Here is a 144,179-nt window from a genome sequence, read left to right on the forward strand (position 1 = left end):
CCTTCATATCTTATCAGTCTGACATGTTATAACTAACTATAATAGCTTATTCAATCTTGAATCAAAGGTCAATATGTATGGATATTAATAATTCAAAATTAATAATTCTATTTGTTCATAAGACATATCGTAACAAACCACCTTTTTCGAGAGGACTGTTGCTCAGATCAAAATGTTTCAAAACGAGAACCATCAAAGCGTTGGTCCTGTGAAAAAAATGTATGATGTATTCAAGTTATAGTAGTCTCAAATACAACGACCAAGTAGCGACCTGGTAAACCTTGTGCTTAATAAATCGTCATTTAAATGCATCTTTCTTGTTTTAACAAAATCTGCAAACACTCATTACAGATAAGCGTGTTTTTTTTAGAACGCAAGACTTGTTTTGTCTACATAAAAAAACATGTATAACTCACCAGTGTCGCTCGAATGACATAAGTGTCAAATAAACAACATCCTTATCCTGGCTTCCATCTTTGACAGCCGGTAGAAAATCCTTGGCGTTTCGAAGGATTACTTTATTTTGTTAACAGTTAGTTTAAAGAAAAAAATACTATGTAAATGCAATATCATGCCAGCTCAATAGCAATGAATACTGATTTACTGATATTCTCGGGAAACTTACCCAAACTGATTGGTCAATAAGTCAAACATTTCAAAGTCAAAGACAACCATCTAATTGAATTCCCTGCAGAATAATTATAATTTTTTGGGATTGCATCATAAACAGTCTATCACTGTCATTTAAGAAGCAATTGAATTGTGTATTAATTTTGCTTCCTTTGGATGCTCGACCCTCTTTGAAAACTTTAAACAAAAACACATTTAATGCTGTGGTATAAATCTCTCGTCCTTTTGGTATTCATTTGTTCATTTTGCTTTGATTTCATCTTTTATTTTTCAGGCATAGAGCACTCGTTTTGATCATTCTTGTATGTGCCTTAGTATTATTAACTGCAATGATAGTAACTTCGTTTTGCAATCTGTGCGTGTGAATTCCGTAAACTTATGGCTGTTTCTGAAAGTTCTACTCTTAACAACATTGGTATGCATTCGAAATGAATGAACATGTAGAATACAGCTTAGATTATTAAATATTCTAACAATCAACATCATTGCAAAGGACTACGTATTTTATACAAAAATGAATTATGGTTTGCATGGCAAAAGGTGACCACAAAATTTCAAATACATATATATACGAAATAAATAAAAAATTATCAAGTTTATTTATAGATACCAGTAAATGTCAAACAAGTTTGTGCTAAATTATTTAGCCTTGTTATCTTTAAGCTTTGTTTCAAAGAGATCATTATAGTAATCGTTCCTATGTTTATCATCACCGAATGAATAGTGCTGGTCCATGTTTGGAGAGAATTTGTTTGCAGGTGGATCCTTCCCATATACATCTGCTAAAATACGCATGTAGTGAGAGGCATTACCACAACACAAACCAATATACTGTATTCCTAGTGCTTTTGCTTCTTCAGCAAATTCTTTTATTTGTGTTCTAGTACATGCAACTCCTGGCAAGTCTACTGGAAATGCTGGTTTACCTGTAAGTAGAGTCACAAGTAGAGATACGACTACAGGCTCCAGATTTGGTACATGAACATTCAGAAGGCTAGCAATTCCTGCTACACCAGTCGCCACCGTTGTGATACCAATTGTAAGTACAATTTAAAAACAAATCGATCATTCAGTCATAAATGAATACTAGTAATAATTATTTAACGATTTAAATTGTTTGATAATGACACATTTGTAAAGGATAAGGTAGTTTGCAAAAGTTTAATTATGCTTGTTATATGAATTGATACAGCAGTAGAACATATAAGGATATTTGAACACTATTAGGACGTTAGACTTACCTGTTCCTGGTATAGTTAAAGCCTGCATTGTTGGTTCTTTACACGTTGTACAGTAAACAACGGGTAACATTGCCACTGGTCCCTGAAAAGATAAATTATAATAAAGTTTTATGCAGACATACATTAAATCACTTCATTAGGAAAAGAAATGTATTTAGTTACTTAATGTTAGCCTAAATTCCATAAATGAAAACAAAACTTTGCGAATTCCGCGCATTAAAAGCGCTTTTCTGCGATTATTACATTAGGAACGCTCAAACCGAAAGTCGGGGATGAAAAGTACATAAAACAATTGGAGCTATATGATCAAAAGAGAACTAAAATAAAACGTAATTGTTAGCCAAACTCATCTAGCTTGAGGGTGTTGATACCATAGTGTCTCTATTTTTTGTGCACATTTCCTGACCGGTGTGAGAAAAATATTTCTCCTCACTAGTGAAAAATCAGTTCTCGGCAAATGATTGGTTGAAATTTAATTGTGACTTTGAAATTTTTTTGTTTTCTTTTGAAACTTCTTGTTGTGACGTCACGAAAGAAGACGATCATGCCTGATGACTTCACATCAAAAGTACAAAACTTTCCTCAAGTCTTTGAAAATGAAGGATAAAAATCATTAGAGAAACAGATTCCACCACTGTAACTCGTGTATTGCGATATATCTTCAATCTCAACAGTAAAATTTAAATTATTTTAAAAGCTCGACAAGCCTCGCGCTTTAACTGTCTCGATTGGAGAAATATCGTAATACACTTGTTGCAGTTGTGAAATCTATATTTCTGAATCATTTCTTAATGGAACTTTGAAAAAATGTATGTTGACGATCATGTAAGTAACGAAGCAATGTCTGCTGAGCTGATGTCGCACTAGGGCTTAAAATGCTCAATCAGTGATATCGACCGATTGCTAGTATAGAGAATAGCTAATTAGTTTTTTTTTAGCGTCCGAAACGATTTTCTGGATTTACCGTCATAAGTAACTCCAACAAAATATTAAAGTTATAGTATATAGTACATTCAATTCATTCATATTTTTCCTTGCTATAAAAATCAATAAGGAAATCTTTGGCGAATATTGTATAGATCAACTGCTTTTTTTGGCATAAGCAATTGCTTAGTCAATATCTACTATAAAGGTATTAAATCAAAATTCTAACATCGCAATAATCTTTTCAAAGATTATTATTGATTACAAATTCCTAAATAGGTTAATGTATCAAGATCAATGAATGTTTTATCAAGTTATTAACTTTCAGTTCAAAGCAGTATTCTTAAAATTCGGCCACGTAGGAGGGTTTTACACTTTTAAAGTGGCATCATCATTTCAGGTAAAATAAAACATATGGTATCTTATAATATGCCAATATATTACCTTGCAAACCTTCATGATTTCTTTGACAAGAGGCATCATGGTAACTGGCCCTCTGCTACAGTTCACTCCAACTACATCGGCTCCAGCCTCCTCGAGCTTTCTACATGCTTCTGGTATTGGCACACCATCGTGTGTTATATTTGTTTCGGTGGAACAGAAAGTAATAACGGCTGGAACTAAAGCGAGATAAAACAAAAGTGTAATCACTCTTATGATACAAAGGAACACGATGTATTTGTGATTCATATCATATTTCATTGACTGTTTTGTTTTATTTTATTCAACGGAAAGTATTGTATTAATATCAGTATGCCATCCTCCACAACTATGCATACAACCAAAACATTGCATAATATACAACCAAAACATTGCATAATATACAACCAAAACATTGCATAACATACAACCAAAACATTGCATAACATATAATATGATATGCAATGTTTTGGTTGTACAATGTATGCATAGTTGTGGAGGATGGAAATGAAAAAAAATAACCAGGTATTTTGTCCCAAAGTTGTATTCCGTTCGTTAGATGTGTTTGAGTTTTTGATTTTGGCATTTGATAAGGAACACTCCGTTTTTAATTTTCATTGTAGTTCGATGTTTTGTCGTGTTTTCCCTAGATTGTTTATTTTTACGGTTTATTTTTACGACAAAAAGCGTAACAATCTTATTTTCACGGGAACTCAGATCAAAGCAATATCAAATCTTAATGTATCATATAAACTCATTATAGACACTAGGATAGAAACACCGAATGTCAGACGTGCGTTTCGTCCAATCAAGGAACGAAGTCGGAAGAGTATTGAAGACCCAACATTTCAAAAAGATTTGCCAAATACAACTAAGGTTATCTATAATTTTTAATTGAATTTGTAATTATTTAAACGATAAATCTTTTTGAAATTGTACAAAAAAACAAATTTTAGGAAATTTTATATTTACATATATTCAAATGTGAAATGTTTTGTAGTTATGTGTCTCATACGCCAATCTTATGGCTAGGAACTGATTGTTTTAACGTATATTTTTATTATGTCATTGTATAATGTTCAATCAATATGTGACACAATAATAAAATAATAAAATAAAATTTATTATAAGTATCTATAATTCGTTGTGTAGAACATAAAAAAAGCAAAATCATTAAACAGTCCTTTTTTAAAACGATCAAATCAACGACCATTCATTTCAACATAGAAGTGCTGACTAAAAGGCTGATGATACTCTCTGGAAGTATAAAAATTGTTTAAAACTGACTTCAAAAGATATATATCAACCATTTAATCAGAACACAGTAAGATGAGGGCTTTAAATTTTTTTTAAATACAAAATAACCATTGCTTAGATAGCAATTAATGTATATCAAATGCATGCATAGTCATTATTTTTTATTTTATATGATACCTTTTTATTTTATATAATACCTTTTCCGTATTCTTTAATACACTCTAGAGCTAAAAGAGCCATTTTTTATTTTATATAATACCTTTTCCGTATTCTTTAATACACTCTAGAGCTAAAAGAGCCATTGTTTTTATATAATACCTTTTCCGTATTCTTTAATACACTCTAGAGCTAAAAGAGCCATTGTTTTTATATAATACCTTTTCCGTATTCTTTAATACACTCTAGAGCTAAAAGAGCCATTTTTTATTTTATATAATACCTTTTCCGTATTCTTTAATACACTCTAGAGCTAAAAGAGCCATTGTTTTTATATAATACCTTTTCCGTATTCTTTAATACACTCTAGAGCTAAAAGAGCCATTGTTTTTATATAATACCTTTTCCGTATTCTTTAATACACTCTAGAGCTAAAAGAGCCATTTTTTATTTTATATAATACCTTTTCCGTATTCTTTAATACACTCTAGAGCTAAAAGAGCCATTGTTTTTATATAATACCTTTTCCGTATTCTTTAATACACTCTAGAGCTAAAAGAGCCATTGTTTTTATATAATACCTTTTCCGTATTCTTTAATACACTCTAGAGCTAAAAGAGCCATTTTTTATTTTATATAATACCTTTTCCGTATTCTTTAATACACTCTAGAGCTAAAAGAGCCATTTTTTATTTTATATAATACCTTTTCCGTATTCTTTAATACACTCTAGAGCTAAAAGAGCCATTTTTTTTTATTTTATATAATACCTTTTCCGTATTCTTTAATACACTCTAGAGCTAAAAGAGCCATTTTTTTTATTTTATATAATACCTTTTCCGTATTCTTTAATACACTCTAGAGCTAAAAGAGCCATTTTTTTTATTTTATATAATACCTTTTCCGTATTCTTTAATACACTCTAGAGCTGAAAGAGCCATTTTTTTTATTTTATATAATACCTTTTCCGTATTCTTTAATACACTCTAGAGCTAAAAGAGCCTCTGCAAAATCTGGAAACGTCTCACCAATAATAAAGTCAACATCTCTCGTCACGGCCCACTCAATTTGTTCCTAAAATGTTGATGACGACATACCTTTCATTTTTATATCGAAGCAACTTAAGATTTTATTGAATTTTCTGTAGTTTCGCAATAGTATAACCAATGAAAAGAAAGTGTATATATGATTAAGAAAACATTTCAATTATATGTGGATGAAGTACAGTCATATAGATCTAACATGATTTTTGCAAACTGAATAAATATTGTAATGCATAATATTTGTACCAACATGTTTAATTTCGTTTTCGGTCTTTTTATTTTGATATAATTCCATTTTTCAAGTCAGTCGTAAACAAACAAGTAGCTTTAACAAATGTTTTGATTTCAGTTGTTCTATATATGAGCATGACGAGGGTCTGTAATATTTATATTGTCAACAACTCTTCTGAATGTTTTCAGTCGACCTAAGTCTTATTTCATTTCTGGTATGCAGATATGTGTTCTATATTTGATCTACGTATTTCGTATCCTACCGGAGACGTATAAAAATTGAAGCACTTTGAAATGATTTGAAGTAAATCTCATTCATGGTAGATGGGTATGGTATATTTGCTCTATTGTATTTGTTTTCTGTATTGGAATTCTTCATGGAGGACTGTACATAACCTTACAACACATTGGTCTAGCGTAAATCCTTATAGTATTTTACTCCATATAATCTACTCAATGAACTAAATTGAAACTTAAACCAAACACTAAATGAAGAATGGCATTGTGTATTTGGTGTTTACATATAAATTTTAGTTAGGATATATAAATCAAGGCGTCAATAGTTGATCGATGCTGCAATCTTTTTACTCGATAAAAATATAAAAAAGCAAGGTAACAAACAAAACCTGAGGAAAGCGCAAAAACTCGATAAAAGATCGAGACCGGGAGTGTAAGTAAAATACTTTTTTTTTAAATTGCCGTAGTGCACATTTTCTACATAAAGAAATGCCTGCACCTTTTCAGGAATATGCCAAGTATTTTCCATTCGTTTGAGGTGTTTGTTTTTTTTTTCCATTTGATATGGGACTTTTCACTTTGAATTTTCCTGTATTTCTGTACTTTTCTTATTTTTAGGGCGCAAGTTTCATAGCAGGAAAGTCGCCTACCAAAACATCAATATAATTTTTATTTTTCTCCATGATTGGTCTGTGAGGACTTCTTTGGTCTCCCATCAAAAGGGAGCGGACTACTTTAAGCCATTAGAATCCGACCTTTCTGGTTTTATGTTTTATTTCAAGCCTTTTTAGATGATGGATCACCTACAAAGTAACAACACTTGGTCATGTTCCTTATGATGTCATGAACAAGTGTTGTTACTTTGTAACTGATCCATCATCCAAGATGGCCGCCATCGGGGGACTTAGTTTACCATAGGACCCTATTGGAAATGCATACACATGACTTCTTTTAGAGAACCACTAAATGGAATAAAACCAAACATGGCATGAATGTTCCTTAGAAGGTATTGACCAAGTGTTGTTACTTTGTAGCCGATCCATCATCCAAGATGGCCGCCAGTGAGGGACTTAGTTTAACATAGGACCCTATTGGAAATGCATACAAATGACTTCTTATAGAGAACCACTGAATGGAATGAAACCAAACATGACATGAATGTTCCCTATGAGGTGCTGACCAAGTGTTAATACTTTGTAGGTGATCCATCATCCAAGATGACCGCCAGAGGAGGACTTAGTTTAACATAGGACCCTATGGGAAATGCATACAAATGACTTCTTTTAGAGAACCACTGAATTGAATGAAAGCAAACTTAGCATAAATGTTCCTTTCTTAATGAGGTGCTGGCCATGTGTTGTTACTTTGTAGCTAATTTTATCTTTTTATATGATTTCAAAAACCCAAGTAGAGCCAGGTGAGCGATACAGGCTTTTGAGAGACTCTTGTTTGTTGTATCATACTTTTAAGGTTTAAGAATTTAAAAATATCTTTATGGAAGATAGTTCACTGAATTAAAACAATGACTATTAAAGTAAGTAGGTTAAATTACCTTAAATATACTTCTAGCTTCCTCTATAGTTTTTGGATCATGTCTGTTAAAGATGGTTGTGTTAGATATACCTCCAGCCAGTAATTTATTATGTTTGTCTGCTACTTCTTTGGCTATATCTAGTGCTTTAAAGTTCAATGTTTCAAGTTCATCTTCCCTTCCAACCACTCGTAGTTTTGCTCGGTGACCATAGTACTAAAAAACACCGGAATCACATGAGCATTTATTGTTTATTTTAGGAATGACTGTAATATTTTTTTCTGTCTATGAAGAAATAACATACAAAATGTGGTGCACACTGAATAACGCGCTAATCGAGTTATTTAAAGTGTGCACCATATTTTCTTTTTATGTTATTTCGAATAGGCAGACTCCATGATTTTAAACCGGAGTAAATCATAAAACAAAAAGTTGATGACTTCACGGTCACGTGACAAAATTATGTCTATGGGCTGAGAAACAAAACGACGCCAGCCAATCAGAAGACACGTTACATCCAAAATTAAATTATTATAAAATCTCTAGACTAGATGGGTTGTTGAATTGTAAAGACAGACCAAAAGTGACAGAGTTATCATTATTTGGTAAATAAATTGAATTACGTTAGTTAAGATAAAGCAATTGGGAATGACATCAGAAATATTATTAATATTGCCTAACAGGTATCGCGATTGAGAAACGATGAGAAAATATCTGATTGTCTGTATATTTATATTATATAAAACGGTAACGGTTTCTTCTTTCAATTGAAGACTAAGAATCTTTTGAAAAAGGAGTTATAATAACTGGCTACTTCAGTATTAGCCCTGGTTTCAGATTCTTGATAATGTGTGTTGATTCTCCGCATTTCGAGCCACTTGCACAACTAACCTCGAACCTATACCAGGTACGATTAACAGCTAGTTAATCAGACTATAAAAGTGATAAAGGACGAGAATAAGATCAAACCGTATATGCTTGGACAACGTCACTTCCGGCATGTACGAACTCTTCGTGTAAAGCTCTAAGTTGTTCTGGAAATTCCAATACTACTTCAGGAACAAAACATCCAGCACGCACGTAACCTCTCCTTTCAAACTCAAATAAATAGCCCTCAGCAATAACAATGGTTTCCCCGGCAGCAAGACGTTCTCGGAATCCTATGAGAGAAAATTTCTTCGATGTTATCATTTATGTACAGCAAGCATTCTCATTATTTTTTTCTATAATAGAAAATTGAGAGATGAGAGAAAAAAAAATACTAGTAAGAATTGAAAATCAGACTAGGTTAGTTCTGTTTCCCCTAAAGTACCATAGAACAAGAGGAACACTTGTTCCTGTATAGCTCACCGTGTTATACGAACTATAAGCATATCTTTTGTGTTGCAGACCATTTTTGCAATTTACCTGTTACGCCTAGCTCCTGGAGGTTTTTAGATATTACAATCAAACAACTATAAAAAAAAAATTATAAAAAAAGCCATTGCAAAAAATTAACAGGGTCTTAATTATGATCAGTATTTGCAGTTTATACTTTCGAACTGATCAAGACTTGGTGATAACAATCAACTTGTAAATGCATGATCTGAACATTTACACACTATTGAAGGTCAAATGTTCACTTACGGTAAATGTGTACTTTTGTATTGGCGTATCTGCTTTATCGGTTAGCAATCTTTAAGTTACACATCTATATTTAGATATCAAAGCCTATAAATAATCAACGAAGTAATTTTTTTGTGTTTTGATGAAGTGTCAACAGGGAAATATTACATGTAAAACTGAAATTAAATTTCAGATGCGATAGGCTGAAAGAGATATCTTTTCTCCATCAGTTGATATATTTTGTTGTTTTTGGCATGCATTATTTTGTACTGCAATCCTGTTTTTTTTTTTAAACTAATATTACCTTTAAGAAAGGCTTCGTACATAAAAACATAAAAAAAAATACATGTTTTGTTTTAAATAAAATTGAGAATGGAAATGAGGAATGTGTCAAAGAGACAACAACCCGACCAAATAAAAAACAACAGCAGAAGGTCACCAACAGGTCTTCAATGTAGCGAGAAATTCCCGCACCCGGAGGCGTCCTTCAGCTGGCCCCTAAACAAATATATACTAGTTCAGTGATAATGAACGCCATACTAATTTCCAAATTGTACACAAGAAACTAATATAAAAATAATACAAGACTTACAAAGGCCAGAGGCTCCTGACTTGGGACAGGCGCAAAAATGCGGCGGGGTTAAACGTGTTTGTGAGATCTCAACCCTCCCCCTATACCTCTAACCAATGTAGAAAAATAAACGCATAACAATACGCACATTACAAGACTGTACTTTAGCATAATAATATATTAAACTATTAATAGTTATTTGCTGCTATAAATTGTACATTTAAATGGTTCTTATTGTGTCAGAGTGACCATTTAAACGTGTTTAGTTCAGAATTCAGGACAGGTTACGTATATATGCAAACTTTCTTATTGTAATAAATATTTAAACAAAACTGGAAGTATTTAAACACTTTCAATATGTATCAATGTGTAGTTCATTTTGTAACACAGTCAGTACTGATACTTGTAATACTAATAAACTCCATATGTGCATATGGATACTATTTGTTCTTACCTCTTTTAGACATCTTAGTCCTGCTATTTCAACTCATAGATTGTCAAATATAACTGGTCATCTGATACCTAATCATAACAATTTGTCAACAAAGTATTTTAGTGAAAATGTATGGAAAGCTTGATTATATAAAGTAAAACTATGAAACCAGTAAACGAACTTTCAAATAATTAAAAATATTTAAATACGGACAAGTAAAAACCCTTGGCTAGAAATTATGCTCTTTGATTGATTAATTGATTATTGGTTGCTTAACGTCCAGTGGCAAATATTTTATGCATATTCAGGACGACTACAAGTTCACAATAAATTGATGGTCGGGGAAATTTGGACTGCCACTAGAAAATGAGGGTATATCGGATAGGGACAGAAATTTTGCATTGCAACAGGCAACATACGGACCCCTCAAAGAGTTGATGCAAGGGTTCTTAGCGTGCAAAGTGCGTGGCACTCTCTTTACACGAAGCATCGGATAATGAGGGTATATCGGATAGGGACAGAAATTTTGCCTTGCAACAGGCAACATACGGATCCCTCAAAGAGTTGATGCAAGGGTTCTTAGCGTGCAATGAGCGTGGCACTCTCTTTACACGAGGCATCGGATAAAGTCCCCCTTCTGACCAGACGTGACTGCGAACTTGATACATCCCGCACAGCCAAACGGACGCCCCACTTCGGCAAGCGTTTTACTGCCGGTCGGGAGAAGACCAAGTGACCATATTTCTATTCCCAAGTCACTATTGGTTTGGTCGATTAAAATGAAAAAAAAAGTTCTTCTGTCATCTGATTGTTGTGGTAAGAACAACAAAACACAGAAAAATAGCAATCTTTAACGTTCACGGTTTTTATGTCCCATTAATGGACATTATGTTTTTGGTCTGTGTGCCCTGCGTTCGTTCGTTCGTCCATGCGTCTGTTCGTCTGTTCCGCTTCAGGTTACAGTTTTTGGTCGTTGTAGTTTTTGATGAAGTTAAAGTCCAATCAACTTGAAACTTAGTACACATGTTCTCTATGATATGATCTTTCTAATTTTAATGCAATGCAAATTAGAGTTTTAATCAAATTTTACGGTCCACTAAACATAGAAAATGATAGTGCGGATATGGCATCCGTGTACTAGGGACACATTCATGTTTTATTTATTTACGTTAGTAAAAATGCCTAACCTTGCAATCTTCTTGATAGATAAAGTATGACAATAATGTTATATCTGATCGAGGTTCTAGTATAGTCTAATTCTCTTGAATCAAGCTAATTTTCTGGTCAGAAAGTTACATAAAAGTATGGTTGGGATCACCAACACATTCGTTTGATGAAATATAAATTAGTAAGTTTGAGATTGTTGAAGACAAGGCTCAAATCGTTGTAGAAAATGCCAAAAATTATCCGAAATTAACATTATTCTTAAAGGATGTTGAACTGATGTTAATGCAATCATGTAGCTGTTCATATGCAATAAATAATGCCATGAGATTTGCCACTTCGTGAATTTTGTTTGTTGTATTCATTTTGTAACTAGACCATGTGCCAAAAAATGTTTAAATTGTGACTTCCAATTTTTTACCCCTTAACCTCAAAGTTTGCAAACAGGGTAGCTGTCAAATATTTCACTAACATAATCCGGCGTAGTACTTTGGAATACCAAATGACTGAAGATTGGGAAGACAGTTAAAATTTAAAAGATAAATCGAGATTTTGAATTAGATCATAAGTTGTGTTGTTAAATTGTTTTAGGTAAAAGTTTTTTCAGTATGGGTGTCTTTTTAATGTCCTTGACCATATGATAATAGCAAGATAATAGGGTATAAATAGAAAATAAGTCCAACCTTTTAAGTGGATCAGACCATTTGCTGAATTTGCTTGTTCGAGAACAACTAAATTAAAATTAATACTCTGTCCCCGTAACAAATGTCACGTGAATAAACCGACTTTTTCAACCTTGTTATTGATCGGCCACTATCACGAAAATCCCGCATTTAATAATCAAAATGACTATAAAGAAAAGTTTTAGGTTATCTCTCTTTGTAGATTATTTTCTAACTGAAAGTAATTAGAAACTGTTGAAATTTCTAGGCTATTAATTAATACGCAAACTTTAATTCTCTGTACATTTTAGGCAACAATGCTAATAAATTTGAGACTGGAAACGGGGAATGTGTCAAAAGGACAACAAACCGCCCAGAGGACAGAAAACAACCGAAGGCCACAGAGGGTCTTCAATGCAGATAGAAAATGCCGTACCTGGAGTGTTTATACGTCTGAAAACAAATAATTAGTGAAGTTTGGGCTATTTTTGAGAGAGAAAAATCACAGTTCCACAATTAAACTTTTTTTCATACGTTCAATGAATATGAAGTGGACCAATCTGAATAAATTTAACTTACAAAAACTATAGGTAGGTGTAATTTTAACAAAGTTTTATCATATTTTGATGCTTTTTTGTTTCAAATTTACCATGCTGTCAATTTTGTAAATTTGTGATTTTTCAGATTTAAGAACAAAATGCATATTATCTCATTTTTTTTTGTTATAAATGATTGAAAAATACATCATCTAAGAAATTTGAAAAGACAAAAATGATATGGGATGTACATGCTTCTTGTAAATGTTTTATTGTACCCCTCATCTATTTCTTTTTTTTTTTTTTGGCCAAAAAGACTGACTTGATTTTTCGAATAATTTGAAAACTGGAATACTCAAAAACTGTTCATTGTAAATACACAGGTTTTTTTTTCACAGAATTATGTTTGATTATAATATTTTTAAAATTCACTGATATTTTCCATTTGTACCATATGTTTTGGAAATAATTCCAGAACGAGATTTCAACGAGACCGAAACGTCAGAAGGATGCATCCTTTAACATGTTTTTAGATATCCCAACCCTCCCCATATACATCTAGCCAATGTAGAAAAAAACAAACGCGAAACAAAAATAGTAAAAATCAGCTGAAGAGAAGTCCGAATATGTATAATTCTTGACAAAACCATCTTTGGTTTTCTTACTATGTTGCTTTTTTGTCTGAGTAAAAAAGCAAAGGCTTCTATATAGCTCAATAATTATAACAATAACAGAAATGATTATAAAAAAAGATGTGGTATGATTGCCAATGAGACAACTCTCTACAAAAGACCAAGATGCCACAGAAATAAAAAAAAATATAGGTTCTGTACGGCCTTCAACAATGAGCAAAGCCCATACCGCATAGTCAGAGGTAAAAGGTCCCGAAATGTTAATGTAAAGCAATTCAACTGAGAAAACTAACGGCCTTATTTATGTAAAAAAAAAATGAACGAAAAACAAATATGCAACACATAAACAAATGACAACCACTGATTAGTTTTGTTTAGTCATTTTGTGCTTAGGCAGTCTAGTAATCCTTAAACAACCGGAGATACACCCTTTATATATATATTTATAGTCAGTCAAAACGAATGAAAGGCCATATCAAATACGATGAAAACAAAAAGAAATTTGCCAAATACGCCTTAGACCTGAGTGTTTTAAGTATTTTGATATTTTGTAAACGTTTCATTTACAAAAAGATAAACTCACATTTTGAATGAATGAATGAATGAATTTTATTTGCAAAAGCATATAGAACATGCTATGGCAATACATAATATATACATATTGTGACAAAAGACTGGTAACAGAGAACAATACAATAATAACATACATAATGTAGCTAACCAATAATATCAGATCTAGCTTTCCATGCACTCTTTAAATAGTTACAGAGCTTAATTGTTAGAGATCTAGAATTAGCTTTCAACAAACAAGATAGTTTAAAAATAGTAGGTCATGAACAATAATAGCGTGGCAAAAACAATATTCTAATTGCCCTATATGCTGGACATACCAATACAAAATGAAATTCGTTCTCAACACATTGCATATTACAACATACACAAAGACGCATTTCTCTTGGTATATCAGAGAAGCGACCAACTTCAACATTAAGTTTCAATGTACCACTTCGTAGTTTTGTAAGAATGTTACTATTATAAATGTAGCCAAAATAATTTTCAAGACAAAAATCAAACTTTATGCTACTATACACACTTAATTTCTCACAGTCACATATATCTGCTGACCATTTTTGTAGATATTGGTCTTTAATGCGTGTCTTTATAACATCAAACGATATATCAATATTATTCTGTTCAATCCAAATATGGTTCATTCCAAGACTAAATAAAAAATCACGCACATTAGATGCCCAATTAATTTTACCATGATTTGCATCGTCATATAAAATTTTATATACATCATATACAAAAGCTGGTTTATATGTAACAATACGTAACCAATATTTTAAGATTAATTGTTTTCTCAAAACATACATAGGTAGATGACCAAGTTCGCCACAAAGAAAACTTATAGGAGCACGTTTACCTAATTTTAAAACAAACCTACAAAAACGGTTATGAATAATCTCTATGTCGTTGGCACGGTGAAAACCCCATATTTCGGAAGAATAGTTCAGTACCGATCCAACCATACTGTCATAAAGAAAACATTGTTGCTTTATAGAGATGTAAATATTATCTAAACATTTTAAGAGTGATGAGAGAGCTCTTGATCCTTGTTGGGATAGTCGCTTTTGCGTGTGTAAGAATTTCCCGTTAAAGTGCATCAACATTCCAAGGTAAACGTATGAATTTACGATTTGAAGTTCTTGATTATTATATATGAAATGATTGTTTACAGATTGCCATCCATTTCTAAACACAACTATCTTAGTTTTATCAGTGTTAACTTCTATGTTCCATTTTCTACAGTATTTGGATAGGTTGTCAAGTAGCTGTTGAAGAAGTTTGGCAGATTTGGCAAATAAGACAGTGTCGTCTGCAAAAAGTATCAAATAAATTAAAAGACCGTTCAGGTTCACTACATCTTCATTATCGGTAACAGTTATATCTTCAATAATATCATTAATAAAATAGAGGAATAATAAAGGAGATAAAGGTTCGCCTTGTTTCACTCCTAATAAATTGTCAAAGGCATCAGACAGAAGTCCACCAGATCTTACTCGGAGACGCACAGACGTATAAATTGATTTAATTATGGCCACAAATTTACTGCTGACTCCATTGCGAAGTAATTTATAAATCAAAATTCTCCTGCTTAATTTATCGAACGCTTTTCGAAAGTCAACGAAATAGTTCTGACTTTGTTGTTGATTAACTTGGGTCCCGGGGACGAACGGCCTGCGACAATCGACACTGTAGTTGTAAACAATCAATTTGTACTTTTTGTTTTTAGTGTGTTTGAGCTTCATAATGTTTCGAGTTATGAGTTATTTTCAACTGATTTTTTTAAAGTTCGTTCTTGTGTTGTGCTATTACATCACCGCCCCATGCGGGCTACAGGAGGGTTGGGCGCTCACAAACATGTTTAATACCGCAAAACTCTGTTGGTGCCTGTCTCAAGACAGGAACCTGTAGTAGCAATGTCATATTGTTGTATATCATATTATATTAGTTTTTGTTTGTTGTTTTAATGCCTATGACATGGATGACAGAGAGTTTAGTGATACCCAACACGTGAGCTTACTTTTCGATGACATCATGTTTTACTATATAAATATATTAGTTTTGATCACAATGTAAGTTGGTGGAAAAAAATGAGGACAGATCCCGTTCCATACATGTTTTGAATAAATAAGCCTGTGTTATAGATAAAATCGTACTATGCACGCAGTAAATTTACCAACTTCAGACATAGTTTAAAAAAAGTATATTTATAAGTCCGATCTTTTATATTGATACCGAGGTTCCACCTGGAGGTCTTCTCAATTTATATATACAGATCAAATACAGTTTTCCAACAGACTGCATGTGTAGTAAATGGACTCGATTAGAAGTCTGGCTAATGTAATTTCTGGGATACGATTTAATAAGATGATCACTATTATGCTTTTTGATGGATGAAGAGCGTTCTTCAGTTGCAGTTTAATTTGATGTGAACTGCACAAAATACAAAAAGGCCATTTTTTAATCAAGCAAGCACCATTACTAAATACTTGAACAGCAAATGTGAAATTTGTCAATTTGTAAACGTAAACATCGTAAGAAATTCAAATGACATTTTACAATGGTTAGTTGAAAGATGCTGGATTTAAGTTATGGAATGGCCATTGTTTGGACTAGACTTCCATAATATCACAAATCAATAACCATTTTCCATCGGCTTAACCGGTTTAAAATTCAGAGGAATACGTTAAAAACATCAGGAATAAATATAATAAAAAAAATTAACTTTAATCATAAAAAAGTCAGATCTAAATGCATAGTTCACAAAATACATAAACGTGTCCTGAGTGTATTTTTCCTCATAAAGTAGATATGTACTAAACAAAAATGTTCTTTGTTTATAGTTTTATAGTTTTGTCAAAACTTGTGGACTGTCAATATCTCCATTCATTATATGAAGTCCATTTCCATTCTCTTTAGCTTCGCGTCTGTCCATTTCTTCTAAATCTGCCTTAGACATATGCGCTACCAGGCCTGCGCCGTAGGCATCACCCAATACATTAATAGCTGTCCTGAATCTATCCCTATAATATGAACGAAAAACATAATCAAATCCATGTTCAGTGCAAATAAATATCTTTCCTAGATTTTTTTTATAACTATTCATAAAACAATTGACCTATTAATTTGAAGGCCACTACATGATCAACAGTTATGATATATAAACAGCTGCAGCTGCACATCGATTGCTTAACGTTCAGATGCATATTTCTCAAAACAAACAGAATGTCTATTTGAGTGTTTGGATCATGATATGTAGCAAGCAGAATTCGTAAAACTTAAACATAAGAGACATTTAAAGACCGCTTTAGTAAAATGCTAATCCTCACATATTATCATCAACGGATTTTAACAAGATTAACACGACACACAAACCGCCGTTACTTCTCGGGTTTCTGAGTTTTATGCAGAGTTTTGTGGGCTTGCTTTAAGTTTGTTCCAATTTTTTTTTATCTGTCTTTGTAGCATTTCGTGTTTATAAAAAAAGAAAGCTGTGGTATGACTGCCAATGAGACAACTCTCATGCACAGAAATTAAATACAACAGGTCACCGTACGACCTGCAACAATGAGTAAAGCCCATACCGCATAGACAGCTCTAAACTGCCCCGAATTGACAAAAGTAAAACTATACGAACTAGAAAACTATCGGAATAATTAATGTGCAAAACAATAAACGAAAAACAAATATGTAACACATCTACAAAGTCAACTACTAAATAACAGGCTCCTGACTTGGGTCAGGCACATACATACAGAATGTATGCTTTCATCGAAGTAACTTTTTCAATTGCCCTCTTGGCAACTTTTTTTGTTATCCTTTTTTATGTTGCTAACACATGCTGTTCGTTACTTGTTCAGACTAAACATGCTGTTCGTTACTTGTTCAGACTAAACATGCTGTTCGTTATACTCGTTCAGACAAATCATACTGTTCGTTCCTAGTTCAGACAAAACATGCTCGTTCAAGCTAAACACGATGATTGTTACTCGATGAGACAACTGTCATTCGGTACTCGTTCATTCAAAACATGCTGTTTATTACTATTTTAATAAAAAAACTTTTTTATTCAAAACATTCTATTCTAACTAAGTTTTCTTCTTATAATTTAACAGTCCAGCCAATAAAATTGCACATCTGTCTACATATTTGCAGATTTGAGCAAATGACTAGACTGATTGTGTACTGCGATAGTACAATCCAAGATGGCTGTATACCATAAATTTACCTTAAGTTCGTTATTTGTTTATTCAAAATATGCTGTTTGTAACTCGTTCAGACAAAACATGTTGTTCATTAGTCGTTCAGACAAAACATGCTGTTCGTTAGTCGTTCAGACAAAACATGCTGTTCGTTACTCGTGCAGATAAAACATACTGTTCGCTACTCGTGCACACCAAACATGCGTATCATTCTTGCGGCGAGCGTCCATCTTCAAATAACCTCATCATAGATAAGATCAACATTTTGTACGCTAGACTTGCGTTTCGTTAAAAAAAGAACAACCTCATCAGTCACGGTCAAATAAAAAAAAAGGAAAAAAGGAAAAAAGGAAAACGCAAGAAAGTGCGAAGTTAAAGATCAATAAAGACCCAAAATTTCAAAGGTTTTGCAACATGAATTAAATTTTAAGGTACAGATACAAATTTTAAGGTAGTTACATGTACATGTACATGTTAAAACTTAGCTGTCATGACTTTTTTCATCCCCCTGAAAACTTTGTTTACTAAGAAGTACATGTACTTACAAAAACCAATCAATAGGTAAAATCAAAGTAATTTCATCAATTGGAAGCCCCACAGCAGTCAATACTATTGCCATGGTAACAAGACCAGCTTGGGGAATACCTGCTGCACCTATAGCTGCAGCTGTGGCCGTCAGACTGAAACATGAATTCAGATAACATAAGAAACGAGGTTTCCAAAGTTTACAAATATAAAATACCATTTTGTTGAAAAAAAGTTGGTATTAGGAATATTCTTAATTAAATAATTACATTGAAATTAAAATGACAGATGACGAGGCGTTTGATTTATTGTATACTCCTTTGTATATAGATATAGGAAGATGTGTCCTTTGTATCTTTATTATTACATTAAACTTTTAAATGTTCTACGGCATCTGTCTGCTTTTAAACATATGAAGTTTCTCGTAAGATAATTAACACCTACCTGACGACAATAACTTCTCCAATACTTAAAGTGATTCCTAAGTGTTGTGCAATAAAAATGGCAGCTACAGCTTCATACAAAGCCGTACCATCCATGTTTATTGTAGCTCCGATTGGTGTGACAAATTTGATAACACGTTCGTCAATTTTGTTGTTCACTTCCAGGCACTCCATGGTTACAGGTAATGTAGCAGAGCTATAACAAAATAAAACACAATGAAATCAATTAAACGTTTTCAAAGTAATTAATGTTTTTTTATTGTATGTTTAAATTGAATCAATTGTTTCATCTGAGAAGAGATAAACATATGCTCATATGTATTAATTTATTTGATTATCATTAACAAAAAGGTGCATTTCAAATTAAACATTGTTAACATTCACACAGATAGAGTACTATTTGCTCAGATGGATAGTTGTCTCCTTTGCATTCATACCACATCTTATTTCTATTTACTTTTTTTATAGTGTACTTATTGTGATATTTCAATTTTAACATTACTAATATAAACCAAAATCATTTGGCCAACTCTTGATCTTAATTATCAACGATTGCCAGTGTTTTTGTCTCTCCTGGAACTACGGTTTCATTCATCAAACAACACACATCCTATTACAAAAAAACAACACACATCCTATTACAAAAAAAAATAGATGAATGCTTTAATAAACTAATAGGCCCTATTATTCGGTGCACTACGAAGTACTTTCATTCGTTTTATCTTCCATTCAGCAAATTTATAAAGCAGTTTACCTTGATGCCGTTCCCCATGCTGTAAGTAATGCCTTAAGCATGTTAAACATATAAATGAATGGGTTCTTCCGAACACCAATGAAATATATCAATGGCAGAGTAATTATAGCATGTAAAGCTAATCCAGATAATACAGTTGCCATGTAATAACCAAGCTGCGTAAACACGGTGCTTAAATTTTCCATCTCGATCAACTTGACAGCAATCAAGAATATTATACCAATTGGAGAAAACCTGCAATTATAAAATAAAAATAGAAAAAAATATTTGAACGCAAATCATGTTTGTCTTTAAATTCTTATGATGTTGGTCTTTCAATATTCCAATACTTATCTGTAACAATTATAATAGCAAGTGCGCGTATTGTAGTCTTTCAATAGTACGTGTTAAAAGTATTAAGTTCTTATATTGTGTTATTTTTAACAGTTGTCTCCCATATTGTGGTATTTTTTTTAAAATAGTAATTGCTAACAGTTAGGTAGCATAGCAACATTCAAACTTGTAAGTCGAAAATAAACAACGCAATGACTAAAAAACAAAAAAACACAACAGACAAACAATAATAAACAGAACACAAAATATAAATCTAAAAACTGAACAACACAAACCCTACCTAGTACTGGGGAAGATCTCAGGTGCGGCGGAAGGGAAGCAAACATGGTACAACAGCTCAGAACTCAGATTTCTGTACTGGCAGTGGAAAAGACAAAAGCGGATCCCGTAAGACTTTATTACTCAGTCTGTACCTTTATAAAACTTAGCAATATTATCTTTTTGTTGACTTTTCGAGCTTTCTAATCGGACAATATCATAATTTCCTTGTCTTTTTCTCTTGAAGGAGACGATAAAATGCTCTTTAATTTTGGTATACCATCGATTTTTTTTAGATGACTGTTGTAACTAGTAAACAAGCAATGTTTTTAATTTCAGCGTTAAACTCACCAAATAACAAGTGTTACGAGTTTCATCGTGGCCAAGTGCATACATTCAAAGAAATCAGCCAATGGTTTTCCTGTTTTGCCCATCTTAGATAACGTACATCCAAAGAAGATAGAAAATACAACTAATCCTAAAATATTCATGCCATCAGCCTTATTTACTTTTGGGTTGTCAACAGTCTTTGTGACGGTATATTCGGTATCTGCAGAAAAAAATGACAAGGCATTAATTAAGTATATACGACACTGTCGGTCTAAAATGGTTGGATTTCACCGGGCCTACACGATTGTATTCAATGAATCATAATGATTTTCACTTTCAGTGGAATTAAAAGGGATACACAAGAATTGATATATTGCCATTTGTTCCAAATTTCAAACCATACTCAATCTTTGTTAATCACTTTTGAATGTTAAGTATTTTAAGTTAACTTGTCTCTGTGATTTAGTATACTTTTTATTGGTTTCTATTTACCTTTATATTACCATTAAAAACTACAAAACATTCGAATGGTATTCGCTTACTAAGCATGTTAAATGTGAAAATACTTACGATTTACTGAAGTTTTATTTATGTATGTTTCATTTACTTCTAGTTTTTCAATATCAGTCTGTTGCTGTAAGTAGAAATATGCCAACAACATAAGAACGCACGAAATACTACCCGGATGTATCTCTGAACTTTCACTTTAGAACGTGTATACGTTTCGATACAAGACATATTTTCGCATTATATGAAGCATATAATTAGTGAAAGAAGATAAGCAAAAGATACCAACTGGACATTCAAAGTCCTAATTCGAAATAAACTGACAACGCCATGACAAAACAAAATGAAAGACAAAAACAGTATATAAAACACAACATAGAAATCTAAAGACTGGGCATCAAGAAACCCACAAAAACCGACGGTGATTTGAGGTGTTTTGAAAGGGTAAACATATCCTGTTCTGCTACCCGTCGCATTTTTCATGAAAGTAAAAGCCAGGTAATAAGTCTAATTATCTTTATCTCAAGTAAAAGATTTAACAAAGAGAAAGCTAAACGATTAAAAAAATGAAACAAAGCACTTATTTTTCAAGTCAAGTCTTTTATCAGTATACATTACATAACGTATACATATATGTGTTCTCAACAGTCTCGTATGTTTACGGAAGAAATCTTCATTTCTGAATAAAAGAAAGTAAAACGTGCTATAAAAATAAGGTCGATGTCGAATAGAGAATGGAAACGGGGAATGTGAATTTAATTTAATAAATTATAGTCATTTTGTACAGTATAACATATATCAACTAATATTTTCAGTTGCACGTTACATCGGCTAGCAACTGCTCTTTCAATGATTTGTTTTAAATTCCCAAGGGTGATTTAGTTATGATAACAAGCTTGTTTGAACATCAGTCCTCCTAGGTTTGAACCATAATTTTTATGAAGTAGTTTGTCACGTCTTTTTTGTGATTCGCACTTGTAATGTCATCTTGATTTTATTTGTCTATGCAATTTCTGAGATGTATTTCTTAAACGTGTATGTTCTTAGTAAATACGTATTTTTGTTATCTACGTAAACATTATTTATACTTTAAGTAAATAAAACAGAGTTAAATGATTTATTTAAACAAAGAATAGGCATCATAAAATCGAACGATTTAGTAACACATCTTATGCATATATTTTAGTAGTAAAATAAAATCGTCTGGAAATGATCTGTTACTCACAGAAATATGGATTCCATACAGTTGTCTGTACGCCATATTCTTAATCTTATGCTATAAACATAACTTTTATTTGAGGTGGCTTCTGATCCAAGGTCATACGGTGACATTAATTTGCCAACATCCATAATCTGATAGATGGTTGCCTATTTGGCAATCATACATCATTTCTTCATTTTGTTGTATCTTTCATCTCATGTTATCAATTGCAAATATCTGTATTCATATAATTTTGTCTTGACAATTTTAAAAGTCTTACCCGTTTGAAGCATGCTTCTATTAAATTATCTGGAAAGCAGTTTCTGCAAGATAATAAGAGACAGGTTTTCATTAAAAATGCTACGCATAACACAACAGGGTTTCAAACACTTCAAATAACTCTATTTAAAAAAAAAGCCTTTACTTTTATAGTGATTATTCAAACTCTGCCCGACAGTCAGACCAGTGCCGAAGTGAGAATTCCATGTTAAATTGAGGGCATCTATTGTAAGATGTTTGTTTTCGGTGTGTATATTATAAATTTAGCCATTAAGGTAACTCTTCAGACGATTTCATGGTTAACTGTTGTGAGAAAAACAAACTAGTTATTCCTTAATACGAAATGCCCTTATGGAAGACATAACCTTATGCGTGTTCTCCTTCTGTGGCGGCCTGTTGTTCTGACTTTCATAACTGATGAACTGTATTTGAAAGCTTGGTATTTTTGTCGAAGAGCAATGTTAACCATGTAAACGTTTGAGTATGATTTCTTCCAAAAAAGATATTTAATAAATTGTTTTGGGTTTTACGAAATATGCTAAAGAAATCGTTGCACATAGAGTAAGCAGTGTATAACTACGATTAGAAAGGTAAAGCTTAACATTAAACTTAAAATGACAATATGTTTGAACATGTATAAATATTCAAAAATAGAAAATGCATGATACACATTACCTTATTAGGTCAAAAAGTGCATCCAGTGGCTCACTCTTCTTAGCCGCACCAGATTTATCTATCGTTGAACCTTTTGTCCCGGGGGAAATAGCAAGCACCATTATAATACCTAGGATGACAGCAAATAGAGTTGTAAGCATGTAATATACAACGGCACGTAATCCCATTCTCCCTGATGCCTTGGCGTCTAGAAATGCTAATGAAGATACCAAGCTTGAAATGATGAGAGGAAGAATTAACATTTTAAGCATGTTCATTAGTAAATCTCCAGGAAATCGTAAATAGTGTAATTTTCTTTTCTCGTTTGGTGACCATATTTCTCTTAATCCAATACCAAGTCCGATTCCAATGGCTACAGCTATGATCATAAGAATAATCAGCAGATTGTCAAGAATTATTTTTTTCACCCTTCCTTTTCGGTTCGGTACTTTCTGTTCTGGTTCGTTCTCCATTGTAATCACTGAAATACAAATTAAAAGTTCTCTGATAATAAAAAGTTATACACACAAATGAATTAAATTTCTAAGAGACGCGTCCGTTTAGCTTGGTGGGATGTATAATACACATTCACGTCTGGTGGTATTGGATACAACATAGAAATCACAGAGCTCTCATTCCGATCTGCCAACTTGTAGAACCTATCTTAGAACCTATTTATTTAAATCACAGAGCTCTTATTCCTATCTGCCAACTTGTAGAACCTATCTATTTGATATAGTTTACAGTTGGTTCGTCTTAAATGTGAATGACATATTTTCCACTGAATAACAAACAATCAAAAACAACTCGTACAAACATAGACCATCATACACATTTACTTTTGTCTTTCTGCTTATATTGCTTGTAATGTTGTGATGTGTTAATTCATTTTTATTTATATGATATGACACATATTACCATTTATATAAAAATGTTTTAAGTTTCTGTAGGTAAATTGTCTTTTCTAACACCAAATTTTTAGTAAGCAACAGAACTACATTTAGTTTAAACATGTTTTATTTGAAAAACATGACTAACAAATATAAGGGCAGTAACATGTATATGTTGTGTACAAGATGTAAGTTTGTACAAATTGTAATTTGTACAGGGTTTTTGTACAAGTTATAAGTTATTTGACACCTACCTTTTTGCCACAGGTGATACAGGTTTATCTTATAAGATGTACCAGTGTAATGTTTTAAATTCAAACAAATATACTTTAACCTAACATTTAATGCTATTCTCCTTGTCTTCAAACTGGAAATGAGGATACCTGAATGGTTTAAATTCTAATTTTATTTTTTTCGTTATACCATATTCATATATATACAAAATCTTTTTGTGATCTTATAATATTTTTGTATCAATGCTCAGTATTAGACTGTATTATGAAGTTGTGAAAATATGACAGAAATATGCGAAGCAAAAGACTGTGTGCTTACATCGTCCATTTTTGTCCAGCAGGTCATAAATCACTGATAACTTGTACATTACAACTTGTACACAACATATATACGGAGGAAATTTGAAATTTGAGCTTAAAAAATCGGAAGGGTATTCCTGAATTTTTTAGATATGTATATTCTACTATAATTAATAAAACAAATTTAGAACATCGCAAACTTAGTGTGTATTATATCAATATTCATATGCATATACAAGTTCTATATTAAGAGATAGTTTTTGTGTGTCATAATGGGTTTACCTAGTTTTAAAGATAAAGTTAATCGGCAAAGAAACCCAGTTTAAATGCTTTAAAATTTAAGAACTCGATATACACGAGACTGCACCTATATTTGCTTGTTTGTCAGTGGAAGAAAAAACAATATACAGATAGCTATGAAAGTGTAATATAAATTCAGAATTATAAATTCTATTGATATGATACTTGTACTTGTTTTAAATTGTAAACAGTTTATGCACTGACAGATTCTTTGTCCTACTTTCTGAGATAACGGTTTGGTAAATGTAAAAAAGTTCAAACAAAACAAAATATTTTAACAAACTATAATAGATAATATAATAAAGTTCCTTGCAATTGTTGTGCATGTAATTGACTGAAGAGTTGATGAATTATTATCTAGTTTGTACAGTAAAGTTTTTCTTGATATGTCAATACTTATCTAGTACATACATTGAAACTATTCGCTTTAATAAAATTAAGCCTTTTCTTTTTACAGAAAAGGAAAGATCAGCGGAAAAAATTGTCAACAACAAAAAGGCCACAAAACATCCATTGGATATTGGGTGTTAACTTGTTAATATTTCAGTCATAGATGCATACTTGTTTTTGTAATTGTCTTTGAACTAGCTGTACTCTCAGATCTGCACAAAGTGTTTATTGTTGTTGTAGGATGTATAAATACTCGGCCACGTCAGGTTTGTTTGTTATATGTTTTTTCTGCTTGGTATTAATCTGATGATATTGCCCTCTTTAACTGATTTTTATAGTATGTTCTGATGTTGTACTGTTATACCATGTTGGGAGAGGTTTTGGCTGCAGATCACTAGTTTAACAGAGCCAACTTCTGTGTGTGTCTCTCCAAGACAGGAGCTTGTAATTCAGTGGTTGCTGTTTGTTGCTGTTTTTTTCTTTTAGTTTTTTTTTTATACATAAATCAGGCCGTAAGTTTTAAGGTTTAAACTGTTTTAAATTTGTCATCTGGGACCATAAATAAAGGAAACAGTAGTATACCGCTGTTCAAAACTCATAAATCCATGGACAAAAAACAAAATCCTCAACTATGCGTTATGGATTTTGCTCATTTCTGAAGGCAGTGCGGTGACCTTTAGTTGATTACTGCGATGTCTGGTCTCTTGTGGTGAGTTGTCTCATTGTCAATAATTCCAAATCTTCTAATTCTTTATCTTTACCCTAGAAGTTTTTGTGAAAACTTTTAGAGTCAATATAAAAGGGTATTCAACTGACATTTTATATACTTTCTTTCTTTATAACTACAGTTTCAAATTTGCTAAAACATTGATTTTAGTTCATAATATGTAGTTATGCACAAAAATAACATTCATTTCTGTTTTCTGTTCTGGTAATAGAAGATACAATTTGGTTGAAATGCACTGGAAATCAATGAATAAGGGGAGATAACTCTGTAATTTGCTATCATTCTTACCAATTTTCTAACCGAATTATTTGATATTACCAGACACACACAAACGAAAGACTAATAATTTTTAACTCAGGATGATGGTTAGTATTAAATAGAATGATAAGCTCGGTGGGTTTTTTTCTGATCATGTTTTGATTTTTACCTAAATTGCCTGATTCTTACAAAGACTAGCACTTAAACATCTACAAAAAGTTACAAATGAGCTAGACTTATATTTATATACGTATTTTAAAGTAAAATACATAGTGTATCCTCTGTACATTTCAGATTTTAAAATGAGGACCATGTTATAAAAGAAGAAGCCTATCATTTAAATCAGACGACATCTTTTAAAGAAAAAGGTTGTAGAAATCCTACATTAAACATGATAATTATTTGTACTATTTAACATTGTAGACAAAACAACATGTATACTCTTACCTTAAAGTTTGTTTTAACTTATCACCCAAAGTAAGTCGTTTAAATCCGTCAATTTATGAGATGGAAAAACCCTTCACTCCTGGTTTAATGTTATCCGCATACAATTAAGATAAATAATTTAACCGCGAGGCATTTGTTTACTATAACATGTTTGTAAATATTCATCAAATAAGTAAAGGAGAGCTTTCAAAATGGTGACAAGTTAGGAAATTCATGAATTCATCATCGATGTCTTTATTTGTACACTTTTATTTATATAGATAATAGAGTGTTAAACAAACATAATTAAAAAAAAAGGAGAAATCACTGTCTTATATCGGCATTAGACAAAAAATCATATTGGCACGTACATTGTACCTCATAAATAAAACATCATTAAAGTAAATTGCCATTCATTAAAATCGGCAGCTTAGTTAATGGTCGAACTACGTTGTGAAAATACATGAAACAAGTAGACTTCTCACTTACTTTGAAAAAAAACCCGATATAAATTTACTTTTACCAGCAAGTGCATATCTTATATATAAAATAGTCTATCAGATTTATAAGCATGCCTTGTACTTGCATATAGTATCTCTTAATGTGTTCATACAATCCTTCGCCCTTCTTACAGTATTACAGGTAGTACAAAAATAATGTAAAAGTTTAGATTTGTGAAAGCATTATAGATTTGTCATGGACGCAACAACGAGTCGGTGGTCAGCTATATGTCTCCCCGATAATATAAAAAAGTGTTTTCCGATGAAGGAACCTGTTCATAGACGCTGTGTTCCAAAGTTAGTATAAAGTAATGTGAAAACACAACCGGTCACACTTTTAAAAATAAAAAGATGTGGTATGATGCCAATGAGACACTTCTTCACCATAGACGTAAAATAAGCAACTGTTGGTAATTGTATGACCTTCAAATATGAGACAACCCAGTACCGTACAGTGTTCCGAAATGACTTTAAAACAATCCTAACTAGAAAAACTAACGGCCATATTTATGTACATTACAACAAACATGAACACATGTGATATACAGCAACAAATAACAACCACTGAACTACAGGCTCTTGACTTCGAACAGGCACATACAATTATAGCAGAGTTATGATTCATGGTTTTGGGGCTCAAAATACTCTCTTCAACCTGAGACAATAGCGTAAATAAACCACACAAGATTGAACTATTATACAGACTGATTTAAAACGGGCTGAACTAATAAGATAGATACAGAACACAAGAATTAACGAAAACACAACAGAAACAAAGTGCATATATGAGAATACTCTCCACAAGAGAACAAATGAAACATAAAACAACTAAAGGTCATCACACGCCCTTCGATAATGATGAAATCCCATACTGCATAGTCAGCTATAAAAGGCAACGAATGACTAATGTAAAATAATTCAAACTAGAAACTAACAGCCTAATTGTCGATCAAAATAATGAACAAAGAAACAAGTATATAACACAGCAATGAACAATTACCACTGATTTACAGGATCTCGACTTGAGATAGGCACAGTGTGTTGTACTACTTTTAGGACAAATCTTATCAAAATTATAGAAAACTTCATTAGCTCTAACTCAAAATATAGACACTTTTATGTTAAGGGGGTCTTGAAATCTTTTGACAGCTTCCGAAGTGCTAATTTGTTACCTTTTTCAGCTGGACCTAATCACTACTTTATATTAATATTTATGACCCAATTTTTTTTTACGGTGTCATTTCACCCCCCCTTCTTGCTGTATGAGGAACTAAACATGGAGAAATAAATTTGGAATGGGTATAACAAAAATTGGCAAGTAACACACTGTCCACACTAAGGACTATATTCGTTTAAATAGATTATTCTTGTTTTTTAACGAAAAAATATCATCAATATAACGATAAGTATAGTTAATCGGAATTAAGAAAATTAAGTCAGGAATCTGATGTACAGTAGTTATCGTTTGTTTATGTTATTTATACGTGTTTCTCGTTTCTCGTTTTTTTATATAGATTAGACCGTCGGTTTTCCCGTTTGAATGGTTTTGGTGTGAGCCAAGGCTCCGTGTTGAAGGCCGTATACATTGACCTATAATGGTTTACTTTTATAAATTGTTTTTTGGATGGAGAGTTGTCTCATTGGCACTCACACCGCATCTTCCTATATCTAATTAAGTTATGTTTGGCCTGTAATCAGGTATGTTAGATAGTTGTCGCATTGCCACATACCTCTGCCGAACCGCTGAAAAGGTTAATGTAACGTACAGAAAGCAAAACACTCACAATCTGATGAAGTGATGTAAAGACCCTATTTGGACTAGATGTGCATGCAAATGAATTTAATCTGCACAGACAAATAGACGAACCTCTCAAGCAAATTGCGTTCAAAAATAATTTATCGAATGAGTTTAATTTGTATTAATGTATATTGATATTATCCCGGGATAAAGATTCCGTTATACCTACAGGAGAAGAAAGCTCCCAATCGTAAAGCTCAAAAATACAAATCAGCTGTTTTAATGTAAACTTAGTCTTATAAAATTGAGAATGAAATCGGGAAATGTGTCTAAGAAAGAACAATTCGACCAAAGGGCAGAAAACATTCGAAGTCCCCTAATGGCGATCCAACATCACGTCGGCGGGCTTCAGCTGACCCATAAACAAAATGTGTTCTAGTTCAGTGAAAATGGACGTCACACATAACTCCAAAACATATAAATGACCTAAAACATGTCCAGAATTCAAAAGCGCTATTAACTTTTATTGAAATGCATAAACTTTCCCGATAACTTATATAGATATATATATTTATGATTTTTAAGATAGAATTTTCAAATGCGTTTCATCTTTCTTACCTTATGTTGTAAATTCTAGCCTTGTACAAATGTATGATTGTTTACAAAATATCTTAAAGTTATCCTCACACAATCACAGACTTATAAGCCAATGTTTGGTCACCCATAAAAGATCATTATTGTTAAATGACCAGGTCATTCTCTTTTAGTGTTTGCATTTACTGATCGTTGTATTTTAAATGTATTTGAAATAAATATCCGCTTCAAAATTTTTAAGTTGTCAGATTGTTACCTGTTATGGTAAATACGTCCTTGATGACCGAATTGTTTTTCACACCATAAGTTAGCATACAAAATATTCAATTGATCAAAAAGTTACTAAAAATAAACCGTGATCACTTGGAAACTGGAAACGCATGCATTTGAAACACATTAGAAAATGGAAAAATACACACAAGTATGTCCTTTGTATTATAATTAATTAATTTCTATATACAACGTGAAGATACAATATAAGAAGATAGCTCTAATAATATACTTTCAGATCAGAAAAAGAGAACAATTTGTTTTCTAATCTTGTTTCATAATGAAATAGGTAAATTCACAACACATTCTATTACAAAAGTTACCTAATCATTCGTGAGTTATCTCCCTTTATGTTGCAAAGTTCAATATACGAATGAAACGGTATGATTTGCATATACTAAGTACATTCGATATTTGCACATTTCATTAAAGATCTAGACCGAAACAGGAGGACTCCCTTACATTGGTTACTAGATAATATATTAATATTAACTCAATGTACGTCTGCTAAATGTTTCGTTCAGTACATATTTGAAAAATAACTGGATCTGACTATAATTATCGTATGTCCATTTTGGTCAAACATCTACCCATGTGTTAAAGTCATACCTGCCAACTGTCACTTTTTGCGGGGAATTTTTCACATGGAGGCTTCAAAATTATTTTTTAAAGAGAAATTATGTCCACGATTTTAACAAAACAATTAATTTTACAATGAATTGAGTCTTATAAAAGTATGAAGAAGCCAAAAAAAAACCCAACATTACACTGAATTTGAAAGCCCCTTTGAAAGTTTTTTAGGAGTATGGCAGCCATCTTGCACGCAAAACTCCAATGGGCATGAATGAAAACTTGGCAAGTATGTAAAGTGTTTATTATACATCAATGGTTCAAATTTCTGCGTTTTATTGAATCCAGGTTACAAAAATTTATCATCCAAGGATTCATTTAAATAAATATATTTAACTTTTACAATTATATATATATGTTCCGGACCATATGGATATTGGGACCATACGCGTATGGTCATGACCATATGGGTATATACTCATATGGTCGGACCGTACGCGTATGGTCGCGGTAATTAACAGGTACAATTATGCTTACCTATTTATATAACCCTTCTAGTTTTCACGTCATTAAAAAGACACTACCAAAGGTCATTTTTTACATTAAAAATTAGTAAGAACAAGATTAACGAAATAAAATAAGCAGTTTCACACAATAAATTTCATCACTAGTCAAAACTATAGTAAACACATTTTTTCATTACTGATATGTTATTACGAGTGAATGGCAAAATGTCGACCTGGGTAGATAACTTCCAAAAATAGCTTAATGAACTGTTACACAAGAAGTCAACTGTTTTACTACAACCTGACGTAAAAGTCGACAGGATAAAGAGTCTAATAAATTGCTTACTTTTGAAATTTGATATAATTAGCATTAGCAGTGCAATATTCATAATTTTTTAAATTAACACGTGTTTTGTTTTAAAAATAAAAATGAATGACGTCACCGGCAAGAACATTTATTTAGTTCATTTTTCAAAAATGTGATGTACTTCAGTCATGTTACGTTATTGGAGATCTAGAGCTTTTTCACCGTAGAGACATCAGAATGACCCAGGACCCAAGAAAAGCTAAGGTACCGTGTGGACGTAAATGTCACCATACGCATCCATGCAAGAAAAAATAGCGATGAAAACTGACTTTGGCATCAATATATAATGTTATTTGAAATGTAAATAATACAATTGAATTTAGCAATCATTGTTATTTTATAAAGGTTTCTCATGCATATTATTGAAAAAATACCTATATGGTCCAAATACTCATATGGTCCGGAAACATATACAACATATTCCTACCTTAATAAGTCGAACTTATATCATTACTCAACTCAAAATACAAAATGGCGTGTTATTAAACTTCTAAGTAGATAGATCACTTGTATTCGTACATATCATAAATTAAAGAAATATGACTTTGATAAAAGTAGATGAACATTTTATATTTAATCAAATAGCAATAAAATAATTACGTTAACATTTGCAGACAGCTGTTACTATAAAGATTATCAGTACGTCAATTCACATACAATTATATAATTAGTACTTTTGAGATCAGTCTTTTCAGTAAAAAATTGTAGAGGTTTACTGTAGTTATATTATAGCCCACTAACAACTGGCTATCTTGAATGTCTAGAAAAGCAAGAAATGCATTTTTTAGCACATATTATACAACCATTATTGTTTTGAACTGATTTATAAGTAGCGATATCATAGCATAGCAGAAAGAAAAACGCACAAACGTAACGGCCCCGTTGCCACCATTCTTAAAAGGTTTAAATCACATTCTAAGGATGATAGTGTCGATAATAAACTATTGAACAGAGGTCAATACATGCGAAACACCTTTGTTTTTACGCCAATATAGTCCCTGGTGTACGCGCTTATTGAAAAAAGGGTCTTCAAGTAATTTGACGAACTTTGAGAAAAGTGGAACAGCATTTTGGCGCTTTGAACTTCCCGACATTTTAGACACTGTGAATAGCAAACACTTCAATTATTTCCGTTCATAATATTTCTCATCATCTTCAAATTCCAACGAATACAGAAAACAAAATGCAATCTATAGCGCGATATAAGGTATGGTGTTTGCTCATTACTGAAGGTCATGTATATGATTTCCTGCTATTGTCTCATTAACAATCATACCAAATCTCCTTCTTTATACATTTAAAAAAAATGAATATTGGACATATGACAGGTATAACTATGTGTACAATACATTTTAGATATTACACCTGAAGCTGTGAGTATTCTAAAAAGGATGAGAATACATTTGAAAGTTAAAATAATAAATAAGCCATCAACCATGTCGACACAAATAATTCAAATAAAAAAGCAGTAAGATATGACACAAGATAACCTTCATCGAGGTATCTAAATATATCTTTGGAAATGCTCATGAATATGTAGTGGGGTGTAACTTTTTTTTTATTTATCTTAAACTAGGGTCAATGCAATCAGCATTGTGTGTAACATTTGATTGTTTTTACATGTTGCATATGACAGATACAGTAAAAAAAAGGATTCCATTAAAGACTGTGTCTCGAATACGATTGTTGAATATTAGAGTAAATGAGCAATGTCAATTGTAAAAAAGCTAGTCCAGAATTAAAAAAAAAACGAAACTGTCTCTTTTTATGATATTCCTCGATCTTTAAGATTAGCTCTTGTCTAAGTTTCATAACACAAAGACTGAAAAATAAATTAAAGAAAGATGTTTTCAAAATTTTCTTTCCGACATCATTCAATGTCAACCGATCTTAACCGTAAACTTGTAGGCTAGACACAAACACATATATCTTTTTTTTTTTTTTTACTTCATTGACATTTTTATATAAATACCTTAATTAAAAGTTAATAGATTCAGTATGTTAACCAGTGAAACAACTATCCATCAAAGTTCAAATGAAATAGATGTAGTCAATAAAAGGCAATCGTTCGATATGTAACAATGATAAAAGCCCATACCGTAAACTTAGCAATAAAAGACCCGTAAAAATTGATATGAAAATGCGAAATATGAAAAACATCAATTGAGAAAACTAACGCGCTAATTGTCAACAAAACAAATTACGAAAAAAAAAATATGAAATACATAAACCAACGACAACCACTGACATACAGGATCCTGGTTTTGGACAGGCAAATGAGGAATGTGGCTTGTTACGCATGGTTATGAACACTAAACCCTCCCCTAACTATTAAAATATGTAGAAAAGGCTTAAATCATTAGATCGATTCAAAGGATACAAACGTTAAAAAAACACATACGGGAGTGGCAGGGTATTTATCCATCCCTCATCCCTAAGCCGACTATTAAACAGACCTGGAAAGGTATTATTTTGGTTATTCCATCCTGGGAGTTTCTTGTATATCCCAGAAATAGTTGTCACCTTTTTTACTCCAATTGATCATTAAATTTTTCAGATTTTCAAAGGTTTCTAAGACATTTATCTGCTGCTGTCACCCTATAATTTTCTTTTTAATAATGATAATGCTTTGCCGTGGCGTCAGAATTTTAAAATTATCAAAGATAATGACGACGGAGAATTAATATATATATATATATTTTAATTAAATGGTAGACTCGTGTGTTATTTGTCTCATTAGTGCATTTTATCTTTTGATAATCAATGATATACGTTATAAACTTTGTTATTAATATGGTATAATGAAAGATTAGGCTAGCAGAAGCATGATAATTTTTTTCCGGACGATTATGCAGGGGTCTTGTTATGAAATGTTATATAGTGGAAATGTAATTTCTGGCGACTAGAATACGGATACTACGCTTTACAAGACTTCTACATGACTTAGTAGAAATAATTGAGTAGTCACTGTGTCCGGGACCCGGTTGATTTTTTTTTGGAAACCAAATAAAACCGGCTGTTTTGTCGAGTGACCTATTTTTTTTTTATACTATACTTTATTTTACACATACAAACTAGTTGGTAATGCATTAGAACGAATATATTTTACAGATTATTTGTACAAAAAAAATCTGTCTCTTTATGTGCATTATAGATATAGGAAAATGTGTGAGTGCCAATGAGACAACTCTCCATCCAAGTAACAATTTAAAAAGTAAACCATTATAGGTTCAAGTACGGCCTTCAACACGGAGCCTTGGCTCACACCGAACAACAAGCTATAAAGGGCCCCAAAATTACTAGTGTAAAACCATTCAAACGGGAAAACCAACGGTCTAATCTATATAAACAAAACGAGAAACACGTATATATTACATAAACAAACGACAACTACTGTACATCAGATTCCTGACTTAGGAGAGGTGCAAATATTTGCAGCGGGATTAAACGTTTTAATGAATCCAAACCTTCTCCCTTTTTCTGAAACAATAGCATAACATCACAACATAGAAAAACACACGATAAAATATCAATTGGCAGACTTAACTCAATCAAAAAACGTATGATTACACAATGAACGAATAAATTTGATCTGCGATATCTGAATACAAATGCACAGTTGCAGTTAATTATACATGTATTGTGTTGTTTTAACATAATATTTTGGAGTATAGTGTGACGTTTTCACTGAACTAGTACACATTTTTATTAATGGCCAGCTGAAGTACGCCTCCGGGGTGGGTTTTTCGCTCTGTGGAAGACTCAGTGGTGACTTTCGGCTGGGTTTTTTTTGCACTTTAAGCAGGTTGGTCTCTTTGACACATTCCCAATTTCCATTCTCAATTTCTTTCAACGGAAGGAGTCTGGGGAAGTTTTTGTGAAGTGTAGAAACGTCAAATGATTTAATACTATTGCAAGATGAAGAGTCTTAGATTGTATGTATTCTTAAAGATCTGATTCACGCCACCTTTAAAATCACTTTTAAAAGCACGGATTTGATTATTAATAGAATTGATGTTAATGATTTAGAAAGAGGTTGCGTGGAGCACTTTGGACCCAGCAAATTAACATTGTTTGTAAGAACACGCATGCATTTAAAACATTTGACTTTTTTACACCGTACACAAGTATTCAATTATTCCCCATTCCAAACTAAAGTACAACTTGAAAGAGTTGGTATTGAGTTGTTTCATAAAAAAATAATGGCGATAAGGGATACATTATACTTATCTGAAACTGACATTATCGAGATGCGGCATTCTAATGGGAATCAATTGTGCCCTCTTCTTACCGACTTGTTTCTTTCGTGTATTATTATGAGGCCGACTTAATAAAGGAGCTTAGGAAGAAAGATAAGAAGTTAGCAATATTCTTTAACTTTACTTTCCGCTATATAGATTGTGTTCGCTCACTAAATAATTAAAAATTTGGTCACTATGTTGAACGCATCTATCCCTTTGAAATAGAGATCAAGAATACAACAGATACAGTTAAGTCGGCCTCATACATTGACTTGGATCTAGAAATTGACAATGAGAGTCGATTGAAAACTAAACTTTACGACAAAAAAGATGATTTCAGCTTCACAATTGTGAAATTTCCATTTATAAGTAGCAACATTTTAGCAGCGTCAGTTCTTCATATTTCATTCAAAATTCCAAAAAAAACTCCGCCATAATATGAATGTGCCTGTCCCAAATCACGAGCCTGTAATTCAGTAGTTGTGGTTTGTCGCTGTACATCATATTGTTTTCGTTCATTATTTTGACATGAGTTACACTGCTAGTTTTTCGTATGACATATCTCATTTATGGGCCTTCTATAACCTACTATGCGTCATGGATTTTTCTTATTGTGTAACTTCTGTGTAATTTTGATACTGTAGGAGAGTTATCTCATAAGTAATTAAACCATATCTTCTTATTTTTATATGTAACAGGTCTATTTTTATCCAGAATTTCCCGTCGCGGGGGTATATGTTAAGTTTTGAATTGAATTGTTATAAGCTCATAGAAAAAAAGAAAAACATGGGGAGAGGTATCCATCAATGACACAAAATCAGTAAAAAAGGAAAGAAAACACACAAAAAGCAAAGGCATTGCTCTCAAGGTCACAGTGAGGCCTTCAAGAAAGTGAAAAAAAATCTTTCACCTCCTTGCAAAATGCGGCCGGTTTGCGCGGATTTTGTTACAAAATAATTCCGACAAAACGCGCGTCTGGCGTTTTAAATTATAATCCTGGTAACTTTGATAATTAGGTGTTGATATTCATGTCAACACCGAAGTGATGACTAGTGGTGTAAATAGTAATATTATTTATATGGTCATTTTTATAAATTTCCTGCTACAAAACTTTGAATATTTCGAAAAACTAAGGATTTTTTTATTCCAGGAATAGATTACCTTAGACTTAGTTGGCACAACGTTTGGGAATTTTGGATCCTCAATGCTCTTCAACTGTGTACTTGTTTGGCTTTATAACTATTTTGATCTGAGCGTCACTGATTGGTCTTATTTATACGATAGTCTTGTCTATTATATTGTAATCCTGGTACCTTTGATACAAATGTACCTATTTACACCACTGGGTCGACGCCACTGCTTGTGGACGTTTCGTCCCCGAGGGTATCACTATCCCAGTAGTCAGCACTTCGGTGTTGACATGCATATTAATTATATGGTCATTGTTATAAATTTCCTTTTACAAAACTTTGAATTTTTCGAAAAACTAAGGATTTTCTTATTCCAGGAATATATAACCTTAAGCGTATTAGCACAACCTTTTGGAATTTTGGGTCCTCAATTCTCTTCAACTTTGTACTTGTAGAGAAAAGAGAACATTGTAATAATATTTTTCCATTTTTTTTCAATATACGACGTTAGATGTAAAATTATTAACAACTTGACGTTACATTTTGTTAGCATACAAAAATGCTTTGAAAAATCTGACTTGCTAATTTCCAGAAAAAAATCACCTATCATTTAATTATCAATTATTTTTTTTCTTCTTGATTTTTTGATTGGTTTAAAATGCGTATATTTAAACAATCCTTATTTGCTCGCTTATTCTTCATTGCGAGAAGATAGACTAAAGGAATTAACAAATACAGTACAAGGTATGTATAGCATAGGCAAAGAGGAACCTGATAGTCAGTGGTTGTCGTTTGTTGATGTGCTTCATAAGTGTTTCTCTTCTCAATTAAACACTATTCATTCTGGTGGCCCTTTATAGCTTGTTGTTCGGGGTAATCCAGAATTCAACACCAGAGATCAAATGACATAGAAAATAACAACTCTAATTACAATGAGTAAAACTCAGACCTCGTAGTAGGCTGCAAAAGTCCGAAAAATGGGAAATGTAAAACAATTCAAACGACAACCACTAATGGGAAATGTAAAACAATTCAAACGACAACCACTAATTTCCAGGCTCCGGACTTGAAACAGGTTCATACAGAATGTGGCAGAATTAACAATATTGTATATCAAACATTTCAAATTCCAAATGAATAGTATATTAAATGCCATTGACGTGCAATTGCAACTTAAAACACTACCCAGTGTTTGATATTTAACATTTATACATCATTAGAATGATCGAAAGCGAAAGAAAATAATAAAAAAAACGAAAATTAATCGCAAATTTCGTGAAAATACGTTGCCCAAAATATATCAAGAATTAATTCAGACCCATTCCCAGTGCCATTGCTCTTAATTCTATTTTTACCAAATCATTTAAAAATTTGTTTTTCAAAGATTAACGAAGACGGCAATATATTACAATCCACAAATAAAAAAAAAACACCAATAAGCATGGTAGGACGTTGAAATGGCACTGAGTGAAAAATCACCATTTTATGAAAGCGTGGAAAACTGTAACCAGTATTCAATCAACTGTTCTATTGCAAAACTTTAGATTGAAATTATGTAATTTATAAAAATGTCATTGTCAAAGTTTTAGTTCATGAATGTGACCTACCGAATTAGACTATTTACCGGATTTGATATCACATAAGCAACACGACGGATGCCACATGTGGAGCAGGATCTGCTTACCCTTCCGGAGCACCTGATATCACTCCTAGTTATTGGTGGGGTTCGTGTTGTTTATTCTTTGGTTTTGTATGTTGTGTCATGTTTACTATTGTTTGTCTGTTTGTCTTTTTCATTTTTAGCCATGGGCCGTTGTCAGTTTGTTTTAGATTTGAGTTTGAATTTCCCTTTGGTATCTTTCGTCCCTCTTTTAGGACAATGTCCTACATGTATCAACTCCAAAATGTAATGTACTTTATTGTTGGAATTGTGGGATTAAATAATGTTGATGTCGACAACGAGCTGTATATTCGCGGAAATAGAGTTGAGAGAAAAATTGTGATAGGTGATATCACCAAGCAATGTTTTATTTTCGGTAAATTTACAGGATTAAATAAACCCAAAATGTACTTTGTCCTTTACAAACAATCCTGTACCTTTTCCGTTGTAAACAACCCTAAATAAGTAAATTTTTTGGTTGATGTTTGTGACATTAACTCATTATCATAGATACAAGGCTAAAAATATGCACCCCAAATGGGCGTTTCGTCTTCAAAACGCACACCAAAGTTACAAAGTAAAAATAATGCACAAAGTTGAATTGCATTCAAGACTCACAATTCCAAAAGGTTTACCAAATTACAGCTAATTAATTTTAAAATAATCTTTTTCAGGGTAGAAGATCCTTAGTATTTCGAAAAGTTTAAAGTTTTGTAAACAGTTAATCTATCATTATGTCCATATCCATGATATTTTATGCATAAAATTTATGAAGACAGAGCAAGAAACTTCGTGGTACAAATGAATCTTAAAAGATGACACACACAATAAGATTTTAAAGGACTCCACCAAATTACAGTAGTTTGTTTTGATTGTTCAATATTATGTTGGTCAAAGATGTCAAATTTTTAATACCAACAATCATAACATAATAATTCTAATATCATTTGTATATCTATAAATACTTGAATTGGATTGGTCAATTATAATTTTCTCTTGGTTTACACTTCGATAAACCATGTTTCCGAAACTACTTTCGTAATCTATAATTCATGCACGATACACATTCTTGTAAGGATTCTGGGATTTTCAGCAAATCGAGATTATAAAACAATTTGCATTACAGTTGTTTCTCTTCGAATACATATATTACAAAAATAAAAAGAAATAGATAAATGCCCTAAAGCTTCCAAAATGTTTTAAAATAAGATTTTTATAAAATTACGCGAAATTTCATGAAGGATTTGGCGAATTTACGTCATGGCAAAACACAACGGCACACGAAAGAAAATTTTCAAGGGAAATATTATTTCGTAATGTGAACGCTTCAAATTCGGATAATATCTAGACTAATTAAAATGAAGTTTTTGAAGTAGGTGCTATTTCATTTTAGATTCTGTTGCATTTATCGGACATTTATGGTTTTTAGAAAGTCAAGATGGCAATATACTCCTTAGTTACGACATGCCATTGCACGTTTGATGGTAAATATAGTAGCCGTCAAACAAAAAATGCAAATTGATAATGGTGTATGTTTGGTTGAAGAATTATATGGATTACACACATTTTTTCTAGAGGTTATTGATGTGTAAACCGGGCCTTTACTCACAAACTCCGTCGGACTTTTATTCAGTTTGTGAGTTAATCGCCCTGGTTTACACATCAATAACCTCTAGAAAAAATGTGCTTAATAACTATAATGCATTCCACTTTAATTTCATTATGGTTTTTTTCATTAAATAAAAGTACCCCGGTATTGTTTTACTTTAACGAATGTAACATTCATTATAGAATATTATTGTTTACTTCTAGACAAGTTCCAAGGAAAATGATAATTGGAAACCCCGTGGAGTCTGTGATTGTCAAGGTACCTGTACTTATTGCGGTTCTTATCTCAAACGCCTTTGTGATAAGTATATGGATGTCTCCAAAGACCAGATCACCAATTTCAGTTATTTTGTCGATAATTGCAGTTTGTGACTTGTTGACTATTTTTTGTGGAACAACCTTCACCGTCTCGCAGTATGTTGGAGGCAAAACGCTGAGCCCAGTCTGTTGCTACGTAGCGAAGATCACGATGGAGTTTGCATTTATATGGCATTCAATGTCTATATTTTCGACTACTTTTTTAGCAGTACAACGATGTATGGTATGCGCATTTCCTTTTGCTGGTCCACGACTGTGCGGTATGAAATCAGCAAAAGTATTTGCATTCTCCTTTTTTATCGTAGCCTTGCTTCAAGCGCTGCCTGATTTGATGATCCGCAATATTGATCATTTTGAAATAATAACTACTGAAAACATGACAGTTTTAAAATGCAGACCAAATTATGTAGTAGGTGAAAATGTAATGTCTAAAATCGACATGGTATATGATGAGTATCGTTTATTTGTTCTCGGTATAGCTCCTGCGGTTATTATAACTTTTTGTATGGTTGTTATTTTGATAACAATTAACCGACGGAAAGTGGTAACAGGGCAGTCCAACCAACGAAATAAAACGAGAACAACAATTATGCTGGTGATGATCATGTTCATTTTCGTTGTTGGTGAGTTTCCCGGAACTCTGTACTGGATATATGCATGCTTTTTCCCGAATACGTATACCTGGTTACGTACTAAAACTGGAGTTTGGTTCCTTAATATGTTTATGGTCATATCATACCTTGTTAATATTTGGGTGTATATTGCTATGTCAAAGGAATTTAGGGAACGCTTTTTTGAATTATTTTGCCGCTTAAAGGTCAAACAGAAAACAAGTGCTAGTCACATGTTGAGCACACCTCGGGCGTTCTAGTATGCTTTGTAAATGGATTTTTTTTCTAAAAATCTTCAGTTAGAGTTCAACATTTATTTTTCATATAAACATCACAGTAGGTGTCCGGCTTTGTTCGTGTTATTTCGAGTAACTAGATCAGGTTTTTAGAATGTGTCAATGTTTAATCATGTGAAGATGATTCAAAATGTAAGCTAACAATAATAAATAATTTAAAGTACTTTATTATTAATCATACACTACTTTGTTTTACAGAATTAAGATTTATCCTTAAACTAAAGTAGTTGTCGTTTGTTAATGTGTTACATATTTGTTTTTCGTTCATTATTTTGTATACAAATAAGGCCGTTAATTTTCTCGTTTTAATTGTTTTACAATTGTCACATCGACCCCTTTAATAACTTACTATGCGGTATGGATTCGCTAATTGTTTAAGGAAATATGGGGACCTGAAGTTGTTAATTACTGTGTCATTTTGGGGTCTATTGTTGAGAGTTGTCCCATTGGCAATCATAACACATCTTATTTTGATATGTAAAAGTCATTTGCAATTAGCTTTAAAAAACGTTGTGCAAATATAGATAAACAGGTCGTAGGATCAGGAGTTCTCATTATTGTACATATGTACCAATATATATTCACCTCTTATTTTTTTCAAATCAAAATCACAGTTAATATCAATAAAAACAATATTGAGATTTTATTTCTTTGTTGAATATATAACCTTAAGAAATATATGTTTCAAAGGACCAATTAGTCTTCATTGAACGTGTCAAAAATTGATAAATATCTTTGTGTGTATCTTGAGAATATTATCTTGTCGCAAAAGTAGCATTGGCGAAAATAAGTTGTGGTGCAAATGAGTTTTATTGTTGGCGCTAAAAGATATCGACAATTGTCTTCAATTATTCTTCAATAAGTCACAATGTTAAAAATAAAGTTTCCTTTAGAGACCCCACATGCATTTTTTGTTGTTTATATTTACTTTTCCAAACTTTGATCAGATTTCAAAACTAATAGACGATTTAAATAAATTTTTTAATATATATAGGTTAATTTAGAATGAAAGAAAGTGAAACTTTACTTCGAATCTCCTCAAAACTTTATTTATTCAATCATTTTGTTTGACGATCATGTATGAGACTGATACTTAACAAAAAGAGTAAATTGCTTTCCATATTACACGGTTTCGGATCTCATCTCGAAAAAGTCTAACCAATCAAACAAACACAATCTCAACAGGATACGTATCTACTGATGTCATAGCGTACGTAATATGAACATACAAAGGAAATAAAAGTACTTCTATGTACACTGTAGATTGTGTTTTCTACTTTGATTGCGTGTTTAGTGTCATGATCATAAATGTAGTAGCTGCTAATTGTAGGTGTAGAGAATGTTAATACGACAGTCGTTATCCATTTGTTTGATGAGTTTGATTATAAGCCTGGTACCTTTGATAAGTATTTGAGCTTTTGATCTAACCATTTACGTAGAAATCTCTCGTTTAGAATTTTCCTGGGAGTTCGTTTTTTTTGTTATTACCTTTTAATTGTTTTCATTATAATGTCATTAATTTCTAATCGAAAAGAGTATCTTAAAATAAACGATGTTGATAAATATTAAGTTATACCAATTCCGGCTTAACTGCCTCATAGATGTACATAACTTATTTATTGTAAGCTTCAAGCTTTTGTCCTTCTTTTAAAATATTTAAAAACGTGTGTATTATATTTTTTTCCAGCTAGTTTACACATATGTAATAAAATTTGATCATAATCCTTGTACTGTTGTCGATATTTTTTACTTTATTCGGGTTAAAACATTTACACTACTAAACTCATTATATGGTAGGTGAGGTAAAGACGATTTGAGATATATATTTGTTCTGACATCAAATAAATGACGAAACGTGACCAGAACAAAGACTGCAAGCAACATTACGTTATGGAAAACAATTTTCAAATCGTCTGAATGCCGTGTGAATGGTCCATATCCGTTTCTCAAAGAAAAGAAGGCCATAAAATATACATATAGACTCTATTAAATAGTATAGAAAAAATATCACACCCATCGGCGGGCTTCAACCGGCTTCTTCATTGGAATGTGTTCTAGATCAGCATAATAGATCCAAAACAAAACTACGAAACATACTAATGAACCCAAAATTAAGAAAAAAATAAACGCCCTAGACTCATAAAGGCTAGAGGTTCCTGACTAGGGACAGGTGCAAAATTTTGCCTAGGTTAAACGTATTTTATAAGCTCTTAAAACGCAACCTATACCCTTAGACAATGTGGAATAACAAACAAACAACAATACGCTAATGTATTATTTAAACTACGGACCTTAAACATTTTTTCAAATGATAACATGAATGTGAGAATCTTTAGAAGCTTTATGATAACGTCGAAAAAACAAATATCAAATATTTTTAACTAGTTCCCAATATATTTGGTAGTTAAGGTAAACAGTGGTATTTATAAAATATTAATTTCATTCAGACTTAGATATAAGACAGGAACGAACTGTTTGCTAATAAATTCTACAATACAGCGTATACATCTATAAAATATTAAATTTTGTTTGTAATATTCTTTAATTACAAATGCCAACATTTTAAACGTAATTTTAGAGTTTCAAACTGTTTTTTCTCTTCAGAAAAGATTTAACATTCGGATTTTACATTAACAATGAAGAACAATTAAGGCCGTTAAATTCAAGGTTTGTTCAATCCTCTTCCACTAGGCCTTGTGGTGACATTATTTACTATTTTTTGGTCTTTAACAAAAATATTGAACATCTATGTTAATTTCAAAAAGGGAGAAGTCCATTAAAACTAACAAAACCCAACGGATTTATCAACCAGCAAAACAATTGCCTTGGTGCAGACAGCTTCCGGAGAAACAAGTGGATTCATCCTGGTTTAAACCTTCATCCTTCATTCTAGTTTAAACCTTTCATTTGTATCTAGATATTTTAATGCCCACAGTAAAAAATAACATGAAAGCTAGATTTATAAATACCAGAGTAATGCTACGAGACGTATGACACTAAAAGAGGAAATAATATCACAATTGGAAAACTGTAATTAAAAAAAAGATGGACAATTTCAGCGCCTAGAATCTACAATTCATGAACAACTGATATTATTTGCGAGAGAGACGCCGACTATTATCATAATTAGGTCTTGGTACTTTCCTATAAACGTAACGCGAACAGAGGAAGAAACTGTCTTTGCCAAAACTGTTGCTCGTTAATTTGTCTGTGCGCAATTGATGTAAGTGTATTGCTGAGAAAATGAGGAAAATGTATGATTGTGTGCCCAAGCTTAAATAAAAATGTGTACTTGTAGTGAAAATGGATGCCAAAACCAAAACAAATAAATGAACTAAAGTAAAAAAAAACATACACGACTAACAAAGGCCAAAGGCTGCTGATTTGGGACAGGCGCAAACATGTTCTGTGCGATCTCAACACCTCTAGCCAATGTAGAATAAAGAACACATCAATACGCACAGTAAAGTTCAGTCAAAAAGAAGTTCGAGTCCGATGTCAGAATAGGTAACAGAAGAAACTACGCAAAATGACAATACATAAATCAACAAAGGACTACTGGCAGTTACTGACATACCAGTTTCAGACCACAATTAAACTGATTAAAGATTATGTCACCATAATATAAAAATCTAGCACAATCCATCCCATTCGGAAAGTTTGTTTTCTGTTTTCTGTTGTATTATTGACACGTTCCACATTTCCATTCCCAATTTTTATTGTCATCGTTTGTACCTGTATAAAAATGATTTTTTAGTAAAAAGACATAATCTGATATATGTTTGTAACCCCAATCTCTTTCACCTGGGTGCATTAAATGTTTGATTATGTTTTATATGACCGATGAATTCAATAAAACCTTCTTTTTTTTTTAAATCCCTGAAATTTTAAAATAACTTATAACGGATTCATTTTATTTTTTAAGTTTCATGCATGCTTTTCTACATTAATATTAAGCTGATTGATAGACCGACCTGTATTAGAGATATGGAATGACATTGAGTATTTTGTTCTGCGCAATATTTTGTATATGCCAGACAAAATTGTTATTTTCAGCTGAATTACTTTCGTAGATAATCAAAGGGTGTCATAACCATTTACTATTCTACGATAGTCACGTTTAAACCTAAATCTTTTCTCCCTAATGATGATCATTTCATACATTTGAAAATTTCAAAGATGATAACGACGAATAATTTAATATAATTTTAATAAAATCGTTGAAACATGTGTTAAAGAGCTAAGACAGAAAAACATCAAAGCGTATTTTGTTAGAGATCAGATCTATGTCGGGGGCAAAGAGTATACACTATAGGAACAAAGCAGGGAAAAGTTTAAGAACTTAAAATGTCTTTCATGGAACATTCATGGACTGAATTCGGTATTTGAAGATAACACTTTTTTGAACCTAGTGAACAAATATGACATTTTGTTTTTATGTGAAACTTGGTTGAAAGATGACAATTCTATAGAAATCGATGGCTTCGTTAAATTATTGAGTCTAAATAGAGATAATAACATTGGTACAAGGAATGAGGGAGGTTTAGCTATTTTTTGTAGAAGTTATTTAATAGATGGTATTTCAATAGAAAAAGAACTGAGTTGTGGAATTGTTGTTATAAAATTTAAACATGATTTTTTCAATATGCTGTATGATATTATTGTATGTTTCTCTTATATACCTCATGAGAGGTCAAATTTTTATGTAATTAATGATATTGATTTTCATGAGATTATTGAAAATGTTATTTTAGAGTACAATCACAATAGTTCAGTTTTTGTTTGTGGTGATTTAAATAGCCGCATAGGCATTATTGATGACATTTTAGAAAATGATAATTTAGATAGATATGTTTCTAGTTTCGAACACATTGAAAACCCCATAATTCCGAAACGCCATTCGCTAGATAGTACAACCAATGCGTACGGTCGAAAGCTACTACAATTGTGCTTCAATACAGGTTTAACGGCGGCGAACGGAAGATTAGGAAAAGACCAGGACGGGAAATTTACATTTTGCACATCGAAAGGTAGAAGTGTAAATGACTATCTTCTCTTATCACCAGACGATTACAAACTATTGTCGGATTTTAATGTTTTAGAATTCAACGAACATTCTGACCATGCACCGTTATTTTTTGAACTCGTTTTAGAAGATGCAAGCCCAAAAAACGTATACCCTAAGACTCATAATATTTTGAAATGGGACGATAGTAAAACAAACGATTTTGTTGAAAGTATGCATCAACAAACAGAAAATTTAACATCATTAGTGAGTAATATTTCGAACGCGGATAATATGAATAGTGCAGTTAGGGATCTATCAAACATTTTGTATAACAATGCTTTTAAAGTCTTTGGTCGTTCGATTCTTATACGAGATAAAGCAACTACAGATAGACCGGATAATGTATGGTTTGATGTAAAGTGTACAACTGCCCGTGATCAGTTCCATCGTGCTCGCAATTTCTTCTTTAGACACCCCACAGAAACAAATAGACAATTGTATGTAACTGAAAGGAACAATTTTAATAAGGTTAAACGAAAGGCAAAGTTCAATTACAAGCGGCGAAAAGGCGAAATTTTGTGTAATATGGCGAAAACAGACCCTAGGAAATTCTGGACCGAGGTTCGTAAAAATAAAAGAAACTCTGGTTGCAAAATAGACAATGCATTAATGTTAAAACACTTTGAATCTATCCTTGGAGATAACCCACCGGATTTATGTGACGAAGTTTTAAACCTTATGAACAACTCTGTTTTTGAAATTTTGAATATAAATGATCTAGACACTGAAATATCTGAGGATGAAATTAAAGCTGCGATACATAAAATGAAGTCAAGAAAGAGTGCGGGAAATGATGGCATAATTAGCGAAATGGTATCTTGTTGTCCAATCTTATTTGCACCAATTTTGAAAATTTTGTTTAACTTTATTTTTTCATCTGGAATATATCCTGATCACTGGACAGAATGTTTAGTCATAGCGGTTCCTAAAACTGGTGATTTATCAGATCCAAACAACTATAGACCAATAGTTTTAGTTAGTGTTTTATCCAAACTATTCACTACTATTTTAACCAATCGTTTATTGTCGTGGTCAGAGGAAGAAGAAAAACTAATCAACAATCAATTTGGCTTCAGACCCGGACGATCTACTATAGATGCAATATTTGTATTACATGGAATTATAACTAATACTCTTCAACAAAAGCAAAAACTGTACTGTTCATTCGTAGATTTCCGTAAAGCGTTTGACAAGCTGGACCGAAGAATACTAATGTATAAACTCATTAAAAGTGGAATAAGCTCCAAATTTGTTACTATTGTAAAATCTGTCTATTCTTCTGTTAAAATGCGTGTTAGATCTGGTGGTATTTTATCGGATTCGTTCGATAATTTAATGGGAGTAAAACAAGGGGAGCCCTTGTCGCCTCTTTTGTTTTTATTCTTCATCAATGACTTGATTGAGGACATTCATATTGATATGCGGGATGATGCCGTTACTGTGAATAATATTCTTATATATCTTATTCTTTTTGCGGATGACACTGTGTTGTTTGGAAAATCACCAGAATTATTACAAGAACTTTTAGATAAATTATTGAAATACTGTCATAAGTGGAACATTGAAGTTAATACTGAAAAAACAAAAGTTATAGTATTTAGAAATGGATGGCAACCAGTAAGTGCCAGATTCTTCTACGACAATAAAGAGCTAGAAATTGTAAATTCCTGTATATATCTTGGCATGATGTTTTATTTTAATGGAAAATTCTTACAGACTCAGAAACGTGTGTCTCAACAGGGATCACGAGCTCTATCGTCATTGTTAAACTCAGTGAAAGATTTGTTCTTGTCAAAGAAGAAACAACTTGATCTATTTGACAGTATGGTGGCCTCTGTTCTTAATTACGCTTCGGAAATATGGGGTTTCAATCGAGGTAAAGATGTTGAGATTATTCACAATCGTTTCTGTCGATATATTTTAAAAGTTGGCAAATCTGTCCCAAATTGTTTTTTATATGGAGAATTGGGCCATTTTCCTATGTACATTATGAGAAAATTTAGAATTTTGAAATATTGGTTGAATATCTTATGTAACAAAACACCTATTGTTTATGATGTTTATAAATTGTTACTTGATGATGCCAATAATGGCAAAAAAAACTGGGCTTCTAATGTACGTGACTTACTATTTGATAGTGGTCTCAATTATATATGGTATCAACAATCTGAACTACATACTACTGAATTTTTTTATGTAATTAAAAATAGAATTATAGATCAGTATATACAAAGCTGGTTATCATATGTAGAAAAGAGCGAAAAACTTAGTATTTATAAGGATATAAAGTTAGAATTTAGGTTTGAGGATTATTTAGATTTTTGTTATAATTCACACTTTTTAACTAAATTGCGAAGTGGTACATTTAAACTGAATATTGAAACAGGAAGATATACTGGCATGGCTAGAGAATTACGTTTATGTAAATGTTGTAATATGCAGTGTGTTGAAAACGAATACCACTTTTTACTAGTATGCCCTGCCTATAGATCAATTAGGCCTATATATTTGCCAAAATTCTATTGTTCTTGGCCAAACCTTACTAAATTACAGTATCTATTTAAATCAAAGTCTGTTTTACATATTAAAAAATTGTGTAACTACATAAAATCTGCGTGGTCAATCAGATCACATATTGTTACTTAATGTTATTTGCTTTCTTGTAATGATTTATATGTATTGTTCTCTGCTGTTTATCATTTGTCATGTTGTAAATATGTTTTTCGTTGCTATAGCATATATATGCTTTTTGCAATAAAGTATTCATTCATTCAATTTGTTAAAATAAATACATAATTATGCATTTTATCTTTTGATCTGTGATTTATGTAATAATCCATCATATTAATATGGAACCTTATAAAGATTTTTTATTCACAAAAAGATCTCAACTTCAACTTGAAAATCAAAATAATGGAAACGTCATTTCTTGTAATGCCGAAAAGATGAGCAAGCGTCGTTTATGTGTAGATATTTCTGAAGAGTTTCAGAGTTTAAACAAAACATTTTGCAACGCCAACTTTTCACAAACAAGACATGCTTTTACGAGTTGCTATAATCTTTTAGCACTGTTATGGGTCAAGATAAAGAAGATATGAGTGCAAACCATGTGCATGTTTTACGCCAGGAGTGATTACCTTGTTTGCTGTCTACCATATTTATTCAAATTTTATTAAAGGGGCACTAGCTACGAGATGTATAAGAATATAAATATAAATGAAATAGTGAAATAATAATTCGCTTTTAGCAGCCAAAATGGTTCAATTTTGTCAAATTAAGCTAAATAATATTGATAATGATTATTCATTGCAAGTGCATAAGTTGACCTCATTAAATCCGTAAATCATGTGAACTTCAATTTAACCCCTTAACTAGAGTTGTACAACGCATGCTTTGTACGTGTACTGTTTATTTAAAGGAATGAATATCAGCATTGAAAGTGAAACAAAGGTTAATCATTTGATGACTGATTCGATCCACTAAAAATCTTCCTTCTACATGTAAAAACGATGAAAAATATATGTTTTTATCTAAAAAAATATAAAAATAAACTGACCTATAAAAATCCACCTGCACGTGTTGGCTTAATCTATTTATGTCTAATCATTAGTATTTTTATGTTAACATCGATTAAATGGTCATCTGAGGACAACTCGATATTTAATTAGATTCAAATCGGTGACAAAGAATTTGACAGCTAGTACCCCTTTAAGCATAAACCAGTGCGTTTGTTTTTCCCATCATTTTGTATTACTTAAATTGCATGTTTAAACTTTTTCTATGGAATGGGGTTTGGTTATTGTTGATGTCTGTATGCTGACCAGGAGTTGTTATTTGATAGTAGCACACTGTATACACTGTATCTTATTATTTTGAATGTTAGAAATTTATGTTAACATATTCCCCTATACAAAACCAAAATTGCTTGCTCTATCATTTGTCTTTGTTTGCTTTTATTTGTACATATTAAAGGTTTTAGTTTTCAAATATTTTGGTATCGAACATTAATATAAAGACATTTGTTTCAGAAGCATATGTTATTGTATTTTTATTTATATCAATAACTGTGTAAATTATTGTTGTTGGCATTCACATTTTTGAAAAAGTTAGCTGTCAAGGTCCGTAAAAAAACGTATTTGAAAAACTAGTATACCTTTAGACAACAAGCATCAAACGTTTTTATTTAAAAAGACTTGAAGATTTATTATCAAAAGGTTACTGAAACTATGGTTTATTATGAAATTGAATAAAGTCATTATTTAACCTAAAGAAAAAGATCTGCAAATCTGAGGTTAGATAACTGTAAAACAGAGGAAACCTTTTAAAAAGAAGATTTAAAAATATTAGGATAAATTATTACTCGTATACATGCCACTGGTTTTAAGATAATAAGCAACCTAACATTACATAGGAAGAATACTTAAATACTTACTCTCTGATTTGCTAATATTCAAAAGCAGTCACCTATAATTCAATTATTTTAATATAATTTCTTCCTGGGAATCTCTTTGATTGGTGCAAAATGCTTATATCTGAACACATTTAATCCTGAATAGCTCGCTTTGTATTCATTGTAAGGAGAGATACTAAAGAAGTGATACATACAGTACAAAGTAAGTAAATCTTGGCTAAAATATCATAGGCTGTGTAGGCTAAGTATTTCATTGCTTGATGGAATATAGTACAATGAAAGTTATATCTCATATGCAAGGGTGGAGACTTCGATAATGGTACAGGGGCGTTAGCCATTGCTATTTAAATCAGATACAGTGCAAGGTAAGGTATACCCTTATATATTTGTTCTGACATCAAATAAATGACGAAACGTGACCAGAACAAAGACTGCAAGCAACATTATGTTATGGAAAACAATTTTCAAATCGTCTGAATGCCGTGTGAATGGTCCATATCCGTTTCTCAAAGAAAAGAAGGCCATAAAATATACATATAGACTCTATTAAATAGTATAGAAAAAATATCACACCCATCGGCGGGCTTCAACCGGCTTCTTCATTGGAATGTGTTCTAGATCAGCATAATAGATCCAAAACAAAACTACGAAACATACTAATGAACCCAAAATTAAGAAAAAAATAAACGCCCTAGACTCATAAAGGCTAGAGGTTCCTGACTAGGGACAGGTGCAAAATTTTGCCTAGGTTAAACGTATTTTATAAGCTCTTAAAACGCAACCTATACCCTTAGACAATGTGGAATAACAAACAAACAACAATACGCTAATGTATTATTTAAACTACGGACCTTAAACATTTTTCAAATGATAACATGAATGTGAGAATCTTTAGAAGCTTTATGATAACGTCGAAAAAACAAATATCAAATATTTTTAACTAGTTCCCAATATATTTGGTAGTTAAGGTAAACAGTGGTATTTATAAAATATAAATTTCATTCAGACTTAGATATAAGACAGGAACGAACTGTTTGCTAATAAATTCTACAATACAGCGTATACATCTATAAAATATTAAATTTTGTTTGTAATATTCTTTAATTACAAATGCCAACATTTTAAACGTAATTTTAGAGTTTCAAACTGTTTTGTCTCTTCAGAAAAGATTTAACATTCGGATTTTACATTAACAATGAAGAACAATTAAGGCCGTTAAATTCAAGGTTTGTTCAATCCTCTTCCACTAGGCCTTGTGGTGACATTATTGTACTTTTACTATTTTTTGGTCTTTAACAAAAATATTGAACATCTATGTTAATTTCAAAAAGGGAGAAGTCCATTAAAACTAACAAAACCCAACGGATTTATCAACCAGCAAAACAATTGCCTTGGTGCAGACAGCTTCCGGAGAAACAAGTGGATTCATCCTGGTTTAAACCTTCATCCTTCATTCTAGTTTAAACCTTTCATTTGTATCTAGATATTTTAATGCCCACAGTAAAAAATAACATGAAAGCTAGATTTATAAATACCAGAGTAATGCTACGAGACGTATGACACTAAAAGAGGAAATAATATCACAATTGGAAAACTGTAATTAAAAAAAAAGATGGACAATTTCAGCGCCTAGAATCTACAATTCATGAACAACTGATATTATTTGCGAGAGAGACGCCGACTATTATCATAATTAGGTCTTGGTACTTTCCTATAAACGTAACGCGAACAGAGGAAGAAACTGTCTTTGCCAAAACTGTTGCTCGTTAATTTGTCTGTGCGCAATTGATGTAAGTGTATTGCTGAGAAAATGAGGAAAATGTATGATTGTGTGCCCAAGCTTAAATAAAAATGTGTACTTGTAGTGAAAATGGATGCCAAAACCAAAACAAATAAATGAACTAAAGTAAAAAAAAACATACACGACTAACAAAGGCCAAAGGCTGCTGATTTGGGACAGGCGCAAACATGTTCTGTGCGATCTCAACACCTCTAGCCAATGTAGAATAAAGAACACATCAATACGCACAGTAAAGTTCAGTCAAAAAGAAGTTCGAGTCCGATGTCAGAATAGGTAACAGAAGAAACTACGCAAAATGACAATACATAAATCAACAAAGGACTACTGGCAGTTACTGACATACCAGTTTCAGACCACAATTAAACTGATTAAAGATTATGTCACCATAATATAAAAATCTAGCACAATCCATCCCATTCGGAAAGTTTGTTTTCTGTTTTCTGTTGTATTATTGACACGTTCCACATTTCCATTCCCAATTTTTATTGTCATCGTTTGTACCTGTATAAAAATGATTTTTTAGTAAAAAGACATAATCTGATATATGTTTGTAACCCCAATCTCTTTCACCTGGGTGCATTAAATGTTTGATTATGTTTTATATGACCGATGAATTCAATAAAACCTTCTTTTTTTTTTAAATCCCTGAAATTTTAAAATAACTTATAACGGATTCATTTTATTTTTTAAGTTTCATGCATGCTTTTCTACATTAATATTAAGCTGATTGATAGACCGACCTGTATTAGAGATATGGAATGACATTGAGTATTTTGTTCTGCGCAATATTTTGTATATGCCAGCCAAAATTGTTATTTTCAGCTGAATTACTTTCGTAGATAATCAAAGGGTGTCATAACCATTTACTATTCTACGATAGTCACGTTTAAACCTAAATCTTTTCTCCCTAATGATGATCATTTCATACATTTGAAAATTTCAAAGATGATAACGACGAATAATTTAATATAATTTTAATAAAATCGTTGAAACATGTGTTAATTTGTTAAAATAAATACATAATTATGCATTTTATCTTTTGATCTGTGATTTATGTAATAATCCATCATATTAATATGGAACCTTATAAAGATTTTTTATTCACAAAAAGATCTCAACTTCAACTTGAAAATCAAAATAATGGAAACGTCATTTCTTGTAATGCCGAAAAGATGAGCAAGCGTCGTTTATGTGTAGATATTTCTGAAGAGTTTCAGGGTTTAAACAAAACATTTTGCAACGCCAACTTTTCACAAACAAGACATGCTTTTACGAGTTGCTATAATCTTTTAGCACTGTTATGGGTCAAGATAAAGAAGATATGAGTGCAAACCATGTGCATGTTTTACGCCAGGAGTGATTACCTTGTTTGCTGTCTACCATATTTATTCAAATTTTATTAAAGGGGCACTAGCTACGAGATGTATAAGAATATAAATATAAATGAAATAGTGAAATAATAATTCGCTTTTAGCAGCCAAAATGGTTCAATTTTGTCAAATTAAGCTAAATAATATTGATAATGATTATTCATTGCAAGTGCATAAGTTGACCTCATTAAATCCGTAAATCATGTGAACTTCAATTTAACCCCTTAACTAGAGTTGTACAACGCATGCTTTGTACGTGTACTGTTTATTTAAAGGAATGAATATCAGCATTGAAAGTGAAACAAAGGTTAATCATTTGATGACTGATTCGATCCACTAAAAATCTTCCTTCTACATGTAAAAACGATGAAAAATATATGTTTTTATCTAAAAAAATATAAAAATAAACTGACCTATAAAAATCCACCTGCACGTGTTGGCTTAATCTATTTATGTCTAATCATTAGTATTTTTATGTTAACATCGATTAAATGGTCATCTGAGGACAACTCGATATTTAATTAGATTCAAATCGGTGACAAAGAATTTGACAGCTAGTACCCCTTTAAGCATAAACCAGTGCGTTTGTTTTTCCCATCATTTTTTATTACTTAAATTGCATGTTTAAACTTTTTCTATGGAATGGGGTTTGGTTATTGTTGATGTCTGTATGCTGACCAGGAGTTGTTATTTGATAGTAGCACACTGTATACACTGTATCTTATTATTTTGAATGTTAGAAATTTATGTTAACATATTCCCCTATACAAAACCAAAATTGCTTGCTCTATCATTTGTCTTTGTTTGCTTTTATTTGTACATATTAAAGGTTTTAGTTTTCAAATATTTTGGTATCGAACATTAATATAAAGACATTTGTTTCAGAAGCATATGTTATTGTATATTTATTTATATCAATAACTGTGTAAATTATTGTTGTTGGCATTCACATTTTTGAAAAAGTTAGCTGTCAAGGTCCGTAAAAAAACGTATTTGAAAAACTAGTATACCTTTAGACAACAAGCATCAAACGTTTTTATTTAAAAAGACTTGAAGATTTATTATCAAAAGGTTACTGAAACTATGGTTTATTATGAAATTGAATAAAGTCATTATTTAACCTAAAGAAAAAGATCTGCAAATCTGAGGTTAGATAACTGTAAAACAGAGGAAACCTTTTAAAAAGAAGATTTAAAAATATTAGGATAAATTATTACTCGTATACATGCCACTGGTTTTAAGATAATAAGCAACCTAACATTACATAGGAAGAATACTTAAATACTTACTCTCTGATTTGCTAATATTCAAAAGCAGTCACCTATAATTCAATTATTTTAATATAATTTCTTCCTGGGAATCTCTTTGATTGGTGCAAAATGCTTATATCTGAACACATTTAATCCTGAATAGCTCGCTTTGTATTCATTGTAAGGAGAGATACTAAAGAAGTGATACATACAGTACAAAGTAAGTAAATCTTGGCTAAAATATCATAGGCTGTGTAGGCTAAGTATTTCATTGCTTGATGGAATATAGTACAATGAAAGTTATATCTCATATGCAAGGGTGGAGACTTCGATAATGGTACAGGGGCGTTAGCCATTGCTATTTAAATCAGATACAGTGCAAGGTAAGGTATACCCTCTTTGTATGTGTAAAAGCACCGGGTACGGTGCATTTTTTACTTTTGGCAACACATATACAATAGAACGTATTTTATACTCTTTTGGCAAGTAAACATAAAGAAGTTCGTTGCAGGTAAGATTTTGGTAGCAAGACACGATATCTTAGATATTAAAGATGGGCGAAAGATACCAGCGGGACAGTCAAACTCACTCATAGATTGAAAATAAACTAACAACGCCGTGGCTAAAAATTGGTTTGCCAGCTGACGTGCGTTTCATCTATAATAGACTCTACTATTACGCTAGAATCATCAGCATAATAATGTTAATCACACAGCTTAGAAATCATAACCGAATAGCCTGAAGTTGTAGTATCACCATTGGCTGATGTAATTTCCAATTTCCTATCCAAGTTCCTTATGTTATGCTATTACAATTCATTTTATCTAGCACATATAAAGAAGCTGAGACGAATAAATCAGACAGTTTGACTATTCTTGCTATATAATATCTTTTAGTTCAAATTGATGCTACAAAGATGTGATTGTTATTTTCACACATTGTCTTAATTTTTTTTTCAAAGACATCAACAGGGTTTTACCAGAACCTCTAAGAGGACCCCAAAATTAATTGTTAAATAAAGATTTAATTTAAAAAAAAACCACACTATAATCGACGGCGTTCTGAATTCACGAAAATGAAACGGTAAAAATAATCGTCGTACTCATAAAGGCTGAGAAATATTGCAGTTTCAAGACGTTACAAAAAACTTAACATAGTTCAAACTTTCTTTGTGATATTCGGTTAAAAAATATAAATACAAAGGAGTAGGTCCGGTAAGGACTCATTTTGGCCTCAAATTTCAGTTTCATCTGACGAAAGATTTTGACCACTTTTTAAACACTTAAGTGTCTATTTCACTTGATTCAATTAATTTATGTGAAAGATTTTAACTGATTTAGTAATTAAAAACGGTCCGATTCAAGCACAAATAAGAAAAATCTCTCAAATCTGCCAAAAAACGACACTTTTCAGATGTGTTTTGTCAAAAACGAAAGTGGCCGCATCCGTGTTCATCCACAATCTTTATTTATGTTATGTATTATCATGAAATACAACTTACATTTCAATATTAAGGATGAACACGAATGCGGCCACTTTCGTTTTACACGGAAATCGTCTAAAATTTAACTAAAATGATAGAATTTTGAAGTTTTCCGTAATTAAGCATGACTTAATAGTGCTACAACCCGATATATGTGCATTGTATTGTCAAAAACTGCCCATATTTATGTAGCAGAACCATTTAACTGTCCAATAAATAAATAAAAGTTTACATTTTAACAATTTTGTAAAACTGTTATTTTTTGGGGCCAAAAAGGGGTCTAACCGGACCTACTCCTTTAGTTCATGCATAACATTATTTTCAAAACAATTGTTAAGTAATCTAAGGAGTTGAAACGGAAGTGAAAGTCCCATACTAGTCCTTTGGCCAGTAAGGCTTTTTCCGTATTGGCCCCATGATTGGTACTGTTTGAATAGCAATTTTAAAACTTGATTTAAATCGACAGAACACCGTTACCAGTATGGTACATGGTGCTTTATTCGTATTAGGGCTGATTTGCTCATACTATTTAATTAATAAAGTTTTTTTATTTTACTTGTAGACAAATCCCAGGATAATGATACTTGGAACACCTGTGATATCTGTCATTATCAAGGTACCAGTATTCGTTGCTGTTCTTATTTCAAATACCTTTGTGGTATCTATATGGATGTCTCCGAAAGTCAGATCGCCTATAACAGTTGTTTTGTCTACAATAGCAGTGTGTGACTTGTTGACTTTTTGTTGTGGAACAATCTTCACAGTTTCCGATTACTTTGGGGGGAAAACCCTGATACCAGCCTATTGCTATTTAACAAGGATTTCGATGGAGTTGGCTTACATATGGCATTCCATGTCTATATTGTCGACCACATTTTTAGCAGTACAACGATGTGTGGTATGCGCATTTCCTTTCGCTGGTCCACGCATGTGCGCAATAAATTCAACCAAAATATTTGCGATCATCTTTTTTATCGTAGCCCTGATTCCGGCATTGCCCGATTTGATGATCCGCAAAATTGAACATTTTGAAATAACAACTATAGAAAATATAACAGCCTTAAAATGCAAAACAAATTATGTTCTTGATGAAAATAGCATGTCCAAAATCTACATTGTGTATTATCAATATGGATTATTTGTTCTCAGTTTGGCTCCCGCAGTTATAATAACTTTTTGTATGGTTGTTATCTTGATAACAATCAACCGGCGTAAATTAGTAACAGGGCACTCATCAGACCATCGAAGTAAAACAAGAACAACAACTATGTTGTTGATGATCATGTTCATTTTCGTTGTTGGCGAGTTTCCAGGTACTCTCTACTCAGTATATGCCAGTTTTTTCCCGAACACGTATACCTGGTTACGTTCTACAATGGGTATTTGGTTCCTCAATATGTTTATGGCTGTATCATATCTCGTGAATGTTTGGGTATATATTGCTATGTCAAAGCTTTTTAGGGAACGCTTTTTTGAATTGCTTTGTCGCTTTAATATTAAACAAAGAACAAAAACTAATCAGACCTCGTCCACACCTCGGGTATAGAAATCCAGAAAATGGAATGTATCATGTTTAAAACATTATTCAGAAAGAAGATACAGTTTTTGAATAATGAATACAGAAGGTATAGTTATCAGGTTGATTCGGATTTTTTTTAGTCGTTTGCCAGAATGCTTTTTATGGTTTATTTTTTTCGCGTGTAATTTTTGGTCACAGAACATCTATTAACATCGTCAACATTATTTACTACGAGTTTGATTTCATGGAAGCATGGTGTTAAAGATAAAACAGTAATATGTGCTAACGGTTAAATTCTATTGAGGATGAATACCACTATATTTTACTTTCAAAATTGTCACAAATATAGACAAAACCGACAAAAGTATATTAAAAGGTATTCATTGAAAAAATGTATCCGCATACAAACTTATCCAGTTGTTTTTCGTCAATATTATATATTCTCATAGATTATGTTTACTAAAGTGTATCTTTCTCCGTTCGAATTTTGTAGATGCCTAATTAGTATATTGTATTTCATGTACACTTTTATATGTTGAATATTGTGGAATTGAAGTATAATTTGGTATATCTTATTCTAATAAGGGCATCTGAAATTATTATCATCTATATATATATATATGTATCTTATAAGCTTTCGGAATATATTGTATTTAAAAAGCTTTGCTCATCAGGAAAACAGCTTCGTTGTGTGGTATCGCCCGGATAAATTTTTAAAAATTTTGAAAAGTTAGATGTTTAAACAATTATAGTTCTCAAATAATGTTGATATAATTAACCCTGACCAAACAAAAGCTGAATTTTAAGTGAAAAAGGAGGAAATTGTGCTTTGTTTCTACTCCAAAATTTAATCTGATTGATGAAAATTTGTAAGATTAAGTGGATTCGATCACATGTAATTTTACGTGAAAAAAAAACATATTGGCGAGAAACAATCTTAGCCTCAACGTCAAGTGGTATCATGTGCACAAAATGCCCATATCAAGCTGTCGAGCTAAGTGTAGCAACGGTTCATTTGTGAAAACAGTATTAATGTTTTCCTTTTTTTAAATCGATAAGACTGAATCACTGAGAAATGTATGCGATATTGATAATTGTGTAGCTGTATTTTTTTTTTTTAACAACACATGTCATAAACGCAGGGATATTTTATATCTTGTGTATCTAAACAGTTTCATAGCTTTCAGCTTTAGATGTTACTCATTTAGAATATTAAAATTGTCATAATCCTTTTTGTTGTTTTCTAGTAACTTCCATAGGATCATACATGTTACAACATTTGACAATGCCCTTTGTTGTGTTATTTGTATGTGTTGAACTGGTTCGAAGAAAACTTTCAAACCGACTTTCTCTTATCTAAAATTGATGGCTTGTTTATATTATCTTCCAATAGTTCCCAGTACCTCAAAAAAGTAGTTTATGGTTACATCAGTTTACATATAGTGAATTACAGGCCGTTCACTAATACGTTCGCAATTTCACCAATAACAACCAATCACATCACAGTATAATGATTTATATTGCATTTCACTGTTCATAAATATCGATTTTAAGGGTTATTTATACCTTCGATTGTTCTGCTATTGTCTATCGATTTCAATGGCCATCTTTAATACATAATTTCATAACTACATGTATATCGCTCACATGAGGTAGAAATAAAAACCTACAGAGAGCAAGGTAACCACTGAATAACGAGATCCTAACTTGGCAAAGGAGACATAAAGGATCAGGTTTGGTCAAACAGGTTTACGAATTGTAGAACTTTTCATTCATAATTAATGATTTGGTAAGTTCAATGTGAACACATAAAATCCGTCTGTACGTATACGGAATCTCAACCAGAGCGCTAAAAATCCTGAATTATAAGTTTATATTTTTATGTGTATATGTTCCAGACCATATGAGTATTTGGACCGTACGCGTACGGTCCGGACCGTATGCGTTTACTCGTACGGTCCGACCATACGCGTACGGTCGGACCGTATGAGTATACGCGTACGGTCCAGTACGAACTGCCGATACATGATATTTGATCATATGGGTTAATTTAAAACAAGCGTTTATCACAATCATTTGTTTTTTGTTCTACAAATTATTATTCATAATTTATTACAAATAGATAGATAAAATGAAAAAAAACGAACAATTGAAATTAAGTATTTGTTTAATTGTATATCTGAATCCTATTTTATTTCTCACCCCCAAGGTGACACAATTCAAGTAACGTAATATTTTTCACATTTTCATGTATACAGTTATGCATGTTCCTTTGCATTTGCATGTTTTTGTAAAGTTGCTAAATATTCTAAAACAGATGTCCTCCCACATTATGTTGTTTTTAAATTTCAGTGATCATAGTTCAATTAATGTATTACTGTTCGACATGCTTAATACAAGAGATTGACAGATTTAATTAGCATGAAGTTTAAAAAAAAAGTTACAATATAAAGTTTTTGTTTCAATTACAATTGAACTATTTTATACTAATTTGATAGTTTTAAAGTTCTGTTGATATACTTTATGCATTTGTATCTAATAAACTTTACCAACTTTTTAATATAAGTCAGACCGTATGCGTAAGGTCCGACCGTATGAGTATTTTGAAAAAGTACGCATACCATCCAGACCGTACGCGTACGGTCCAAATACTCATACAGTCTGGAACATATACACAATATGTTTACATTGAAACAACTCTATCCCATGGTAATGTTCTTTTTTCATATCTTAAATCAAGAAAATCAAATTGAACATCTCTTACATTTTGTAAAATTTACCAAATGCTTTGGTAAAAAAGAGGGAGATTTATAGAGGATATGCAAAACTCTATAATAGAAGAGAAACTGACAACGCCATAGCAAAAGCACGAAAGACGACAAATGCAAACAACTGTTCACAATATACTACATTGCTAACTAAAAACTGGGTAACTCGAACCATTTTAATTTGAAGTTACAAAGATGGTTCACCTGCTTTGTTTAGTAAGATTTTAAGATTTTCCATATCATGCATGAAAGGAGTTTTTGGGAACAAGCCAATGAAAGAGACAGCAAGGCAACACACAAATTGTTCTGAGCGCTGTTGAAAGTAAACATCCTAAGAGATGTAATCTTTTTAATAAATAAAAGAGCGATTAAAGTTTTAATTGAAAAATGGCTGTTCACAAAAACCATTATGGAGGAAACAAAACATTGGAGGAATGACTTCAAATAAGTACATATTATTCTAGGTAATCAACATGCTTCTAATTCATTTTAAAATACATCTATTCGTTTCCACATAAACTTTATTTTTTGAATAATTTTACAGTAAAAATATGGATTAGGTTTTATTATTACTTTGTGTAGAGTCTTGTGAGACATTAAACAATGAGAACTCTTGCAATTTGGAACGCAATTTCCTTGAAAAAAAGGTGAAACATTTCTTTTGTTATGAATTTTGGTATTAAGCTTCCCGTTTAAGATATACATATCAAGAGCCAGGACACGATAGTGTTCATTGCTAGCATTGGCTTTATTTATAGTCAGTTCGGCAGGATAAATCTCTGTTGTGGACATAATTATAATTTTGTGGGCTTGCAATAATTATCTGTGTGCTATTATATTTTTATCATTATCTCATTTTAACACATAAGAAATAATCAGTTTCCAACAGATACCATCTTTTTTACAAAAAATTTTACAAGAGTACATAAAAAACACTTATAAGCACACTTGTTTAATCAATAAAATCATAATTGAAATAATTGTAACACATGGCAAGTTGTTTCTTTACATATCATCGTAAAATTTAACTATCGAAAAAAATAAAAATATGAAATGCGGTAAAATATTTGCGAATGAGACAACTATCTACAAAGGGTCAAATGAAGTGGATGTAACTAAGTATAAGCAACCGTAAAGCATTTAACCATGAGAAAACCAAATAACGTACAGTCGGTTAAAAACCCCACGATATGAATATTATTCAATAATTCAATTGGGAAAACAAGCAGACTAATTTATAGTAAAACAAACGAAAAACAAATATGACAAACATGAACCAACGACAAACACTGCACAACAGGCTGCTGTCGTTTAAAACACTTTTTACCATTGAAATCAAATATGGATTTAACATTTTAAATTCATTTACATTTTTCCAGTTGAAATGAACGAAAAGAGTGTAACTTCACGAATATTATCATGAAAATGCACTATACTCTATTGAAAATGATTTTGAATTTATTCCCGGTCTACTGATCCGGCCTTGTATGTCTATCTTTAAGAAAATTCGTATGCTTGGTGGACCATAAGTTCTTCTGTAAGTAGTTTGTACACTCAATGCCCCCTTTACCACAGATAAGATATAAATCAAATTATTTAAATATCCTTTTTTTGTAGAAAATGGCATGATTTTATCCAAACTTTTTTTTTTATAAAACGAGTTGTTGGTTTTCCAATAGGAAAACATTAAAATTTCATTTTTATGCAAATAAGAAACGGATGCATTTAATTGTTAGCTTTGTTACACTTAAATGTAACATAGCTATGTTATTTATATGTGTTTGAGCAATCGAGTATGACAAAATAAAACATCCACCAAACTCATTGTAATATTTAAAGTTGCTTATTAATTCATATTAAAATAACTAGTATAAACCATGTGCGGTTTTTATTGGTATTGTATCACATTTTGTGAGAAGGACGTTACATACTTGCTTACTACGTACACGAAATCATTGTAATAGTCGGTAAAGTGACCCGAAAATGTTTCCATCTTTGTTGACAGTTGTATTATAAGTTACCATACCCCATTTTTTTATTTTTTAATGTAGATATTATGAATGGATTAAATGAAGAAATCATGAATGGAAAATAATTTTTTTTTTCCTGTTTAACTTTCCCTCGGTTTTAGTTTGTAACCCGGATTTGTTATTTCCTAATCGATTTATGACTTTTGAACAGCGGTATGTTACTGTTGCCTAAACTAATGAAACAGGGACCTTCACTAAGATAGCTGTGTCAGTAGAGTAATTGTTTACAGCGTGTGCAATACTGTTGTTGAATAATAAATGAAAACCCTTACTGTTTACTTTATTTCCTTTATTTCCATTTTATTTTAACGCACGCAGATAATACAAAAACGAAAACGTGATGATTAGCTTTAAGACCACACATTGCATATGGAGATTGCATCATTTAAAGAGTATTGCTAACATTCCTCATATACCATTATGGAAATCATGCGAAAAGAAGTAAGTTGTGTTCTATCAATTAGAATCCAACATTACTTGAAATATTTACATAAGGATTTGTTTCAACATCTTATTTATCGTAATGAAACAGTCAACCCATTATATAAACTACTGCAATAAGTTGTCTTTAATCATGGATTGCATCATTTAACCAAAAAAACATCATGTATCTATTCTTTTTATAAAATATATATAATTTTCAATTAAAGATACGAAATATATGATATAATAAAAATTAGAAGCATGCTTTCTTATAGTATGTACTGACCTGTACTGACTTCAGTGTACGTCGCCATTTTTATAATGTTTAAAGTATTTGTCAAAAAACTATTTTCATCGGTTGATGTATTTTCTTTGTAACAACGGATGTGGGGAAATATTAATGAATTGATGTTTACATGTAGTACATGTATATGATTATCAATACAATAATATTCATTAAATTATATCAAACAGCATTTGCTTTATAGTACGCCAATGAAACCGAAGACTCCTATACAAATAAGTAAATACTTGAACCAGGTAAGTCAAATTTTATGATGTTGAATTAAGTAAGGTAAATATTAAATCCTGCTGCTTTTAATTTGAAACTTTATTATATCATAACAGTAATCAATGACAATCATTTAATAATTGTACAAATGTACTGCATATAATCGAATAAGAACATGTGTGTAAAACCTACGTCATCACATGAAAAAAAAACCACGACTTTGGTAACTCTTATTACAACATACATGCAACATGTGTAAGATCATTTGAAAATATTATTCTGAACAGAACAAATAGATTTTTAATTTTTGGTGTTTTAACGCCACTTTAAAGCACCGCATGAAGGTTATTTCGTGGCGATCAGTTTTTCTTGGTGGAGAAATTCAGGAGAAAACAACCGACCTTCGATAGAAATAGAACAGAACAAATTCATATATTAAACTATGGGATGCAGAGAAGTATGTCTACCTAGACCCCTTCCAACATGCAATTGTAAGACCGACACTATTGCACTAAAACCGCGTGACATAAACTGAAAACAGATTTTTGGAGATTGTAACGGTACATATATAAGACCTTGAAGAACAACTCGAATATTTTTCAATAGTGACCTGTTTCCAATCTAATGATTTGATTGATGCTTGATTGATTGAATGATTGATTGTTATTATTTTCAGAAGAAGCAGTATGAAAGGGGAGGTGATATGAAATGAATATTAAAAAAAGGAAACTTCATGAAAAGAAAAAAGTGTTATTTTTAAGTTTAGATAAATATATAGAAAATGGAAATAAGCGGTTTATTCCGGCGGCAACATGCACCTTCATTTTCCCCAGAATATGTAGAGGTGTTTTCAAATATATTCTCTATCAATAGTATTAAATATTCTACGTCATTGGTTTCTGTACTAAACTTTGACAAAATAGGAGACATGGGATTTTTCTATCACTACTTTGTGATAGGCTGGTCTGTGCTATTATTACAGCTACAGATTAACTTTTCCCAGAAATTTTTGGCTGGATTATATCACCAGCCCAGTAGCCGGTTCTTCGATACTGGCATGAAAATACAGATTTTTTTCGTGTTTACAAAATGATAGAAATTATTATAAATTAAGGAATGTATCTCCCTCATGCATAGCTCTGATTGCTTTTGCGGATTTGGCTATACTTTTTGGATCTTTTGGATTAAAGCTCTTCATCTTTAATATAAGCTTTGGATTTCAAATATTTTGGCCACGAGCATCATTGAAGAGACATTTATTGCCGAAATGCGCATCTGGTGCAGGAAAATTAAAACCGTTAATGTAAGTTTCTACCACTGGGACGATGCCTCTGCTGGTGGACTGCTAGTCCCGATGGTATCTCCAGCCCAGCAGCCAGTACTTCGGTACTGGCAAAAAATACAGATTTTTGGTGTTATTAAAATTTGCTGTTACAAAATGATAGAAATTATTATAAATTAAGGAATGTATCTCCCTCAAGCATAGCTCTGATTGCTTTTGCATATTTGGCTATACTTTTTGGACCTTTTGGATAAAAGCTATTCATCTTTTACATGTATATAATATAAAAAAAGAAGAAGTGGTATGATTGCCAATGAGACAACTATCCACAAAAGACCAAAATGACACAAACATTAACAACTATAGGTCACCGTACGGCCTTCAACAATGAGCAAAGCCCATACCATATAAGCTTTGGATTTCAAATATCTTGACCACGAGCATCACTGAAACGACATGTATTGTTTAAACGCGCACCTGGTGCAGGAACATTGGTACCCTTAATGTTATTGAAAGAAGTTAGAAACTAGCTAGTAGTATGGTAATGTCCAGAGGACGGGTACGTAGCAATTTGTCAGCAAATATTACGATAAAGGATACAATAAGGAATAGAGAATGGAAACGGTGAATGTGTCAAAAAGACAACAACCAGACCAGAGTAGAAAACGCTCACGGCTACTTATGTGTCTTCAACGCAGCGAGATAATACCGCACCAAGAAGCGGGCTGCAGTTAGCCATTACAAGTTATAAACATTGAGAATGGAAATGAGGAATGTGTCAAAGAGTCAACAAACCAACTAAAGAGTAAAAAAAGCTGTAGGCCACCAAAGGATCGTCAACAGAGCAAGTTTGCAAAGTTTGCAGAGGAGGCGAAGGAACTTGGTATTCAGTATTTTAGGCTGTGTTGCGGAAATGCATCCCATTTCATGAACATAGTTGCAGAAGTATACAATCGGAATCCACCTGCAAGCAAATATTCTCCGGATATGTCGCAACATTTTATTCGGAATGATAAAACTTTGACAGCTTCCATTTGGAATATAGATAGAAATTGGTTCAAAACAAAAGAGACAAACAATATGTTGCATAGGAAATATTAAAACAGCAAAATGAAAAATGTAAACAGATGTCAAGAAATGTTTTAAATTTATACTTCAACATCAAAACAGAGATAAACAATATGAGCACTTTTCAGATCTGTCAGGCGCCTACCTTCAGTGTATCGAAACTTTGAACTCGTTCTCAAAAAGATGACACAGATTTTGTACAAAGCAATACAGATAAATTTGGAGCCGTTTAAGAAATTTTACAAAGGGATAATGCACTTGCCCTCCAGTGTCAGTATGTTTCATTGATATTTACTATTTTTAATCTGGTGAACTAGATAACAAAGGTATATCAAAGACATATATTTTCTTTATTAAATGCATTTTAATCCGGTCTTTGAATTTTAAAAGTTATCAAGTGCCATACACGCTCATACACTGATTAGAAATCGTTTAACAATTATAAAGAAACGATAGAGACTCGTATTTTGTTTGTTCTTGTTGAATATTTATGCTCGTTTTGGAGACAAAGTTTTCCCGTCAAGTGACTCGTATTCATATAGGAATTATTTGAACCCACAAATTGTAGATTTATAGCCGCATTTGATTTTTTAAATTTTTGTTAAAAAAAAACAGTATTGAAACGACACATCCTCTCCTTATAATAAAGATGTTGCAATGAAATATACGCACATGAACTATCTCGTACTCAATCAAATGTTTGAACGTGATCAATGTCCATTCAAAAGCCTGTGACAGTTGGGACGACTTTTATTTGTGTATTTTTGTTTTATTCTTCGCCCCTTATTCAATAAGTTCGAAATCAGCGTGTTTGCATTTACAAGCAATTCATTAGTATTTTTTTATTAAAAGTGTACGTTTGAATTCGATTTCAAAATATAGTCCCCAGTGTGCACACTTTTGTATAGTTTTTTTTTCGATCAATTTCAAAATTAATGTATTTATATATTATGTATGTAATATTAGTAAGGGGATAGATTTACATGTTCAAAATATTTACCATTAGGTGAGAATTTTTTTAGGTAAAGTATTGATGTGGTCTAGTTAAAAAAAAAAGTCAAATATTATTGTGTTCGAAGCAGTTAGACTGCATTATAGGTCTCCATAACATAGAATTGACAATACTTTAGTAAGAGCTGGTGATTTTTTCAATAATTATAATATAATTTGTCAAAAAAGTACTACACTATAATTGAAAATTTACAAGAAATGCCTAGGGAGTGTTTAGATTATTCATCAACGATTTTTTCGAAGAAAGATTGTATCACTCACTACTGAGCTGACGAACCATCTGGTACTGACACACCGCCAGCAGTGGCATGTACCCAGTGTTAGTAAGTAACATTTTATGTACTGTCGTGCGTCCGAAACGCTTATTAGATTGACATTCACTATGAATAATAGTATGAAACTGATATTGAATAGAGAATGCTAGCTATACAAATACCTATATTAGTTTTTTTTACGTTTGACTTTGTCATTATGAAAAGTTTATAACCTGATGAAATAATTTGTCTCAATTAATTTTCAATACAATGAAAACCTCGGATCTGAATGCAAATGTATTATATAAATATAATGCTCAGAGAAAAAAAAGCGAATAGAGTTACTGCTCTTTTTGCAACTGTCTTAAGTTTATAATTTGTCGTAAGTGTACTTGTGTAAACCTTTCATGTATATATTACAAATACACCATGGATTCAATAAAGGCCTCACATTATGTTACACTCAAAAACGTCTTTGACGGTGTACAAATAAAACAACATTATACGTTTAGTACCAAAATTACTCGAGATGTTGGCAGCAATATTGAACTGGGTTTCCAGTTATTTCGAATCTACCTTACTGCCATGTTCTATGCTGAAGAGAAATATTTATACTCACTCAATGAATATTTATATTCGATCGCATATATGTGCAACTAAATTTAAATTTCATTAGTTTCAATTCTTAAAAAGCGTGTCAATGCATTAGTGTAATATTACGACTTTTATCGTCTTTTACCATGGTTGACCTATCTATTTGCACTGATAAGTTAAGCGAAAGTAGTCACGTTTTTTTTGTCTTGTGTTCATGTCGTAAACAAGATCGCAAAGGCCAGTAAAAGTAAGTTCATTTATATAGAAAAAAATAATAAAAAGTTTTGAAAAGCTATAATATGTAAATTATTTATCACAGTTCAACAAAAACAAAGTCCATGAAGGTAGTGCAGTAAATACTACGTGATTTTACACCACATTTTAACATGTCTCAAAGGTTTCATTCCGGTCATTTACTCTGTAAAAGGAAACTTGTAGACTTTGTCCTCATTTTGAATATGCATATACATTTATGTGCCACTTAACGCTAAGCAAAAGACGATCAATAATCACTTAAAAAATAAAAACTCTTTAAGGTCTCTGAATATATATGCTACATAGAAAAAAAATAAAAACATTCTAATATAGCATAATCGATAACAAGCATATATCCGTAGTAGGTCATTTATTATCAATACATTTGAAAGCGCATTTTCAGGGTACAATTTACATCTACATTTACCAGATAAATCCTGAATTTATTCGGGATTATAGTCAAATATTTTTAGTTCAGCAAGCACATGCCCCAACAACAACAACAAAATGCCACTAGAATTAAGGCGATGAATCAAAACATGTCCACAACTGACATGACTGATGCACAGTACTTAGAAAGACAAAAGCCATGTGAAACTATTGATGCCATAAAATCAGTGCAATAGAAACATAACTTACAAAACGCACAACCTCATTGCTTTAATTGCTGTTCTTCGTCTCCAAAACACAACGAGGCCTTCTACGCGAAACAAAACTGTTCTATTTTCTCCCAGTATATGTATATAATAACTCGTTCGTGTTTTAAACAGATAGAGAAGGACCAAAAATAAGTAGAATCAGCATACTTTCAAAGGAAAATGCCGAAAAAGGGTAAGATATTTCCTTTTCGTAGAAAAAAAGTTGTCTGTACTGTACCAAAAGAAACTATATGCATGCAATAACTGGAATGATATTATGATACATTATATTTGTACCTGGAAATGATTTTGGTATTTTATTACCTTACGTAGCACTTAATTTATGATTATTTTAACTTTCTAATAATCTGGTGTACGTTTTGTTCATAGGCATCTTTTGGGAGTTGTCTTCTTGATACTAGTAGTATGTCGATTATGCCTGCCGAACAAAGAAAAAGAGAAACCTGACTAAAATATATGGGTTAAAAAAAAAATATTGTCGAATATCTGACAAACTGATTGCGACATTTTTGATTTAGGAAAAATTGCTAACACTAAAAGAGCAGAATTATCCATTAACCAAATTTTTCATTTTTGGAGTATGCACTTGTTACCTTGCAAACTAGACTAATCAGCTAAAATGATCAACTTTGCAAGATCTACAAACAAAACAAATTGTTTAAATCGTAAATCCCCCCCTTTCAGTATTAATACCTTTAAATTGCGTCATTATTTATCCATTTCGCGTTGTTTTATTTTACTAGTGTGTGCTAAAGAATAACAGATATACGAGGCACGTGTTTTGCGTATTGAATTTTAAACCATATGCCTTTTGTTATCTATTAATCATGTGTTTCTTTGTCTGATACGTTCTCCTATTTATTTGTATTGTCGTCCTGTAATATTATGTTGTCACTTCAATGTTATATTTAACATAGCCATTAAAGTGCAAGGTTTGGCACGCCACAAAATCAGGTTAAACCTACCATTTTTATCTTTAAAAATGTCCTGAACCAAGTCAGGAAAATGGCCATTGTTATATCATAGTTTGTTTCTGTGTGTGTATCATTTAAACGTTGTGTTTCCGTTGTGTCGTTTGTTTTCTCTTATATTTGAGTGTGAATTCACATTACTATAAGACGTGTCGAGGTACTTTTCTATCCCAAATTCATGTATTTGGTTTTGATGTTATATTTGTTTTTCTCATCGGATTTTGTTTAATGCTTAGTCCGTTTCTGTATGTGTTAAATTTTAATGTTGTGTCGTTGTTCTCCTCTTATATTCTATGCGTTTCCCTCAGTTTTAGTTTGTTACCCCAATTTAGTTTTTTTGTCCATAGACTTACGAGTTTTGAAGAGCGGTACACTACTGTTGTCTTTATACAGATATTGAACAAACCTTAAACGATTCACAGTACAGATCTACAAAAAGGACGACATGATTGAGATAAATTCATCAAGTCTTATAGTTGTTGTCCTTGAAAAGTGAATTGTATTGCCCTTGTATGACTATCTTACAAAAAAAAACAGAAACTGTAAAAATCACTATTTTATGACCAAAATTTGTTATAGGCTAAATTGATTTTTTTTCTTTCGTTGTGGTGTTTTCTTTAATATCATATTGAAAACTATTATAAGTACAAATAGATCAACATGACTGACTTGTCAATTGACTCCTTATTAAAACTGCCATCAAATGAAATATCACCCCACTTTTTACCTATTCATAACTTGAAAAGGCTAAAACAGTAACAAGCAAGAAAAGATTCAGACAAGGTAAAACATCAAAATCATAAATCGATTTATGCATAGACGAAATGACTTTCAGGGTTAATCTTTTGAAAACTTACACAATAATGGCAAAATTATATAACTTAGTCTTCAAAACCAAGTGTTCATGTTGCGTAGGGATGCTTCATGGGGCATTCAGATCAATATCTTCGTTAACCTTGTTCTTGCTTTGTTTTCAAAACAAATGTGGCATGAATATGCATTTATTCATGTTTATTTAAGGGTTAAAAGAGAGAATACAAGCTGGCGATAATATCATAGTTGCAGAAGGGTATGTTTTTGAATTCGAGAGAAGAGGATATTTACGTGCTGGATGTTTTGTTCCAGAAGTTGTGTTAGAACACCCAGAACAAGTAAAAGCTGTGCATGAAGAATACGTACATGCCGGGAGTGATGTTGTGCTGGCATTTACAGTAAATAAGTTTCAGTCAATATTCAATTTGTAATTCATGTTCATTTTTACTTTTTATTACTAGTCTTTAAACGCAGAAAAGGAGACAGGTAGAAAAAAATGCTCTACCTTGACAATAATATAATTTACTATATATGGTCGAAGATCGTCTCAACAAAATCAGAACTTTTTAGTTCACGGATGATCTCGTGTGTCGTTAAAATCCAATATATAATGACTATACTGTTGTACACATCCCAGTGAATTATGCATAAATCGTCATGCCTTCCTGATACTTTGAAAAATTTAATGACTTGAATTAAGATGACATAAGCAGGGGATAAGAAAATTTATAATTACAAATATAAAAGAAATACTGATATCAATAAGACTTCACATAAAATTGAGAATGGAAATGGGGAATCTGTCAAAGAGACAACAACCCGACCAAATAAAAAAACACAACAGCAGAAGGTCACCAACAGGTCTTCAATGAATCGAGAAATTCCCGCACCCGGAGGCGTCCTTCAGCTGGCCCTAAACAAATATATACTAGTTCAGTGATAATGAACGCCATACTAATTTCCAAATTGTACACAAGAAACTACAATTAAAATAATGCAAGACTAACAAAGGCCAGAGGCTCCTGACTTGGGACAGGCGCAAAAATGCGGCGGGGTTTAACATGTTTGTGAAATCTCAACCCTCCCCCTATATATACCTCTAACCAATGTAGAAAAGTAAACGCATAACAATACGCACATTAAAATTCAGTTCAAGAGAAGTACAAGTCTGATGTCAGAAGATGTAACCAAAGAAAATAAACAAAATGACAATAATACATAAATAACAACAGACTACTAGCAGTTTACTGACATTCCAGCTTCAGACTTCAATTAAACTGACTGAAAGATTATGATTTCATCATATGAACATCAGGCACAATCCTTTCCGTTAGGGGTTTAGTATCATACCATCATAACATATATGAGAAGAACATAAACCGTGTCATGCCAACAACTGTTTTTAGAATAAATGTGTTTAGTTTCGACGCAAAGACCTTATCAGTGACTCAATATTAACGCCAAAATATGCAATCTTTAATGACTTGACAACAGTATCGTTATTATATCCCTTCTTAATAAGTCTATCCAAAGGTTTTGTAGGTTTCTGAGGTGAATACTGACACCTTTGTGCTTTATAAAGAATATTTCCATAAAAAATTGGATGTGAAATACCTGAACGTATAAGAAGTCTTCATGTTGAGCTATATTTACGAATGATGTCTCTATACCGATGATAAAATTTAGTAAATGTTTTGACTAGTTGCATACATTTACAGTCAGATGCAATACTGGATAAAATTCCTTCATTCATTTCCTTTTATGTCGTAAATCTGTTAATAATTGATGTGTGTAAAACGTTTTTATCTTTAATTTTAGATGAAATAGTTTTGGAATAGTCATGTTTTAGATTCCCGCAAATAAAACAATAGCACATGAATTTTTTTTACGTGATTTTCATGTGAAATCCACATGAGTTTCACATTAGATTCACATGAAACTCACAAAATCTGATTTCACGTGAGTTTCAGGTATAAGCTCGTTTGAGGTGAAATTTACATGAATTTAAATTCACGTGAAATTGATGTGAGTGGAATTTGCCTGTGTAGAATTAATATAGCCTTAGAATAAGCCATATTTTCCTCGAAAAGATTATCTGTGATTTAGAAATTTGAACTGCTCTCGTCCAGCAATAAGTCATCTCATATTTTAAGGTATCTGTTTGTCTGTAAAAGGTATATACGTTGATATGTATAGTCAGATCATCACTAAATGCGACATCCCTAATTGTAATACAAACCCTTTAAATAATATTAGGGTCTCTTTATGACATATCATAACGATATTAATTGTTGTTCGTATACAAAAGGGTCCAATGTTCCATCATATCCCTTATTCCAGCAAAATTCCGGTTAATCAGAGTCAAAACGACATGGAATTAAACAGCTGTTAACCGTAAGATGTTATAGAACTAAATCATTTAAATTAATAAAGGAATGCATTTGTTTAATGATCTCTCCTTTTTTTTAAAATCATTTTCTAGTACTATGGTCACAGAGAAAAGCTCAAGCTAATTGGAAGAGAAGACGACCTAAAACGTTTGAATATAAAAGCACTTCGTCTAGCAAAGGAAGTAGCAGATCGTACCAACACTCTTTTGGCGGGAAATATTTGTAATTCTACTATATTCAAGAGAGATTGTCCTGATGCGGTAGAAAAAGCAAGAGCTATTTTTAAGGTTAAATATTTAAATATTAAAGTTTCTTTATGAGTTATTAAAAAAAAGAGTCGAAGATACCTGACGGACTTTCAAAAGCATAAATCGAAAATAAACTGACAACGTCATTGCTAAATAGGAACGTTTCGCTGACAGCCTTCAACAGGAAGAATTGATTTAAATATTTGATATAATAATATTAATTCTTTCTACTGACGGTTGTCAGCGAAACGATTTATTTCAAGCTTGGTAAAGTAGTGACACGTTTCAGTGTCATTGCTTCTGATGTTTCTTATGGGTGTGTTTTAATTGACTGTTGTTCTTTGAAAATGAAGCATTTTTGTACTTATATTTTTGATATGGTATCAATCGATTGTCGCAAAATTGTCTTTACCGAAGGAACAATGAAAAACCCCAGATCGTACCCCTTCTGTTTCGTGAATATCCTTTTTTGTTGTTTTTGAATCGAGACTAAAATATCAATATTATACAAGAACAGCCAGATACAAATACTGCATTTTGGTTCCTGTATACTTTGGAATTGCCGGACTTTTTCAATTTCTATATCGAACAAGATAAGAGAAAAACAAATGTTGATAAGATAGGTGCTGTGTTATTTTTGAAGACAGAATATTTATACCATAGAAAGCTAATTGAAGTTACCTGTTAAGACAAGTAGCCCGTGAAATTCCATAATGTCTGCATCTGTTGACAAGTTTATCAAATAGTTGTCGAACAGGTACTGTGTCTTATTTACAGATAGGAATATGAAATTTCTACTATATTTTATTCAAATTAATAATCATCGACGCCCTTTTAAAAAAGGATAAAAGCTTTCAAAAATGTGGTCATTTTTATAAATTTCCTGTTTACAAAATTTTCAAATTTTCGAAAAACTAAGGACTTTCTTATCGCAGGCATAGATTACCTTAGCCGTATTTGGCACACCTTTTTGGAATTTTGAATCCCCAATGCTCTTCTTCTTTGTACTTGTTTGGCTTTAAGAAAATATTTTGATATGAGCGTCACTGATGAGTCTTATTTAGACGAAACGCGCGTCCGGCGTCCTAAATTATAATCCTGGGACCTTGATAACTATTAACTATTATTTAATAATTTCTTATGACGAATGATACTCTACGTTCCGTTGTAAAGCTTATCTTCTCTCACTAAATAGTTAAAAGTTTGTAGACTATATTGAACGAATGGATATCCCACATACTGTTAAGCCTGTCTCATTTCTTTACGTACATCTAAAAGTTGACCCCTGTAATGAGGTTTGTTTCAGAACAAAATTTACGACAAAACAACTTCATAACTGTACACTTTCCATTTCCAACTAATAACATTTTAAAAAGCAGCGCTTGATGGAAATCACGTTTGTATGATATTCCAGAGCTTGCATCTTTTATCATGATTTCCTGGAAATAATGTTGCTGCTAAATCATGCATCTGTTAATTCTGGGATTCTAAGGAGTAATATTGAATACAATACTTCTAAAAATGTACGGAAAATATCATTCTGTGGACCGTTTCAGAAATGATGACGAACATCCGAATTAGACTTACAAATATCACTGAATGAGTATTTACATGATCTAATAATCTTTCCTGAAAACATGAACTCTTTGTTTCAGTGGGTATCGCGGTTTTTTTTTTTTTTTTTTTTTTTTTTTCCTTTTTCCTATTTTACATAGGTGTTGTGTGTTTGTCTTATGAGTTTGAAAATCCCTTTGGTATATTCCACTTTTAAAAAAATCATGATTACTTAGTAAATGCCTAATCATTTTTGGATTGTTTCTTATCAGGACTTTGCATATGGATTTTTTTAAGTATTTCGATTTGTCTACGTATCTTATAGGAGCAAATAGAATGGGCTATATCTGAAGGAGTAGATTACATTGTGGCAGAATCTTTCAGTGAATATGGGGAAGCAGCTTTAGCACTAGAATGTATAAAGGAATATGGAAAAGGTAACTGTTTGACTACGTGATAATGATTGTCCCTTCTGACATTCTGTTATCATGAGTATTTTCATACAATCGTAAACGAACAATGGGCTAGAGGATACCGAAGTGTTTGATTAAAAACCATAAACCGTAGACAGACAAATAACCATGGAAAACACAAAAAGCAGAAAGAGGAAACAACAGTCCATAGAATACTACACACAAACAAAACGAAATCAACAAAATAAAATCAGGAAGGGAAATTAGTTTCTGATCCACATGTGACACACTCTTGTGTGCTCATTGCGAGTACGCTACAATAATGTCAAAACCACATAAAGGAGGACGGGATCTTAACAACGAAGTGTGGAACATAGTCAACTATTACATATATCCTTAACAGTCTACGAAATAAATGGCATCCTTTCAAACATCTTTGATCAGTAGCTTCCTCGACAAGAGTGACTTATATGATGCATAGTCTAAAAGATCTTTGTGTACCTTTTTTATTAAGTATCATCAACCAATAACAATTTCACACCGTCATAAGATAACGCATTGTCACAGCAAATGTCTGTGAGAAATGCACAAAATTACAAAATCTTTCACAAATTTCTTTTGAAGTTATGCTCCATTAACATTATTTCATCGCATATTAAGACAGCTAAATGTCAAAATTTTTAAAAGAATGTTGTCTATCTATTTTATTCATAAGTTCGAAGTCAATAGTTATCAAAGGTACCAGGATTATAATATAGTACGCCAGACGCGCGCTTCGTCCACATAAAACTCATCAGTGACGCTTATATCAAAATATTTATAAAGCCAAACAAGTACAAAGTTGAAGAGCATTGAGGACCCCAAATTCCAAAAGGTTGTGTCAAATACGGTCAAACCATTTTATAAAAGCGTGTTCGTTGTACATTTTATAGTTCCGGCTGTTGTTACAATGATAGCACATGCCAAAGACAAAACAGTAGACGGATTAACATTTGGTGAGACAATGAACAAGTTGTACGCTGCAGGCGCTGATATTGTAGGGCTTAACTGTGGAAGAGGACCTAGTACCATGTTGTCTTTGATTCGAGAAATTCGTAAAACATACAAGGTATTTTGAAAGCTGATGTATATCAAATCTGTGAACTATTATTTGTGATAACGATTTTAATCCACGATGCTGCATTTAAAATATGTTTAATGTGGTTAAAGTTCCGTATATTTGTCACTTGTTTGTGAGAAACATAAATAAAATGTAATATATTATCGTATATATCTAATTGTAGTAACAAAAACAACAATTATAAATTTCGTGCGTCCGAAGCTATTTTCATGAGTTGTAAAAATCGTTGGATGAAAAATTAGACGAGTTTTTACACTTTCTGAATCGACTTACTAAGAATCTGTACTGGCATTAGGTAGGTCCGTCATTTAATTTTTTCATATTTTTTTTTTGATAGATAATGTATCGACAAGTGTTCCCGTTTTCACATATTATTTCAACATTGAAACATACCTTTACGAGATTAAACATACACTGTTTGGTGATATAAGACACATTATGATTTTTTTCAAAAATATCACCTCTGACTTTTTTCAATTCCTAACATATTTGTTTTCTTTTACTTGCTCTTACCGAACCAAAATCACTGATAAATGTATTTCTCTTAGTAAATAATATGCATTTGCATTTGCTTCTTTAAACATAGTACCGTTTGTTAGCTATTATTCGTGTGATTCTCTGTCCTATATGTTCTCTTATTTATTTGTAATGTAGTCCTGTCATGTAATGTTGTCATTTTAATTTTATATTAACATTGCCATAAAAGCGGGAGGTTTGGTATGCCACAAACCAGGTTCAATCCCCCATGTTTTTTAAAATCAAAATGTCCTGTAGTTTTAGTTTGTAACCCGGATTTGTTTTTTTTTTCTCAATCAATTTATGAATTTCGAACAGCGTTATACTACTCGTACTGTTGTCTTTATTTCTTGTTATCTTTATAGTTGGGTAAAATTAATTAATTATTATACAATAGGGTCCCTTGGCGGCACTTCCTGTTCCATATAGAACCACTCCAGATGAGCCTATATTTCAGTCTATAAAAAATCCCGAAACAGGTAAATATTGAAGATGCAACAAAATACTTACATACTCATGAGACACATGTTAACGTGAATTATTTCACGAAGAAAAAAGTGTGTTCATAACACTGCATTTAGACAAAGGAAGATGTGGTGTGAGATGTATATTTCAACTATGTATATTTTCACACATTGGTCGATGACGTATAAAATGAAATCCATGTATGCTATTTTTCCCCTATGTATCTCTCCTGTAATAAACAAATTGCTCTTAACTTTCCCTTAAAATACACAAGTGTTAAAATACCCGATTTGATCGTTTTATATCAACATAATTATAACTGACCATTGACTACAAGACGATATTTCAAATTATCCTAGATTTTTGTACAAATAAATATTTGTCTCATAGTTGATTTTTATATATGGATTTCAACTGGATCATTCTTACATAATTGGTGTAACAGAAATATTGCTGAATCTTTAAGATTATCAAAATGCTTTTTCTTCTTCCCTCTGTCATAATTAACTTGGTAGACAGTTGCTGCTTACAGTAAAATTATTGAACCAGGAATTCTTCAAAACTAAAATTGCAGCTATCCCTAGGACAGAGGACATGCAGACACCATCATGATTCAATACACATTGGCTGTGTCATGACGGATAGGATGATACAGATTTTTAAGGTTTTTTTTTTATGTAATAATAAAAACGGCTACTTCACAAGTTTAATCGTGTAATCACGATAGGACAGGTTTGTGGTTTTTTTCCAAATATATGATGCATAGGATTTGCCTGTTGCCAATATACTGGAATCTGATTTAATATTCTAAAACATTCTATTTTGTTTCGATTTAAAATTTGAATAAACGTTTGACGAGTATAAATTGTTGTTGATAGCTTCTATTTTAACATTTCTATCTATTACGTCTGTTTGTTTTCTTCATACATCATTGGCAATATAAGTTTATGCGACTGTCATACAGTTGGCAGGTTAAGCTAGCTACAAAACCAGGTTTAATCAACCATGTTCTACTCAAAAATGCCTGTAGCAAGTCAGCAATGTGACAGTTGTTATCCGTTCGTTTGATGTGTTTGAGCTTTAAATTTGATGTTGCCATTTCATAAGAGACTTTCGGTTAATTTTACTCGGAGTTCGGAAATTTTGTGATTTTACTTTTTTTTATATATTCCTGTCAGATTTCGAATAAAACACAATGCATTTGACTGTTAAGGGAGACAACCATTTTTTAAACAAGATGCAGTATAAGTTTGTGCCGATTATGACTATTTTCACCTTAAACATAAATAAACAGGAAATATGTTACGTCGGAAAGAAATCGATCTTATGCAAATAAATATCAAAACATCTGTTAACTAATTTTTGGGTTGACTGAAATTTCTATGCAAAGTCTGTACTGTTTGAAAATCGATGCAATATACAAATACAAATTAGACCAACATCCATCTTTAATTTTGTATTTTAATGTCACATAATCAATCAAAGTATTAGCAATGTACATGTATACGTGAACTTGCATAAGTTTGATTTCTATCCGACGCATCTCAAATTGTATTAGTTAATCTCGATTTCCCTAATTTTTAATAGGCCTGGGTTTTTTTATTCAATAAGTAAGATGTCCCTATATACCACTAGTATTGGCGATGGTAAAACTTTCGCACGTAGAATTGCTAAAAAAACTTGTGATCTTGTCATATTTGTTTCAAATTGGGTACATTGATACTATAGTTATCTAACTAAGCGGAAGATTTTGTGACTTCTCTGCATTCTGCACTCCTGTATAATTACTAACAAGTTGACGGGAGATCACATATTGTTCCATTATTTAATATAAGTCTGTTGAAAACCATTCGCCAAACGTAACAAATGCAAAGTCAATCAACCCTCCAGATCTTGATGATGTTGTTTTTCTATCTTACAAGATCCGTCTTATCTGCAAGAAGAACTGACATCAGAATATATTTTTGTCAAGAAGTTGTCAACATTTATAGAGGTATTACCATAAAGGAGCATTTTATATACATGTAAGTGCATAAAAAGACCATACACATTAACCGCAACTGAAACAAAACTTACATTTAGTATATACAATTTGTATTCAAACTACAACTTTTTAACAATCTTATTTTTATATAAATGTACGTTACGCAACTTTAAAACAATGTGGTCGACTTTGTTTTAAGGATGAGGTATCTACAAGTGTCTGAATATTTCAGTTATTTACACTACAGAGTGGTGTACAATTGTGTTGAATAAATTTACAAAAACTTTTTTCTAGGAAGACAAGCCTTTCCCGAAGATTTAACAGCATTTCACTGCAGTAGGACCCAAATTAGGAAATTTGCAGAGGAGGCGAAGGCACTGGGAATTCAGTATGTTGGTCTTTGTTGCGGAAATGCATCCCATTTCATGAGAATAGTTGCAGAGGTTTATGGTCGGACACCACCTGCAAGCAAATATTCACCAGATATGTCGCAGCATTTCATATGGGGCGATAAAAACTTCGATAGCTACCACGTGGAACACAGAAATACGTTAGCCCCTAAATAACAAGGCTCAATACATGTTGACACTAGTCTTTTGTCAACAAATATTTAAATGTAAACAGCTACTGTATTGAAAATTACAGTCTTTGATTAAAACAGAGGCCAAGAATTGTTTTTGAATTTCAAAATTTTACATAAAATAATAGTTAAAAAGTGTGAGCATTTTATGGAGTATCAAATTATAAGCCTGGTACATTTGATAACTATTTGGTTCAGACACCTTTTTCTCCAGCATAACAACCTACATGTATTTTACCTGCTGCCCAATACTTTGAAGTTTCTAACAGTTTTAATGACCATTTTTCTTCAAATACATTCCTCTAGCACTTCTCAAGAGAATGCCTTCTTACTTGGTAAGCAGCTCATCAATGGTCAAGGAAAATTCCCGCCAAATCTAAAAAAATCAACTCTTTTTCAAGTTGAAATCTTATTGTCATTTCTCGATGCAGGTCGACAAACTTCAGAACCTACTATTCAATTTTATTGTTGATTGTTTTTCTCGTCCCGAATATGCATAAATTATTTTATAAACTGAATGTGAACCAAGTAATAAACATAAATAAAATAAGCGGTACCATTTTATTCTGTCCAAGTGCTAATTTGGAAAAAATCAGAGCTTTGCATAAAGGAGATACATTCCTTGATTTACACAATTTCAAAAATGTGTAACAGAAAACTTTAATAACACAAAATCGTATCTTCATGCAAGTATCAAAGTACTTAGATGGTGATACTCTCAAGGGCAATCGAGGTCTCTCTTCAGTGATGGTCGAGGCCAAATATTTGAAAATCCAAAGTAAGCTTTAAACCACAAAAAGACAAAAATGTATAGCCAAAGCAGGGCAAGTAATCAGAGCTGACTATAAATCACATGATCCTAATTTTGCATTGGCTTGTTTATTTTAATTAGAACTCAGGAAACGAAACACTTTTAGATTCATATCTGAACCCACTTTAATAACATTTAAATTATTTGATTATTGCAACTACAAGAAACTCGTTCTCAAAAGTTCTGACACAGATTGTGAATCAAGCAATATAGAGAGTTGAAGAAATTTGAGACTTATATAAGGCACGTTCACTCCCTTGTAGGTATGTTTTCTTTGTCATTTACTATTTTTGATTCTGTGAACAACATAAAAAGGTGCATCAAAGAAACAACATTCTTTTCAAAATATCATGTAATAAATGATATCCGGTGTTTATTTTTTGTATTTTTTAGAGTTATTAAGCGACATGATACACTTATTCGATGACTAAAGAAATAAATATGGATTAGATTTTTTTATACTTATGCTAAAGTTTCCCGTCAAGTGACAGGTATACATAATGGAACTCATTGAGTTCCATTTATCATTGATTTATATCCACACTTGATGTTAATACCTGCAGTTAATAAGACGACACACTCACTCTTAATAATCCAGATGTTTCAAAACATACCAATGAAATTTATCAGACCTAACTTCCTCGTACAAAATCCCATGTTTGAACGTGATCATTTTCATTTTACTGATGTACTAATAGTAGTCTTCATACCAAGTCAGTGTCAATCGGGATGACTTTTCCTCTTTTTTTTTCTTGGTAGTTTTGTTCTCTCCTTTTCAACTGGTTCGAAATGCGAGTGTTTTCGTAAACAAAAAACTTCCTAAATATTTATTTTTGAAAAAGAGTATAATTTTGCTTTTTTCGATTTTAAAAAACTATTAAAAAGGTGTCCAGTAATGAAGAAGCGAAATATGTGTACACTAATATAAAGTTTTACAAGCATATATTTCGATTTAAATAATTAAAGCGAAATGAGCTGGCGAAAAGAATATCGGTTTGGCAAAACATTATGCAAATTTTAGAATATTGACCCATGGGAAAATCCTGGATTTATCTCCATTTAACAAAAAAGTGTTTAAAATAAGTGATTTAGAATTAAAGTATCGTTCAACTTGAAAGAATTTATTTTATAAAAGAAGGTGTTTTTTATACAGTTTTATGGTAATATTATGTAAGAAATGGGAAAAGATATCCATGGGGTAAATAAAACCATTAGTACAAAACAAGACAAAAAAGAGGTCCATTATACTAAAATCTAAAATAAATAAATAAAGCTACACGAACTCCACTCAAACACTGTGATGAAATCTGTATCTCAGTTAGAATGAGCAGGTTTTTTTACTAGGGGCACCCATCGTGTTACATAGCAGATTCAAATGGTGATGTAAAGCAAATTCAGTATCTGTGACTCAGATATGACATACAATGTACCGTTCATTCAAACTAGATGTCATCCGCAAATCTTTCGAAGTGGTGACTTTAACTTGGTCATTTTAACCCTTTATTCAATATCATACTTTCCTTATTCGCAGGAAGGAGGTAAACAAGTGGAAAGAGTAAAAACTTAAAGATTTAGATCTTTTATTTTCGTTATAGACTTATTGATGATGATTTTGTTGTTGTCAAATCATTACGTTAGGTATATTGGTGGATTTATGTCAATTCTCTTACAATGTCGTTGTCCTGCACTGCTTGTGACGATAATGTTCATGAAATCGAATACTCTTTTTATAAAACATCTTACGATTAAAATTGACTTTAAGTAATTTAAAACTGAAATACTTATGAAGTACGTATATTATTTTTTATAATGAGATTAGTTTAAGTACAGCTTCCGATTTGAAGTGTAGGAAGGCAATATTCTATATCAGAAGGCAATGTACTTTGGGGTCAGCTTTTCAAATTTGTTTTTATTGTTTTATATGTATTTGTGTTTTATTGTTAGTACACAGAGCTCTGTTTAAGTAGTCTATAAGACTTGTTTAGTGCTAAATATACGTAAAGACACGTGTATTGTTCTATATTGTTTAAAGCAGTATATTGACCTCTAGATGTTGTTTCCAACTTTTTGTTGAATTGTATTCTTGTTTGGTTTGCTTTTATTTAAAAAGCATACTGTTAATTGTTAATGCGAAATTGTTTAAATGCAAGCGGTCACCAATCTTTCAGTTAAACGCTACTAGAAATGTTGCCTTCATTTGGATCCAGGATTTTAAAGGGGACAGTAAAACAATGGAAATCATATGAGATACTGAAATTCAAAAACGCTTTTAAAAAATCGTGTGAATCATAGAAAACATTAAATCAAATTTTTATTTCATTTATTTTTTTCCAATTCTGGATCCTCAACTGCCATCTGCAAAAGGTAATAATGTTCCTGTGTATATTATGTTTAATATAAACACAATTCACCTGTCAGCTATAATACATAATAGCCAACTAAGCAAAGGCATACACAAAAATAGTACTTGCAAATGCAAAATCTAAGCAGGCCTATATTTGATTGGTGGTAACGTCTTTAAAAAAAGTTAATTTTCATTTTTTTTTATCAGTGAAACTTTTTTTTTAAAGTACAATACAAAAATACGGTAATTACGAACTAAATATAGACTGTGCTATTTGTAAAAAATATTTATGATGAAATATCCATTAATCCGTCTAATCTCCAATTGTATAAAAGCTAATATATCGGCGACATGTACTTCTTATTTGCAAATGTCGCGTATTCATCTTGCAAAAGTTCCTGTTGTAACATAACAAGATTAACGAGATCAGGATAGGTTGATTAATTAATATATAAATATTGTTCTGATCGATGATAATCACATTAAAACTTTGACATGATTTTTCTGTATACGAAATAATCCATTCGGAAAAACACCTATGAATTCCTGAATACCCGTCTAATAGCCAACAATCCTTTCAACAATAAAATCGCCGAACATACTATCATCTGTCAAACGGTTTAATAGGATCTAATCAGTCCCGTTAATAATTCTTATTCTTTAAAATTTAATATCACAATTAATTAATAATTTTTCAATAGTCTAAAGATTTATTCGTCTGATAAATGACTCATCCGCAAAGTTCCATTTTAAATAGCTGCCGATAACTTATTAAGTGGGCCCTACTTTAATATCTGTTTACATATCTAAATTTATAAACTAACGTATACTGATTTCACCTCAGTATTAAAGCGACAACGATAGACGAAAGTTCTCTTCGGAACTTGACAGATTTTACGTGACCTAGCGGTTGTAATTTAGCAATAGAATCTAAACGAAAGCCTTTGGCCAATATAACTTTATAAGATGGAATGTGAAAAGAATGATAAATATACAGCAGGAATAGAACTGTCTAACAAATGTAGAGAATTTTACCACAAAAGAATGGAAACAGCAGAAAATGTGAAACAAAGACTCTCTCCAGTGACAGGAAAAGAACGGAAAAGATCTTCAATAGACACGGCGATGGAAAAACTAGGAAACGAAATGGTAAGCTTTAGTTTTGGAAGTATAATATATTAATAATTTTGTAAATGTATTGCTATTTGTAACTCTAAATATTGAACAATATAGAAAGACAGTATTAAAATTTTGGTTTATTCTTTTTCACTACATTGAATTCAAGAAGTGTGAGACGAAAGTGAGCATAAAATTAATTAAAAAAACATTTCAGACATAATATGTACTACGATATACACTTTAGATAAAATTGAAAGTATTACTTTCGTATATTTTTCTAATAAATGCAAAAGTAAGGAGAGAGTTGTTATAATTGATCAGCCATATACATGTACATTACTTACTTTAATCATCCCTAATTTTTATCACAGCTGAAAACTATTATGTTTATAACATGCATCATGCACTTTATTACACAATCAGCGCAATCTGGCACCAAATTACCATCAAAATACAGATATAATTTTCTCAAGGAAGTTCTTTTAATGTATCAGACATACAAGAGAATACTAACACTCCTCTCGACTAATCGTTTTTGTTTTTCACAACAAGAATAAAAAAAAGATAAGTTACGAAAATGCACTTTGTTGTAGGTACTTCGATACTGACATATATGTTTTAAATTGTTTGTTTTAAAGTTGTTATGTATATGAAGGAAACTATGTCTGTGTTTAATGTGTGAAGAAAAAAGACTGTTTGAAAAAGATATGAATTATTGCTCATCTTTCAAAAGGGACAAGTGAGGTCTTACAAATGATTGAATCCGTATATGTTGTATTTTTTTCAAAGTTTATCTCCTTTGAAACTTCTAAACCTATATAAACCAAACTCTATAGATTGGCTCGTATCATTACTTTAGAAATATATCGGACAATTAAAAAATATAATCGAGTTCTCGGATGTACTTTTTTCCTTGAAAACTTGAAAATGAAAAAAAAACACAATGAATATTCAACATTGATAGCGCTCTGGCTAAATTTTTTGAAGTTAAATTACTTTGAAATGTACGATATAATTTACATTGTAAGCAGTCTTTTCAACAACTCTATACGAATAATTTAGTGTATAAATATACTGTTAGTTCGTAACAAAGTATCAGCAATATATCGGACAAGAACAAAAATCTGTATAGATTATAGTAATGCCTCTCATAAAAATTAATAGTATTGAAAACGAAATTGAAGCTATTAATCTCATTTTGATTCGAATTCTTCAAAGTTTTACATAAAAATATCTATGAAGAATATGAAAATCAGTAATGATCGAATTTTTTGGTGGGTAAAGTCCCGTGGAAATCTGATACATGAAAATCAATATTGTAAGTGCTCTCAATCCTACATTTGTCATCGGAGTTTACCAAGATTTACACCTAAGGTTACCATCCAAATATCTTAGACCAGTTTATTAAATCAGCGCAGACCAACTATTTATACAACAGTCATGTTCCTGGAATGTTCGCGTGATAAGTGTTGGGGGAGATATTCGCTTTAGCAATTTTATAAAAATTATTAGAAACTTTTTAGAAACAGGCAATTGATATATATAAATTTTTCAATAGCTTTCCCATTTTATATACTCCTTAAGTGGATACATTGTATCCTGATCGACTATGTACAACGACTTAGCTTCGTGGTAAATTAAACTAAAAAAATGAAACTCATTTCCATTCCAATACATGGTGTACCTATGTGTCATCATAGCATATAAATGGTTTACGATCAGTTCAAAGACTCTGAATCATAGTTCATATAAATTATGCAACTGTTTATGTATACGAATACCATTAAATTAGTTTTTATGTTATGAGCGCTCAACCCTCCCCTAGCCTTGGACAATGATGTAAATGTATACATGTTTTAAAAGATATAACTGTAGAAATCAGTTGAAATTGGCTTTACTCATTAGATTTGCGCGAGATGCACACAATTAACTAACCAAGACTAAAATCACAATATACATGTAGTTAGCAATACAAGTCCTGTCATACTCCATAAATGTTGATAAATGTGTTGTTCGAAGGCAGGAACATGTGTTTCGTGTGGTTGCTATCTGTCCTTGTTTTCCTCATTTTATGATGATTTGGTTTTAATTACTTCAGACAAGAAGTTTCAAGCAGACATGGAAGATTTTTTTTTCTGAAATTTCAGTGTTTTATGTCTGGCAAATTAATATACTTTCAAAGATATGTAGAATATGAGATTTGTAATTTTTCACGGGTTTAAGCTCACACTGTTGTAGTATTTTTTGTACAATATGTGTGTCATTCTTCTAAAATAGTCACCATAGCATACCCCTTTAAATAAGAAAACCTTTGGCTTCTCTGGTGTCTACAAAGATGGCATTAAATCATCGATGTTATTGATATCTCCTAAGGAATTTCCGTTCAACAAGATAACATTTATAAAAAAAATTACATAAAGAAACGTTTATGGTCTCATATTTCGATGTTTTGCCCCGTCATGAATGTCTGATAGTTTAAACGCCTATTTTTAAAACCCCTTACACTATCCAATACATATTGTCTTCGGACAAAGAATAACATTGACGTGTCGTCATAGATTCAATATTTATCAAACAAAAATGACAAGGGCGTCATCTTTATTTATAATTGAATAGGTTTTTTTTCTATTTTTGGTATATTCAGTATTTAATCATTAGCCTTATGATTGATAAGATTATTGAATTTCACTTTTGATTTTTGTGGCAATAGTTCAATCACATCATTATAAAACCATTTGTACTTATAAATACTTATGTATATAGAGTTTACTACTACGAACTCTCATCAAATACCACTTTACCGGGAATATTTCAAGTTGTTCAATTTTTACGGCGATTAGAAACGTCATTAGTTTCTTCCTAAATTTGCCAAAAAAAGAGTATAAAATTGTTCATATATTTTACACTAAAAATTCAATAGGTCATAATACATTTTTTCGAGAAATAGTTGGAGCGGGGTTATTTATAAACTTGGTCGAGGTTTGTTTAAACGGGGTTACTTGTATTGGCTATTTCACAAATAAAGAGTAATAAGTGAGATAAGTTCGCAGTACTATCAAGTTAAGGTAAATCATCCTATCTTTATAAAAGCTATTTCCCTATAAAAAATATTTGATTAATAGTCAAGACAGTTATTGTAAAAGAAATGTGTATCAAATTTATCAAAACGAACGAAATAGTTATAAGCAAGTCCATCTCCTATAATCCTTTCTTTTTTTTCCTTTTTTTTATATTAAAATTTAATTTTAAAAAGGTATACCAATGACTAACCGACCTTGCGAGGGATGTAAAGCCAGTAAGGTCGTTTAACACTTCCATCATCAATAAACAAAAATCTAAGCCTAAATTGTTCACTTTCATGTTATCAGATAAACCGTGTCTATCTATTTAAGATGTAAATAAAAATCATAAGACATCACCACCAAATACGCTAATTTAGTATTCCAAACCCTTTTTATGCTTAGTCAATTGCTGTGGTTTTATTATATCAAATAATTAAGACAACAATTGACCTGTTTAGAGTACAGTAACTATCAGATGAGAGTGTGACAGACGGACGGACGAAACGTACGGAATCCTTAAACTAGATAGTAACTAGAGTGCATAAATAATGATAGTGATTTTATTGGAAATAAGTTTAAATTACATTTTTTGACAGACACCAGGGGGTAGTTTTATTGGTATGATTTAGATAGAAAGGATTTATCTTATCAAACAATACATGATTTAAGAAATAAATTAGAAAAAAGACATTTACTTTGGGTTTAGAAACTTCATTATTTGGTGACTGAGATTCTTGATAAATATTGTATTTTCACAAAGGTTAACAATAACATGACGTATGTAGGCCTGGAAATCAGTTTTGAATACATTTTGTACAATAAACCAAAGACGTGACGAATTATCTGTTGATATGCCTCAGGATAAACCCACTAGAGCTCCTACTTAAAGTAAATTGTCTATACTTGTCATACATTCTTCTGATAAGCCGCTGAACAAGATATACTTGTTTCCAATAACACTTACTGATAACCAACACGTAAAATATGGTCTTAAAATGGACAGAACTGTGCAAATGAGAGAGCTTAATGTGCAGTAACTGAGAGAAAGGTCGTTTCCAGGCAATTGAGGCCGATTAATTTATTTTTAAATCCAGTCCTAGTTTGCCCAAACCACAGTGATACAACGCAACAGGACTTCTTTACATAAGGGTGATTAAGATGTGAAAAGATCGATTAAACATAATAGATTTTCTTACCACAATAACTTCCTCTGTTTTAAAAGGTGTTATATGTTTACTTTATATAAAGGAAGTGCGTACCAGCAAAATATTGAATTTCAAATTAGAATAAGACGTTTCCTTTCCTTCTTTACACCCATATCCTATATAAATACTTATATTATATTGAGGACACAGGTTTACGTGCATTTCTGAATAACACAATATTTATTCAGAGGACACTGTTTAAACATGGTGCATATCCTGTACAATGCTTAACTTATAATACATTTTAATAAGATAATTTGGTTAACCTTGATTCTAAATTAAAAGGATGAATTATTGTTTATTTAAATGACTTATAGAATATTGAAAAAGTAATACTAGGTTCACATAAGTTTTTCTGAGTACCACAAGGTCGTATTGTTATTTGTTATTTGTTCCTTGAACACTATGGTCGAATATGTTTGTATTACGCAATTTAAAAGCATGTTTGTAATGTTAAGTAAATATACCAGGTAGCTTTATAAAATTGATATGTTACGATAAAGAAACCTTTTCAGTGAATAAAATGCATTCAAATTGTACCTATTCATAGTGAATTTTGACTTTGATATATGCAACAGTTGTATGGGAAAACTATTGCTCATCTACTTACTAAAACACAAAACTATGTAAATCATTGAATGAAGTAACACATGGTTAACTGTTCATTTTGACTATTTGAAATTTAAAAACTATAAATTTTGGTTTACACCATCGCTTTCTATAAAAAGTGCTTGTACTAGTTAAGAAATGAAAGTTATGGTCCATTAGTTTAGGTTGTCGCTCTGTTGTAATATTCTCTGCACGTCGCTGAAAAGTTTTTACTTAACTTTTGACATAAATACGTTATATGGGAACAGAATGGAATCAAAAGATCGTGAAATATACGTGTACTATACAACAGATTTGCAAATGACTTTACAGATTAAGAATTTCTACGTAAATTATTATTCTTTTGAAAACATTGAAATTATTTTTTAAAAAAAAACATAAATTTTAAAGTGGATTTTAAGAGGCGACGTAAACTTAACAGAATTCTATCGTTATGTATTAGATGACTTATCTTTTGTGCATATACGGTTTGTCATGATTTCAGTTTGATTAGTTCATATGCAATTAATTATACATGTACACAATTCAAAACAAAACCAGAATCTGCAAAACAGTTTAAAAAGCGAGTGTGTAATAGGATTTTGTGTAAGTTCACTCTCATGTATAGGTAAAATGTGAAGTAATTTGTTGCTAAAATATAAAATTTTACATTAATGCGATAACTTCTAATATTCTTTAATGTTTTTTTACAGGCTTCCCTTATGGACCAAGACCTATCCTTAATGAAACAACTTTTAACTCTAAACGAAGCCATAGAAGATTTGAAGTGGCGGAGCAGAAATAACAGCAGAACACTCTCTACAAGTTCGTGCGATCTTAGCGAGTCAGACATATCCTTATCAGACACAGACATGGTATTCCAATCTGAAGACGAGGACGTGAAAATAAGTTCATCTGAAAACCACAAATGTGACTCAGTGGAAACAAAGTGTGACTCTCAGACATTCCAATTAGACAATTCAAAAGTTTTAAACAATCAAATAAATGACGACAAACTGTGGACAACGGGGAATCTATTAGAAGAAGTCAGTCATAAATTATTGGACCTCGATGGCTCGTGTGATTCTGGTATCAATATTGAATAACAATGTACAAACTATATGTTAAGATATTTAAATGTAACAAGAGTTAGATCGAGATAGCTGACGATTGAAACATCGATTAACATAAGCGTTGTATATTAGACTGCACACAAATAGTAACAATTGATCTCATACTATTGTCCACATGGTGACTGATATCAATTTTGCAGCAGGTGCGATGAAAATATCTAAAAATAACTTTTAGGATATTTCAGTGCAGTAATAATCAACATTATATGAATATTAAAACAATGAAGAAATTTAGAAAGATCCCTTAGGCCCCATAATTCGTCAGCTATCTCTTCTGAATAATTATAAATTTGTATTTCGACACACCTTTCATTGAGGGTAGTATTATAACGATTGGCTCTTTGTCATGAAATTCAACAAATAATAATACAAATTCATAATTGTTATATAAAACATTTATGCGAGGGCTAGTTCAGATGAAATAATATAAAAAATGTTTAAAAAAGTCACCATAAAGACATCATGTTATTAAGTTATTTTTTTTATAAATATTAGATCTAAATAGTTTTCTGCACATAAAACAATTAGAACTAACAAACGTGCAAATGAGTTTTTTGAGGGGAGGAGGAGTCTCGAGAGAAATTTGTCGAGAGGGTCACAGAATGCAGAAAATAAGGGAATTTCAAACCTTTGAAACTTTAAAATATTTCGCATTCACTATAAGTAAAATTTTTTTTTAGTGTTTTACTTAGGTAGCTTTTTCGAATGTTTCAAAGGTATCCTAATTATTTTAGTAGACCACTACTATGATACTGCATAATTACTGGGATTAATTTCCCATTGTTATATTCTGACGTCATAAACAAATAGTCAGAGTTTCTTTTAAGTTTTTTATGAAAATGCATAAAAAAAATGCATTAAAAAGTGCTTGTTTTCATTTTCAACGTGATAGAAAAATAAGGTTTATTGACGTCGATAAAACTTGTGTTGATGTTGATATTCAACGGCGCTTTACTTTTATATAATTATACATATCGGTTAACCATGGGTTTTTTTAAATGGTAGACAAAATCATGTTTTTTTAAGGTAGACAAAATAAAATAAATATCCTTGTTACCAAATGAATCTTGTAAAACATGTTTTTTCAACAGTTCCGACAGTTCATATAATGTATTTCTCGAATTTTAAATATGTTAACTGTTATACAAAGCATGATCAAAACTGTGTTACTTAGATCGTATAGAGTTTGCCACCGTTATGACTGTATTTTGTGTTTAACATGCTTTTAAAACGCACAGGGAAAGTGAAGATGTAAATAATTATGTTTGATCTATCAATTCAAAACTGTCTGTTTATTTTGTACAAGTGAAATTCAAACAAGTTTGGGTTAAGTTTATTCTGTTTTGATTTTAAATTGTTCTGTAAACAAACTTATATATTGAAATAATCCTTCTGCAGAAATACAATAAGGTAAAATCTATACTGATGTTTAATTTCTCCATGTTAGAGATTGTTATAAGGACATGTGAATCGATGATAAATATCAAACTTGCGTCATGTTAATATATTTCACCTTTTCCTTCAACTTTCTCACAAATGCTAAACAAATATGGGACAAATAAGAACAAGCATACTTTTGCATCTACCTAAAGTTCTTTGATGTCTATTTCAAAGCTTGCATATCTGTAATTTGTATTTTCTGTGATATATTTTCTCTAAAAATTAAAAACATTTATTTAGTAACTTCAAATATTGTTTGCTGAACTAAATGTAATTTGTTTAATGACTCTTCGTCATTGACCTTACCTTTTTAACATTTATTTAGTCTTATATCTTCTTAAACTTTTATTCCAAATTATAATTTCATATTCTTTTACATTTAAACAAAAATTAACGAAAACATTAATATGATCAATAAATTCTACTTGAAAGTATATTTTATGGGGTGTTTTTATTATGGAGAATCTTTTAGTTAAAATACGCATGTTAAATCTTGATGATTGACTGTGAAATTAATTGGATCTTTAACAAAATAAATCTTTTGGAAAACATGTCTTATTTATTTCAATGCAACTTACATGTTCACATGTAGTCTAGGGCTTATGAAATAAGAATGATTGTCAAAACACATGTGTATTTATATACAGAATATAGTCACTATCATTGAAAAAGATATATGCTTACCTTCTCTTCACATTCATATACTTAAATTGTGTCTTTACTGAAGAAAAATTAATGTAAGACATGTATGGAATTGTACTCGAAATGCTAAAAAGTATATGTCATAAACATTTACCTTATGGAATAAAGTGTAATTATACTCATATAACGGAAAATTCGAAACAAAAATTATGATCAACTTTCTACAAAACTATGAAAAAATCTGTTATTCAATACACAACATTCATTGCATTTCCGTCAAAAAAATTGGTTTTAGTGAACATCATTCGTGCGTTCAGGAGCGTCGTCACTTCCGTTCCAATGTCGAGCGAGTGATTTGAAAACTGTGATGCTACATTGCACGAATTACTAAGCAAATTGAATTCTCATAATTGACAATCAGCAGCGCTGTCATCAGGGAATTGTGATTGAGTACCTATAGAACAAACATTATTTTTTTAGTATATCCTGCACAATGACGATCACTAAAACACATTTGCATTGATTGATTGATTGATTGTTGGCTGCTTAAAATAGATTGGCAAAACAAGCATGCATGTTCAGGACGACAGCAAATCAACAAATTATACAATAGGTAGTTTCTGTAAATAAGGCCGTTCGGTATGAAGGTCTATGATATTTAGACTATCAATGAAAAATGGTATTGGATGGGGACACAACACAGGCCATCTACGGTTTCCCCTTAAAGGTTATTTCCAGGGTTCGTCAAAAAGGGACAAAAGATACCAGAGGGATAGCCAAACTCATAAATCGAAAATAAACAGACAACGCCATAGCTAAAATTAAAAAGTCAAACAGACAAATAATAATACAAAAGAAACAACATAGAAAACTAAAGACTAAGCAAAACGAACCCCACCAAACAGAGGGTGATCTCATGTGCTCCAAAAGGGTAAGCAGATCCTAGAGTGTCAACCGTCGTGTTGCTCATCTTATAACAAACCCGGTAATGATTCGAATTCGAAATCATGTCGTATAGTTTTGTTTTCAACTGACCCACATTGTCAATTTCTACATGTAAGTCAAGATATGAGACCGACTTAACTGTATCTGTTGTATCCTTTATCTCTAGTTCGATGGGATAGATGCGTTCAACATAGACACGAAATATTGAATTATTTAGTGAAAGAACATAATCTATATAGCGGGAAGTAAAATTTAATGATATTGCTACTATTTATCTTTCTTCCAAAGAAGTTCCTGTATGAAGTAAGTCTCATAGTTATAAAGAAACAAGTCGGCAAGAAGAGGGGCACAAGCGGTTCCCATAAGAATGCCGAAAGTCTGTTGAAAAACATGTCCTCCAAACGTAACAAATATGTTGTTAATAAAAAAAAACCATCAAGAATCTTGATAATGTCAGTTTCAGAGAATTTTTTGTTTGAATATGAGTAATTTTTTTACAAAGTAGGATTTATCCCCTCCCAAGACAAGATACGTTTATCTACGTTCGTCATTCTTTTTTTATGAAACACAGAAATACTACCTGCATGTTTCAATAAACTCATCATAGATACCAGGACTTAATGTGTCTTTTAGTTTATAATGGGGAATACGTGTGTAAAGTGTAGAAAAGTCAAATGTTGTAAAACTAATGCAAGCTGAGAGGTACTCTAAATGAGGGACAACAATACCAGAGGCACAGTCAAACTCATAGATTGAAAATAATCTGACAACGCCATGGCTAAAAATAACAAGACAAACAGACAAATAAAAGTACAGAAGACTCAACATAAAAAAATAAAGACTAAGCAGCACGAACCCCATCAAAACTGGGGAAGGGTTAACAGATTCTGCTCCACATGCGGCACCCGTCGTGTTGCTTATGTCATTACAACTCCGGTAAATAGTATAATTCGGTAGATCACATTCGTGAAAGTCGGAGAGTTTTGTTGTAACGATATAAGGAACATATCAGATATTATCGGTGAAACGGTTATTCCATAACGGTCAACCATTTAAAAGATCTTTGTATTTTTTTAATATCCACATCTGATTCACGCCACCTTTAGAATAGGCAGTTTCACAATAATTTTGAAGCCCGGCTTTGATTGCTGATAAAACAGATGATAATAATTTAGAAAGAGGTTTCGTGGAGCAATTGGAAGACCCAGCAATGTACTGTTGTTTGTAAGGACACTTATGTAGTTAAGGTATCCAATACGGCAATGGAAGATCCAGTTCTTCATTTTTGAAATTCCAAAGGAACATAGAACATACCTTTGATTATTCAGGACTTCCTTTTTAGTAAGTGTCGTGAGGGTATATGTTAAGATTCCAAGTTAAGTGAATTGTCAATACCTCACCCATTTATCCAGCATTTTATGTAATGAGATTTTCTCACAAAAACGGTGTTGCTTGTGGGGTTTTCCTGAGGGAACAACAACACTTTTGTCATGGAGGAAGGACAAGTGTTTTGCAAGATTTGGGTTTTTAAAGATTGACGTAGCATGCGTATTGATAGACCCATGTAGTATCTTGATTCTGATTTGTATCAACGACCTCACAGTCTTTATCCATTATGAAAGAATATCTACGTCTTCTTTCTCGGGTTTAGCTCACTGTCTAGCATAATCCTCGAATGAATCCATCAGTATTTTGAAGTTGTATTTCCAATTGATGGATTATTAAAGACTCACGATATTTCGAACCTTTGGAAAACAAATTTCGCAGGAAAGTGTTATTGACAATGTTGAGGTCTCCGGAAATATAAACGTGACCAGCCGGATTATTTGTGAATCGGAAAATCGGTGCAATCAAGAGGTTTAGACTTGAAGTCGTCAAGATTGAGATCCTATCATAGCAGTCAACCCTCTTACTATATTATTGTAAATTTGTTCTCGTCAGAAATGTTTGAAATATCAACCTATAAATATAAAAAAAGTAAACAACAATTAGCCAATCAATCACATGGTGTCTGCTAAAATCGTTACAGGTTAGGTTCTTATCATTTTTGAAGCCCTTTTTTTTATTCGCCAACTTGAAAGAAAGAAGGAATTTGCGTGGAAAATACATTATTATATAAAAGGTTAACACTTAAGTATAAGTTTTCATAATTGCATTCTGAACTATATTCCAAAATTTTAAATCTTCCGTTAGGAAATGGTGAATATTATCTTTAACCTTTTATGTTTGATGCCGTCATAAAACGTAGTACATTGAATTGTTCGATATTCCCACCACCTTTGTAAAATTATCTTTATTATTGCTATTTTGATCTTGCACCTATTTTTTCATTCATTTTAATTTCTAAATTTATACTTATTAATTTAGTCTAATCGCAATACATCAAATAAAGTAGTTTTTTTAACCTGAGTTAAGGATCTCAGACCCAAGGTTTTTGTACTGAAAAAGAACATTTATCAGGTGTTCATCAAAGTAGGACAAACAAAACCATAATCTAATCTATACAAAGGCCTAAGTACAGTACCAGTTTACTTTAGGTTATTGAAATTGGTCATTGTTATTGAACATATATTAAAATCAAATAATAAATATTTAACTTTTCAGACATATTGTTAAATATTAAACTACTGAGTAAATCTGTGTGTATTTTTTAAAGCGTTTTAATGTGATTGAACTTAATTTCATTTAGGTGTTGACCCTTTCGTTAATAAAATCGACTTTTCGTACGTTGCCCAGGGATAATAAACGGGTATCACAATATTTGACAGTTTTTACTCAATTAAGTAAACGTTTACCCAAAGTTAAACTATTATATGATTTCAACTTCAATGGTTTTACTACATCAGACAAATGTGTAGTTTTCAAACAATGAAATAGTTTTTTCCAATAGGCCTGTATTCGGCTGCTGTTATCATTTTGAAACGTGTAGGTCATAATGAAACGGCAATTAATCATTTCTGCTGAAAACTACACATGAAAAATGTTCATTCAGCTATGATTAATACTGGCACGGTTGTGGCAGAAAAAGTGTAATAATTTGATTCGAGCGTCACTGATGAGTCTTTTGTAGTCGAAACGCGCGTCTGGTGTAAATATAAAATTTTAAATCCAAGTATATATGATGAGTTTATATGCATGATTATTTGGGTATATTGGCGGAAGATTCATAAAAAGAATAAGTAAGGACAAACAGTTATTCAATTTGCAGAAACTCATGCATGTCGCGCATAATTCTTTTAGTATCATATACATGATTAGTTCAGTATATAAATAAACCGAATGAGGTATACTTTTCAAGACTGTCTCCATAAAACATCAAGAAGCTCTAAAAACTATTTTTGAAGTCCTGAATCCTTAAATTTTCGATTGTTACTTGTTATTATCGGAATTGTTCAGACACTTTTATTAAATGTGTTTGACCACATTGCCAAATTTAAATAACTGTTTCGGTCATGTTTCATGTTGTTCTGGTAATCGACCATATTATTTTTATGGGGATTACGTATGTTACATTTTACCAGATTTTTACAGCTGTATGATAGATGAATGATTTCATAATTGTTTTAATTACTATTATCTGTATGCTTTGCAATTTTTATGAGTGTATGATTGGTAAAATTACCCCTAGACCCAGACTTATGACGGAAAAGAAGTGGTTAAAATGGCCATGTACGCTTTTAATGCCTTCATGCATTTAATTTCTTTTGAAAATATATAATTTCTAATCCTTCGCTCAAGTATTATATACAAAAATATTTTAGAATCATCCGGGTGCAACGCACATGTGATTTATACCTTATAATTATACCAAATACAATGTAAGCGAAAGCTGCTTCATGGGAGAATACCATTTAATTTCTGTTAATATATATCTATTATTACAACTCAAAAGATCATACACTACATGTCATTTTTTTTTAATCTTTTTTTATATAGCTTATGAATTTGAAGATCCTGGGAGTTTGCGAATCATTTATATGAGTTTAATGGTACTCAACTTTAAGAAGTATGATACTTATAAGATAACCAGTTTATATGGATTGTTGTTCTGTTTTGTACATAATTTGAACCATTTTTGGTTTGTCTGATTTTTTTTTTAATCCTTTCAGGTAACATTTGCTTAAACCTTTACTAAAAATTTGAAATAAAACACCATCATGGTAGACCCGATATATATAAAAAGATACTCTGATTGGATGTAAATATGATAGTCATATGTAACCTTTACCCCTCTTTGAAAAATCTCCTCACATTTTTTATGAGGAATGGTACGAGACTAAACCTGCAGTAAGTTATCATATCTTGGCCAATTAAGGGATAATTGTGTTGATATGTTACATGAGAACAGCATACGACAGTGTTTGATTTTGTTTGTACATTGCATTTGAGTATTCCCGTTGATATATTTCATTCTAATTTAATATTTCTGATTCGATTCCTCCTGTAATTTAGAATGTACAAGACGTGAAAAAGGAAATGGTTGTTGTCGATTTTTGTGTAGTAATCATGCAAGAGTCCCGAACGTAAACATCAAGACATATTCTAACCAAATCGGTTGACTGTGGTAAAATAATTCAAATCCCTCGATTTCCTAGACCGTCAGCAAAAGTGGTGTTGAGAGGACGGTTGTGCGGGATAAGTTTGGAAATCGCTACTCTACATGTACAAAAACAAACCTGGGACCTCGATGGCCTAGTGGTCTAAGAGGTTACTGCTGTAATCACTAGCTAGTTAGCACTAAGGTTATGAGTTCGAACGCCGCTCCTGCATGTGCACTCGACTCCAATCATAATTGACTAGGATTGTCAGTTTTCCTATCGAAGGTGGGTGGTTTTCTCCGGGCACTCTAGTCTCGATGCACTAGAGTTATCTTTCTTACAGCCGACAATAACCCTCTACATATGCATATGAAGCGTCTGAATAATCGAGACTACGAGCACTTTGGCTTCTTCCACCAATAAAACTGGCCACCACGAAATAGCCCAAATGCGGTGCTTAAAAGTGGCGTTAGAACACCAAAAAATTTTGCAATTTGTTAGTGTTGTAAAAGTCAAGTTTTCCAATTTCAACTTCATTCCAATGTGAGCTCAAATACTTCAACATCTTTCCAAGTCTTCAAAACTTGCGGAACGATACTCATTTCTTTATTGTTGAATTTATTTAAGACCAGATTATAAGAGTGTTTGATGGGGAGGACCGCTTTTGGGACGTCGGGATCAGGTGTTCTTTCAGCTCGGGATTTCGGGATTGATTCTTTCGGGATCCGGGAATTCCTTTTTCGAATTTCGGGATGTTGGGATTTAAGTTTCTTTACATTCGGTACCTCCAGATTTCATGTTTTTAAGCCCAGGATTTCGGGATCAGAACCCCTCCGAAACTTCCCCCGCCCCCTCAGTGTTGTTCGGGGCAAATATTTTGATAGGGCAAATGTGTACTCCTGATGTGGCCGCACTACCGTTATATAGACATGTACTTTTGTGTCTTTCGAACACTATTAGATGTTGCACCGTATAATTAACCTCATTATAGATATTACATTTTGTACACTCCAGACGAGCGTTTCGTCTACAAAGGACTCATCAGTAACGCTCGAATTCAAAAAAAATTAAAAAAGGCAAATAAAGTTAAGTGCATTTACGAGGACCAAAATTCCCAAAAGTTTAGCTAAAGTAAACTTTTCCGAGGTAGAAAAGCCTTAGTTGTTCAGTTAATTTATAAATATGACCATATAATCCTAGTATTTGGAGTTTTTGACAGTACCCGATGATAAGTAATGTGATATTTATGTATGGTTCCCAAACAGGATCTTCGAATAATTCAGCTCCTGGGTAGGTATACTGGTGATTCATAAATAATTTATGTCCAATCTTTTCATATTCAAAGGCAACAGTAATATACCTCTGTTCAACAGTCATAAATAAATTGAGAGAAAACAAATCCGGGTTAAAAACTAAATCTGAGGGAAACACATCAATTATAAGAGGAACAACATATGCCATTATCGCTGTGCTCTTCTCCCTTAAGAACTCAGTGTGAAAGTCATTTGCAACTTCCCCTACAAGTAAGTAAGATCTTGTTATAATTTTTTTTATCCTCACTGATGTTTAATTTAAAAGAGGGACGAAAGATACCAGAGGGATAATCAAACGCATTGATAGAAATAAACTAACAACGCGTTGGCTAAAAAAAGACAAATAAACAAATAATAGTACACAAAGACACAGCATAGAACACTAATGACTGAATAGTCATTAGCAATAGGCGGTAGAGGTGACTTAAATGTTGATGATTTTGTGTTCCCTATATCGTAGATGCAAACAAGGAAACACAGCGGTGGTAATACTGTGTCTCGTGAAATTCGTTCTGGTTCTTAATTGCATTTTGATATTGCTGAATGATCCATACTGAAATCCATTTCATAGTGTGGCAATTTATGGAGAACAAGTAGGTAAGTAATAGGTAAGGAACAGTATCGAACTTTTTTGAGGTATGAAATATTTTCAATGGTGTTGATAGGTTGCATTTGATAACTCTTTAACATGTATATTTCATTAAAATACGTTATTATGTCTGGCTAACAACAATCACGCGTCATTCTGACACGAACGTTCATTTCAAAATAAAATGTAATATTCATGATGACATGAGCTTCCACAATAAAGTGCAAAGTCAAATAAATGAAAAACTTGATGGAAATTGTGTTTACTAGAATTCTAGCAAAACATGTAATTGTGAGTATTGAATTTTTCTTTTAGTAATTTTGTTTTTGTTGGTAATTCATCTGGACCATTTTCTTTTTGACGGATCTCGTATTTTTTTCAACACCTTCGGTTTAAAATGCATCAGCCAATTTGTTATTACACGAACATCACGACGTGGAACAAGATCTGACTATGATTTCTAGAGTATTTGCATTTCCGTCATATTCCTGACTTGGTACGGGCATTTCCTTATTGAATAATTGTGGATTGAACATAATTGCATGTCTAGATAAGCCCCTCACTTGATAGAACGACGCATACAATGCCATCATTGTTAACTACAATGTAATAGCAAAAACAAGCAGACATAACAAATATAAATGTCAGTTGTACTGGTTACAATTTTCTACTTTTTATATTGTCTGTGGCCTCAGTGGTAGATATACTATCAAATTGAGTGTACGCTTTTCATTTCATGTTTTGATATACTATAGCTAACATAACAAGTTATGTAGTAGATTAAAATACCCTACAAGTAGCTTTTGATCTCTTTTTTCCATGGTGTAGATTATAAATTTTTGGAAGTATTTCTATATCACTGCATTCTTATTTATATAATAAAAATGTACAAGGGTTGATGTCTACGTGTGTTAATTTTGTTTCAACTTGTTTTGCAATCAATTTCCCTCATCATTTCTATTCTTGCGTAGTTGTTGTCGATATTTATTCATACTCATCCTTCTCATAGTTTACTGTGGTGTTTTTTTTGTCAATTCAGAAAATGGTCAGGAAAACCTTCATTACTAGCTACTGTTTTCTCTAAGTGAGAGTGAACTTTAATATTCGGCAGCAAATATTAGCATTATGATCACATTTTGATACATCGAACGATTCCGATAACGAATGAAGGAAACTCTACGCCCAATAGGACTAGTAAGAAAGGCTTTCTTTTTGGTTTCACATTTGATTAAAAAATAATACCTTTAATGATTCATTGTTTGCACATTTTGTCGTGGAAGGACTGCTTGGTATATATATATATTTGTGAATACAGCGGAATTTATTTTCTTCTTTTCATATAATTTCAGTATTAAAAGAATATACTAGAATATAGAATATGTTGGCCTCGAGAATCACTGAAGAAATTGCAGTAAAATAAGCTCCATTTATGTTTGTCTTAACTATTTAAGAACCATCTTTAGTGTTTGTTGAAGATTTTGGTAGATTATATAATGAAAATTAAATATTCCCACCCGTCTTTAATATATGTAACACCTTAGTACATACAAAGGGAGACAACGCTAGTACTTATCACATTTGTCTTTTAACGGTTTTTTTTATTATCATTTATCTCCCTTTTGCTAAAACCTTGTTTGAAAAAAGAAAAGCACAGCAAAGGTTTACAAAATATGTTAACTTTTTTTTAAATATCCTTCTAAGGCAAGACAAAAATTATGAATCGAATTTACAAAAAAGAAAAGAAAAGAAGTATTATCTCATGCGTTCAAAGATACGTTCAGTTCGTATTTGTAGAATGCTCACAGTTTTAAGAAAGGGGCAAACCCTCTTTTTCGTAACTGAGCACAAATAAGTTAGGTTTAATTCAAATAATTAATCATCAACAATAAATTGTGTACAAGAAGATTGTAAGGTATTTGGAGCTGTTGTGGACAATAAAACATGAAGCTGGCTTGGAATTCAGAAAAAATTCATACACAATGCAATACTTTCATATTTTCTACGATCTAAAAAGTGATGGCATAATTTGAATCTACAAGGTTTGTTGTGCAATTATCTTCAGAGATGTGAATTGGAGGAACACCATACCAGATGCAATGCAATTGGAATATTTAACAAGATTATTACAACCCCGCTACATATGGACATTCTGGAGCAAACAAATCTCCACATCATTGACACGAGTATTCACCATTACAAAATCAGTGTCTAAAATTGAATTCGTAAAAACAAAATAACATGGACAGGGGCATATTTCAACAAATTGTTATAAAAAAACAAGTTTTGGGTCAGAATTGGTGACAAATAAGAGAGCGATGTCGAAACTCAGGAATTATTTATGTTGATGAGTACATGTTGTTGCTAAATTTCTCACAGAGAAGGTAAATGATTTTCTTTCTAGAATGGCGAATATATCATAAGAAACTCTAGATCTGTGAAAGCACACAACAAACTTCTTAAATGATTTTTATGATATTTTGAAAGGAATTTCAGATTTATTGAAGACATGCAACACGAAAAAAAAAACGACGCATGTTTGTTTCTCAAAGGTAAAAAACTATTGAATTTGCTTGAAAGAGAAATTAAAAAGCTTGTAGAATGGACAAACACTTTTAAACATTTATAATAGTTAGGAACATCAAGGTTGAAAACAATGTGTACATTATGTATATAAACTCGTTTAAACATCAACCCAACAATGTTAGATCTGTAAATTTGCTTTCGCATTTTTTTGGTTCTTACCTCGCCAGGATTTCAACCCATGCTAGTGAAATATCGTGACACCAAATCGCCTGCACTGTAGCCGTCCCGCTAGACCATACGACCACCCGGGCTTTACAAAAATGAAGTTTTTTGTGGCCGGGTGTTACCTTTCCACGTCAGTTTTAATCTAGCGTCGTACGACAGTACATGATATATGAAGCATGGCGTAGTCATTTTTACAGATCAGCTAAATTATCTTTAGTAAAGGATCATACAAATTAATGTTAGATACAGTCACAGAAAATAATTACATTTATGAGTATGTCTGAGCCATTGACAACTCTACAACAGATGTATCCATCGGATCACCAGCAGTGATGGTGATACATGGCTGTGTACATTATGTATATACAACTCTGTTCAACATCAACCAAACGATGTTAGATCTGTAAATTTGCTTTCGCAAATTTTTTGTTCTTCCCTCGCCGGGATTTAACCCCATGCTGCTGAGATATCGGGAAAAGTCTTTGATGTCCAACAAGAACTGTTTTCCTTCTCAAATTTGTTTCTATGATAATATTCTATAATTAATACTTCTTCTGTTTTACAACATTTTGATTCGTGGTATCTGAAGTTGTTTGTTTTATAAATTGAGACTGCTCACTTGGATTCTTATTACTAGTTTGAAATTAATCATTTGGTTCAACAGTATTTGTATATTTTTCTTTGTTTAGAATATGTATTATTCCATTTAGATATTCATTATCAGGTGTTATTGCGAACCACAATGTATTGGATTGTTTGTATGAATAGTTTTTATTTCTTTTTAGTATCGATATTTTTGTCTATACTATTATGGATTCAAATAGGTCTGAATAGATATAGGAAGATGTGGTGTGAGTGCCAATGAGACAACTCTCCTTCTTCTGAAGACTATTTACAGTAGCCACATTTGAATTCTAAATTCCGTCAATGAATCATCACTACAAATATAATTAGTCGGTAAAATCATATGATCAAAAACACTGTCAACGATCGGTAGGTTCAATGAACATTTTCGAGATGATAAGTTCATGTAAGCGTTAATTTTGCTACAGGCAAGAACTTTTAGTGATTTTTGTCCTATAACATTAAACCGATCATGATATATGATTGTGAATTATGTTTGCAGTTTTCTTGACATGCATTGTGACGTGTGATTTCTTGTGATTTTTATCGATTTGTTTCTTCCATAGACTGATTGATATGAATACAAATTATTAGATATACACTTACAAACAGTAATCATGTTCAACAGATGAAAACTAACGGCCTAATTCATAAGAAAACGATTTACGAAAAACAAATCTTCAAACTGAAGGAGACACATTCCTCAATTATAAACAATGCTTAAAGATTAAAAGATTAAACACGTCAAATCACTATAAAACAAAAGTGATATTCCTGAGTTGATTCAGGCATTTCCAAATGTTTTCTGTCAAATGATTGTCCGTTTAAATGTTTTCGATTTATTAGCGAAAATATAGGCGAGAAACAAGTAAACAGTTTTGTTGTAATATTTTATTGAAGGATTATTGTTTATCTTGTTTATATCAATGAAACATACTTGTTTATATCAATGAAACATACTGGTTTATATCAATGAAACATACTGGTTCATATCATTGACACATACTGGTTTCTATCACTGAAACATACTGGTTTATATCAATGAAACATACTGGTTTATATCAATGAAACATACTGGTTTATATCAATGAAACATACTGGTTTATTTCAATGAAAAATACTTGTTTATATCAATGAAACATACTTGTTTATATCAATGAAACATACTTGTTTATATCAATGAAACATGCACAGGTAGGGCATATGCTAACACAATTGAGACTAATTGAGTATGTATGTACATCTGAACATGTTTCAACAGCTTGTAAATACATTATATAAGTATTTAGGTCTTTTAATCGCATTAGATTTACATCACAATTTAATTTTAAGTCATCCATTTGAAAAACATTACTAATTATATATACCTTCCAGAAATCAAAAATAACTTTAACAATCCGTTGCTTTTGAATAAACGATGCGTACAAATGGAAATTCAATTTTGAAATCGATTATTGTGAATAGAAATTAACTACGAACGTACAAAATAAAAGTCGAAAAAATCTAACTTTTAAGGAAAATTCAAAACAGAAAGTCTTAATTATATATCAAATTGCAAAATCAATTGCTATTACACATCAAATAAATGGACAGGGACCGTTATTTTCCTCACATGGTTCCTAAAAAGACAATAAATATATTTAGCAATAAAAAAATATGAAATAAATAATCATGATGAAATAAACAACTATAGGTCACCGTACAGATCTCAACAAAGCAAAAAGCCCATAACCCTCAGTCAGTTAAATAAAAGTCCATTACTCTCATTCAGTTAACAAAGAGTCCCGACATGACACACGTAAAACATTTCAAACGTGTAAAAGGCCTCATCACAAATCACAATGAACAAAAACAAATATAGAAAATGTAGAAAATAGTGGATTTAACCTTTTCTCTAGAATAGCTAAACTTCATAATTGTTTGACAGTCGCATTGCATTCCATTGTTGACGAAACGCGCGTCTGGCGTACTTAATTATAATCCGGGTACTTTTGATAACTATTTACACCACTGGGTCGATGCCACTGCTGGTGAACGTTTCGTCCCCGAGGGTATCACCAGCCAAGTAGTCAACATTTCGGTGTTGATATGAATATCAATAATGTGGTCATTTTTCCAAATTTCCTGTTTACAAAACTTTGTGAATTTTTCCAAAAACTAAGGATTTTCTTATCCCAGGCATAGATGAGTCTTAAGTAGACGAAACGCGCGTCTGGCGTACTAAATTATAATCCTGGTACTTTTGATAACTACTATTTATGCGAAACAACTAAACATAATAATTGAGAAATAGAAATTAAGATGCCGTAGTAACCATAGCATTTTATCCTATTCATTCTTTAAATAAAAAGCAATACTAAATTATTGTCTCTCATGATGAGTCTATATGATACCCCCAAGAAAACTGTTTCATGTTCTTTACCAGACATAACCTTCGATTCCCCTTCCACAAAAATAAAAGCAAAAAACCAAAAACCAGAGGAGAGTTTTAAAACTCAGAAGTTTCATACGGGCTTTTTTCGCTTGAAATCATAAAAATGTTATCAAACATTGAAAACATGTAGAGAACATATTTTGTATAATGAACTTATAACTTAAGTACAAATGCATGTATTATTAAGTTAAACGTTTAATAATAAATTGATGAAATGTGTACACTAACCACTAGACAACACCTTTGCTGTTATGGAACTGTCGTTATGAAACAAGACATTGATCTCGAATTTTGCACTTTCACTAGGTCACAAAAATTGAACGTCTGACGAATATTAAATGATACAAATTGAATTGAAAACATATAATGAATATAACTTCAGTTTAAAACAATATGACATTTTAAAATTACGATCGTTACTGCATAATTTTGACGTTCACAATAAAACATTGCTTGATGACACGTATCAAACTCACCGGCAGTTCCAGTTCCAGGTCCATGGATTATAATTTAATTCGCCAGACACGCGTTAGTGTCGCATTACTTATCATGACATTGTAAATATTTATCAAAGGTACCAGGACTGTAATTTAAAGTCACAAGAAACCTCAAATAAAAAACAATAATGCATATGTTTTTTATTACTCAATGAATAGTTTTCATTGTAAAACTTATGTACATATACTTTTTTCTGAAGAACATTCTTTAGTTTATTCATATTAAGAAAAAGTTTACCTTATTTTAATTGCTTCCTTCCAGGAAGCAATCCCCCGACGTATTTTCCGTATTCAAAGTGACCTTAGTGTGACCCATCTCGTAAAAATCCGGTGATCACAATACGCATGAATGTCCTTTAAATAAACTATTATCTGAATTTTCATGTTAAACACGTGCTCAATTTTCGTGCTTTTTTGTTGACTTTTTGACGATTGTTGACAAAAAGGTGACAATCGTTAAACTTCAGCTTCAAATCACGAACTTTAATTACCTGCCATCTTTTCACAACAATACTGACCGATTGAAAAAAAAATGACGATTATACGAAATTTAAACGAAAATGATAAATTCGTGCACAGAAGACTAAGTTTATGATGTTTGTATGCATTGGTTCAAGAATTGGAAGAACATTATTTTTTCACCGGTCACTCGTTTCTTACGACTTTAATACGCCAGACGCGCGTTAATGTTACTTTTCTTATTTTGACATAGTGCATATTTATCAAAGGTACCAGCATTATAATTTATACGCTAGACGCGCGTTAATGTTTTATTTCTAAATTTGACATTGTAAATTGATATCTAAGGTACCAGGGCCCGTATGCATAAAGCTACCTAAGTTAAGATTTTCCTTAGTAAACACTTAAGTTAAGGAAACTCCGCCCTTTTTATCTAAGTGGTATGCATAAAAAATCTTAAACTTAGTATTTCCTAAGAATAATCTTAGTTGTTTTTACATGTTTAAGTCACGCCCACAAAACGTAAGTGGTATGCATAAAACTCCTTATACTTAGGAAACGCCTTAGATAACACTTAAGTCTAAGGTACCTATAGAGCTACCTTAAATTTTCAAAAATAGTTAAAAATCAGTCGAAAGTTTGCGTTTTTGGTAAAACATTAATATGTTACCTACAATTTGATTGATTGATATTTATATCAGTAACAAAATACTATTTTTACGTTTATTTATTGATAAAAAATAAGTAAAGATTAAAGATCTTCGTTATTTTCTTCAAATCACGTATACTCACTAAATCAAGAGATAACAGTGGGTATATATATATATTTTACTTCCCAATCTCGTTGTTGTGTATACCGAAAAGTACTCAGTTTTTACAATCATGTAATTCATGTTACTATATTTCTTTTGTTTACTCTGTACGTGCACGTTTTTTAAATGGTTAAAATACACCGCGGGGTATCAATCGTAACAGTTAGTTAAAACCGAATCAAGGAATGAAGAGAGAGCATGCAAAACCCAATTTTATGTATGTGTGTGGGGGTTCTTTTTTGTATTTGTATGGGGGGGGGCGTCATTTGAATTTTCAAATCAGTTTTATTCTAAAGATGAAGGGCCCTTAAAGAAAATCACTTACAGGGACAAAATTGATTTTTTAAAACTCCATTCTGTTGAAACAATTAGATTAATTGTTTAAAATCACTGATCACTGTTACGACAGTCAGAAGTCCCCATGGAATTCGTCTGTTATATAAGGTATGTATGATACCTTACTCGTATTGGATTATTTTTTTCATATTATGTTACATACCTAATTTTGACACTTTAAATAGTTATCACAGGTACCAGGATTTTAATTTAATACGCCAGACGCGTGTTCCGCCTACATAAGACTCGCCAATAACGTTCAGATCAAAATAGGTATAAAGCCAAACAAGTACAAAGTTTAATTGTCCCTCTGGAATTCTTTCGTCCCTCGTTTGAAAATAATCATGAAACTGATTTTTGATTCCCAAAACAAATGATTTATGCACAACCGACATTCAAACCCGCCTTGTTCCTTTGTGAGTTCATGCTATTCTTCTAGTTTTATTGGTATCTTTCTTTGTATCATGATAATAGATGTTTGAGATTTAAACATTGATGAATTTCCGTTGCCTCGATTTAAACTCCATGAACATTCAGAAAGAAAATGTTGAAAAATTGTGTAACTAATATAATGGATACTAATTGAGAAACTCATTGAAACGTTTTTGAAATTTATAAGAACGTTCAACGGTATGTACCTACGTCTACCTGTTGTATCTGTCAATGTTGACATTGCTTACTTGATTGTTTTTACCTATTTGATATTGTGGTTTATTCCATATATATCTTTTTTTCTTTACACTTTGGGATTTTTTGATTTACAAAAGGCTAAATTACATGTAATCTACATATAACAAAACACATGTTATTCATGAGCATAAAACTTTTAATGACTAAATTAGAGTGGAGGAATAAATTAAATAAATCCACGTGTCAGGCATTAGAAAATGATTGCAAACTGTTGCCATGAAACACACCAATGATTTCAGACCTTGTGTGTGTATGTAACTGGAAGCATCTGTATGTCAAAAGAAAAGAATCAAAAAGAAGGCTTATCATAGAAAGTTTAAAATGATTGCAACAAGAATATTTTTATTTCTTGTCCTGGCTTTATGTGATTATGGTTTGTGTAAAAAAGGTAAGTATATGCATACATTAGTTAAATAATGAACCCGTTCTTAGGTTTTTTAAACAAGTTGCTGTGATGTTCCATACCTTACTGTTTTTCCAATTTAATAGTGTTGCAAGTCTTTGTTACAGTAATTTCAAACATAAATCATTCTTTTTGTTTCATAATGATAAAATGGTAATTCAATAAATTATTTGTCAATATTTTCTCCTTCCAAAATTCGTTTTATCATAGGTCACTATTGTTAGAAAAATTCCTACAAAAAATATGATAATTTTCTCTCTAACTTAATAATTGCAAATACACAAAATACTAAATAAATATATTTATTGCTTAAAATCAGAGAAAATTTTTTTTATATAATTGCTTAAGAAGTATTTGATATTGAGAAACGTGTCCTATGATTTTGATGTAATCCTGCGTTAAAAAAAAGTTAGACGTCAATAGTCGTGTTTTCAAATTAACGACACTTCGAATTGAATTGTACCTTCTAATTAATAGATTTTGCGTAAACATTATATTATGCCATAACAGGAGATATACTAACATGTTTTGGAAGACATTTAAATGAATCAAGCACTTATTTCATGCCGTTGGTTACAACATTAGTGTTGATGACTATTTAAATCTGTTTTACTTCTGTGAAAATTTGATGTGCTTTTCACATACTTTTTTATATTAATTGATTAGACAATTTTTACAAATGTATTCTTTATGATTTATTCACATGTATATTGTTGTTGACATAATGTACAATGTCTAGCATAAAAAGGTTGGGAATTTTAATAGAATTGAATTAACATGTAGGAGTATAAAACTGTAATAATATAACTTTTTGGAGTATACGAATATGTTTTATGACAAACAGCCAGTACATATGCATACCAAAAAAAAACGAAATCTAAGGGAAATTCAACAAGGGAGAAGGGGTAGGGGTCACCAAAAAACTGACAAAATCAAATGTATACATAGTTATTTAACCAACCGAGTAAACAACAACTGTAATGTTCCTGACTGGTAACAGTATTTTAAGAAGTAAACGGAAATAGGAATACCTATAATTGTTTACTTTTTGTAACTTGTAACCTGGATGAAGAGTTGTCTCATTGGTCTATACCACAACTTCTTAAATATATAGAGTATATGATGATGCATTAGTGTTCATTGCTATTATCATTCGGTGTTATATATTTGGAGAAGATGTATCAATTACAGCTCTATAATTTTCACGCAGTCATTTTGTTATTTGTCTTTAAGTCTTTTTTTATTTTTTTCCATTGTGGTGTCATCGTGTTGTCATTTTTGTTCGACTTTTTAGTTGGATTTGTCTCTATAGTACACATTGCCTCTATTTTAACAAAGTATTAATCTGCAACGAAATTAGAAGTACAATGTAGAACAAGCTTCACATTCATTGTGATAGTTTGAATAGGTTTTTTATTTCTTCTTTTTCCACGCTGTCCGTTTGTAATTTTAACAATCCAGACTTTTCCATTACAACAATTTTGATATTGTATAATTTGTTTTCACGCTTCGAATCTTCTTGTAGGTAAACAAACCAAGTCTCATTATCCTGCAGCTTTACAGAACAGATATTTTGTCTCAAATGAAGGCTTGGATTTCATTTTTGGTAAAGATTTTAGTCCGATATTTGGATTTGTGATGTTTAGAAGTATCGAACAAACCAAAGATTTTTTCACGGAATAGTAAGTCTTTAATTGTAAAATTAAGACTGATAAACTTTAGATAAAATATACACTACAGGTCATTATTTCGTCAAACAAACTAATTTAAAATAAAATTACTCATTGATTGAATCATTACAGATCAATGAATATAATGAATGAAGATTTAATATTACATTTTGATAATTCATGTCATAAATAAAAGATGCATTTGATTTTTCCAGTCATCTTGATTCTGATCCTAAAGAAATTATCTTGTTATTTGTAATTTTATCTATAAAATCATAATGAACAATGCTCTAAAATCATAAAGAACAATGCTCTAAATGCATTCTTTGGCATGGATACATACCTTGTCGTTTTTGTAAAATACTTTTGTATTTTATGAACAGAGGGTAGGAAGAAGAAGGTCGTGTTCTCAATAAAATTTTGCGTTATGTAATTTTGTTGACAATAAAAGAGATACGAAACATACCATAGGAACAGTCAAACTCATAAATCGAAAAAAAACTGACGACGTCATGTATAAAAAAGAAAACGACAAACAGACAAACAATAGTACACATGATTCAACATATAAAACTAAAGAATAAGCAACTCGAACAACACCAAAAACTTGGGATAACCTCAGGTGCTCCGGAAGGGTAAGCCGATCCTGCTCCCCAGCCGATTCTGCTCCACGTGTGGCACCCGTCGTGTTGTTCATGTTATAACAAATCCGGTAAATAGTCTTATACGGTAGGTCACATTCATGAAATGGAAAGAGATTATAGTAACAAACATATCCGATATCATCTGTGAAACGGTTATTCCATAAGTTTGATATAGTAAACAATTTGCTAACATTGATACACTAGTTTAAATATCATATACACAATGCTAGAATTAAGACAATATTTCAATATTTAGCTTAACTTATTATACCAATTAAAATTTTCTATAACAACGATAAAACCGTTATTGTCCAGGACAACTTAACACGTAAATTTTAAACAAATCTATTGTTTTTTAAGGTCGGTTCATCACGAAAAGTAAAATAAAAAAAATGCTAAACTTTAAATTTATTTAATGGCAAAATCAAAATCTCAAACACATCAAATGAATGGATAACTGTCATATTCATGAGTTGGTACAGGCATTTCTTTTTGTAGAAAATGGGGAATGAAACTTAGCTAGCCTAGCCTCTCACTTGTATGACAATCAAATAAAATTTTATATTTCAGCTATGTAAATTCGACAGACTTTAAGATATACTACAGCTGTAAAAAGTACGAGGTATACGATGAGTTTACAGTCTTTCTGTGGGCGTTTGAACGTAAGTTTAACCAAAACTATTGTTAATTAAGAAATGTGTAATAAACATGTATGAAACTAAAAATTGCAATGAAAAAAACGTTATTTTCAATTGAATGGTTTATCATTTTAAAAAAAATGCAATACTAGCAAGTCAGTCTCTTTTTTATTTTGCGCCTGTCTCAAGTCAGGGGCCTCTGGTCTTTTTCAGTCTTGTATGATTTTAATTTCATTTCTTGTGTATAATTTGGAGTTTAGTATGACGTCCATTATCACTGAACTTGTATATATATTTCTTTAGGGGTCACCTTAAGGACGCCTCCAGGTGCGGGAGTTTCGCGCTGCATTGAAGACCTATTAGTGACCTTCTGCTGTTGTCTGTTCTATGGTCGGGTTGTTGTCTCTTTGACACATTCCCAATTTCCATCTCAATTTTATAACGCTATTTATTGAACATGATAGAAGCAATAATTAACAAAAATATTTAACACATCACACAACTAATTACCAATATAAAACTGTTAATGTTTGAGATCACCTGTTTCTGTTATTGTGTTTCCAATGATAATCTATAAATAACGAAATGTTAATGAAGTTTCCAATTGGCAATGCATTGTTATACTATATAAGATTGGTTGAGCACGAATTAATCACCAAGAGGTATAAGTTTAGTATTGTATTGGTTTAGTATTATATGGATTTTAATTTACATCTAAAAAAATAAGTTTTCTACATTATAGATATATAATTAAGTTGTAATATTTACAGTAAAATGGCATTAAATATTAACACATTTCGTTAGATAATAAGTTTAAAGGTCTTACTGAGCGTATTGCTATGTATTTCTTTATTCTATATTGACAAGAGGTATAGGGCAGGGTTGAAAGATGTTTGCGCCTATCGCAATTCAGAGCCTCTGAACCTTGTTACCCTTGATTGGACTTGATTTATTTTTTTCAATTTTAGTTCATTTGTATATTTTGGAGTTCAGTGTGTCGTCAATTTTTTTCTCAACTAATACATAATTTTATTTGGTAGCCAGTTGAGGACCATCTCCGGGTGTGGGCTATTGTGTTGCTTTGACGGCATATTGATGACCTGCGGCTGTAATCACGTTTTGGACGGGTTTTTGTCTCTTGACATATTACCAACAATTTTATCATTTTCAAACTGGAAACTCGCTTTTAAGTTTAAAGCATCAGCTTTGACATTTCCCATACATCTTATTTCAGTTCAACTACGCCTTTATTCTGACCCAGTTCCGTCAATGTGCGACATCTGTATTGGAAATATTGTTAGAACAATTAGAATAACAGGTTAGTTGAATGTATACCTCATAGCTTCTGTGTTTATAGTATACGAAGAATTATCATATGTGAGCCAATGATCTTTCCTTTGAAATACATGCTCTTACTTGAAGTTGTACTTCTTTTAAAATGAGTCAGTCGTGTATAAGGATAATATGAAAGAATAGAAAAGAACTAACCTCAAGTATACTTAATTGACATAAAATAACTTGCTGAAATCTAATGATTTCATAAAAAAGATTTAATACATTGTGCTCTTTGCTTTGTTTTTAGATACGATTTCCGGAAAACCAAGTAAGTACTTAAGTAAATAACGTTCTATAAAGTAAATTTAAATCGTGTAACTGTTATGAAATATCTGCGTCCAAACTAACAACGGATATGCTCTCAATCGAAATTCCACCAAATTGTTCTACTTTCTGACACCTCTTTATTGTAATTCAATACAAATGAGTATAGATCAACCTGGACTTTTGTGAAGAATCTCAATGTATGTCCTACTCCAGTTGATACACAATGCAAGAGCAATACGTAGTGTTGCTGTGACATAATTTGAGTTAAATGTTTAGTTCACGTTGTTCTGATAACGGAGGAACACTGACCATATTCTGCCAATATTAACTTTTAAAACTGCTTGTTAGAATTAAAAGTCAACTTTGTATTTTATTTGGCCTTTTAAACTTTTTTGGATTCGAGCGTTACTGATGAGACGAAACGTGCGTCTGGCGTATATACAAAATTTAGTCCTGGTATCTATGATGAGTTTATTAATAAATTATGTTTAAGTCTTGTTTACATTTAAAAACTATGTCAGTGGCGTATTTCTGCACGATTTTTAAAGTATTTTGAATGTTCTCCTCAAATTAATCAGTTTTTATTTTTGGTTATTTTCCTGGCAGAAGATCCATAAACATACAAATCAACAACACTAGAACAACTTTAAGAAATCTCGACATAAGACGGTGTCGGAATAAGAACTGTTTCCAACCCCTGTATCAAAGGTCAACTCACTTGAACGAAAACTTTTTATGCTTTTCAAGGATGACTGCTTATGACAGGATTGACTGTATTTGTTTTAAAAAAGGGCATGCATGTGATGAAACTTTTCGTGTAAAACTAAGCTACTAAGTATCCCCACATACTCATTAATGAAGTTTTCAAAAATCGTTTTGAAAACAAGATAATACCTTCTATGAATTAAAGCAGTTGAATGGCTTGACCTTCATTCAGACCCATCAAACGATAGATATTTGAAAGACAACGAGAACGTATGAAACGAGATAGTAGAAGTAGATATAGACGTAAGGTATTGTCCAAAAACATAGTGTTCCAACTTTACTTGGGCGAGTTTAAGTTTGGTTGGAATGATATAGTAATCTACCAACGAATATTTCTGAAACTTATTATTTATACATTTACTAACGATGAAAGTATATGTATTAAGTTTTTAAACTAGGTTATATCAAATATACTGCACGTACTTTATCAAATGATTAAAGTAATCGAAAATAATTGATGTTTGTTTCGATTTACAGTTAGCACAGAGGGTCCACCAGAAGTAGACTATCCTTTGAGTCCAAGGTTCTGCAGAAAAGGATATCAAATCGTAAATCATAATAGTTACTATTCAAAATAAAACTGTCATATCTGGATATATAGTATGATTTCTTAACGTATATGCAAATTGTAACACATATACTGACCGACGTTAGAATTTTTTTTAATGAAAAATTAAAATCACAATAATACTTAACTTAGAGAAAAATCAATTCTCTATAATCACATGGCAAAACCAAATAACAAAACGCACCAAAAACGAATGGACAAGAACTGTCATATAACTGACTTGGTACAGGCATTTTCAAATGTAGAAAATGGTGGACTAAACCTGGTTTTATAGCGCTAACCCTCTCATTTTGATGACAGTCCCATCAAATTCCGTTAAATTTACATTGATGCGTTAACTAAACAGACATAATAAATAAAATAGTCAAAATATGTGTCACCGTCAAATGCAATGACTGCCTGTAACCAAAGCCACAATGCTTGTCAGAAAGATCAACCAATTCTGTTTAAAATGTTTTTAGTTCTGTTTTACACCTTCTGATTTTGCCTTTGTAACACCCATTACATGGGTTTTGGCGTTTATGCGGTGTAAACTTTAGGACTTTAAATGTTTTTTCTTCAGACAATTCTTTTGCAGTTCAGTTGATGGTTAACATTTATTGCACGAATCTGTGCGCAATAGCATTCGGCAATTTTATTAGCAGTTGACGTTGCAGTCGTTAACATGTCTCACAAATAACGTTACGTTACTAAATTCTATTGATGTTGCACTTTTCTCCATGATGATCTGATCATTGATGGTCAGCAACAAATCCCGTCTACCTGTATTGTTGTCAAAATTTCGCAAATTTTTTGTTCTTCCCTCGCCGGGATATGAACACATGCTTCTGAGATATCGTGACACCAAAACGCCTGCACTGTAGCCGTCCCGCTAGACCACACGACCACCTGGGCTTCATAATACAAGATATTGCCGTTTGTAATGCTTGCTTTATTTTTAACGTTGTAAAAAGTATAAATATACTACCGAGTTCAAAGAAAGTTCTAAAAGGGTAAGTCAAACTAAACCTGATATTATCAAACTTTTATAATAAATGGAACAAGTTGTCAACACAATTTATCTGTTGTCAAACACCAGGTAAGCTGGTATTTCAGTTTACAGAGCATATCAATATATACAAGCTGACCTTACAAGAACTATCTGGGAAAAAATACTGTTATATTAATCTTATTTTAAAATCGAATTTAATAAGCATCTGCAACATTATGTTTACTTTATGATTGAAAGAAAAGAAAGCATTTTTCTTCTCGTTTATCTCCCTTTGAACATAAGTTAAATTCTTGTTTGAAAATATAAAATAAATACAAGAAAATTCCACAAAAATAAGCCTTTTATGTAACTAACAAATGTAATATTTTACTTAAACTTAGGAATAAGGGAACATATAAATCTGAGGTATAGAAAAGTTCTTTGAGTAACGGACTGATAGTGAACAAACTACCATAAAAATTTTATACAGCAGATAAAGAACTTACCGATTCTAGATTTTAAAAATTAAAAACAAGAAGAATTGTGTTTTTTTTTAATTGTTTCTGGGTCTTTTTTGTACATAAGTATGGTACCTTGACCTCAAATTGATTACTTTTATAAATTGTTACTTGGATGGAGAGTTGGCACTAATACTACATCTTCCTATATCTATAGACAAAAAAAAACACACCGTCAATTATCTGGCTGTCAAGATTTTCCTTCCTTCATTATGATCGTCCCAATTAGAGAAATACACTCCTTGAGGCTTTACTTTTATTTTTATTTTTCGTTCTGAGTATTGGCCATAAAGCGAATAACAATCAATTATTTGTTATGCAATGAATATCATACCTGCATTGAAAATTGAAATTTCATGAGAAAAAAAAGTTTATGACCTTGACTCGACCGTTCGTTTTTGGGGTTTTTTGTTTTGCTTTTTTAAAGAACGATCGAGTCTCTATGTAAACGGATTGTTTAATTGAAAATCCTTTATATAAAATGATGTCTTGTTAACAATATCAAATACATGTTAACTATGAGATAGTTATAAACTTATTATTATAATATTATTCTATTGTATCCTTTTTTATAGATAAAGGAGACTTTTACTATAACAAATAATATCTGGAGTGTTCTCGTTCTAAAACAGACTAGCTAAGTCGTTATAACAAGTATGTATGTATTGTTTATTTGTGTAGTTCTCTGTCCTGAGTGTTCTTGAATTTATTTGTACTGCATTCCTGGCATGTAATGTTGTTATTTAATTTTGTATATTGATCATTGCCATAACAGCTAGAGGTTTGGATAGCCACAAAACCAGGTTCAACCCACCATTTTTACTTTACATGTCCTGTACCAAGTAAGGAAAATTGCAGTTGTTATCTTTTAGTTTAATATCTGTGTGTCTTGCATTGTCGTTTGTTGCACTTCAGTGTTTCGTTGTTTTCCTCGGTTTTAATTTGTGACGCGAATTTATTTATCTCCATCGATTTATGACTTTTGAACACCGGTATACTACTGTTGCCTTTATTCGTAATATAAGATATTTTGCTTCCATGTAACTCTACACTTTATACTTGAGAGTCTATAAAATTATGTTGTCATTTAATATCACCTTATTTTCAACTAATTGATTGATTGATTATACACCACATTGTTATGGCATATTCGAATTACTATATTTGTATGCGACTGTCATACAGTTATGAGGTTGATCTAGGTATACACCAGTAATTAAGTACTATGAAAGTTGTTATCAGTTCGTTTGATGCGATTGAGCTTTTGATTTTACCATTTGATTAGAGAAATACCGTTTTGAATTTTCCTTCGAGTTCGATTTTTTTAAATTTATAGTATAACATTGTTTCCTTTCTTTCTAAAACCATCTTGTATTTAAATAACTTTTTGATATATGATCGTAGGCATTTATATGTCTAATATCATTATTGCCACTGGGTGTTACGCCAACAACAATCATCTATTTGTGCATTAATCCAAGATATAAGCAGCATAGTTTATGCACTATACACAATAAACATCATTTGACGTTGCGCGTGTTTGGTGATCGTCATGCTAGTCATGCATACCCTTACATCATGCATGTTGTCGTCCTAAATATGGATGGCATATCACACACTGATGCATATGTATACTTTTAATAATGTAGGCCACGCAAGCTATGCTTTATAAGAGAAACACTGTCTCGAAAATAAAATCCAGGTAATTAAAATTTCATAACAAACATAAAACTCGTTAACTGACATACCACCTACGCAATTTATTTGTTGTGGGTTAATAACAACATGAATCACAAGGCGTGCATATTGACTACTAAAGTCAATTTGCATTTAACAGTTTAAGTAGGTTTAATTGTTTTATTTAGTTTTTTATGTGTGCATCATTCACAAAAAAGCTTTTTAACATGTTACATGTAAATAATAACTTTCAGGTGACATTATGAACAGAAATGAATGTAAAACTGTGTTGTTCAGTAAAATTGGAGCTCAAATATATGATATTAAACAGAAAAAAAAATTTAAAATTTAAAAAACAAGGCTTTTAACATGAGGGTTTCTATATGGTGAGATGGTATAGCAATCGACGAAGTCTCATCAATTGTCATCAATAGGCCGTTAATCATGTATGATATAAAAAAAGGTCTATAAACTTTTTTTGTTTGCCATCTAGGGTTCAGAGGACAGAATTTTTTCTCGTAAACCCATTTAAAAACTTACATGAAGAGTATCTACCTGTCGATTGATCAATTTTTCTGAGAGTCCGCTTTTTTTACTAATACCAGCTTAAAAATACCGTTACGTAAAACAAATATGTGTAGGTAACCCGCGAAGGATGACTGGAGTATAGAAAAATCAGTTCCTGGACTTTATCTATGTAGTGATCTATATAATTGGTATTTTGTCTTAGTAATGTTTTTATGTGTGCTAACGTTATCGTTTTAAGTACAGGATGCATAAATTCAGCTACCGATAGTAATGCACGGTTATATTGGATGTCCCGTACTTAAAGAGCTCACAAAACCCTTGTTATTACCAACGTATGTATACGTAGATGACATAATGCAATGAAAGTGTTCTACCAGTCCAAATATTTCCTCCCTTATTGAGATTAACTTGATTTACAGAATTGTATTGTTTCATCTCGTTCTCATCTTCAACATGTACGAACTACATTAATTTGTAATTGTCACTAGGCGTTATACAACTATAAATTAATCAGTATTGCTTAAGAAATATCTATTTACATTTACATGAGCTATTTTGCATATGTCTGTAGAACACATGTTAAACATAGTTTATTGGCTGAACTCTACATCAGGGATCATACTCTGGCTTTGGAAGAAGTTCGTGCATGCCTACTACAAACAATCTCGTTTCTGATAATAAGTATCAGTCTAATTCAAAATTCTATATTTGGCTCACCTTAAAGAATACTATAAAAAAAACTTTGATAACTATTTACACCACTGGGTAGATGTCACAAGTGATGTTTCGTTCCCAAGGGTATCACCAGCCCAGTAGTCAGGACTTCGGTTACTTAATTATATGGCATAGATTAACTTCGCCATATTTAGCACATTTTTTTAGCATTTGGGTCTTCAATTAACTTTAACTTTGTACTTGTCTTGGCTTTCTTACTTACTATTTTGACCTGATGGTCACTGATGGGTATTATGTAGACCAAACGCGTGTCTGGCGTATCAAATTATAAGCCTTTGGATACATTTATTTTGTTCGAACATTGTTGCCAACATAATTGAAAGTGATACGTTTAGCTAGCTATAAAACGAGGTATAGTCCAGCACTATTTGCTATATAAGAAAATGCATGGAACCAAGTCTCGAATATTAAAGTAGTTACTCATTCGTTAGGTGTGTTTTAGCTTTTTATTTTGCCATTTGATTAAGCACTTTCCGATTGAAATTTTCGTCGGAGCTCGGTACTTGTGTTTTTTTACTCTTTTGTATATCACTGGAAGAAACAAAAGATTTATTCAAAGGTTTGAGGTCTGAAATGTAGCTTTACTTCAAAGTTATATAGACCCTTCTGAAACAGAACACAATGACTACATGTAATATTGATTGACTTAATCCCGTTTTTGCATATTTGCTTAGTATCCTTAATAGAGTGACTGTCATTGGTGAACTCCAGGTAGCAGCTCTGGGTTTCTTAGGACAGTCAACAAAGACCTCCTTATCTGTAAGATCAGCAATTTAAAGAAATTTGAAACAAACCAAAACAGACAACAAACCGTTGTATTCAGTAGAAAACTAATGTTTTAATAAATATCACTTGTGTGGGATAATTACAGCATTCTGTTTGTAAAACCTGCATTTGGTATTATATTGATACAAATCATAAAATAAGACGACGATGTCAACTTCATCGGCTTTTCCTGTCATTAGAATGGCAGCTTGATATGATAATGTCTGGCTTAGGGCTGTTCTTGTAATTATGAATCTAAATAGTACTGTTGATATGAAATGTACAACATAGTTCTTCAACATAACTATTGATGGTATACTCGTATACTTAATTAATTGTTCTTTTATTCAATCATTTTATATTGCATTTAAGATTAAAGATGTATTTAGGTTTGTTTTGATCAAGAACATGCACTAATTACACTTACTAAGTATGTGATACCCCAATATGTACACGTAATCAGACAATAGTTGTATAGACTGAAAAATACCCAAGATGAGAGATGTTGTGCACATTTTTGTAAATGCACTAATTACACTTACTGGGTATTGTAAAACCTCTCTATATGTACACGTAATCAGACAATACTTGTATAGACTGAGACATACCCAAGATGAGAGATTACACGTTTGTTATTCATCGTTAGGGTTTTACAAGTACAAAATATGTGCATTAGAAGATCGGTTAACAACAAGGACGCCTTAAAAAAGAAAAAGAAAATAAGTTTAATATATTACATACTTGATCATTTATTTTGTTTGATTGATTAGTAATTTTTATTTCGAGACGACAGGTTGACACTACATGTAAACACGGTATTTCCAGAATACCGAATAAATATCTTTTCAAAATGCGTTCTTATAGAACATGAGATGTTTCCACGAGGATTTTTGTTTGTGTGTCAAATTGTGAGAATGATATACAATGCATACGTTGAGGATCTATTTTGCAAACACGACTACGAAAGACAGTTTTGATTTTCGTTTTATATCAGGAAGAATATATAGTTATCAAAAGTACCAGGATTATAATTTTATACGCCAGACGCGCGTTTCGTCTACATAAGACTCATCAGTGACGCTCAGATCGAAATAGTTATAAAGCCAAATAAATACAAAGTTGAAGAGCATTGAGGATCCAAAATTCCAAAAAGTTGTTCCAAAAAATATACCTTCTTATTGATATATACCACACCCAATATAAGACTTGCTTTTTTTTGCGTAAGGTCGTCAGTACTTAAACAAATGAAGGAAAACAACACTCTTAACTGACTATAGACATCATGCGTCCAAATCGCTTTTCTGTATTCATCTTCCTTGGAACGCACAGTGCTGAATATTTGAAAGCCTAGAATGTATACATTATATTACCACAAAAAAAAAGTAAAATCACAAAAATATACTGAACTCCGTGGAAAATTCACAACGGAAAGTCCCTAATCAAATGGCAAACTCAAAAGCTCTAACACATCAAACTAATGGATAACATCTGTAATATTCCTGACTAGGTACAGGGCATTTTCTACATACATTAAAGCTACTTTTAAAGCTAGCTAAACATCTCACTTGTATGACAGTCGCATCAAATTTTATTATATTGACAACGTTGTGTGAACAAAACAACCACAATAGGCAAAAATGTCTTAAATAGGGATACAACTGCAACATAAACCCCATTAAAAAGGACTTTAAAACTAATTAAAAGTGACATTAAATCCGACATATAAATGGCTCTGAACATTGTTACCATATTCAGCTGTGCGAAAAATTATCAACCGGCTCATAAAGTTTCCCTCATAATGTAAGTAATAATATAAACAGTCAGTCACCGACCTTGGGAGTTCAAGCTATTTTTATAAAATATTCTTCTGTTTTGGGACAAGTTCACCTTTTCAACTACGATCATAATACGATACGTTTTTTTAATGTTGACATTTATTTCTTATTAAAAATGTTATTTAACTAATAAATCTCAATAAAACAACTATGTAGCAGTTCAATCGTCGTCCATTTGCTAAACATTTGTAATATACTGTATCTCTATTGCCCATTAAAATTGATACTTCAGGGATGTCTAAGTTAATTTCAATAATTTAGCGTCTTAATGGTATCATGACAGCGAGCTTACCTCGAGTGTGAGGGGTCGCCGGTTTGATTTTCGACCCGGTCAAATTTTACAATTAGAACTTGTTGCTTTTTTGCTTCATCATTCTTAGATAACTGTGTTTCCCTGTGAACCGTTACCTTATAAACAAGGATGGTCAGATTTTTTTTTCAAAAATACAATGCAATAAAATTAACGGTATCAATTTTCTTGCACCAGATGCGCATTTCGACAATACATGTCTCTTCAGTGATGCTCGTGGCCAAAATATTTGAAATCCAAAGCTTATATAAAAGATGAAGAACTATAATCCAAAAGGTCCAAAAAGTAAAGCCAAATCCGTGAAAGGAATCAGAGCTTTGCTTGAGGGAGATACATTCCTTAATTTATAATAATTTCTAATATTTTGTAACAGCAAATTTTAATAACACAAAAAATCCGTATTTCATGCCAGTACCGAAGATTCATATTTATATCACATAAACATGTTCTCGTCCTGACATAAATAATGAAGATTTCAACTCTCTAAGGCAAGTTGGCTTTAGATGGATTGGCCAAAAAAAAATATATATCCTTTTTGTTTGATAACTCTTATAAAAATTTGTGTATGAAGTATTTGCCACTGAACTTTGATAAACCAGCAGTCAATCAAATTTTACTGAAATCAAGATTCATATAAAATCAAAAATAACATGTTACATGACAACTAAGGGTTTAATGTTTAATGTTGAATAATAATGTGCAATGAAAAATTAAATCATGAATTCGAACTTGTATTCGATAGTAAGTTTGTCCTGTTCATCAGCCGATTTAATTTATCCACAAATCCTAGATACCAGGGTATTTCATGCTAAAATGTATAACTGTCTTGTGTATACTGTTGTTCTTCATTAATGGTATCGTATACACAACATCCTCAATGTTATTGTAAACAGACTATCAATTGTTGATAGAAATCGTTTCCATCATTCTCACGATCTTTATTACACGGATTATTTCAATATTAACATTGCATTTGAAATAATGATACTTTTTTTTAAATTCAGAGCAATGAATGGTAGCATAACATTTCCTAATGTAGCGAGATATTGGATGAAAATAGTTGAACTTTCAGGCTGTTCAATCACTTAATTTCAGCCAGACATCTGTTTTACTATAAAGCTGATACTCAGCTACACGTCACAATGTCAACTGTCCTCAAACAGTTCACGAAACAGTTCACAGGATAAGTGCGTGATGTAGTATCCCAAATATATAAACGTAGCTAATGGATTTACATAAGTGATTCATTTGCATTCATCAAATCCAGAATCTGTCGACACAATATGTTTCAGTGTTACAGTATTGTCTTTGAAATCATCTGATTGATGGCCGTCGACAAGATTCTGGATATCTTCAAAAACAGTTTCGGATTCTTGACACATATGTTCCATTTCACTTTGAGATGCGACAGTTGATAGGGGATCATGACTGTCACTTTCCGAAAGGTATCGTCCTTGAAGATAAAACATGCTAGTACTGCTTCCAAACGACTCTTTGCTATACCCGTGAAATGTTCTAGATTTCATTTCCTCTATATTCTCGTTCAGTGTTAATAGTTGTCTCATGAGTATCAAGTCTTGATCAAGTAAGGAAACCTGAAAGAATGAAAATGCCTATCATATTAACACAGTTGAAGTATAAGTTATGAGATACCAAGCTTCAATATCCTTTTAACAAGTGTTTCAGTTAGGCAATATTTGTAGATAAATGCACGTAAAACTATACAATATTAAGTCCTTATCACATACTACTTCAAAGAATGTGTGTCAGTTAATAAGACGTTTTTCGTTTTGCTATGCTCCTGTTTGCTTGTCTTCGTCTTCTGCGTTTGGTGATATCCTTTGGGATCTTCCGCCTTACTTTAAACACATTTCACTAAACCAAGGAGAGATAAGGCAAGACGGTAGTAAGTTAGTTTGTCATTTTATAAAAAGAATTTAAATTTATTTTTTAAATATTTATAAATTATGCTAATGCATTTTATACTCACTATTTCTCTTTGAAGACGCTGCATTGAAGAAACCAGAGGTTTCTCTTTCTTTGCAGTTCCTGTCGACTCTGTCGTAGGTTCAATCCCAAAGATTTTTTTATAATGTTCTGTCTTCTGAAGACGACTGTAGTAAAATGATCGACATTCGTTCATCAGGTCTACTTGTTGCTCATATTTATCTAAAGCTGTTATCTCTTCCATTGCCAAAAATGTTCTAACGAGCACATTCTATTGCAGAATATTTAATAAATACCACAGACCAATGTCGTAACATATTCCTCCGATTTAAATGGGTCAGATGGTTATCTTCATTATCATTTATTATTGTATATAATGATTTAGATTATCGTCAAAACAATCAAACATAATTAATTGAAAGAAAAAGCAATATGATACCCCTGAATTAAAACAATTAAAATTAAAGCACATTTGTAGATGAATGATTTGAATTCAAGCGTCCTGATATTATAGGATTATTATTTTGTAAATAAAGGACATCCAGAGAAAATAACTTAAGCCATTTCTCTTGTTTTCACTTTTCATTCAATATTTATGTCATATTTACAATGATGACAGTGTCAGTAAACACGACTTTGGTATTTTTTCGGAGACTAAAAGGTTAAGAAACCAAATTTAAAAAAAACGTTTAAGAGTATCAAAACACAATGGTTTTACATTGCCTTATGCCCGGATTGCAGCTTTAGTTTAAGAAGTAAGAACCAAATAAGAATTCATACCCAGAGGTCGATCAGAGATAGAGATATATGACTACCTGGTCAAGATATGAGTCTATTAAGATCCGCGTGATGTATAAATACTCAGCCACGTCTTGTTCGAATGGGGTCGTTTAATTCTTTTCGTCTTGCAAGAAGAGTGCCACGCGAAACATTTGACGTATACCTCCAAAACACCACTTATTAATTATTGGATTTGGCATCAATATCTGCAGATATTTTATATGTTCATGTTCATTTTAACTGTCCGATTTTTTTACTAAATGTGCAAATGAAATATATCTACCGTATTTAGTCTTATTAAATTCGTCGTTTTTAAAATGTGATCGTCCATCTTTTTCTTTTCTTTTTTATTTGAGGGGGAGACATGATTATTTTTGGCGGACAAACTATTTCTATCATCTATTGGTACCATGGCATATTATTTTTCTTGATTTTCACTGTTCCACACTATTAATTCCAGCATTTTGTGTTGCACATTATGTATTTTCATCCTGTCTTTAAAACAATGCAGGATATTCATTTTCGAAAGCCACCAGGGCAATTGCACTGGATTTATCTTAATTGAGTAGTATTACCAATATTCTTACCGAAGTTCGGTGCTTTTTTCTGCACCAATAAAAACTGACCCCGACAAAATAGCCTACACCTGCTAATTGTCATTTGTCCCAAATGACCTTCGGACTGTTTCCAGATTTCTCCATGTACAAATGTTCTATCAAAGTCACTTTGTAAATAAACATTACTTTTCAATAGTACTGTGTTAATATTTTTCTGTTGACACATGTAAAGTACTTGGGGGACGTTAAATAAATCTGGTCAAACTAGTGTAATCAACTTACCATACGATTTAAAAGCATTTGAGACATGTCCAATTGGATATAATTGTACTTAATCTAACCCCATGTCGAGAAATATGTCAGTAAAACTGCTTGTCATATGGATAATACTTATATTTATTGCTTAAATGCCGTATCCTTTATTTTAATCTTTTAACTGCTCTAAATACTTTTTTGCCAAATCATACAATACAGTCGTGTATAAATTACTTGAGAATAGACCAAATGCTCTTCGCATTAGGTTTTACGAAAGAGATTACTTTCACTATGTAATTTTTACTGCTTAAATACTATTAATAGTGAAAATCTGGTCGACTTACGTAAAGATACGGATAAGATTAATAGCTAATAACAAATGACCAATGGGATGCAATTAAATGACAACTACAAAACCTTCCAAAATAAGTAGTTTATTTTTAACGGTTGAAATTGTTGCAAACCAATTTTTAGAAAACTGTATTTTACCTAATTGAAAGCAACTTTTGAATATAAGCTATTTCGTAACAGAGCTTTTCAAAATGACAAACGAACACAAACCCAACACATATATGTTGTTATGAATACTTAGTATATTACTTTTGAAGGAACCTTTATCCAATGTTAAAAATTCTGAAAGCAAAGTTTATAAAAGATAGGTATGTATGAAGCATGATATGCTTACCTTGGTGGGCACAACTGATCACATCCGGTTTTTGATGGGGTTTGTATTGTTGCTCAGTCTTCAGTTTTGTATATACTGTTGTTGGTAATTTGGTCCTTTCCCTTTTCTGTCATGGTGTTGTCAATATAAAAAAAAGAATATGTGGTATGATTGCCAATGAAACAACTCTCCACAAGAGACCAAATGACAAAGCCGGAAATTACAAATATAGGTCCCGTACGGCTTTCAACAATGAGCATCGCCCATACTGCTTTTAAAGGCCCCGAAATGAAAGTGAACAGTTTATTTTCGAATTATGAATTTTAGATAATTTCATTATCTTTTACGACTTTTTTGCAATACATTTATATGTATTTTTCATTTATGCAGCAACATCCACCGTCCTGCATTTAAAAAAGACAAAAGCCATACCGTATATGCGTGGAATGCATTTTAATGTGATAAAATTTATCTAAAAAAAACTTCCTGATTTATGTGTAAAACAATAAACAATTTGTTTTGAGAAAATACATAGATATAATTATCTATTTTAAACTTTGATTCATAATTTATGATCATATATGAAGTATTTGTGTTCATTTAGTATGCTCTTAGCTTCACCGAATCCAACTTTTAGAAGACAAACTACACACGGTGAACTACAAATGTATTCACATACAAATTAGTTATCGACTTAGTCATGTGTACATTTGCTGTCACACAATTTAAGCCAAGCAGAAACCAATAAAAAGAATCATTTTAATATCTGTGGTTTCAGTTTCAAGATGAAAATTACAGCAATGGGAATTTTCGTGTTACTATACTTACATTTTTTCGTTTCAAATATCGGTCACATTTTTCAAGTAAAAAATTAGAGCATATAAAAACAATTGGAATGCATTTGTGTAAAGTAAAGAGCAGAATACTGGCGCCTAATAATTTATATTATTTTTCTTTTTTTGTACAAAATATTGTATTTATTTCATTATCTTTATAAAATTTAAAAATATAGATTACACAATACATTTCAACTAGGACGATAGGTGGATTTCGTGACACATTTAACTATATCTTTAAAATTTGAAGTAATGCTGATATTTATGTGATATTGCATAAAGACATTTTGATAACATCTCCTTACATTCGTTTGATGGGATCAATTTAACTTATTCCATGTGATGAGTGTTCTCTACGTCAGTGGTGACCCTTATTTGTTATACCAAATAACGTTATCATTAACTTTAGAATTGATATCTATGTTTAACTCTGTTGGTGGTTGCCTTCTTGACCTTTAGTTTACATACGACTTCAAGTGACGATTAGAATTAAATATAGTCATAATACTATGATATCGATTACATATACCTGTTTTGAAACAAGGTGTAATGTATATGTTGTATTTGGACTGAACATTGTATTTGAAAAAAGACAAATGTTGTAAAGACAATAGAACGCGTGCTAATGCAAAGAGACATTATAAGAAAACTGATCTTTAATAAAAGATGACAAGCTAAAATGTCCGACACAATATCACAGATAAAAAGATCAAAATATGAAAATTTCCAAAAGTCGAATTTATCAATCTAAATAACTTTAATGCAGGAAGATTTTGTGTCCGGTACTTAGTTTTCATTATTTCATTATAAAACTATGTTATATATATTGCTTAACTTTTTATCAGTGTTCTCCTTGAACGAGTTTTCTAAACTAAATAAATATTGTTTTTACTTCATCCTTTTTTATGATAAATAATTCATATCAGATAGACAACGTTCCATGTTGTTTGGTAAATGTTTTAGAACTTAAAAAGTTTCTATTTTCTATATTATGTAGATTGCTTTACAAAAACTTATTATTTGCTTAGAAAAAAATAAAAATCATTATCAGAGTAGGGATAATTGGTTCGTCTTAGAAAGTCACGGGTGCTGTGGTGTTACCCTCTGATCTTTATCACTGAAAGTACAAGAGTTGGACTTTACAGGTTAAGGTTAATCCTGCATAATCTTCATTCATACATTTACTTATTCTATATCAATTTACGTCAGACAATAATCGAAATATTTTATTTCACCTTCTGTAAAGTTAAGTTATTATTTACACCTTTTTGAAGTTATAGATAACATCTCTTCAAATCCTCCCTTATAAATCTATTAGTTTGTATATACCTTCCTACCAAAGATAAACAATACACTGAAAACGTCACGATATTCATCCTATTCATCCTATTGCTACCGTTCGTTACTTTCTTGATTTAAAATAAAAGGGACCTTTTTTTAGTTTAAACTTTTTTACAAATGCGCCTTGTCGTTACGCGTAATGTCAGTCAGAACATAATGAGTTCTTATTTCTAGTTTCGTTAATCCCTGTGCTTCAAATGAACATGTTGAAGCTAAAGATGCTTATAACTTCACAAAAGCGCTTCTTTCTTATATATATAAATAAAAAAAAATGTTATTGTCGCTTATCTGTTATCCTATTATGAAACTTAATTTACATCATTTTGTATCTAAAATGTCTTCCCAGTGCTGGCTGCTACTAGTATATAAGTATCCCCGAAGATTTTCATTATTGATTGTTGTTTGCTTAATATTCAGTGGCAAATAGTTTCATACGTGTTCAATTGTTTTACTAAGTTTATTACTTTATTTATATAAAATCTCCTTGGTCCTTGATTTTGGATACACGAAGAGTACTAGTATTCAATTGCAGTTAGACAAATGTTGGTGTAGGGATGTTAGTGAACAAGTTAGTAGTCTATTAACACCATAAAAAAGAGAAGATGTCTTAAGTAAACGATCTCTCACTGTTACGATATTTCAAACTCTCAATCAGACGTACCCGTCACTCTCATTACGAAGCAAAACCTTAATGAGCCATAACACTTAAAGCAGTCTTTGTTCACTTGTATTACCCTGTACTATTATACCAGTTAAGACTTGTTAAAGAAACAAGAGTTTGATTATAATTTCGATGACTGTTTTAGATGCAAAAGATAAAAATAAATACTTTTAAATATTTAAAACGATATCGTAATATCTGCTTTTGTATAAAAGTACTTGCAACTTTATGAAATATTTTCAAATCTAAAAATAAAACTATCAAGGGTTACATTATTGAAGAAGGTATTTGTCATCCAAGAAGTTTTCAAAGGCCAATAGACAGCACTGTTTCTAATCAGTAAAATAATGAGTCAACCAACTGTTTTTAAATATATAATATGTATAATAATGCTTCGAGGAAAATGTTGAGTATTGGTGACTTTTGACCAGCACATGAACATTGTGCGGTATTAAAGTAGTTTTTGAGACTTCAACCTTCTCATTTCAGTTTCTATCACGGTAAATAAACAGAAATACCAAGTAGCTGTCATCGGTTGACGTGTGTCATGATTAGTTGTTTTTTTTCATTTTGAAAATACTCAAAGCTTAAAAGCTGTTAGCTTTCTATTTTGAGTTGTTTCTCTTTTTGCCGGGGATCCTTTACATCTTATTCTAAGGTATAAGTACAGACATACATTTAATTTAGGTCATATACAATACCCAAAGCAAAACTGTAGATAATTGTATGGCAAAGACTAAAAGCGTTTTACTTTCTCTTCCTAAAAACTATTTGGCATGTGTCTCCATGTGATGTCAATGATGTTGTATAAAATTGTCTATATACAGCCACGGATAAAGAGTGTAGGTCGATATTTTCATATAAGAGGTTTGTTTACTTTGAGCATGTTCAAAAACTGAGTTTTCTTTTATTACGGTATAATATTGTTTTTTTGTTGTTTTGCTTTCTCGTTGACACCTTCACTACAAGTTCGTTTATTTGAATGTACAAACCTTCCGAAATAAGGATTTAGATTTATTTTTCCGAAATTTTTATATTGATATAGGAAGATGTGGTGTGGGTGCCAATGAGACAACTCTCCATCCAAGTAACAATTTAAAAAGTAAACCATGTATTGTCTACATTTCATTAAGGAAACTAGGAAGAGCATGTCTTGTTTGTATGATTCATTATCAGTTGTTTTCATAACCTTTGTGCATGTTAATGAATGTTAATGTAATGAAAGAAAACAGCTACGTCAAATATACCACAAGAAACACTGGAGCCATCTACATAAAACGACAGAGGCTTCAGCACCTGATAATACAGACATTTAAAACATTAAACAATGAAAGTTAAGAAACATGAAACACGCACCAAACCGAAGAAGAAATAACACAACGTCTAAAACACTGAGAAATACAACATATAACAAAGTCAGGTGGTCTATTTCTACATGTATCCTTCTGAAGCATTGTGTCAGCAATTCTTTTGCAGACTTTTGCAAGACCTTCTTTACGAACGAGGTTTGCGAATTGCTCAGAATTTACTATGTTCCAGCACAGAGTAAAACCATTCTGTCTTCAATAAACGAGCAACTGAAACGTTACAAGCCAATATGGCTGGTTAAAAATTGATGTGAAATGCTAGACGACATGAAGACATATATCGAAACAATTCAAATTATATTTAATTTTTTTATTCAAATCTACCACATTGAATCTGGAACAACATTGTAACTCTTTCGGTTTTTTTCTTGTTGTTTTTATTTGTTATCAATTAAACATCAAATTGTCCTGTGCAAAATTAGGGACGCTATGCAATAAGTTATAAAATGATAAATAATGATGTTTTAATTCATATTGGACATACACAACGTTATACATTTCGTAAGTAGTCAATTGGATTGTTCAATAATCTATATTTTAACACAGTGTTCTTTGAGATAAATATAGAAATTGTCACTATATATTGTAAGCCTCGTGTCAGTGTGTCTGTTGCTCGTAACAAGGTCCCTTCTGCGATCTGAAAATGTAAAAAATAAAATTTAACATACAAGTACATACAAAACAGAATTATGGATGCACTGATAAAGCATAAGATACAATACATAAACACGAAGTGACAGTTTCAAGAATGTACTATTTGATACACCATTCTGTATTACGATTTTTAACCTCTAATACTTATGGAATGACAGCGGATAAAAGTTTAAAATTGTATATAGTAAATAACGAAATACAAAAATTGTCGTGCTTTCACTAATTCATAGCATGCATTGTTTTGATGTGTCCCCTAAGTGCAGATAGATAAACGCGTAAACTTACATTAATCTAAATTTAAAGCTTAGCATTGGTTTTATTTTTGTTTTCTATTTTTTTAACTACATTTACGTAAGATTTTTATGTTGAACTGACCTCCAGAAACACTGTTCTTGTTGTCATTAAGGGGTTGACACTAAGACTCTCTCTTCTAGTTGTAACTAGGGGGCGACTGCCTTCATGAATATGGTTAGAATATTCAGATATACAGTTGTTTAGTATTGAATCATTCTCCATAGCCAGAGTCTACATCTCTTTTCTTCTGGTCCGTGTCATCTTCGGATCCACTACACTCACAAGAATAGTCACTGCCAAGTGACATGGTGGACACGCTTTTACTCAGATGACACGTGCTGTCTTTTAGATAGTCTGCACTGTCATCTAAAGAATCTTTGCTTACACCATATAGCCTCTTGTTTTTCAGCTCCTCGATTGTTTCATTCAGCGTAAGTAGCTGCCTCATTAGGGAAAGATCTTGGTCGACAAGAGATGTCTGTAATGGAAAAAATATTGAATTAGAAATATTTATTTATTAAAGTGTCTTAGACGCTTGTTCATATTTTTTTAATTATTTTTTCTTGATATTATTTATTGAATGTATTTAGTATTTTCGTAGAAAAAAAACAAATGCGGCAATAGCCATATTGTTTAAAAGCACAGCTTCAAGGTAGCAATATATAATTATACATATTTAAAAGTACAGATATAATTGAGTAATATAATTGATAATTAAAGTTAAGCTAAAGCAGTACATACCATTTCAAGCCGTAATCTATCCATAGCCATCGACATAGAAGTCTTCTTTGATTCACATGCTTCGTTTTTATTCTCCAACTTTTGCTTCAGATTTTCAGTTGCTTTCACACGATTAAGATAAAATGATCTGCAATCATTCTGAAGGTCCACCTCTTTTTCATATTTATCAACAGATGAAGTTGTCTGTTTGTTTGTAGAATTAGCCTCCAAAACCATTTTTAAATTAACAAGTAAATGTATGTAACACTTTGATAGCAATATTATAACTGAAGTTAACGTAGCTTTAAAGAACCTTTTATACCAAACGAGATCGGAGTTGTTGTGATTGGTTGAACTGAACAGGTAAAAATAAAGGTATGATGTTGTCTAAAAGTAGACACGCTTAGTAATACTTTACGATTTAAAATTCAAATGAGTTTGATTATGAAACATTACTAATTTATTTGAAATTATTATGTTAATTATGGCATGGAATATTGTTTATAAATAAATATAAATTTAGATTATTTACTTATGGTTTTGATAGAAATAAACCCATAAAAAGCAAAAGTTTTAATTTCATTTTCAATATATTCCTGAGAAATACAGTTTTCCAGCACTTCCGTGTACAAAGCAAATACGAGAAACTCCCACTTCTCACTGAAACTCAAACGAAGAAATATTAACTTCGCAAATGACGAATGATTACTACTATCAGTTCTTAGTGGATAATGTGTATGTTACTTCTACGTTTGTCGGTGGCGTTGCTGGTTGACTGTTTTGCCTAAAGTGTTCAGGAGGCGTTTGCTTCGTTACCAAAACTGTTCACGTATCTTATTTTTTCTAGTGATTGTATTAAAAGTTAGGTTGCATTTTCATCGAGCGAACTTGATATCCGGCTATTGTACTTTAAAACGTTGTTGTTGTTGGTTTTTTTTATGCCCCACCTACGATAGTAGAGGGGCATTATGTTTTCTGGTCTGTGCGTCCTTTCGTCCGTCTGTTCGTTCGTCCGTCTGTCCCGCTTTAGGTTAAAGATTTTGGTCAAGATAGTTTTTGATGAAGTTGAAGTCCAATCAACTTGAAACTTTGTATACATGTGCCCTATGATATGATCTTTCTAATTTTAATGCCAAACTAGAGAATTTATTCCAATTTCACGGTCCACTAAACATAGAAAATGATAGTGAGAGTGGGGCATCCGTATACTGTGGACACATTCGTGTTTCTTCTTCTTATTTGCTATTATATGCTGAGGTTGTGGTGTAGAAATTAAAGATCCATCAAGGTATGAAGCGAAAAGGGGACTTTACTAAAACATTTCATCAAAGAAGCAGATTATCTCTTTGACACATTCCCCATTTCCATTCTCAATTTGATCTCTTGGCGGAGGCTGAAAATATATGACAAAAATCAATTATGAACTAGAGTTTCAGGGTTTTATTCAACGATTCTCTACCTTAACGAAATCTTCTATCTTAGAAAGCATTACAATATTTATCAAAGGTATCAGGATTATAATTAAAAACGCCAGACGCGCGTTTCGTCTACATAAGACTCATCAGTGACGCTCATATCAAAATATTTATAAAGCCAAACAAGTACAAAGTTGAAGAGAATTGAGGATCCAAAATTCAAAAAAGTTGTGCCAAATACGGCTAAGCTAATCTATGTCTGGGATAAGAAAATCCTTAAAAAAATCATGATTAATTTTGGGTATCTTCTTGTGAACAGGTAACCAGAAATGGCATACAAATGTTCTTATCCTAAAAAATAATTTACAATAACCTTCTTTGGCAATATTATCTGTCATGATTAGACTAGCCCATGATTATGTTTATTGCATACGAATAATTTCATTTATGTAATAAAGGTACTTTGTCTTACTTTTTATCAAATGAATTGATGTATTAGGTTGATATTTAAACATTTAAGTGAAAATGTCAAAATTTATGGTACGTGAAAATTGAGTATAAGATTAGAAAATTGTCTTACAAGATTTTTTTCCTCAATCATTCAATTATAAGAATTACCAACCTATACATATAACAATTGAATGATTTGACATAAGGAACTAATTTGTTTTGAAGTTGTGATATCGCCGTTTTTATGTATGTTCTGTTGAGTACTTGAATATTAAGACAGAAGATGACAGACTTCAATTTAGAAGTCGGAAAGAGACAAACAATATCTAAACAAACAGCGAAAAATGACGGAAAAAACAAAACATTAAGTAAAAACCGAAAGAATAAGCAACACGAACTCCACCAAAGCCGTGTTGATCGCAGGTGCTACAAACAGTTAATTATATCCTGCTCATGGTGAGTATTATACATGTGTCGTCAATTGTCATTCGGTGATGTCAAAATCGAAAAAGAAGGACGGAAAATGGTTTTGATAATTGGAAGATATTATCGATGGCCATCTTTAACACAAACATTCCATAACGGTCAACTCAGTATGGCACCCGTTAAACCATCGAAGGAGTGCATCAACTAACTGAAATTAAAAAAAAAAGAGGGGTTTTGTAAAGTACCTTTGACTTTCCAGTATATTGTCGTTCAGAATATTCCATTGTCTGCTTTACCCAAAGTATGTCAGTCAAAATTCATGCATGACTTATATAAGACTGTGGTCAGCTATATATGTATGACATTCGTTTTAAATAAGAAACCACTGCTCTATTCATTATTAAATGTTGTGTCTCAGCATTCTCTGCTTTAACTTTGGTTTAATGTGATTACACTTTCATATACAAGGTCTTCTGCTCTATCAAAGTATACATATTATTGATTGTGGTTATAAGACTTAAACATTGACACTAATTAAGGAGGTTTTTTAATTAGACAAATTCATACTGAAGTTATTGGTGATTCATACCTATGGTTTACACTTTGTCTGGTCTACAGCTGTAAAAATTACAGTATCAAAATTCAATGCGGTTGGGTTTTTTATTTTTATCTAATTTAGTATTATATGTATATTTATATATAGTGTATCTCGTATTTCATCCCTATTAATTCCTTTGTCATCATTATGTCATTTAAATATTATTATCCAAATTATCCAAATTATCCAAATTTGTGATAGTTGGGTTTCAGACATCAATGAATCATAGTTCGTTCAACTCACTGATTTCATACATCATGGGACAACTTATTCTCTCTCTTATGCACGCATCGCTTTCCTTTCCATTTCCCTTGTATTCGCATCAAATTTGGTCGAGTCCCATGAGTAGATACGAGAAAAGCTAGAAAATACTAAATGTTGAATATATAGCAAATACTTTTTTTACAAGAATAAAAATGGTGGCAATTTAGACTTTGCCACACGTCTGTGCGTTTGTCCAGTGTTTAGAGCCATACATATATACGATGAATGTTTACCCCTCTTTGATTAGACTGGTTAGACTGGTGTTGTTGAGCTGCTGTTTTATCCCACATATTTTTCATATATCTAGATATGTTCATACGAAAAGCATCTAATGAGTATATTTGAACATTGTGCAATATTGTGTCATAGAAAAATAAGGTTATAATCCAAAATTTTGTTTTTCATTTCATACAAACGAAAACAAATGATATAGTAAAACTGAAATGATCTGACATGTGTAATTATTCAAAGTACATTGTAATTGTATGTTTACTGTTTGACCAAAAGAAGAATACATTTGAACTGTACTTGTCAACATGGTTTCACTTACTTGAACTTTGAAGTTTTACTGATTATTTCAACTTCAACGCTCTCTTGAAATTTGTATACACCTTTACTACGTCAACATTTTATTCCGTACGTATTTTCCTTAAAATACATATAAATCATATTGTTATAGATGTATAAATGGATATTTAGTGACCAGTCGGATAAATTGCATTCATATTTAGCACGAGAAGAGGTTGATTTGCATGAATGTGTTTCCTTATTTTCATTTTACCTCGGGATCTACGCTTGGCCAGTTTTGTAGCGTGCTGTAAATTTGAAAGTTCATGTTTCAGCTCGCGTCTATGGAATCAGTTTCCAAATTATTTTTAAATAATGGAATATGGTGGTTCTTGTCTATACGAATTTACAGACCTACTAAAACATTGATAGCTCGTAAGTCATGAACAATTTGGTATACTTACGATAAATTTTAATCCTACGATTATTTGTGAAATGCAGGCCACGCCATCGCTTCACAAAAAAATCGTAAGCTTATCTTAAATTTTGAGTGCCTGTTTAAAAATATCCTTAACACGCTTCAGAAACACGATACCGCATGCATAATTGTTTGAAAGAAATTGTCGCCATTCTTAAACATTATCGAAAACAGACACAGTTTGCAATTAAAACAACAAAGAGTCAGTGTTCATAACAAACCCGAAACAACATAACTAATCAATGTTCTGAACATCGCATGCCCGCAAGTTCTTGTGGATGGTCACAAGCACTTGTCTCAGAACAAATCACATCTCTGTACTTGAAAGTGACGTTAATGTGTTACAGATTAATAACAGAGCTTTGATATATAACACGCCGAACAGCAACTATAAAGGGCCCAAAAACACTTATGAACCACATAAATAGACGACAACTGAACATCAGATTGCTGACTAAGAACAGGTGCAAACATTAAAGTTTGTAATGGAATTGGAAATTGAAAACAGCCCGTTATAAAGTTCATGCATCCGCAGCGCTATTCTGTTTTTACCTCCACGATGAGCTCTCAAAGATAAATACTAGTATTAATAAAAAAGTATTTATGGGAACCGAAATAATTGAGCAATATGATCATAAAATATGTTATTTAAAAAAAACCATGAAATATGTTATTTAAAAAAAAACATGAAATATGTTATTTAAAAAAAAACAAAAAAATTGTTATTTAAAAAAAACATGAAATATTTTTTTTTTTTTTTTTTTTTAAAGAGTTAAGTCATTGCTACCCTAGTTTTAGTTCAATTTACACATTGATTAGCTGTTAATTATGTAAATTAAGCTGATTGTACAAAATGAAATAGACCACCTTCATATATGTCGTATATATACCAGACCAAACAGGGAAGAAGCAGTTTGCACTTAGACTTGAGGGTTAACCTACTTCTGTGGTCAAATCATGTCTTTCGAGTTTTTATTTTCATACTGGCTTATTTCTTTCAATAAATATTGTGATTGCATATATTTGTTGGCCGATATTTTGAAATCTTTTTTATTTATTTACTTAAACGATATGGCCAACGAACAATTTGCTGACGTTTCAAAATTCTGCTGATACCCATGTATGACCAGTACTTCGTAATTATTTGGAAGTTATACTTCAAGCATTCTTAGAAGCTGTGCAGTTAATATTCATTTTTATAATATTTCATCTTTTTCGTGCATTGCATAAACACTTGTTTAGTTAAATTTTTAACATTAATTAAAAATTCAGAATAGGCTTCACGACGATTATATAGATAATCCACAGGTACGTTATTATGCGGAATGAACACTTAACAGTTTGAAGCAGTATCAGATTTTTCTTTTGGGTTTCTTCTCTGTATTCCTTAGTATGGTCATTGCACAAGGCACAAGTTTTATACACTCGGGACGATTTAGAGCTTGACAGTTGTATACACATTTGAATATTCATGAAGCCCTGTAGATGTTTTTTAGTTTTTTTTGTTGTGTAACTGTCTCATTGATGTATACCCCAACTTCTCCATTTATTCATATTGAAAACCACAAAGATAATTTATACTAAAGTGTTGTATAAGATAAATCAATATTGGACTCGCCCCCGATTGCAAAAAAATGATTTGTTTTTAAATCAAATGTAGCAGCATACAAATCTAGGGCAAGGGGATGCATTCTGTAGCACTTTATATATAAAGTTATATAATGATGGATTTCTTTTTTATATTATGACTTTGATAGAGAGTTGTCGCATTGCCACTCATACAACATCCTCCTATATCTATTATATGCAGCATGATGAGAAAGTCAAATACACATTTCTTGACTTCAAGAATTATAATTCTATATTATAAGTATATTGTATTTTGTTTTATAAAGTCAAAAGGTTGAGATCTCAAACTTTAGTTTAATCCACATTTTTATTCTCGATGTTCCAAGTCTAGAAGCCCGTCTGTAGTTGTCTCATGTCATATCTTATTAATTACAGAGTTACAACAACGGCGTTCTTGCCAAAACACCCGGGAAATATGGTTACACACGATATTTTGGCCAGGATATGAATGTGTACCTTTTCGCCTTGTACCAAACTGAATGGTCCTTCATCGGTTTTAATTGCGATATTGATAACAGATTCTTTCTTAATTGATTTCATAAAGAAATAATATGTAATGAACAAATGTCCATTCTATTCTTGACACCAGGATGTTTAGATAAAGTACAAGTGTCAAAATTTTGTTTTTATTTTGAAAATAATATATATCATAAATTATTTCATTTGATACATTCATGATGGTTAACGCCTTCTTTGTATCAGTAAGGTCCTTTGTTTAAGGTCATTCGTATAATTCACTTATATAATTTACTTGGATATTATTTTATCGGATTTGGTGCATCCCAAAGTACGTTATATGTTATAAATAAAAGAAATCTGTTACTTTAGTTTTACTGACACCTCCATAATATAACTAAGTAATTGAACTATATACATTTAGTGCTGGTACGGGGTTTTCACAGCTGAGGAAACAAAATACACTTCCAAAGACAAATAAATATAAATTTAAGGATTGACTTCACTACGAAACTGATGAATTTAATACTATTATTCCTTCTATAACACGAACTATACAATTGTATTGAAAAGCTTGGTATATTATTTTTCGTGTATAAATTTATCATAAATTTGTTTAAGACATTGACTAAGAAGACACATGCTGATTACTGTGCTTCATGAATTCTTTAACCTTTTTGTTTTAAACTCCAATGGTCTCTTAAAATCATACCAAAGCGAAAGCATTCGGTTATGCTAGTGCTAGATGCTAGGAAAAGGTATAGCCTTTTTACATGTTTACACAATTTAGCATTGCATTTTATTTTTGGCAAATATTAGAATTACATCAAACGTTTTCATTTAGCATTTCTACATTAAGTGTGTTTTAAAATATAGCTTGGTTATTGTACAAAGAACTAAAACGATTTTATAAAATGTATGAAGTCGATTTTTTTCCTGGAAAATACGACGTTTTTGAAATGACTTCTTAGATATAATGATAATCATGCAAACCTGACCTCAGTATCCTGGAATCAATTGATTACACTTTTTGTGGCTGAACACGATCGGTTGCTATTTCCGGATGTCCAGTGTCAAATAATGCATGCTCTAACAATTTGCCTCTTCGAACTATATTTCTAATAAATGTTTAAATTCACACATTCAAGTGACAACGAAAATTCATTCGCAAAAACAATTAAAAAATATAAAAACGTGGTATATATTCTCACCGCAATGTAATAACTTTCGAACTTAGAAGATGAAAATACGACTTAACATAGTTATGGGACAGAAACATGAATACCGAATCTGATTATATTATGATATATAAAGTGATGAGTAACTTGCATATATATTTTTTATTATTAATTATAGGCAGTTAAATTGACAGTGATAAGGAAGTATTTTCAATGATACAAACCAAGACAGTAGGTATAAGTGATTCATTCCATTTGTTTTCATTATGGCAAAACTTTCAGCTGTAAGACTTACTTCCTTGCAGAACTTCATTAATAATCCTTTGACTGTGATACCTGTCAATATGAAGCTGACAGTCTGTGTTTGTCAAAGACACAGAACTGTGTCGGTTAAAAGCTCTTAAGATGTTATGTTAGTAATAAGCCGTCTCTAAATAATTTTTATTTTCATTTATATTTATAACAAGTCAATCAAAAGAATGCACATTACCATTTTCTTAATCCATGCATTGTAATTTTATCACCTCTGCATACTTAATGATATTCAGTCTCTAAAGTCCATTGCTTGTTCTACCTCCCTACATTAAGGCTGCCTTTCATTTGAAACTAACATAAATATGTTGTTTTTTTTATTGCACTGGATTATAAATATGATTTGACCTATTTATAAACTACACCGGCTACTTCTAAAGAAGATATTCTATCCTATTTTGTATGAATTATAGGTCATAAAACATTATCATATATCAATACAATATTAAGTTTCAGTTTTTCTTATATTCTTATTTCATTACACATAAAACATGAAAATGCATTTAAACAGGAATAACAAAAGTATTACTACAAAATTATTCTATAAGCCACATTCTTACTTCATACAGGAAGGCATATGTTTTCATGTCAGGAATCTTCCTAGTCACAATTCTTTTACAATTATTACATAATTTCCATATTGAAAGTATTACAAGTCTTTTTGTGTTTATCATTCTACATATTTTGCAATGTCACTTTTAGTAAGATGATCTGAATTATTGTTAAAAGATTTAGAGCGATAAACACACGAAAGACTCACGTTAGCATGTAATAAGGTTACAAGTATCTTACAAATGGCTTCTATTTATACACAACCAGCAAAATATGATACACAACATGTTAAAGTGACATTGCAGAATGCAACAAAGAAAAATCTAAAGATCTTTTAGAGTACATTCAATCTAGGTGTCTTTCCTCTTATTTGTAGAAGAACATTTGACGTTTCTACCATCTTAAATAAGTGCTCGTTTACAGAATTTGCTGCATATCTATACATGTCTGATAGTTTAATTTAATATAATCTTGTAACGCGGGATTCCCCCAGAATAATGAGCTACATGTGTAAAATGATAAACACAAGACTTAGTCCTATTTCAGGGCAAAACAATTATAACGTATTTGTAACGATCTGCGATAGAAGTTCCTGACACGACACCATTTGTTCGTTGTATTCTTTCCGTAGAAGGTGTAAATGTGGTTTATAGACTTATTTCTGGTGTTTTGAAGGAATGGTTTACTACCAAGGCTATCTTAGATCATTGCATATTATCATTGTTGTTACAATAACATGTTGTCTATAATCGAGCCACGTTCTTTGGATTAGAACCACTACATTTCCTCAGAAATATCAATAATTCTTTAGAATGACATAATCATATTATGGTTTTGTACGATGTTTTTTTTTTTATTCTAGAATGATTGTCATAGAATATTCCGCACCTGCGAACAAAAGAAATGCATTTAACTAATTTTTAAATTCAAAATTTTATTTATGTTTTTCACTGTTGAGCATTTCTGTTTATTATAAGAAGCTGGAATCCAATTTTTGTTCATGGTATTTGATAAGCTTTATGAATTCAATGTCCTAAATTTTAGGACCCCATTGAACATACTTTTTTGCTCTGGTGGGTCATCCTTAGGTTAAGACATTACATAAAAAATCACATTTATTACAATATCGTAATGTTTTTTAGTCCGTTCCTATGTATGTTGTTGCTTACTTTTGTTGCAGTTCAGTATTTCTGTTGTTTCGGTATTTTCGTGTTATAGCTGTTTTAGTTTGTTACTCAGATTTGTTTTGCTTAATCGAAACATGAGTACTAAACAGCGGTATACTACAGTTGCGTTTATTTATTTACTATTTAGCAATGTGTTTAAATCTGCTTTGTATTTATTGTTGAATAAAAATTAATATTACTATATAGAGTATTTCGTTATATTCTTAGAGTGTATTGAGGTAATCGTGAAATCATCAGAAAAAAGGTTCCATTTTTTAGCAAGAAGCATTTCTTCCTCCAATCATTTTCTGAATGAGTAATGCGCTATACCAAACGCCCTTGTCACATATTATATTGATTATTTCCATGTACTTTACACTACAAGGAAATCTGTTGACATAAAATATCGGTACAGTTTAGATGCAAATGATACATACAATGCTCTACTGTTATGAAAAATTCTAAATATGTGACATTCTGTTTTGTTTTCAAATGATAATGTAATTAAAAGTACATTTAACGTGTAACATTTGTTTAAGCATCATTGTTTTCTTTGGAATTATTGCATGGAAAAGGACTAAACATTGTGTATACCATTTCTTTTTGGTAATCATTTTTGTAAGGCTATATTATATGGTATTTACCATTGAGGTGATGTGGTATGATTGCAAATCAAATGAATGTCCAATAAAGACATAAGGACGTTGATGTCAACAAAGTGTAGGGCAATTTACAACATTCTAAAAAAAGCAAAACCACTGTCGTATAGTAAGCTATCAAAACTATGACAAAAGTTAACACATTGAAAAAATAAAACTATAGGCTTGATGTATTGAACCTCACGGATCAAACATATGAATAAGAAAAAACAAACTTTTTTTTCTTCAATATTTGCACCGCTTTCTGGAACGATAATGTTTTGTTCATGCTGAAACAATGTCGGTCCTAGATTTAAAAATATATGCATTTAGAGACACTGACTCAATTACAACAGGTGCTCTCTGGTGTGTTGCTCGTTTGGTCATACACTGCTATTTTCTTGTCGCTGTAATTTGTATAGGTTAAACAGTTCAAAATCTGCAAACCCAAGGGAAACAAATTTTAAATGTTTAACTGTGTACTTAAAAAGAAAATTTAAAAATATTTGTAGTATTAAGTGTCATTTCTAAATATTTTTATTCTACTTAATACTTTACATAAGAAATCTTTTAGGTTGGTACAAACCCACTGATGATTAAAAGATATTCTGAATTTATTTTATTTGTCAAAGCCCACACGATGGTAAAGTTTACTAATACAAATTAAATCAATCACAGAAGCTTTGTGATTTGTAAGAGCTTATTCTAGTTTTAAATACTTTGATATGAACTGTTTACCTATTTTCTGCATAAGATACATTTTGGATTTCGAATTTTTCTCCCAGCAGTTAAATGTATGTAATTCGATGCACAACATTTCAAAAGAATTTCATTTTCCTGGAATATAAACAGTTTTATTTACTAACCATCCTGCGCCAAATATTTCATAGTGAGGATGCTCGAAGTTTCACAAAAATATAGAGGAATATAGAAGGTCAAACAGATTAATGAACTTTAAGTGTATTTTGTCTGTAAATTATCCATAATAACCGTTGAAGGGGACTGTACTTATTCCAAGTAAATATGTCTTAAACTTTTAGAGATAACATCTCCAACTAAGTGTATCTACATGTTTAGATTTATTGTATAAAAATTTCAACATATTAATGAACTAATAGCGTTTAGTCGGTACAATAACCATTATAGCCGTTCAAGACGACTGTCATTTTTCTAAGAAAATAATGTTTACTTTAATGTGTAGGGATTTCATCTGGCTTTACTCACATTTTCCATCTTTTAATTTATACGGTATCCTATCCCTGCTTTTGTGTTTTAATACTATTAGTATGGCAATAACTTGCTTACAGTAACAATAAGGTAAAATATGTTTATTAAGGCATTTTCATCTGTTATGAATGGGTCCCATATTACCTTGAATAATGCGGTCATAATGCTTTCCTTGCTCCCATAATTTTAATAAGCATTAAGGCTTATTATTTCTTTAACTTTTCATGTATATGTATAAGAAAACAAGAATTTATTCTGATTGGCGCGTGTTGCCAGCGTATTCAGCAGCTAGAAACAAGCGGTTTTTGTTTTTAAAAGCAATATGTTTTATAATTGAATTATTTCACTTGACATCTTCGGGTAAACGAAGGTCAAGCCTTCTGACTAAAAATAGTACCAATTGTGGATTGTTTTTTATGTTCTTTGTTTAAATGCTTTCGGTTTTTTTTCTCACAACCAACCGTACAAGACCTCCATTGAGAGTCAAGGTCGTTTAGAACCACCCTTGTCATCATATAATTTGGAACAGCGAAATTTTCAGTTCACATTCAATTTACATATATAAAAGCAAAAAGTAGGACAATAAACTGATTTGAATGTACATTAACTTTATTATATTCCGGATAAATTCAATTTATGATGGGATATACTGATATACGAACGTACCAACAAACGGTCGGATAAAATGAAAAACATGGGTAAAACATAAACACTTCTCCTTTGGAAAATATGTCTTTAATGTTTATGGATGTCATCTGAAACTGGCTTTACTCACATTAC

General features: G+C 31.6%; 7 protein-coding genes across 11 annotated transcripts; 3 read left to right on the plus strand and 4 right to left on the minus strand.

Moving 5' to 3' along the window:
• Window positions 1-1,111: 1,111 nt before the first annotated feature.
• On the minus strand, window positions 1,112-10,432 carry LOC134686405 (betaine--homocysteine S-methyltransferase 1-like). Its single transcript, XM_063546079.1, has 7 exons — window positions 10,301-10,432; window positions 8,640-8,830; window positions 7,692-7,886; window positions 5,591-5,702; window positions 3,240-3,415; window positions 1,872-1,953; window positions 1,112-1,556 (listed from the first exon to the last, which is right to left on the minus strand). Exons 1-7 carry the CDS (start codon window positions 10,311-10,313, stop codon window positions 1,270-1,272), a joined length of 1,056 nt encoding a protein of 351 aa, XP_063402149.1. The 5' UTR covers window positions 10,314-10,432; the 3' UTR covers window positions 1,112-1,269.
• Window positions 10,433-16,551: 6,119 nt separating this feature from the next.
• On the minus strand, window positions 16,552-63,755 carry LOC134686417 (excitatory amino acid transporter 3-like). 5 transcript variants are annotated; one of them, XM_063546089.1, is made up of 9 exons: window positions 63,669-63,755; window positions 23,348-23,807; window positions 22,674-22,716; window positions 21,256-21,319; window positions 20,707-20,905; window positions 19,765-19,998; window positions 19,012-19,206; window positions 18,588-18,722; window positions 16,552-16,863 (listed from the first exon to the last, which is right to left on the minus strand). In XM_063546089.1, the coding sequence occupies exons 1-9, from the start codon at window positions 63,694-63,696 to the stop codon at window positions 16,686-16,688; spliced, it is 1,536 nt and encodes a 511-aa protein (XP_063402159.1). In that variant the 5' UTR covers window positions 63,697-63,755; the 3' UTR covers window positions 16,552-16,685. The 5 variants fall into 5 exon arrangements, with proteins under 5 accessions (XP_063402159.1, XP_063402166.1, XP_063402171.1 ...); XM_063546096.1 differs by lacking the exon at window positions 63,669-63,755 and adding an exon at window positions 29,707-29,964; XM_063546101.1 differs by lacking the exon at window positions 63,669-63,755 and adding an exon at window positions 26,872-26,985.
• A 4,466-nt stretch (window positions 63,756-68,221) lies between these two features.
• LOC134686454 (betaine--homocysteine S-methyltransferase 1-like) lies at window positions 68,222-80,164 on the plus strand. The gene is made up of 8 exons (XM_063546124.1): window positions 68,222-68,349; window positions 69,128-69,188; window positions 71,008-71,198; window positions 73,283-73,477; window positions 75,318-75,429; window positions 76,338-76,513; window positions 77,439-77,520; window positions 79,785-80,164. Exons 2-8 carry the CDS (start codon window positions 69,176-69,178, stop codon window positions 80,054-80,056), a joined length of 1,041 nt encoding a protein of 346 aa, XP_063402194.1. The 5' UTR covers window positions 68,222-68,349; window positions 69,128-69,175; the 3' UTR covers window positions 80,057-80,164.
• A 3,868-nt stretch (window positions 80,165-84,032) lies between these two features.
• LOC134686461 (uncharacterized) lies at window positions 84,033-92,323 on the plus strand. The gene is made up of 2 exons (XM_063546132.1): window positions 84,033-84,374; window positions 89,913-92,323. Exons 1-2 carry the CDS (start codon window positions 84,192-84,194, stop codon window positions 90,303-90,305), a joined length of 576 nt encoding a protein of 191 aa, XP_063402202.1. The 5' UTR covers window positions 84,033-84,191; the 3' UTR covers window positions 90,306-92,323.
• Window positions 92,324-108,720: 16,397 nt separating this feature from the next.
• Window positions 108,721-116,781, plus strand: LOC134695964 (uncharacterized). The gene is made up of 6 exons (XM_063557505.1): window positions 108,721-108,787; window positions 110,328-110,484; window positions 111,687-111,778; window positions 112,989-113,072; window positions 113,337-113,357; window positions 116,753-116,781. Exons 1-6 carry the CDS (start codon window positions 108,721-108,723, stop codon window positions 116,779-116,781), a joined length of 450 nt encoding a protein of 149 aa, XP_063413575.1.
• A 6,039-nt stretch (window positions 116,782-122,820) lies between these two features.
• On the minus strand, window positions 122,821-124,246 carry LOC134710285 (uncharacterized). Its single transcript, XM_063570585.1, has 2 exons — window positions 124,018-124,246; window positions 122,821-123,622 (listed from the first exon to the last, which is right to left on the minus strand). The coding sequence occupies exons 1-2, from the start codon at window positions 124,216-124,218 to the stop codon at window positions 123,272-123,274; spliced, it is 552 nt and encodes a 183-aa protein (XP_063426655.1). The 5' UTR covers window positions 124,219-124,246; the 3' UTR covers window positions 122,821-123,271.
• A 6,668-nt stretch (window positions 124,247-130,914) lies between these two features.
• On the minus strand, window positions 130,915-132,394 carry LOC134710292 (uncharacterized). Its single transcript, XM_063570598.1, has 3 exons — window positions 132,125-132,394; window positions 131,465-131,861; window positions 130,915-131,072 (listed from the first exon to the last, which is right to left on the minus strand). The coding sequence occupies exons 1-2, from the start codon at window positions 132,338-132,340 to the stop codon at window positions 131,595-131,597; spliced, it is 483 nt and encodes a 160-aa protein (XP_063426668.1). The 5' UTR covers window positions 132,341-132,394; the 3' UTR covers window positions 130,915-131,072; window positions 131,465-131,594.
• Between the last annotated feature and the right edge of the window lie 11,785 nt (window positions 132,395-144,179).

This window comes from Mytilus trossulus, chromosome 1, assembly GCF_036588685.1.
Source record: "Mytilus trossulus isolate FHL-02 chromosome 1, PNRI_Mtr1.1.1.hap1, whole genome shotgun sequence".
NCBI classification, from domain to species: Eukaryota; Metazoa; Mollusca; class Bivalvia; order Mytilida; family Mytilidae; genus Mytilus; species Mytilus trossulus.

Excerpts from the sequence above, each read along its gene's own strand:
- LOC134686405 (XM_063546079.1), bottom strand. Across the intron at positions 5,703-7,691 it reads AAGCTAGAAGTATATTTAAG|GAACAAATTGAGTGGGCCGT; the intron begins GTAATTTAACCT and ends TCAACATTTTAG. Across the intron at positions 1,557-1,871 it reads TTTAACTATACCAGGAACAG|GTAAACCAGCATTTCCAGTA; the intron begins GTAAGTCTAACG and ends CTCTACTTACAG.
- LOC134686417 (XM_063546089.1), bottom strand. The coding sequence starts at position 63,696 with ATGGCGACGTACACTGAAGTCAGTACAG. Across the intron at positions 23,808-63,668 it reads GTACACTGAAGTCAGTACAG|TGATTACAATGGAGAACGAA; the intron begins GTCAGTACATAC and ends TTTGTATTTCAG. Across the intron at positions 19,207-19,764 it reads GCATGGGGAACGGCATCAAG|CTCTGCTACATTACCTGTAA; the intron begins GTAAACTGCTTT and ends ATTTTGTTATAG.
- LOC134695964 (XM_063557505.1), top strand. The coding sequence starts at position 108,721 with ATGATTGCAACAAGAATATTTTTATTTCTTGTCCTGGCTTTATGTGAT. Across the intron at positions 108,788-110,327 it reads TTATGGTTTGTGTAAAAAAG|GTAAACAAACCAAGTCTCAT; the intron begins GTAAGTATATGC and ends ATCTTCTTGTAG. Across the intron at positions 110,485-111,686 it reads AAAGATTTTTTCACGGAATA|CTATGTAAATTCGACAGACT; the intron begins GTAAGTCTTTAA and ends TTTATATTTCAG.
- LOC134710292 (XM_063570598.1), bottom strand. The coding sequence starts at position 132,340 with ATGGTTTTGGAGGCTAATTCTACAAACAAACAGACAACTTCATCTGTT. Across the intron at positions 131,862-132,124 it reads ATAGATTACGGCTTGAAATG|ACATCTCTTGTCGACCAAGA; the intron begins GTATGTACTGCT and ends TTTCCATTACAG.
- LOC134710285 (XM_063570585.1), bottom strand. The coding sequence starts at position 124,218 with ATGGAAGAGATAACAGCTTTAGATAAATATGAGCAACAAGTAGACCTG. Across the intron at positions 123,623-124,017 it reads AGCGTCTTCAAAGAGAAATA|GTTTCCTTACTTGATCAAGA; the intron begins GTGAGTATAAAA and ends TCATTCTTTCAG.
- LOC134686461 (XM_063546132.1), top strand. The coding sequence starts at position 84,192 with ATGGAATGTGAAAAGAATGATAAATATACAGCAGGAATAGAACTGTCT. Across the intron at positions 84,375-89,912 it reads AAAAACTAGGAAACGAAATG|GCTTCCCTTATGGACCAAGA; the intron begins GTAAGCTTTAGT and ends GTTTTTTTACAG.
- LOC134686454 (XM_063546124.1), top strand. Across the intron at positions 73,478-75,317 it reads AAGCAAGAGCTATTTTTAAG|GAGCAAATAGAATGGGCTAT; the intron begins GTTAAATATTTA and ends CGTATCTTATAG. Across the intron at positions 75,430-76,337 it reads TATAAAGGAATATGGAAAAG|TTCCGGCTGTTGTTACAATG; the intron begins GTAACTGTTTGA and ends TACATTTTATAG.